The 121,896-nt window shown below is 53.5% G+C and overlaps 5 protein-coding genes across 10 annotated transcripts in view; 1 reads left to right on the top strand and 4 right to left on the bottom strand.

Moving 5' to 3' along the window:
* Positions 1–811: 811 nt before the first annotated feature.
* IL21R (interleukin 21 receptor) lies at positions 812–25,560 on the bottom strand. 2 transcript variants are annotated; one of them, XM_059716299.1, is made up of 9 exons: positions 25,467–25,558; positions 15,928–15,999; positions 11,362–11,476; positions 10,353–10,537; positions 8,276–8,427; positions 7,720–7,900; positions 6,487–6,610; positions 5,577–5,661; positions 812–2,775 (listed from the first exon to the last, which is right to left on the bottom strand). In XM_059716299.1, exons 2-9 carry the CDS (start codon positions 15,977–15,979, stop codon positions 1,909–1,911), a joined length of 1,761 nt encoding a protein of 586 aa, XP_059572282.1. In that variant the 5' UTR covers positions 15,980–15,999; positions 25,467–25,558; the 3' UTR covers positions 812–1,908. The 2 variants fall into 2 exon arrangements, with proteins under 2 accessions (XP_059572282.1, XP_059572283.1); XM_059716300.1 differs by lacking the exons at positions 10,353–10,537; positions 15,928–15,999 and having other exon boundaries at positions 25,467–25,560.
* Positions 25,561–33,400: 7,840 nt separating this feature from the next.
* Positions 33,401–55,377, bottom strand: IL4R (interleukin 4 receptor). Of its 3 annotated transcripts, XM_014597374.3 has the most exons (11): positions 55,190–55,377; positions 54,977–55,102; positions 48,926–49,035; positions 44,619–44,760; positions 43,723–43,892; positions 42,047–42,201; positions 39,555–39,711; positions 39,038–39,137; positions 37,801–37,879; positions 37,599–37,672; positions 33,401–37,504 (listed from the first exon to the last, which is right to left on the bottom strand). In XM_014597374.3, exons 3-11 carry the CDS (start codon positions 48,987–48,989, stop codon positions 34,666–34,668), a joined length of 3,780 nt encoding a protein of 1,259 aa, XP_014452860.2. In that variant the 5' UTR covers positions 48,990–49,035; positions 54,977–55,102; positions 55,190–55,377; the 3' UTR covers positions 33,401–34,665. The 3 variants fall into 3 exon arrangements, with proteins under 3 accessions (XP_014452860.2, XP_019350901.2, XP_014452861.2); XM_019495356.2 differs by having other exon boundaries at positions 54,977–55,377; XM_014597375.3 differs by lacking the exon at positions 54,977–55,102.
* A 7,249-nt stretch (positions 55,378–62,626) lies between these two features.
* NSMCE1 (NSE1 homolog, SMC5-SMC6 complex component) lies at positions 62,627–81,547 on the top strand. The gene is made up of 7 exons (XM_006268456.4): positions 62,627–62,929; positions 74,977–75,098; positions 76,517–76,594; positions 78,019–78,165; positions 79,258–79,374; positions 80,232–80,352; positions 80,799–81,547. Exons 1-7 carry the CDS (start codon positions 62,812–62,814, stop codon positions 80,882–80,884), a joined length of 789 nt encoding a protein of 262 aa, XP_006268518.2. The 5' UTR covers positions 62,627–62,811; the 3' UTR covers positions 80,885–81,547.
* Positions 81,548–82,942: 1,395 nt separating this feature from the next.
* KDM8 (lysine demethylase 8) lies at positions 82,943–92,257 on the bottom strand. Of its 3 annotated transcripts, XM_059716584.1 has the most exons (8): positions 91,745–92,257; positions 91,441–91,607; positions 90,217–90,349; positions 88,868–88,909; positions 87,002–87,151; positions 84,122–84,214; positions 83,821–84,027; positions 82,943–83,722 (listed from the first exon to the last, which is right to left on the bottom strand). In XM_059716584.1, exons 1-7 carry the CDS (start codon positions 92,231–92,233, stop codon positions 83,863–83,865), a joined length of 1,239 nt encoding a protein of 412 aa, XP_059572567.1. In that variant the 5' UTR covers positions 92,234–92,257; the 3' UTR covers positions 82,943–83,722; positions 83,821–83,862. The 3 variants fall into 3 exon arrangements, with proteins under 3 accessions (XP_059572567.1, XP_006268485.2, XP_059572568.1); XM_006268423.4 differs by having other exon boundaries at positions 82,943–84,027; XM_059716585.1 differs by lacking the exon at positions 88,868–88,909 and having other exon boundaries at positions 82,943–84,027.
* A 28,402-nt stretch (positions 92,258–120,659) lies between these two features.
* LOC109285078 (serine/arginine repetitive matrix protein 3-like) overlaps positions 120,660–121,896 on the bottom strand; it is a 1,660-nt gene continuing 423 nt past the window's right edge. The window contains exon 2 of the mRNA XM_019495355.2: positions 120,660–121,686. Coding sequence (XP_019350900.2) covers positions 120,846–121,686 — 841 coding nt within the window. The 3' untranslated portion in view covers positions 120,660–120,845. The remainder of the gene's footprint in view (positions 121,687–121,896) is intronic.

Below are 121,896 nucleotides of genomic sequence, written 5' to 3'. Positions count from 1 at the left end.
GTCCCGGTCTCACCCCGTCGGATGCTGGTGGATGCTGGATCCAGGCAGCCGTGCCAGGGAGGGGCAGGGAAGGGGGCATGTCAAGTCTACAGCCCTGGGGCTAACGGTGATGCCCAGCACATACGGGCACCGCTCAGCTCTGCAGCATGGGCGTCCAGGGCGGGCACGGCCGGCAGGTCCCTGGCACGGGCTGCACCGTATTGCAGCGCAGCACAGCGCAGGGCCTTGCAGGGGTGCGGACTCCCGGCCTGCCCCTGGCTCCGACAAGGGGATGGAGCCATGTGCCTGTGCCTCTGCTGCCTCCCCGAGGGCATACGAGACACCACAGCCCGCGGCATGGCTCCGCGTGGCAGCCTGCCCAGGCAATGCCCTCCTGGCTCGGCTTCCCGCGGGCAGAGGAGAGGAGGAGGGGGATCCAGAAAGGCTGCAGCTGGGCAGCCATGAGCTGCGCCCAGGAAGACGTGAGGACCAGGGGCTGCCGACGTGGCCAGCACTAAGCTGCCACGGTCTGGTCGCTGCAGCGGTCGGCAAGACCCTGCGCCGGGGCCGAGGGCAGCGTGGCGGGCTGCGGGAAGGCCCCTTTCCACTCAGGCATGAGGGACTCGTCTGATGCCAGGCGCTGACGAGCTCAGGCCAGGCAGCTGCCCCTGGCGGGCAGGCCCGCCCTCAGCCAAGGCATCCCTGGGGGCTCGGGTGGGCTCAGGCCTGGGGCCCTGCTCCCCCATCACCGCGGTCACCCCATGCGCAGTGGCTGGCACAGACCCGTGCACCGTGCCCTGGGGCCGGGACGTTGCAGGAGACCAACACGGGAGAGAGAGGAAGGAGTTTATTTGCACCCAGCGAAGAGGGGACCCTGCCTCGCTCGGGAAGTGCGCTCAGCACACAACAAGCATCCTCCAGCGATCGGGGCTGTTCCTGCGGCTCCTGCCAGTCCAAATGCCACTGGTGCCCAGCAGGCACTGCAGGAGCGGGCCCTCACGCTTGTCAGCACCGTCATGTTAGCGGTGAGCACCGGTGCCCCAAGCAAACACCAGCAGCTGCACGGCACCAGGGCACGCGCGGCGGCTGCAAGGAGAGGTCCATCCTGTGCCGCGGGCAGGGGCATCCCGTGCAGTTACGTTCGAGCAGTGCCCACAGGCCCCGCCAAGCCCAGGTGCACAAGCTGCGTGAGCACAGCCCCACAGAGCGACCGGCCTACAAAGGCTTGTATGAATCCAAAGGCCACGGCCACGTGACACTGAGCAGGACGTATCAAAGGTGTTTGGGAGGTGGTGGGAACGCGTCTGGAAGCAGGAGAGGGCCCAGAGCAGCAGCTGCCAAGCCCTAGAGAGACCCAGGCTGTGTTCAGCCCCGGCATACTACAGCTCGGGTGAAGGCCATGCGGGGTGACTGCTGCCTCGCTGACAAAGGGACACGATTCGGGGCCTCTACAGCTAAAAGCATGAGCTGCTACTGAGGGAGCTAAGGGCCAAGGGTGGGAGCTATCACAGGAGCCGCATGCCAAGGGGGACTTGCACGAGGGAGCGGCAGCCGCCTCACCGTCATTCGTGGGGAACAGCGGGGAATGGTCAGTTTAAAGTCCCATAGTCTCTACAAGCCAGGCTCAAAACGTCCTGTGCATTTGCTTTGGTGAAAGGCAGGTCCCGAAATATGTCTGCTTTTCCTGGACTGGGTCCACAGCTCCACGGGCAGGAGCTGGACCCGGGAAGCTGCCAGACCCCTGAGTGAGTTTAAGCTGATGTGACACAAGCCCAGGAAAAGGCTGATCTCTGTGGGTCTGCCAGCTCACATCAACCTTCGCACCAAACGCACTTTGTTCTGCTCTGATGGTGTTGCTGAGCCCTGGTCAGTCCTTGCATGGGAGCTGGGCGAGGAGCAGCACCGCAGCCCGGAGCACGTGCCCGGCACTCAGCTTGGCGGCGTCCCGGCGACCGGGGTGGCAGGGCGGCAGGAGACCCACTGTTTGACGTAGCTCCGTGGGAAGTCCGAGACTTCCTTGTCCAGCGTGACGGACCCCGGGTCGGTCTGACTGCTCCTCTCAAACTCGCAGTCCACAGGGCTGCCACAGTCGGAGTCCACAAAGCCACTGTCAATAGTGTCCAGGTCCAGGCAGACGGTTGGGTACCCGTCGCTGGTCCTCGCACTGCGCGGGAAGCCGTAGCCCTCCATGTCGGACGTGCTGTCGCCCCCAGGGGAAGGCAGACAAGTGGGGCTGCCCAAGTCCCAGTCGTTGGGATGCAGACAAAGGGCTCCCAAGATGCCGCCCACCCCTTCCCCCTGCAAGCACTCCATGGAGACGGAGCCCAAGGCAATGACCTTGTCCTGGGTGCTCAGGTCAGCTGCCACCATTGCGCTGGAGCTGTCTCTGCCGTCACCATCGAGGTCCAGCTTGGGGTAGCCATCCTCTCCGTTGCCAGCACCTTCGTCACCCAATGGCTCGTGACCCCGGGAAGCACTGTGACAGCGGCACTGGGAAGAACATGGCATGAACTCATCGGCCACAGTGACGGTGTCGATGGAGAGGTGGCCGTAGGACCGGTCTGGGGTCCCGCGGCTGCTGTTCAGACTGGACAGCAGGGACAGGCTGTCCGGGCCACACACTGCCAGGCCGGACCCGCAGGACTTGCCAGGGGGGTCCTTCCTGAGCAATCTCTTCTCCTCCTTGGGGACATCGCTGGACAGGTGCTTGCTGTAGACTTCCAGCGCTTCGGGGAGAACAACGCCCCAGTCAAATAAATCCAGGGTCACCTTGGTGCAGGACACGCCGACCCATTTCTGCACAAAAACACATGCACACACACAGGTTACTACCGCTGCCCTTGGCCGAGCGGGAGCTGGCAGCCCGCTGTGCTGGGCAGGGGCCGCAGGGCTGAGCAAGGGCCCTGTACACGAGTGCCCGAAGTCCCGGGGATCCAGGGCCGCGAGACCGCACCACAGCCCTGGTGGCACTCGCGTTGCGTGCGTGAACAGAGCTCAGTAAAGCTCTCGGCTCCCCAGTTTTGCACTCTCCCCTCTGCCCTTTGGGCTCGGGGCAGCCAATGCCCCTGGCTTCTTCCAGTCAAGCACTTGGCTTTTCCAGCCAGCGCTGGCCCTGGCTCTGCTTGGCCTCGGGCAGACTGAGCCTTCTCCGGGGCTGCTCCCCGTGGCAGTGCCCAGCCCCAGCCTCTGCTCTGCTCGGTCCCTGTGGGTTGTGTCACACGTAAGGCCTTGCGTGTGAGCCCCACAGGACCAGACGCACACCTCTGGTCTGGGAGGTGCCTTCTTGCTCCTGACACCAAACCAAAAATACTCTTTCAACCCCAGCAGACCTTGGGCATTGCTCCCGCAAGCCTATGACAATCCATGCTCTTAGTCTGAAGGCAGGGAGATGCAGTATGGCCCTGCCCGGCTTGCTTCCACTGTACTACGGAGCCAGCAGAGCCGGGAGCCGCACACAGGGCTGGGACGGAGGACAGCTGGGTTCTGTCCTCACCTCGGCCGCTGTCCTGCCGGGCAACTGGAGACAAAGGTTTTCTGTCTCTGTGCATCAGCCGGTGGGGCAAGGACACTACCCTCCGCAGTCAAGGGCTTTGATACCTGCTGCTACGAAGAGCTGTGGCAGGGCCAGTGTTACTACCCTACCAGCCGCACTGTGCTGGGTGTCCGGCTGGCGTCTGGGGCGTGCTGGGCCCAACTGCTTCCAGCTGCATGGGGAGCGAGGCACCTGGGGCAGTGCTGGGAGACAGACTGCTGTGTTTCTAGCCATGGGGAAAGTCTCCCTTGCAGAGGAAAGTGCCTGGTTTGTTTTAACCTGTTCATAAGTGGGTGCAAGGAGCTCAGGACACAGACCATCCCCACCTCTCCCTGACACCAATCTCTGCCTGTCCCCCCAGGGCCAGCACCGCGGCGCGCAGAGAGCAGGCGGCGCTGCTCCACTTCCACTTCTCTGTCACTGCAACTAGGTCAGCGCCGGGTGACGGGAGTCTCGTGTTCGCTACCCGCCAAGTCCCAGGCCCTGTCGCTGCCTTTCCCCCTGCACATCCAGGAGACGCTTCCTACCGCACCTGCAGGAGTGCTTTGGCGACCTGCGCGTGCTACAGCCTGGCTGGACAAGCCCTAAAGCAGGCGCATTTTGCCCGCTGGTAAAGTTCCTGCTCAGGTGCTAGCAAGGTCACCACATCCTCTCCGAAGCCTGTGCCTGTGCAGCCAGAGCTGTGCTGCGTGGGCGACTTTGCCTTTACTCTGCACATACGTTAACTTCCCAGAAGCACCTCAGCTTCAGCCAGGGTGGGACTGAGAACGGAGCTGGCTCCCCGCCTCCCGCAGCAGGAGCGGCCCGAGCAGGGGCACAAGGGCTGCAACGCTCCCCCCGGGCTGTGGCTACGGGAGGACCAGAGCTCGTGGCAGCAGGAGGATTTGTCTCCACCGTAACAGCTTGCTCATGGCTCCTTCAGCTCCTCGGGGTCCCCGGGCAGGGGCCCAAGCAGCGCAGCGTCCAGCGCTGAGTGCTCAGCACCAGCTGTTTGCAGGAGAGGCTGGACCCTCCTTGCCCTTCCTTCACAGGTGGTGCCTCTTCTCGCCTAGCTTAGCCAGATCAGGAGAGGAGGAAAGGCCCATCAGGGGGTGCTGAGCTTGCTCGACAGAGGCAGCCTCTGAATCAGGACTTCCTGAGCCTTGGGGTGAGTGCTGGGACCTGCACGGCGGGGCGGGGGGGCCGGGGGTATAGATCTGGACATGCCCTGTGCACCCACCCCTCAGCACCCAATCCCTGCCTCCGTGGCAGACAGGACGCTGGGCCGCATGGACCCGTGGCCTGAGCAGAGCACGGCACTTTTGTGTCCTTACGTGGCATACACTGTCTGTGCACGTCCTGAACGTCTGCCCCTCGCTTCTGCGAGAGGGAAGGGGGTGCGCGGGGCCCCTCTCTGCGGGGCTCTAGGACACCCGCCCAGTCCCAGTAGCAAGTATGTCCTAGAGCCGTCCCGGCACTGCCCCTGGCCTGACCCGCCTCCCAGCGAGGCATGGAGGTGCAGGCAGCCGTTTCGGGTTATCAGCAGTAAAGGAGGCGAGAGGAGAGCAAAAGGCCTGATATACAGAGCTGGGGGCACCCGCAAGAGAGCCGAAACCCGGCTGCGAGCAGGCTGCACAAGCCCAGAGCGTGGGATGTGAAACGTTACCCCAACCGTCTCCTTGGGGTGGGCTAAAGCCTCTACGCTCAGGACAAGGAAACACGAGCCCTGCCGGGGGAGCAGGTGTTTCTCCAAAAGGAGCAGCAAAGCAGTAGAAACGAGAGATGCGTGAAGTGTCCCTGATAAGAGCTGCTGTAACAACAGGAAACTGCGCAGGAAAGAGATAGCAAGGCATCTGCATTCAGATGCCGGCGCGGCTCCCGTTCGCCCATGGCTCTGCAGGGCTCGCTCTGGCCTTGGCACTAAACACCGCGCTTGAGCTTCCCCTGCCCGGGGGACGTGACAAGGCCCCTTGCAAGGACCAGTCCTCACCCACGCACCGCTTGACATTCTGCCCACCCACCGCTTTCCTCTGGAAACCCCCGGCTCTCGAGTGGTGACATGCCCACCAGCTCATGCATGGCATACCTTGAAATCGCCATTGTGCACCATGTAAAGCGGCTTGAAGAAGGGAGCCGGGTTCGGGATGAAAATCTTCATCTTCTCCTGCAGGCTGGAGCAGCAGAGAGCACAAGTTCAGTTTTGAGCAGGCGTCACACAGCGCCCCACACCGCAGGGTCTGGCTGCTGGCATCAGTGGGCCGGGCGTGCCGGCCTCGCTGCGGGAGCCCTGGGGCAGACACCTTGGAAGGGGCCAGCCTCGTGGAGACCCCGGCTTGCTCCACGGGGCAGAAAGGGTGACCTCAGCCGTCCCTCGCTGTGCGCTCGGGCTGGCCCCGTGCTCCTGGCACTCAGGCCCCGGCCCCTTGGGAACACACATCTTTCTGCCCCGAGCTGATGGGACCCATCCCCAGAAGTCGCAGTTACTGCCCCCCGAGGAAACGTGGTCTCCCCAACTCCACTGCTGGACGCGGTGCCAGGACCTGCCACAGTTTCCCAGAGCCCGGGCGCCCGAGGCCCTCGCGCCGGCCAGGCCTGGTGCAGGTTGCAGAGCCCCAGGCAGGTGCTGGGCCTGCTCCAGGCAGCGGTGCCCACCTCACCCCGGCTGTGCTCGGCAGCCCAGCAGTGTCGGGCGCCCGGGAGCAGCATCCAGCAGGGGGCAGAGCGTGCCCGAGAACCAGAGCCCGGCTCCGGCAAAGCCCCAGCTCACAGGGCAGGCGCAGGCGCTGCCATGGCTCAGGCCCCAGCTTTGCAGAGGAAATCAGGCTGCCTGCAAAGGAGCCTAGCCTCCCCACCCTGGGCTCCTGCGTGGGGAGGGCTGCAGCCCATGCTCAGCCTTGCCCCTGCCTGTGCCTTGGACATCCCGGGTTCATTGGCATCCCGAGACCCACAGAATCGGGGGCGGCCCGCGGGCAGGACCCCCAGCCCCGCGCTCTCACCTGCGGTGCTTGGTCAGCAGCAGCGCGATGGAGACAGCAGCCACCAGGACGATGCCCAGCAGCAGCAGCCACCCCGATCCTGATCCCGATCCTGGTCCCGGTCCTGGTCCCTTTGTCTGAGCAACTGAGGGAAGAACAGGCAGGGTCAGGAACGAGCAGGAAAGGACGGGCTGGAGAAGCCCAGGGTTTCTCCCAGGAGGGGCCGGCTCTCTGGAGACAGGGGCCCGCCTGGAGCAGGGCCTCAGGCAGCGCCAAGTCTGGGCTGCCTGCTCCGCTCCGGCAGACCCACATGCCCGGCCATGTCCTGGGGATGCCATGCTGCATCCAGCGGAAAGCCTCGTGCCCCAGCTGCCCTGGACCCTTCTCCTTCCCAGCTGCCCAGGCTGCCAGGGAACGGGGAACGGGCTGAGAGATGGGAGCAGCCTGGGAGACGCTGGAGGGATACAGAGGTGTCCCATGGACTGGGCTGATGTCCCAGCTCTGTAACACCATGGGAAGCACCCCGGGGCACCAGGCTGCCAGGGGCCGGGTGGGTCACGGCGCCCAGCCCCTGCTCAGGCACCGGACCGCAGAGTCCTGCACAAAGGCTCCTCCAACGGCTCTGAGCTCTGGCAACAACTCTGGGTGTGAGCCAGCGCCGCGTGCTGGGTGCTAACTCTGGGTGAGCCAGCGCCGCGTGCTGGGCGCTGGGCTGCCAGCTCGATGAACCGGACAGCCAGGGAAGAACCGGGAGCTCGAGCTGCGAGCAGACCCGTCTCCACCCAGCAGCAGGGATCCTGACGCTGTCCTCGAGCATCCCAGTGGCAGGCAGTGGGACCAAGAAGATCTGGCAGTAACCAGCTCTGCTCCCCTTGCCGTGCACCCTTTACGTATCAGCAACCCCGTGCAAAGCACCCAGGCAGCAGCAGCACCTCGTAATCCAGACCCACTGCGCCCCCAGCCCTCCTGGTTGCCCCCATACAGCAGGGGTTTCTGCATGCCCCGCAGCTGCCCCCGTGGCTCCCTGTCCCTGCACGAGCGCTGAGGGGCCCTGGCCTGAGGTCCGTGCGGGGACGTGCCCCACGTGACCCTGGCCTGCGTGGGTTCAGCTGTCTTTCCTGTCAGTGACACCCAACGGTTTTGCTAACCTACCACTTTTCTCAAGTGGTTTTACTGTATTTCTGAAAGTACTTGCTAGCATCAGACACCTGCGGGGACGAGCAGAAAAGCAGCCCGGGCAGGGGGTGTATTTACCCTGGGGGGTGGCTGTCAGCGTCAGCGCGGGGCTCCACTCGCTCCACACGCCATGGTACAAGTCCCTGCTGGCCTGGGGCCGGGCGCGCACCTGCAGCTCGTACTCGGTGCCCCCCTCGAACTCCAGGGGCAGGAGCACCAGGCTCCGCTTGTCCTCGGGTATCGTCTTCGTCCTCTGGTTCTGCGCAAGGGAAGTGCCAAAGCATCAGGGCTGGCGCGGGGCATGGCCACCACCCGTGCCAGCCCCAACGCTGGGGGCAGGTGTCACGGGCAGCCGGAGGGAAGGGAGACACTGCTTCTCTCGGCCTTTGCTGGATCACTTCGGTGAGGGCTGTGGTGGGCCACAGCGCTAGCTGGGGGAGCATCCGTCCGGGGACAGCCAGGCCAGAGCCTGAGCCAGGAGCCTTCTCCCAGCCCAGCTCCTTTCCAACACAGGACCTGCGAGGACTGGGACAAGGGGTCCCTGCCCCGTCCAGGACGTGCACCCTCCTCCCTGCCCTCGGGGCTGCTGGAGCTGGCCCGGGCTGTGTCGTGGGTATCCTCACCCCCCTCCTACCTCCCAGGGGTCGCTCCTCTTCTTGTACCGCAGCTCGTACTCCAGCTCGTCGCCCAGGAGGAAATAGTCCGGGTGCTGGTAGATGGTTTCCCAAGAGATATTGTATCCGTCAGAGAACGTGGCCGTCAGGTTGAAGGGTGGGGAGGGTTTAACTGTGGAGGGAGCAGGGCAAGGCTGCGGTGACCCCGAGACACAGCAAATGCCAGAGGTGCCCCCTCCCCTGGAGTGCCCCCCCGCAGCACGGTGGCAAGGGTCCCGCCGACCCCCGGCCCCGGCGTGCGAGAGGAGCAGGGACACGGCGGCTGGGCCTCCCTGTGAGCAGTGGAGAGTGTGGCAGAAATGCCACCGTGGGTGCCCCTCTCCAGAGACCTGTCTCTGCCAGCCCGAGAGGCTGGTGTTGAATCCCTCAGGGTGGGATCTCCCACCTTGTCTGCATGACAAAAGCCTGGCGCCTGGGAGGCTGGTGTTTCATTCCTCAGGGCGGGGATCTCCCACCTGGTCTACATGACAAAAGCCTGGCGCCTGGGAGGCGATGCTCTGGTCACCTGGGCAGGGGGGAAAGACCCGGCCCTGCGCGGGCCCAGGTAGCCAGGGATGCGGGGGAGATTGGTCGGCTTGTGGCCAGTATTGGCAGCTTCGATTGGACCGGGCTGCGGAGGTCAGAGAGGTTATTTAAGGGCTCGGTCCAAGAAGAAGGGGGTCAGCCATTAGCCATGCGGTCATCCAGGTGAATCTGAGCCTGGCTCTCTCCTCATCACCGCATGCTCCAAGAGTGCCCTGCCTCCAGAGGAAACAACAACCACCTCTGGACGATGCGAGTGAGTAAGCTACTAGTGATCCGATTAGATATTTAGCTTCAGTAACTCAGATGCGTTTAAACGGCTACCTCAGCCACCCTGGTTTGCTCTGTGGGATTCCTTTGATATTCCTGTAAGATTTCTATGACACTGCTCTACCTTTTACCCTGTTTCCGCCCTACCCCGTCATCAATAAAGTTCTCCTTGTGACCGGTGTGGGAGACTTATTGAGGGGTGGGTCTAAATTATGCCAAGGAGGCCCCTTAGGTCTGTGGACTAAGGGAGGCTTTCCTAATCAGCCCCTGACTTGGGGAAGTGCCCCAAGTGCTGGTATTGGGTCTAGGACCCATTGGACGATCAGGCCTGCGTTCTCCAAGGCGCGCAGAGCCAGAAGTGAGTCCAGAGCCTTGGATGGTGGCAGCGGGACCCCAGGCTAGCGGGGGTGCTCCAGGGAAGGGGTCGGCCGGACGGGAGGCACCCCAGGGAGGCACTCGGAGCCTGGACGGTGGTCGGGCGCAGGGAGGTGGGCGGCTCAACGCAGGAGCGCCCCCGACTGGCCCGCCACAGAGAGGGTGAGCCTGGCACGTCACCCAGTGCAATGGCCCTCAAGGCAGGGCTCCCAGGTCAGCTCCAGGCAACGTGCAACGTGTGCCTGATGTACCGGAGTGGCCTGGCTCTGGGCACCCGCCGGCCTGGCAGCCGAGCTGCCTCCGAGGTGAACTGGCGATGCAGCCCGGCCTCCCTCTCCTCCTTGGCACGCGGACGAGCAGCCCCAGCAAGAGCCGCTCAAGCAGGGGAGAGGGTCTGCCTGCCCGTGCGTCTGCAGTGCCCGTCTGTGGCAACAGCGTCACGTTCCTCTTTGCTGCCCCACCGGAAAGGCTGCTGAGGGTTGCGGGGGGAAGTCCGTGGCACGCTCAGTGTACGTGACATCCCTCTGTCACTCCTGGTCCTGGCTAAAAAGCCCGCTCTGGCTTTGCTCAGATACGGAGCAGACCCGGGTGAGAACGGTCCCCTGCTACCGCACGAAGAAGAGACAGCGAGCGACTGTGACAGCGAGGACACGGGGCTTGCTGGTCTCTTGCTCGCTCCACCGTGTGCCATGACACCCCCGCCGGCCTGCGTCAGGTCCGAGCCAGAACCTGTCAGGACCAGCCTGGGGTAGCCAGGAGGACGTGCACCCCTCGGATGCTGCCATGCACGCAGCAGAGGCTTGCGGCTTCACACACATAGGCACACGGATGCAGCCCCCAAACACCAGACCCATCCATCCTTGGACTCACTGTTATCAGCCAGGACAAAGCTCCTGCAGCTGTTGGAAGCTGCATGCTGCCCCTCGGCCGGCTTGGCCACGCACACCGTGAACGTGGCATCAATGAAGAAATGCGTCTGGTCCTCGTAGCACACGTATTGCACGTGGGTGGTGTTTCTGGAGAGCTCTGCCAGGCTCCAGATGTTGTCATTGTCCCTTCAGAAACCAAGTGCACAAACACGTTGTGTCGCAGTGGGACCAGTCCCTGGCTTGCTCTGTGCAGTGAAAGAACAAGGCAGCAGAGGTGCTCGGGGGAAGCGAGAGGGGCAAAGACATGTCCACAGGGAAATTCACTTCTGAACTCAAATAAATAGCTGCAGAAAAACCTGCAGGCTCCATTTACTGCACCCTGAGCAGGGCTGGGAGAAGGACCCTGTCGCTGAAACAAGCAGGAGGCCAGCGCAGAGGTGCTGGCACATGCAGGGAGGTGGCGGAGAGGGGAACCCGGGATAACGTGCAGCCTGGCAGGGGCTGGGTGGCCACTTTCCCCCTGGGAAGTCCCTGTAAGCGAGACCTCGCCTGGTGAGAAGGCAGAGGAGGGCCGGGTGCTGCAGGGTCGCAGGGCTGGCCAGAGGCAAACCCAGGTGCTGGTGAGGGGAAGGGGCAGCCAGCATCCTACGAGCATGGATCTACCCCCTGTTCCCAATGAAGCCAATCACCAGCCACCAGCAGACCCTGCCTCGACCCTGAGGGCACAGCTGAGCTTTGTGGGGAGAAGAGCAACGGCTCCAGGGAGGCGGGAGCCGTGGCAGGCTGCAGCTGCAGACGGCCTGTGACGGGAGGAAGGAAGCAGGGGCTGTGCGCTCCCTGCGAGCCGGGTGGTCCAGTGGCAACAGGAACCAGAGTGCAAGCAACAGCGACCCTGGCCAAGAGCGTGAGAGCGGTGTCCTTAAAGAGGAGCGGCACGCTCCTCCCCTCGTGCAAGCCCCAGAGCCCACCAGTGAGCCGTGGCCGGCTCTGCCTCCTCTGCACACACGTACCATGTTGCTGTGAGGTCATATGAGGTCCCGCCGGTGGTGCTGAGGTCGGTTTTCAGGAAGCAGGAGAGCGTCTCTGCGTAGTCCACAAAACAAGAAAGGTCGGTGCAACTGGCACCTGTAAGGGCAAAACGAGAAACTAATGCAGCAGCTGCAAGGCTGCAGGGAACAGCCCTGGCCAGCACCATGCGGCAGCGGGCCCCAGGCTCTCCATGCCAGCTCCCAGCGTGCTTTCCCTGCCCCGGGCTTCCCCTGCCCTGGGCTTCCCGCTTGAACCCAGAAGGTTCTCTCACAGCTGTCTAGCACAGCTGGCCAAGGCTGCACGTAGGCTCTGAAATGTGAGGAAAGCCCAGCGGCGGCTGAATGTGCAGCTTTAAGTCTGCCCTCTTCCATGTAGGCTGCGTGACACGGCTGCATGCTGCTGCTTCTGCAAGGGCTTTGTTTGAGCCAGGGCAGAGCTGGAAACATCTGCACACTGAGCTGCCTCAGCTCAGCGTTTCCTAACACCGAGTGCTGGGGTTTGCAACTGAAACGTTCTTGCATGCGTCTCCTGCGGCATTTCCAAGACTTATTTTTTTAGCAAAGGGGTGGTTTAGTCACTCCTTTGCACCCTCCATCAATGACATTCACATCTTGGTGACTCCCTCCCTGCCCCCCCAGCTCCAGGGCTCTCCAACAAGCTGTTCTGCAATCCTGGCACAAGCTCTTTCCTTGTTACAACCAGTGCGAGGTGTCCAGAAGTGGACGGGATCGGCACAGCCTACAAGCCTGAGAACAACAGGAATGAGTTTGTGAGCAGGCGCTCAGGGAAGGTCACAGCAGTTACTGGCTCAGGTTTGTTACAGCAATTACTTGTAGCTGAAAACTGCCATCAAACCACCCTGGATGCCTCTTCCTCTGGCTCTGCTGACTGCTCTGTTCACACGCCAGCACTGGTCTGTGCAGGCGAGGGCAGCGGCAGCGGGCACGGCAGTGCTGTGCTGTGCTCAGCAGCGGGTAGCCCCGGCTGGGCTACAGGAAGAAAGGAAGCTCCATGTCTGTGCTGAGGGAGCGGTACCCGCGATGGGCCCGCAGGGCTCTGAGCTCCTCTGGGCAGGGCTGCCTCCTCCTCTGCCTGCGTGCAGCCCCAGTCTAAGGGGGTCCCCATCTGTCTGGGCCTCCAGGCAGGTCATAAAATAGGTATAAACAACAGAGGAAACATGACGCTCGATGGGCATGTGCAACTGCAGCTGCTGCAGGAGCCTCATGCCTTGCCAGTGGCCCTGAGCGTGGGCTGCTTCACCATCTCCTTCACAGAGGAGCCAGGAAGGCTCCTCGTTTCAGCCCGGGCAATCCCAACACCGCGGAAAGCATGGACAGGCATTTCCCCTCAGGCAGGAGCGGGCTCCCTGCCTCCTCTCACCTTGCCCGTGGCAGGGCGGGTGGTGCAGGTGTGAGGTGATCACAAGGCAACCACAGGATTGGTGTCATTGAGGGTTACGGGTGTGAACGACATGACAGCTGCTCCCCAGGCCAGTCAGTGGGGAGAGTGGCCTGTGCTACTTGTGTGTGTCTCATTTGTGCTGTGTGTGCCACAGCAGCCAGGAGCCCTCCAGGGTGGCACAATGCCTCCAGGAGCAGCTCGAGGCTTAGGGCAACAGAGCCTGGGCTGGGCTGGGCTGGGCTGCCGCGGCTGGCGGGGGCTGGAGCTTCTGATGGAGAAGAAAAAGCTCACACGACAACGGAGCCCAAGGTTTCCCCACAGACTTTGCTCCGCTGATTTCTTTCTTCAGTCTGTTTTCTCCTACCAGCTTATAGCCAGGGAGACCCTAAATAGCCATTAGTGTTGGCAGGAGAAGAGTGGCTGGGGCACTCAGAGCAGCCTCCAGTGAAGACACAACCATCCATAAGCCATCACGCACCCCCAGCTCTGGGCCCAGCACCTAGAGGGGAGGCACCAAGGGACAGACCGCAACCTCACAGCTTGAGCCCAGGACTGGGAGCCAGCCTCAAGTCGGCTGGGCCCTTTCCGATGGGCCGGAGAGCACCAGTTCTTCATATGTCAGTACATTTGTGAAACTGGGACGGCGCTGGCGAGACCATAGCCTGGGCATGTTTGGAGCGATGTGGATGAGCTGCTGCATGTCTGACTTCACTGCAACTTGAGTGTTTCGTTCTGACTTCAGCATCTCACTCCAGGTTTCTTGTTCATGTCATTTTTGTTGCTTTCAGCCCTGGGCTTTCAGTCTGAGTTTCCCCTCTGGTTTCAGTGTCAGCGTCCTGCGCCTGCTCTCCCATCTGGTTTCATTTTGGAGCTGGGACGTTTGCTCCCATCCAGACCGCCCCATGTAACCCTGCACCAGCTGAGGCCATGCTGTGTCGGTGGGTCTGGAGCAGCCACTTGCAGTCCACGTCCGTTGGCCTCTCCCGGTGCTGAAGGATTCATCTGATGCCATCACAGCAGCGTGGCCATGCCTTGGGGAAGCAGCAAGGGCAGAGGCGGGTTTCAGGCCAGACGCTGCAGGGACCGCAGCAGACGAGGGAGTACGAAGTCATTGTCACAGTCCCGCAGAGCAGCACTGCTGTTCCCAGTGATGCCGGCCCTTCCCAGAGCCATCACCACCGGTGTGTGAGCAGGTCCTGGGAAAGCCCCGGGACAACCACGGTCTCCAGAGGGGGGCAGCGCGTGGACTTGGTCCGTGCTGGAAAGGAGGATCTTGACAGGTTCGAGCCATGGGTGGCCATGATGCCCCTGGTAGCTGTGTGGCTCCTGCCTGGCTCGATCTCTAATATGCCTCCCCTGACTGCTCTCCTGCCGTGCCTTCTTGTTATTGAAGGGAGGCTGCCCGTGGGCCTGAGAAAGCCCGAGTCCTATCAACTGATCAGTGGGTCCCTCCTGGACCCTGCTAGTCTCAAGCAGCCGTCATGCTAAACAGGCTCTCGGCCGGGCAGTGGCCCTGCAGCCTGAAGGGCAGACGGTGTGCTCTGCTCCTTCCCTGCTCCGCAACCCATGCCTCGCAGCCATTACCACTTCAGCCAGTTGCTTGCCTCAGCCTCTCTTGGGACTTTCAGACCCTCTGGGTCCCTCCGCCCTCTGTCTCTGGGTCCTCAGTCCCCTAGCCCCTCATGCAGCTCGCTCTGGGCTGGGGAAGCCTTTGTGCCCCGCTCCGCCCCTCTCTGGGCTGGTGGGCTCAGCTCCCCTATGCCAGCCCTCCTCTGGGCTGGGGACCCCTCTCCCCGCTCTGGGCTGGCAGGCTCTACGCCTTGCTTTCTGTCCTTGCTCAGCTTCTCCCCCTCGAGTGGCAGGTGCAGCACGCTGCCCCGCTACAAGGCGTCTCTGTCAAAGCTCCCGGCTGAGGGAATGCCACTGTCTCCTCGTGGCCGGACACAGGCCTCCTCGGCGGGGGACAAGGGAGCCATCGTCACAAAGGCACGGGCACGGGGCTTCCAGCACCTGGTCTGGACCTGGTGGGTACTGCATTCAGAGCTCAGGCAGGAATTCGCTCCGGGCCTGCGTCCTTGTGCTCTCCCCACATTTCATCCACTTGCTGCCTCTTGCTTTACACTTGGGCGGTAGGGGCCTGGAGCCCACCTCTGCTGCGCATGTACGCACGCACGCAGAGCCTCTCGTGGAGAGCAGGGCTCTGAGCCCTATGACGCCAGCACATCACTGACTATCGGCGCTGTTTGGCTCCTGCAAGTCCCCCAGCCCAGCCCAGCCCAGCCCAGCCCAACCTAGCCCAGCCCGGGGAGGCAGGGAGCAGCTGACCAGGGAACTGCGCGTTGCATGGCCCTGACTCCAGCTGCCCGCCTGCACAGCGGCTGGATGCTGCCATGGCGGGCGCTGGAGGACAGAGCTGAGCGGGGGGGGAGAGGCCACCGCCTACCAAAGGCAGACCCCCGGGGCGCTCTCTCCCGGGAAGATGCTCGTTAGGTGCGGGGAGCAGGACTCCGGCCAGGGGCTGGGGGCTGCCCCAGGCTGTAACTGGGCCCTGGAGCTGGCTGGGCAGGGACGGGCGGCTCGTAGACCCAAGGATGCTCTAGCTCAGGTGTGAAACAAGCCCAAGGCTGCAGCGAGAGGCGGGGGGGGGGCGGCACACTCACCACGCAGCTGTTTCCTGAAGAGGCCCCTCGTGCCGCACGCTGCTCTCCGAGCCGATCCCTCAGCGTGCCAGCCCTGGCCCAGCTGCCTGGACCTGTGACACGGGGCAGCGGGTGCCCAGGTGCACAGAACTGGGGCCAGGGCCGGGCACAGCCGAAGACCCTGGCAGGCCGCTCCAGAGGTGCGGCGCTGGCAGGTCCTGGCCATGGCCCTGCCCTGCCCTGCAGCCGGGATGCCAGCGGTGGTTTGAACTCGCTCCCGGGGGAAGAACCATTTCTGCTACAAGTCCCACAAGCCCCGCTGGGGCCCAGCCTACGCAGCGGGGCACGCGGGTGGGGACAGCGTAACGCCCAGCCCAAGCCTTCACCCAGCAAGCCCCAGCTCCGGCCCATTCGCTGCTTGGCACCAGGTGCACCAGCCTCGACACAACGCCTGGTCAGACGTGAGGGCTCCCGGGCGCGACAGCCGGGGGAGAACCAGGAACTTACTGTGCTGGAGGAAGAAGAAGGCAACAGCCTGGAGCCACAGCATGTTCCTCATAATGATCCCCGGTGGCTGCCCTGAAACAAGGAGACACAGCCTCAACCCCGCTGCCACACACTGCCAGTCCTATGTGGCAGCAGGGCTTGCGCTGACTTGCCCTGTGGCTCAGGGAGCGAGCAGATAGCCACGGTGCAGGACCCGCTCTCTGCTACACCCGGGGCCTTGCTGCTTGCTGAGTTCCTGTGGGTAGAAATGCCTTTGAAGAGAGAGCAACAACACTGCTGCACCCGATGCAGGTGCTTGCATGGGTACAGAGCCAGCTAGGCAGACAGCACAAACGTCCCGACGGGCGAGGAGCTGCAGAGAGCAGCTGAGTAATCTAGCCATCCGGCCACCGAGGTCTCTCCCTCTCGCTGTGCACTGAAACCCCTGGCAAGGGGCCCCGGGGACACACGCTGGACCTCCCCTCTGGAAAGGGGAGGGGAGCTGGCCAAGCTCCGCACCACAGAACGTGCGAGAGCAAAGCGAAGCGTGCGGACGGACAAACAGCTCTGCTGCCCTGAGACGAGGCTTTGTGCTCATGCGTGGGCATCAGCTCAGCTGCTGTGCGCATTGTGCGCGCCGCTCCCTTCTGCAGCAAGCGATGCTGTACTGTGCCCGCGTGTTACTCTGGGGTAAGCGACCTGTTCGGTTTCTACGTATCGTGGGATACAGCGGACAGACAAACCAGTTACAGTGCTTCAGCTCAAACACGCAAGCCCCTTCCCCATGCCATCTGCCCAGACCAAAAGGCTGTGTCTCCTGCATCGCAGGATGTGGGATAATCCCTGAAAGGCTCTTGTGATGGGTTTGGATGAGAGTCCACAGCGGTGGATTGCAAGGACCAAGAAGGCTGATTGGATCGTTTCTGAACATGTGTGACATGATGTGTCCCCGCACGGCACACACGTGCCTCTGCTTGCCCCCCAAACCAGCTACCTTAGTCATCCTTAGCCTGGACTTTCTGCATGTTTAACATTGCTCGTTATGCAAATGCAGACATTTACATGGAAAGCGTTCGTGCTCAAATCCCCGCAGGGCTGGGGCTGTTGCTACCCTGCCTGCCAAAGCCTGTGACATGCTGGCCCCTGCCCCGGCCCCTGGCACGGACCGCGGGGCACTGCGGCTGGGCACTGCAGGGAGCCAGAGCGCACGTGGCCTCGCCGGAGCGCTTGCCCAGCCCTCTTGCCCCGCGCTGCGCGGTGACATGTGTCGGGGAAGGCACTGCGAGGGGTCGATGCACTGCAAGGCCACACCATGCCAGGAAGCCCGTGGAGAGGCAGGAGCTGGTCCAGCTGGACCCGTGCTGTGAGCTTGCACTGCCGGGACCTCCACAGGAAGGGGTGGGCGTGGGACTGCCCACAGCATCCCGGGGGGCCAGGCCGGCGCCTGGGCTGGCCCCACCTCCCTGTCGGAGAGGGGCGAGCTTGGGCAGCCTGCAGCTCCGCACCTGGGTCCTGCGACCCCACGAGCTCAGCCCACAGGATGCAGCTGCTCCCGTCTCCCCCAGGGCCTCGGCAGAGGCGAGGCGAGGCGGCCAAGACCACCTGCCTCCCTCCGTGCTGCCCCGCCGCTCCCAGCCCCCACGACCTCTCAGCAGCGGCCTTTCACCAGGGGAATATTCGCGTGGTGTCAGAACTTCCCAGCTTACTCAACCCGTGAAAGCAAAATCATTTTAGCAGCTGCTGAAAAGCCCCTTGGGCGCCAAACTGGGCTGAGACTGTTGCTGAACCGTGGCACCCGGCCCCGCTCCCAGCGGTGCCCTGCCCCAGCCGGGCAAATCCCATCCCACCCGGGTGGTGCCCCCCGGGCTCCAGGAGCTGGCACCCCTCGGCCATGCCCTGCTCCTGGGACCGGCCCCTGCACTGTCAGGGCCGGGGCTGGCCCGATGCTCAGCGGAGGTTGCCTGAGCTCCCCAGGCCGCTCCCCTGTACCTGGCCCTTCACGCACCCTTGGCCCCCAGGAAAACACCCCTGGGTGCCGGTTCCTTCTCAGCTCCTCACCGAGCGGTCACTGCCGCAGGTGCTCTTTCTACTGGTACTTTCCCCAGTTCCCCAAACTTTGAGCGCACTCAGCCCTTCGCACCCCCTGCCCCGGCGTCCAGCTGGGTGTGCAGACACCTCCTCTGGGAGAGAAGCCCTTCTCTGCTGGCCACTGCAGGCTGCTTTTGCCCTCTCTTCCCTGGACATGGGAGGGAGCCGGCCCTGGCCCCCACTACTCTTCGGCTCCGGGCAGGCCTCTGGGTCCCTGCGGCTGTGGGTGCTACAGCCAGAGGCTGGACTGGACCGTGCCAGCACCGGGGCCCAGACCCTGTAATGCGGAGAAGTCACGGGAGCTGGGCACAACAAGCAGGCCCCTGCCTCCGAGGGCGCTCGCTCAGAGGCCCTGGGCCAGGGTCATGGCGTCTCCTCTCCTCCATGGCTTCCTTCTCCCTCTTGCAAGTCTCCCCTATGATGCCAGGGCCTGGTGCCTCCAGCTGCACGCAGGCCTCCGGCCGCTGACCCTGTGGCCGCACCAGTGCCTGGCCTGGCTCAGCCTCCTGCTGCCGCCTTATGGCCGCCCGCAGCAGCCCCCTCCTCAGATCTCCAGCTTGCCCGCCCCCATGCCCCGTAGACGCCGTGCCCAGGCAAACTCCTGCCCTGCCTTGGCCGCTCGCACCGCCCTGGCTGCCGTCCCTCGTCTTGGCTGGGGCAGCAGGCGCTGCCCACGGGCCGGCCAGTCCCAGCCTCCAGCGCACCGGGCTGTTCCTGCCCTCTCAGGTGTGCGGGGCAGGTGCGGCACGGGCACGTGCCTGGGTGCCCCTCCTCTGCTCGGCCAGCGCGAGGAGCTGCCCTCCCACCGCCCGTGCCAGATGCTGTCCTGCGCTGCAAGCCCATCCAGAGAGAAGCGTCATCAAGGCCACGGGGCTGCGGGGAGGAGTCAGCGCCCAACCCCTGGGCCAGCAGGGCACAGGCCGTGGGAACAGGGCAGGTGCTGCGCCGACGGCGCAAGGGCTCAGCGCTGAGGAAGGGGACTCAGGGGCCCCGCCTGGATGACAGTGATGGCACACGACTAAGAAAAGGAAATGTAGCCTGAATATCTGAAAAACGTCCTGGCATGGAGGGGAAGGGTCCTCGCCTGGGACAGCCTCGGGTCCCCAGAGCCTCTTGCACGGCACAGCTGGCGGCAGGGCTCGGTGCCCCCTGGAGCCAGGGCCACAGCCACGGTCCGTCTCCCCGGACTCCGCTCCAGGGGCAGAAGAGCCGAGGCGGGAGCAGCCCCGGTGTCCCTGCCGCGCTAGTGGCGGGACCAGCTCACGACTTCCACAGAAGCAGCTGCTGCCCTGAGCCCGCTTGCCCCCAGCACGCTGCGGCACTACACCCCAGGCAGGCCTCCGCCCGCTCTGCGGTGTTGCCTTTCCACCCGATTCCTAACCTCCTACGCAGCCTTGCCTTTCCCCACGCCCCTCCGCCTGCCGCCCACCTCTGTGCTGAGCTGGAGGGACGGCGTGGCATGGGTCAGCTGGTAAGGAGCCAGGGGCTTGCTTCCTCACTCTGCCACTGAGCTACCGCATGACCTTGGGCAAGTCACTTCCTCTCAACATTTCAGTTTCCCTGTCTGAGATGGGGAGTCAGACATGGATGGACCGCCCATGCCGGGAGCTGGGTGGGCTTCAGCCTGCACGAGTGGGGCACGGTCAGCGATACCTGGTGCTGAGCTGGGAGACATGGAGAAGCCACCTCCACCGGGCTTGAGTCTGCTGATGCTAATTCCGCATTTGGAAACGGCCATCTGCACTGTGTGGACATGTGTTTCTCTCTGCTCTCCAAAGAAACCTCACTAAAAATGTCAGTTATAGAAACTCAGAAGAAACGAGGAAGGGAATCTAAAATCCCCAGGCACAGAGAAAATAATTTCTGTTAGAGCCAAACCCAGGACGATGACCAGAGGCGGGGAGGAGAGGGCAGTGAAAAGTGACCCAGTGAAACACCGGGGCAAGGATTCGCCCCGAGCATTGAGCTTGGAGGCCAGCGTGTGCTACAACGATGCAGAGCCCCGGCCATACGGCGAAAGCAACAGGGAGGGCACCCGGGAGGCAGAATGACCCGTAGTCTGTCCAGCGCAGGCCAGCGTGCACGCAGGCAGGGCACGGGCACAGTGTCAGCAGCAAGAAGAGCCAAAGGGCAGCCAAGAGCCCAGGCACCGGCACGCTGCTCCCAGCTGGCAGCAAGCTCGGCAGGAACCGGCAGAAACATGACATTACCTTGCCTCATGCGCTCAGCTGTCCATGCAGCCTCCCAGAGAGTCCATCGGGCCCGGCTGGGGCTGGGGCCGGGGCCGGGGCCGCGGCAGCGACCGAGCGCACGGGAGCTGCAAAGCAGGTGGAGCTCATCGGCACTGACTGAGCGAAAACCAAAAAAAGCAGCGCGCGCCGTTCTGGAATCCACACGGCAACGGCGGCTGACGTCAGCCTCGTCTCAGTATTACTGTGCAGGGACGGGAGGATGTGGTGAGGGCATGAAAGGCAGTGAATGAGCTCTGACACCCACACTACTCCTCGCTCTGCTGTCTGCTTTTCTATGTGAGAAAAGGGTGGGAGAGCAAATAAAAACCCACCAGGCCAGGCCTTTGAAGGGTTATTGGAAGTGGGTATGTACTGTAATGCCACCGAGTTAACCAGCCAGAAGGTGCTGGGGCCGGGCTCCCTGCCAGGACACCACAGAACCGGTTATAATTAATGGTCCAAACGGGCACCATCCACCTGCCCGGCCATGGCCCGAGAGCTCCCGCTGCCCGGCCAGCTGGCCGGCACAACCGCGGGGAAGGATCGCTGGGAGGCGCGGACATGGGGAGCCAGAGACATCAGACCGCAGGGAGGGGTTTAGTGCAGGCAGAAGCGAGTGTGGTCTGGACCCTGTCCAGGCAGAGAAGAGCCAGCGCGGCAGCCTGACTCAGCCGAGCGGCCGCTGGCCGGGCGCATGCCACGGCCCGTGCGCGGCAGCTCAGAGCAGCGCGGACCCTGACTCCTCCTCGCCCGCCAGGCTGGGCTGGGCCCAGGAGAGCCCCGAGCCAGGGGGCGGATGGGGTCAGGATGGGGGTGGCGGAGGGAGCAGGTAAGTGGAGGCAGCAGGTGCTGCAAGGACTGTTGTGGGGGGAGCGGGGCAGAGCGGTGACCAAACAGGCTGCCTCTTCCGCCCCTGCCAGGGGAGCAGGCCTAGCACCACCCTGGGCACACGCGGGGCCCTGGGGCGTCCCGACGCACACCACGGGGCCGCGTGGGCTCTGGGCTAACGGCCACGCAGCCAGGAGATGAGCCTGGTGCAACACATGGCTTTGCTCAGCAAACTGATAAGGGAAGCTGAAGTCACCGGGAGAAGTCCCTGCCTGGCAGGGCTATGGGCAACAAGGAGATGTTCCCGGCACACCGGTAGCACAAGGGCACCCGTGGCCCTGGCACAGGCCCGTCACCGGAAGGACGTGGCACAGCTGCCCGGAGGGTTGTTGTCTGCAGTCAGGGCAATGCTCTCACACCACCTGGAGAGACACGGTTGTGTCCCAGCCCATGAATACCGAAGGAGGACGTGACATGACATCTACTAAGGACAGCACCTTTACATCACAGGCCTAGCCCACCTGCACCCAAGAGGCCCAAAGGGCCGTCTGAGACCGCTGGCCCGATGCTGTTCATTTGAAATGGATCCCGGCCCGCTGGAGGATGTCCGGGGGCTGCTCGAGGCGGGCAGCGTGCTGGTATGCAGAGAGGGCAAGCATGTGCAATGAAGAGGGTCGCTGCAGGCCGCCGGCCTGGCGTCATCCGCCTCTGGCCAAAACACCAGCACCGAGCCAGCAACCCCGGCACGGGGTGCCAGAGCAGGCTGAGTGACCGACGGGCGTCGTGGAGCAGCCGTCCGTGGGCACTGCCGGCAACCAGGGGAGCTGGCGGTGGGGTCCGTGGGGCACAGCCCTGTCTGCCCGTCGCCAGCAGTTCCAGGTCAACACGCAGCACTGCTGATGCAATGGGCCGCTGACAGAAATCAGCAGAGCCGTTAGGACGGACAAGCACGGGGCAGCCCTCCAGAGCAATCGGGGGTGCCTGGCCCCTGAGGCCCGAGCAGCCGAAGCGGGAAGAGACACGGCCAAATGCAAAAGTACGCATCTTAGAGAAGGATAAGAAATTCCTGCCCGGGGGAGAATCCCATGCATGACTCCTCTGTGAAATACTGAACACCGGAACCAGAAGGAAATAGGACTACATCCTGCTCACCTCCAAACAACTTGGAGGTAAAGACACTAGTCCAACTTTTCTCCAGAGCAAACCCGCACACAAAATGAACTTTTCCAAACAGGAGATTTTACTACCTTCAAATCTCCTATCAAATATGAACTTTCATTTCTGCCCAGGAGAACTTTTACAATCTTCCCCGATGCCTGATGAAGGGTGTCTGTGCCCGGACGCTTGGAATTAGAGAATTTTTTTTGCAAAAATCTAGCTGGGCTAATAAAAGATATCGCCTCTGCCACGAGTCCTGGATGCACCTTAGAGAAGGGAAACTCACTGGACAGGAGACTCCTGGGAAGAGCATGGCGAGATCACACTCAGGGGCAACCAGCATGGGTTCACCAAAGGCAGGTCCTGCCAGACCAACCCGATTGCCTTTTACGACCAAGTAACTAAATCCTTGGATGATGTTGTCGCCATGGACGTAGTCTTTCTAGACTTTAAGAAGGCCTTTGACACTGTCTCTCACCCCATCCTCATCAATAAATTAAGCGACTGTGGCACTGATGCCTGCACAGTTGGATGGGTAAAAAAAAACTGGCTGATGGGGCACACCCAGAGAGTAGTGGTGAATGGGCTGTACTCAACCTGGTGAGATGTGAGCAGTGCAGTCCCCCAGGGCTCGGGTCTTGGGCCTGCACTGTTCAACATCTTCATCAGTGACTTGGACGAGGGGGTGGAAAGCACGGTGTCCAAGTTTGCTGTTGACACGAAGGTATGGGGCGAGGTGGACACACTTGAAGGGAGAGAGAGGCTGCAACTAGATTTAGACAGACTACAACAGTGGGCAGACAAGAATAGGATGGGGTTCAACGCAGACAAGTGCAGGGTGCTGCACCTTGGGAGAAGGAATCCACAGCACACATACAGGCTGGGGAGTTCCCTTCTTGAAAGCACAGAGGCGGAAAGGGATCTCGGAGTCATTATTGACTCCAAGATGAACACGAGCCGCCAATGCCAGATCGCAGCCAGCAAGGCCAGCCACACCTTGTCATGCATCCAAAGGTGCATCTCAAGCCAGTCCAGAGCGGTGAACCTCCCCTGCTATGTGACACTGGTCAGGCCGCAGTTGGAGTACTGCGTCCAGTTCTGGGCACCACACTTCAAAAGGAATGTGGCCAGCATGGAGAGGGTCCAGAGGAGGGACACCCGCTTGGTGAGAGGGCAGCAGGACAGGCCCTACGAGGAGAGACTGAGGGACCTGAACCTGTTCAGCCTCAGCAAGAGGAGGCTGAGGGGGGACCTGGTGGCTGCCTACAAACTCATCAGGGGGGATCAACAGCAAACAGGCAGAGCTCTTTTCTCCCCAGCACCACCTGGGGTGACGAGGAACAGTGGGCATAAGCTGATGGAGAACAGGTTTAGGTTAGAGATCAGAAGGCAATATTTTACAGTTAGGGTGGCCAGAATCTGGAACCAGCTTCCCAGGGAAGTGGTCCTGGCCCCTACCTTGGGCAAATTGAAGAGGAGGTTGGACGATCACCTGTCTGGGGTCTTGTGAGCCCAGCATCCATTCCTGCCTGTGGCAGGGGTCAGGCGAGATGATCTGTTCAGGTCCCTCCTGACCGACCCTAGCTACTAGGAAACTATGAACCTATGAAAGCAGCCACCTGAGGCCACAGCGGCCAAGCAACTGACTGCAGCTCCAGGTGCGAGGCCACGGTGAAAAGGGCTAAGAGGGCACAGCCGGGACTGTTCAAGCAGCAGGGATGGGGGCACCTGGCACCGGTGAGACTGGTGCGGGAGTACGGCCTACGGCTCTGGTGCCTGCGTCCCGGGACAGAGAGGACGAGGGCCTGGGTCAACGGCTGGAGAAAATGTGTGCCAGCGAGAGCGAAGGAGCTCTTGCTGTTCAGACAGAGGTGGCTGGTGTGGGAGCAGAGGTGGCGCGAGTACTGCCGCAGGCAGAAAGCGCCAGGCAGGCACCGCAGGCCCTTCGATCTAGTGCAGAAAGACACGGTAAGAACCACTGGCTGGTTCATCGGTCGTGAGCTGAAGCCAGACAAATTCATCTGGAAATAAGCCACAAGGTGAGATACGAGCAAGCGGTGTGCTGGAACGGGTGACCGAGGGAAGGGGGCTCCTCGTCTTCTCGGCACAACTGGACGCCTCCCTGGAAAATACTTGACCAAACCCAAGTCCCCGGGCGTAACGAAGAGGCGTCGGAGGAACGGGAAGTGACGAGAGAAGGGGTCAGACCACGTGGCCCGACAGCCCCTTCTGGCCTCAGCCCTCTGGTTCCCGGCTGTGACGGGCGCCTCCCGGGGCCGAGCTCTGTGGCCCGCCCGCCTGTCACCGTGACAGCGGGCCTACTCAGGGCGGAGCTCTTCACGGCCCGCCCGCCTGTCACCGTGACAGCGGGCCTACTCAGGGCGGAGCTCTTCACGGCCCGCCCGCCTGTCTCTGGGCAACCGCCCGCTCATCTGGCCCGCCACGCCTTTGATGATAATTAGTTCCATTAAGATGATAATTAAGCGGGAGGCTGCCCATTGTAATGCCCCGATGCCCAGGGGCGCTCTGCGGCTCCGACCTCCCCTAATACCGCAGCCCAAGCCTCGCAGATGGCATCATGGTGTTCAACATCTCACCGGCCCCACACTGGGCCCCAGAATCTTCCATGCGACCCCACTATGGTCTTCCCTACTCAGGCGGCCGCTCCGCCGCCATCCGGGCTACCTCACCCCCCGAAGCCTTGCTCCCCTTGCGGGTGTGGCTCCCCGGGACCTTCGGCCTCTTGCCCTGGCCCACCTCCAGGCCAGTCGGGACCCCAGGCCCCCGGCTCTTGGGCGTCCCTCGCGGTGGGCCCCCGGCCCTTTTGACCCTCGCTGGTCCTGGCCCCGGCCCCAGCATGGGCCAGTCGAGGGGACTCTCCCCTTCGGGCTGGGTCTCTCTAGCCGCTCACTAACACTGGGCTTCACCGTGCCGCTACTCCCTTCCTCCTAGGAGCCACCGCGGCACCTCGCCCACATCACTGCCACTCTCGGGGTCCGCCCTCTCTAGGCCCCTCACAACACGGGCCCATCTGGGCCCCCCCCAACAAACTCAGGGGTCACCCCCCGGTGGTGGTGGGAGCTAGGGGTTAAGACGCCCCAACCCGCCTTTCACCGGGGTGATCACTGGCCTGGCATTTCCTGGGGGCTCCCGCGCCACAGAGCCCCCCCAGACCACCCACTCCCGGCAGGGTGCAGGGTCAGGCCATGCCCAGGACCAGGAGCCTCCTGCCATCCCCTTGCAGCTCCCCCTTACCTCCGGGCGCTCACAGCAGCCCTCCGGCCAGGCGATGTTGCTGCCTGCCTCCTGCAGCCCAACTGCCTGGTTTATGTAGGCCCCAAAATGGCTGCCTAATCAGGCACCTGCAGGCTGCCGGCTCCAGGCCCTTAAAGTGGCAGAGACACCCTGTGCTCCGCCACACTCCTCCCCTCCTTAAATCCTCACCGCCCCCTCGCTGGGGCCTCTCCTCACCGCCCCCTCACACTGGGGCTCCCCATATTCGAGCCTCCGGTCTTATAGGCCCCACGCACTACCGACCTCCCAACTGGGCTCACCGTCCTGCTCTCTCCCTTCCCGAAGCCATGTTCCCCTCTCGGGTGTGGTCCCCCCGGGACCTGTGGCCTCTTGCCCTGGCCCACCTCCAGGCCAGTCGGGACCCCAGGCCCCCGGCTCTTGGGCGTCCCTCGCGGTGGGCCCCTGGCCCTTTTGACCATCCTGGTCCTGGCCCCGGCCCCAGCATGGGCCAGTCGAGGGGACTCTCCCCTTCGGGCAGCTACCGCAGGACCCTGCCCCCTTGAGGCCTATCATTGTGCTGGCCTTACCGGGCTCGATGTAGCGCCCCTCTCGGGCTCCTCATCAGTGGCCCCCTTCCCACCGGGGCCTCTCACTACCGCCCCCTCGCACCGGGGCTACGCAACCCACTGGTTGCAAGTGGCAGGAGCACCCTGTGCTCCGCCACACCGGCCTTGCCCTCGGCTCCCGCGCAGCGGCACGTGTCTCCTCCTGGCCCGGGGCCGCCCCGCCGTCCTCGCAGTGAGCCCTGCAGCGGGGCCGACGTTGGGATCGGGAGGCAGAGCAGACGTTTCACGGGCTGGGGAGAGAGGCCAAATCCTGGGACTCTTCTACAAAACAAACTGTCCCAAGACACGCTGACCCGATGCTTCGGAAGCGCTGCGCTCGCCCTGCAATGCTGACCGTGTCACGCGGGGCCGTCCGCCCGGTGGGATGGGCGAGGCGAGGCCGGGACAGCCTGCCCTCCGGCAGGAAACCTGTCTGGCCCTCTGAAGAGGGGGTCAGGAGTTGGCTCGGCTGCGGGCTGCAAACGTTTCCTTTCTGGCAGTGGAAAGGTCTGTAATGCAGCAGGGGAGGTCCTGGCTGGAGCCTGGAGCCGAGCACACGCAGGGAGGAGCCTGGGAACGGCTCAGGCTGGGATGCATTGGGCTCTCCACCCTGGGAGCCTTTCGGCACGGCTGGAGGCGCTGGTCTCCCGGATCCGTCCAGTGCACCCAGGGACCTCCGTTCTGGGCATGGGCGCCCCTGCAAGAAGTGTCCTGGCCTGCGGCATGAGGGCTCAGCTCAGACGCCTACAAACTCCCGTCTGCCCTTCAAACCTAGGAGCAGCCTGTGCTGAGGGCCCTGCGCTGCCCTCCCCGTCCTTCCTGGGGGCAGGTGGAGGGACTGGGCTTGCTCCCCGGAGCCCCGTGGGGCGTCCTGTTGGCTTCAGACGCCCCGGCGACTCCGGCTGCCTGAGGCCTGAGGGTGCTGGGGCCGGCAGACGCCACTCCCTCCCTCCCCTCCTGCATCCGGCCTGCTTGGGCTCAGGAAGGTGCCGGGAGAGACCCGTCCACGGGAACCCGTTTTGTGGCAAAGACCGTATTTCCTGAGCTGCTGCTGCGAGGGGCAGGCGCGGTTTGGCGCACTGTGCAATGCCACTGCTAACCCCGTCCACGTGGTGCTCAAGAGCACGAGCAGGGCCTGTGCGTCCACACGCCCCAGGCTGCCGAGTGCAAGACTTCTGCCTGCCTTGGCTGCTTGTGGGTGGGTTTAGCGGCTGGGACACAATGCTCAAGCTGGTGGGAAGGGAGAGGGGGCAGAGATTGGGGCAGGGAAGGGAACAGTGCTGGCAGCGAGGGTAGCACCTGGGGCAGGGCTGGCGGGCGGCTGCTCCGGCATTTGCTTCCAGGCTCCGTGGTTTTGTCTGAAGCGCCCAGGGCTGGGCAGGCACTGTGTCGCAGAAGTGTCTGGGCTCGAGCAGATGTGGCTCCACGCACGTGTGTCCGTCTGCGTGGTGAGGACTCAGCCCTCCCTCCAGCCCCCGGGAGCAGAGCAGCTCTGACGCCCAGGCCCAGCCCTGCACGCGCCCTCTCCCAGCCCGGGCCAGGCAAGCGCCTGTCTGCGGCGCTGCCCCCGTCCCAGAGACGCCGCAACCACACGTGCTGTTCTGGCGCGAATCTCCACCTCGGGTGGGCCGCGCTGCCTCCTCCGTCCCGGTGACGTCAGACTTTCCAGTCGCAGTCACAGCCACTCTCCAAAGGGTGAGTGAGGGCGTCACGGTGCAAAACGCCAACTCCACAGGATGTGGCTTCCCGGCTATTGATTAGATTCGTGCTGGCGTGGGGCCAAGAGACGCAAGCATGCCAGCCCCGGCCCCAGCCCGCACGGCTCAAGATCTGTGCTGGGAAAAGCGCTGTTTGTGGAGTCACGGCCAAGGCCTCCTGCACAGGAAACCAGCAGCTGTTTCTGCACATCCCCGCTCCACAACACCAACCGCACAATCATGGGCTTGACAGCTTGCTGCTCTACAATGGTCTGCTAATTAGCAGTCATGATTATTAAGTTCATGATGTGGAAAAGCAATGCTGTCTCCATATTTACTGCATGAAACGATTTGCTCGCCAGCCATTGCGTTTCAACATGCTACATCCCAGGAGTCGGCCCACTTGTACTGGACCCGGATCTTTATCAGGGAAATAATCACATTTACCAAAAATAACAAGGCAAAATGACCACAGAGCAGCTGAGACTTGAGTAACATGCTGCCACCGGAAAGCAAAGCAAGAGAAGAAACCACTTCAAGGTCCAGGAAACTGGGTTAAATATGAATGAGCTTGGCAGAATGTGGAGGTGTTAGTCAGCAAACCCGAGCAGGGACCAAGCGGCGGGCGGGCGGGCGGGCGGGCGGTGCCAGGGCTGCCAGGAGCGGGAAGGAGGGGGGCAGCGACTGGGCCCAGAGCAAAGGGCTCCCGGGGGGTTTCTGGTTCGCGGGGAACTCGGCAGCCAAGCGCGGTGGAGCAGGGTCCAGCAAGGGAGGAAGCATTGGAGCCAAGCCTCTGGCTGCGACCACGGGGGAGCACAGATGCCTGGGGTGGCTCGGCAGCTTCCTGGCCACGGAGCCACAGTGATGGAGGCGCCCGAGCAGTGGCAGGGCAGGGTTGTCCCTGCAGCCTGCCCACCCCGTGCCTCACACCTACCTTTCTGCTGCCAACGCCTTGGGGAGCTTGGCGCGGGGCACGGCTGCCCCTGCCCTGCCCTGCCCTGCCCTGCCCTGCCCGCACGCGGCACGGCGAGGCCTGGGTGCACTCCCCTGGGCAGAGCGGGCTCCCAGCGGGTGCAGGCTGGCAGGAGACGGGCTTACCTTGCTCTCCGTGGAGCAGCACTGCTCTCCCTGCCATCCTCCTCGGGCAGTGCCGTTGGGGATCTGGCTCAAGGGTTTTGCTTTCTCTCAGGAAAGCACCAGCCACAGGGCAGCAAACAGAAACAGGAATGACTGAGCTGCCAAAGCCACTGGTGCTGAAACAGAAACCCCCGCTCAGCTCGTGGCCCTGTGCCCATGCACCAGCCACTGCTCCAGGGCCTGCAGGAAGCCAGCCCGGGCCAGGGCCACGCGCCCTGCTTGCCACCGGCAGGGTCTCCTCCTACCTGGCCACCACCGCTGTGGCTGCGGGGCAGGGCCTCTGCATCCAACCTGCCTGGACCAAGGCCTCATTTGGGCTTGGGGTGTATGCGTGTGCATGTGCACGCGCATGCACGTGTGTGTAAGTGCATGTGCACATGTGCACGTGGGTGTGTGCACATGCATGTTTGCATGAGCGTGTGTGCACACCTGTGTTCCGGCCCCAAAGTCGAGGCAGCTCTGCTGTGCAGTGAGGCGGAGGGGGAGGCAGAGGGAGGTGCAGGACCCGTGTCCCGGCAAGGGCCAGTATTCGTCCTGTGCCAGGAGCAGGGCTGAGGGTTGGGCAGGTAAGTAGAGGGCCCCTCGGATGGCAAACCAGACAAGCCCCCGCTAGCTGGCAGAGCAAAACCTGAAGGTGCACTCGGGGCGCTCAGCTCCCAGCCCACAGTCCTGGCTCTGTCCGCATCTGCTCCAACGTGCTGGCTGCCACATGCCTCGCAGAGGTCTCCAGTACCAAAGCCCCGACGGCTCGGTGCTTTCAGGGCCTGCACTCTCCCGTGGGGAGCGGTTGTCCGCTAGCCTCCTCGGGGGAGCCTGAGAGCAGAGAGGCCAGCTGATGCTCCGGGGCCAGTCCTGTTGTACAGCCGCACCCCGAACTTAGCAGACCAGCTTGGGTACAGGGGACAGCGAGGATGGGGCGGTCTGGCATCCGCTGGAACCTCCTGGGCGATGATCAAAACTGGAATGGGCCTGGCAAGGAAAAGGAAGGAAAGGCTACCCTGCTCGCAGCAGAACGGCTGTGCACAGCGAGCGCTGGGACTATTTGTGGACAGGGAAACTCCTGGGTGCGACATTCACACTCCAGCACAATTTTAGCACCGCAGACATTTGTGGAGGACTTCTCCTGGGCTTGCCGCCTTAGCAGGCAGTGAAGCGCCAGCTGACAGGCGGCAGCAGTAGGGCCTGGGGATGCCCGAACATGACCGTGCCAGGCAGAAGGAGTCCATCGGGACACCCCACGGGGCTCTCGAGCAGGTGCAGGCCAGCTGGCGCCTTGCCCTGTGCTGTCCTGTCCAGGCAGCCCGTCTCTGCCGCGCTAGGAGCGATGCTGCAGTCTCAGCAGAATAGGCTGTCACGAGTGATGAAAAAACCGAGGCTGGCACGGCTATGGCACGGCTGGGGCAGGTGCGACCTATGGCTTTGGCCTGCATTTCTGCAGCTCCTTTTGGGGTTTTTTGTAGTCGGTTTCTAGAATGAATGACTTCTTTCCTAGGAAAAGACTACGAGCTGCGACCTGTGAGGCTGCTGCAGGTGTTCAACATGGGCGTGCACGGGCAGGTCGCCTGTGCCCCTCCCGAGCAGCGTCCTCACACAGAAGCAAGGGGCCCAGGACTGCCTGTGCAACGGCGAGGCGGAGCGCTAGAGCCAGCCGCTCCCTGAGACGCCCACCCCACCACGGGGGCGCGGGGCACCGCGCTGGTGGGCATGGGACCAAGCCACACCTCAGGACGCCCCACCCAGCGCTGCGCCAGCACCTCTGGGAGCTCCTCCAGCTGGCTCATTCGGGTGGGGGGGAGAGGCAGGCATGGACACGGCTGAGGGGAGGGACTGGAGCAAACCAGCCCTCAGCGCAGGCAGAGGCAGCGCAGCCAGCGCGGGGGCAGATGGTCAGACTGGCGGAGGCCCTGGCCACGGCGTGTCCCGTCTGGCTCCTAGCTGCAGGTCCTGCCCCGGGCAATGGGGCAGAGGAGGGCAGGAGGAGCGGCAGCACCTGGCTCCTCACCGCCACGGTTTGCCTTGCCGCTCTGGCACTGCCAGGCCGTGTGCGGACAGACACGTTTGGGGGCTGCTCTTGCTCATGTCTGCAGGGCGCGGCTGTGAGCCTGAGCCTGGAAGACTGAGTCACTTCCCGAAAGCCGACCCCAGAGGGGGCGTGGGGCGAGTTCGCTCTTCCCACGCCTAGTTCCCCTATTTCAGAGAACCGTTGTGTGGTGCCTCTGCCGGCCTCTCCTGCTGCTCCTGGCCTGGCCTGGCCTCCGGAGCTGCACCTCCTTTCCTAGACCAGTGTTAAGCCCGTGTGAGCCCTTTGCGTGGATGCGCTTTAAACGGCTGGAGTCCCCCGACAAGCACAGCACATTCAGTAAGAAACCGAATGAAGAGGAACCGTCACCTGTCTTCTTGTATGGCTTTAAGAGTAATCGCTGCGTGGGATTTGCATGTGGAGGCAGCGCCTGATGGAGTGAGTGGGTGCGTCTGGCTGACGTGGCTTTTCCAGAGTCAGGTGCAGGAGGTCGTCTCGAGCACGTGGCCGGCACAGAACGACAGAGAAGCAGGTGGACTCCTCCAGCCCAGCCCTGCTCAGGGCAGGATCATCACGGTCTGCCCCGTTCCAGCCAAGGGGCTGTCTGAACTGCTTGTACAAACCTCCACGTCAGAGATTCAGCACCTCTCCAGGTCACTTGTGCCAGTGCTGAACCCGAACCCCCTCGTAGGACGCTCCGACCAAACCTCCCCGGCAGCAGCCTGAGCCCATTACTTCTCCTGTCCTCTGTGGACACGCAGAGAAGTTGGTGGCCATTCTCTTTATAACAATTCTTGTATTGGAAGACTTCTCAAATTGCCTCTCAGGCTTTTCTCTAGACTAAATAACCCCCATTTCTTCCAGCCTCTGACAGTTTTAGTTGCTGTCCTCTGGGCCACTCCGATCTGAGGAGAAAGCCTCTGGCTGGGGGATATTTCTACTGCCACTCAGCCATTGAGGGCTGCTGCTTGCACTTGGCGAGACGCCGGACCTGGTAACAGGATTAAAGACAGCGCTGCTGGAGCGGTGCTTGTAGTCGCTTGATTCAAACACACCCGTGCTGGTATCACCAGCGCTGGGAATGCAGTAACTATGCCCCCCGATTCCTTGGACTGTTGTACTGGGGACACTGGCACCAGTACAGCTCCAATCACAGTGCAACTAGCCCACTGAATACCAGTGAAAGTCATTGCAAAATAGTGCAAAGGAGGAAGTCATAGCTCTGTGCCAGTCAGTCCCAGACAGAAACTGAGCAGCGTCTGCCACGCAGCAGCAGCAAAGCTTGCTCGGAGCCCTTTTTCAGTGCCCCAGCCAAGCTGCATGCCCGCTCTCCACCCTGCCCACAGGCAGCAGTTGAGGCTGCGTGCAACAACAAGTTGGTGTGTTGGATGCAGAAGTTGAGCACAGCTGCCAGCACAGCCTATGTGACAGTCTTGCTTTCTCTGGCACGGAAGGGCAGGAGGACTCTGCCTCAGGGTGGAGTTTGGAGCCATTCTGTCCCCTGCCTGTGACTGGGCAAAGTGCAGCAAGCAGAAAAGTCCACCCCACAGGCAGGACAGGACCTCCAACTGCAGCAGCTAGAAAACCCCAGGACCTCCTGTGGGGTCACAGAAACTGAGAATGATTTGGCCCCTGTGCACAGGTCCACAGGACTCTTGTACTTGTGCTGTGGCCCAAACGGCAGCTGCTCCAAGGTCTTTGTCCCCCCCGTCCTGCCCCGTGGCCTTGACACCAAGCCCAAAAGTCGTGCAGAGCTCTGGAAGTGTCACTGCAGTGCTGGGCACACGAACTACCTGGAGACACTAACAGCTAATGGGGAAAAACATGCTTCACGTGACAGTTATTTGTACTGTATGTGCAAATAAAACCATGTGTGAGTGCAGTCTCCCAGTGGCAGGAAACCTCAGTTCAGCCACAAAGCTGCTGTACCATCTCCTGCAGGTCATTTCCTCCCCCAGTCTCCCTTTCTGTGAGATGGGGATAATGGCATTTCATGACCCCATGGGAGAAGGTCCAGTAGTGCTGGACCAGTTCTGAGTGCTGCCATCCAAAGAGATGTATTGATTTAGAGCAGCAAAAACACACAAATCAACCAAAAAAGACGTGCATTTACAATTTTCACATGCTGGGAAGTCCTAATTCACTCGCTAGAACACAGCCTGAAAACCACTCTCTTCCTTGCTTTATGTTCAGCATGTGAAACCAACCCAGCCCAGGATACAAAACCACTTTCATTTTTTTCTGCAGGGGCAGAACTCGTTGCCAGCTCCAAACCCGCTGCTCAGGGAAGGCTGAGGGAGACAGGGCACTTCCTCCCACCCCCAAGGCTTTCTGGCAACAGCCTGACAGATCTCTGAAGCACAGAAATGAGCTGAAATGCTTGTTGGTATCATGTCCTATGGCAGCACACAGGCTGTACTCACCCCGTGGTGGATGTACAGAATACTTCACACATAATTAAAGCTATCGAGTGAAAGGACAGCGTCTACCTGGGAATTCTGGTCAAGACCTTTAATGTGCCCCTCACCATGTTAACAACGAGCAGTGACATTCATTCCCTTCCAGGCGGCTGGCTGAGTAGCGATGCCTGCACAAATGTAGACATCTGAGTACGTGCACCTCACTGGGAAGTGCCCTCCTGAGTCTGTGCCCCCCCTTACCATCACAGCAGAGATGTAGCTGGGGCACTGGCAACCTTGCCTGAGGTTTGTTGAGGATACCAAAGGACGAGGTTCTCCCAGAGAAGAGTTAAACAGTGACAGCAAGCATGTTCTTTGAGCTGGCTTGCCCTTTCTGTTTACAGAGGGAGTAGGAACAGGATTTCTGAGCAATGTGAGCTGGCTCGAGATAACAAATACAAAGAGTTTGCTGCAGCTCATGAACTATTTTGTATCACTGTCCCCATGGTAAAGTCCTTCCCGTGGAATGTACAGTGCAATTTACAGTGATACCATGGCACTGACGGAGGTCACAGTTCAAGCTGAAGCTCTGGGAATCATTATGTAGCAGGGGGCATATGCCATCTCAGTTACAAGTGTCATTTCCAGGGTACGCAAAGCTGGTGGAACACATGGAGCTGAGGAAGCTTGGACCCCACTCTGGGCCAGCTTCCTGCACATGTGTCCTTTAAAGATGTTTGGTTAAAGAAGTAACTCCACGGCCTTCAGCAGAGTGACTGTGGAGTGACCCCACCACCTCCATGATCAGAACCCGGCTCACTGCTATCATTGCTTGAGGATAGAGAGCACCAGCCACTGCGTCAGAGCATGAGAGGATACTTCTATGGGCTTCTTTCCCATGCTGGGTCAGCCACAATCCCCCTGCGTCCACTGAAAATCAGCTAATCAGAGGGCATTTGGATATATCAGTGAAAGGTAGCCACCTCCTACTTTAACTGCATATTCTTGTAGCTCTTTTGCACATGAAACCACTTTCCAGCCACCTCTGAATCTGGGCTGCAGTGTCCATGGTTCCCATGCAAACATACAGGGCCAGAATAGTCTTGCAGTAGCTAGACTGAACAGGAGCTTGTAGCCCATGCAGCTGCTACTTGTAGGGTCAGGATCAGGCCTGGCAGACTCTTGCTCAGTCTCTGTTGTGTTGCCATTATTCCCTGGGAGGGTTATGAACTAACTGCCTCCAAGAGCCCAAGTCAGCAGGTCACCAGCTTTTGAGCAGATGTGGACATGGCAGCCCACAAAAGCATTTGCCCCACAGTTTATTCCCAAGGGCAAACTTGGCTGTTACCTTGCTATGCTTGTCTAGACTACCTTCATATAGCAATTGCCTTCCTGGGCAAGGGCTTGGGCAAGTTTCACCATTTTCTGGTCCATGCTGCTGCTCTTGCTCAGGAGCTCCATTTGAGCTCTTTTAACCAGAGGTGCCATTGTGGACGGCTCCAGGTGAAGGCAGCCAAAATCTGGACAGAAGCCATCCACAAAAAGGCCACCTAGTGTGAACTCTCCTGAGCTCTGGAGTTCCAGGGGCTCTGCAGTTTGATTTCTTTCTAAGGGTGACGTAGGTACATTTCTGTTGTTCAGTGATTCTTCTTCTGTGTTAACTGCACAGCTGCAGCTCACGCTCACAGCGCTCTGGAACGTCTCTCTACTTTCTCCTGCATTTCCTCGCTTCCTTAAATGGCCGTGTTTGAGGCACCTAGGAGCGGGACACGTGTTATTGCTGCTTTCTGGCACCTCTTCACCCGTAGAGTCAGCAGGACCACTTTCTGTCTCCTCTGTGCTTGTCCCTGTGCTTTTGCAGCCATGGCAGCTGGAATCCAAAGAATGTAAGAACGTTTTTTCTTCCACGCTGTCTTCATGTTCGCCGTGTGGAGAAGATTCACTGGAACTGATCATCCAAGGGCTGCTCCTGCTGTCTTGTACAAGATCCTCTCTGGAATTCAGACCAGCGGCAAAGCTCACAGTAACATCTGAGTCAATACTGTGTGAGGTATGATGTGTGCCCTCCTCTCTCCCCAGGTCAGAGTCACAAACCATGATTCCTGGAAGTGTTTCTTTGAGGTTGCTGTGCAAAAGGCTAGTAAAGGGTTTATAAGGTGGTTCAAACATTGCCTTGCTGTCATTGTCACAGCTGGCATTACTATGCTTGGCAGTGATGTCAGAAAGCTGGTAACTAGAGGGATTAGATCTAGGGGAGGAGGAAATCACATCTGTTTTGCTTGGAACATTTTGGCTTGTGAATTGTTTGTACTTTTCTGTTGCTGGCAGGAAAGGCAAAGGCCTGTCTTCTGTGTGAGCCTGAGGACATGGGAAGTCCATGTTTTCTGAACAGGTGTTGTCAAAATTAGGCTTGTGGCTGGTGTCACATCTTTGGTCACCAAGGATGTGATGATGGGCTGCCTCTTCCATGAACAATGATGAGTTCCTGGCTTCCACCCTTGGAACCAGGTGATCACTGGCCAGGGAGTGGGCCAGGAAGCTGTCGAAGCTCTTGTACGCTGGGTTATACAGCTCTGTGTGCTGGGCCAGGAGGCTGCTGAAGCTCTTGTAGGCTGGGTTATATGGCTCTGTGTCTGGAGCTAGGAGGCTGCTGAAGCTCTTGTAGGCTGGGTTACATGGCTCCGTGCCCAAGGCCAGGAGGCTGCTGAAGCTCTTGTAGGCTGGGTTATATGGCTCTGTGTCTGGAGCCAGGAGGCTGCTGAAGCTCTTGTAGGCTGGGTCACATGGCTCTGTGCCTGGGGCCAGGAGGCTGCTGAAGCTCTTGTAGGCTGAGTCACATGGCTCTGTGCCTGGGGCCAGGAGGCTGCTGAAGCTCTTGTAGGCTGGGTCACATGGCTCTGTGCCCGGGGCCAGGAGGCTGCTGAAGCTCTTGTAGGCTGGGTCACACGGCTCCATGCCCGGGGCCAGGAGGCTGCTGAAGCTCTTGTAGGCTGAGTCACACGGCTCCGTGCCCGGGGCCAGGAGGCTGCTGAAGCTCTTGTAGGCTGGGTCACACGGCTCTGTGCCAGGGGCCAGGAGGCTGCTGAAGCTCTTGTAGGCTGGGTCACACGGCTCCGTGCCCGGGGCCAGGAGGCTGCTGAAGCTCTTGTAGGCTGGCTCCATGGTTGTGGCCAAGAGGCTGCCAAAGCTCTTGTAGGCTGGATTACACTGCTCCGTGTCTGCAGCCAGAAGGCTGCCAAAGCTCTTGTAGGCTGGATTACACTGCTCCGTGTCTGCAGACAGAAGGCTGCTAAAGCTCTTGTAGGCTGTGTCACATGGTTCTGTGGCTGTGGCCAGGAGGCTGCTGAAACTCTTGTAGGCTGGGCTACATGGCTCCACGGTTGTTGCCAAGAGGCTGCCAAAGCTCTTGTAGCCCATGGTACATGGCTCTGTGGTCGTGGCCAGGAGGCTGCTGAAGCTCTTGTAGGCTGGGCCTTGTGTGTTCTCAGGGACAGGGACAGTTGGCAATGTTTGATTTGAGACCAACAAGTGGTGCCAGGGGTCAGAACTGCCAGGACTGTGGCTTTGATGCAGCCCGTCAGGAGGACTCTTTGCCCGGGGAGAAGCCGTGTCTGTGCTAGAGCTCTGATAACCAGATTCACAGGAGTCTTCTGACCGCATGGACATGTGGCTCACTGCACTGCCATTGTACTCGTCCTGTGGGATTGCAGTGGAAGAGGAGAAACCACAGAAAGGGTCACAGGACAGCTGGTCACCGACCTCACTATTGTCTGTAGTTTGTTGTGATGAATTATCTAATTTGCTATTCTCAAAGGTTGGAAGCTCCACTATGCTAAAGTCTGGGACTTGGGTATCATGCATATTGGTCCCGCAAACGTCAATAAACATATTTTCCAACATACTGTCATGTACAATGTGCCCTGTGAAACTGTTGGCACTGCCTTCCCATGACTGGGATATCAGTTTCTGATCTTCATCTTCCTCTGGGATCTCTGTCTTGGTGCCTGTTGAGCACTCAGAGATTTCAAGAGACTCTTCAACCACAGTGGTCTCAGGAGTTAAAACAGCATTGTTTCCTTTTGGGAACCATTCTTCAGGCTTCGTTAGACAGATGCAGGATTTCTCAGTATTCCTGATATTGTCTGTTCCCTTCAAGCTTTGTTGTGAAGGACCTCGAGTCAGACACTTCTTACAACTTGTGCTTTGGGTGAAGAAAAGGAAAATGCAATTACTATTTATGTAACAGTAGAACATGTTATGTTGTGAGGCAGAGACAATTTCTTGATCGTACTTACAAGTGACTCTGTTTCATGTCAGGGAAAGGTGCCTTAATTTCATCAATGCTGCGCACTGTCTTCAAGACTGAAAACTAATACAGACACAACAGACTTAGTCTCCATACTCCTCTGCACCACAGTCAATATCAGACTGTGCTACATCTTCTGTTCTTTAAACAAACAGGAAACAGTGTTTCTGTAACACACTTTGATCTCATACCTGAGCCCCCTTGACTTTCTTTACGACCAAATGGCTCTTGGCCGGATTCGGGATTTGATCCCACCATTCCTTCTTAATTCTGCAAAGCAAGAACCAGAGTTTGCTCTTAGTTGCCTTCACCTTTGGTCCCACCCACGCACACCACAGAAATCCTGCCTGACTTGCTCTTTCCCCAAGCTGTTTGCGTGTTCCAGCAGCAGGAAATACTTGTTCTACGTAATCCAGGAGTGACTGTTTGCCAGCAAACCAGTGTAAACATGTTGGCTTGTTTCAATGTTTAACTGGTCCCTGCAACCACAGTTGCACATTATTTGCTATGGCGAGAAAACAGGTAAATCCATATTCTTCATAAATAAAGTGTAATTAATGCTACAGATGAATAGAGATTAACGCTATTGATAAACTAATAAAGCTGGTGCCCCCAGACAAAAAATAGTCTTCTGACATGGAGAATACTTTCAAAGATAAGAAGATTCTCTCTGATAATGCCTTGACTTTATATTGCCTGCCTTTGCTGTTTTTAGTGTCTACAGACCAAATCTTGAGGGTTTTGCAGAGGATTTATCCTGGGCATGGACAAGGAAGCCTGAGAGTGCAGATATTGCCCTTTAAAATCACATAAAATCAGGTTCTGATGAAGCAGGCTGTAGCCCACAAAAGCTCATGCCTCTCTGAACAGGGTAGTCTATAGGGTGCCTCTTTGCCCTGCTTTCTGCCTCACTTCAGACTACTGTGGTGAATGGCCTCTCTCACAGTCATGTCAGCCTTTCATGCAGGATTTCAGGTTGTTTTGAATACTCTTATAAGCTTCAAAAGGTCCCCATGAAGCTCAGCTCACCACACAACAGCAGAGGTAGGTGAGTGTAGAGGGGCCATGTAAAGTGATTACAGGAGTGCAGAGCTCCTATCCCAGGCTCTGTCCGGCTCCTTTTGACCTCTCAGTATTCCAGTTTTCCCTTCTGTAAAAGGAGGTAATATTCTTACCAGAATATAGCTTTTTACTGAGACCACACTCATGTACCCTGTTCAAATCAGACCAACAGTACATATTCATTACTAGTTCTGAAAGGTCACATTAAGTTTACTTCATGTTTGTGAAAAGCTTCCTTGTCGATCCTCAGGTAGCAGGTGCTTCTTTATTATAAAGTGTTGGGGTACTATGCTACTGTGCATGCCATTTTTCTGCATATCTGTGCAAGCTGTGGTTCTGCAAACCTGCGTGCAGAATGATACATACTTGGAGAAACAGAAGTAGCACATTAAAATCAGAGCCATGATCAGTGAGCAGGATATGGGAACAACTAGCTGCAGATAGTCTTCTAAAGTTATCCCATTATCTGTAAAATAAACACATTTACACACACATTACATATATGAAAATATATAAGCACAGCTGATAAGAATCAAGGACAGTATTCTTTTATACACCCTAACATAATGCCATCTTGAAACAAAGCCCACATGCAGGCATTGAATGCATGAGGATTTATGGCCATGGCACTCAGGGTTTTCTTGAAGGCAATGAGTCAATGTGAGCTAGGTCATCTTTCTTCTCAGTCTGTGCCACTTTTGGTCTACATCCATAATGCTGGACCATAAACACTGACAGTGATCTTTGCGTTAGCAGCCCCCGGGGCTTACTGGTTATGTTGTGCTGAGTTACGCAGAAGGATTGAATGCAGTGGGATGCATACCATGCAGTTTGTAACTCCTGCGGTACCTTTCTGCTGGGTTCTGCTGTCACTACTACTCACCACTCTGAAATTCAGCAGTGTTGCTCCATTCACTCCAAGTTTCTGTGTAGTCTGGATATTTACATCGTATGCTTACAACATAGTTGAACCCTCGCTTTAGCCGGGTTGCCAAGATTTCAAAACTTGTCGTTTGGTAGGTAATACTGTCTACAGTTGCCTGGAAAACAGCAAGGAAACACACTTTGCTGGAGAACGTGGAATAATATGTGTTTAGTTTCCAACAGTGCCAAGCAGGATATCAAGTTTTGTGAGTGTAGAACATTGATTTTACTGCTGTAACCGTCTTACTACTATGTGCTGGTGAACCAGAGACTGAGATACACTTGAAGAGAAATACAATTACTTGCTTTACAATTTCAAGTGAGTTAAAGCTATTGACACACACACACACACATTTTATTTGAATGATTTAAACAAAGCAAACTGAATCTGATTCATTCTGAAACCTAAGCCAATTACTGTTGAACTTCAGTACTCTAGGCATGTCATTAAAACCCTGAATTTAGTGAAACATCAATTCAGGGGTATTCAGGTCTTGCACTGGGCCAGTCTGCAATGCTACAGTGTCTTGGCACCTCTCTGAAGTCACCACTCTGGGCTACATCTTAACTTTCATTTTAAACAAATAGGAGCTCTGGCTGTTCTGCTTTGTGGGGAAAATGCCAAAAGCAAAACTCAAATGCAACTCTGCAACATCTTCCTGAGGCTGCAGAGAGCCTGGGAAGGAGCTGGGAGGGGCAGAACTGACCTATGCACCTTTGAGAGTGGTGCCTGATGGTGCTTATTTAAACAGCACTATTATTAACTATTCCAGTACTGACATGGGGAAGGGCCGGGGCGCACAGATCTGTGCAGTTGTGACGGAGGCAAACTCCCAGGCCCGGTCACAGTGCCAGCCTGACCACCTGTCTTTGGGCAAGCTGCCCACCTTACTCGCCTGCCATGCCTTTTTGCTAAATAATTGGGATGTTAATTAGGCGGGTGGCTGCCCTTCGAGCACCCTGATGTCAAAGAGTGGCACACACACAACTCCAACCTTCCCTTATCGTGTCCCATGCCTCGCAGAAGACATCTGTGAGTTATGTTATGTGCTGGCTTGAGGCTGGGCCCAACTCAGCACATTGTTAGGCCCCCTCATGCTGCCCTGTTTGGGGCCTCACACATACCACCCCACTCTCACTGGGGCCTCTACCACTCCACCCACTCTTACCAGGTCTCTTGCATTCATGCCCTTTACCGGGCCACATTCTCCCTGCCCTGCTCCATTGAGTGACCATGTAGGCCATCAGGCTTGTCTCTGAACTCCTTGGCCAGCCCTGGCGCAGCCTTTTGGGCTTCTCCCACAACCCTCATCTACGTGGTGGCCGGGCAATTTACCAAACACTGGACTAACTCCACCCCTGGCCCCTCTGGGTAACATGCTCCACTAGTCTCCAGAGTCTTCCACCCTTTCAGGCTCAGGTGCCTCCTGATAGGCGCACCTGGCCCCACTACCCACTCTGGGCTCAGGTGTCCCTCCCTGGGCATGCCTGGCTCTACTCCCCTCCAGTGTTCATAACCCATTGGGTGGTGGGGCTGCAGTCTTAAGGTGCTCCTACTTACCTTGCACCAGGGAGGTAACTGGCTCCACATTTCTGGGGGACTGTCCTTCCACGGCCAGTCCCACCAGGCCTCCCTTCCCTGGCAGGGTGCAGTTTTCAGTCATGCCCAGGACTAGGAGCCTCCTGCCATCCTCCTAGCTCCTGCCCTTACCTCCAAGATGTTCCATGAGCAGCAGCTCAGACGGGTGTTGTTGCTCCATTGGCTGCTGGGAGCAAACTGCTGCCACCGCCCTGACAGCCAGGACTGTAAAATGGCCACCAGGTCAGGGCTGGTCTGCACCTGGTGGATGCCTGCTCTCCTCATTAAAGTGGCATACACCAAAAGTGCTCTGTCACCCACCTTCCCCCTTAAAATGGTTCCTAGGGGAGGCTTTCCCTGCTGCTCACAAAGCAGGCTCCCTCACTGCCTGCAACAGTCCTCAAGTGGCGAGCACCTTGCTGGTGCTCCGCCACAGCAATCTTTCTCTGTGAGGCTGCCTTTTGGTGCCACCAGGAGCTACTGCTCAGGAGATGCCAATATTATTACTTGTCCCTAGCCCAGGAGCCACTGGCTACACGTCTGAGCCCCACCGAAGACACAGAGCCCAGGGCAGAGTCAAGCCTCATCATGCCCACACAGCCAGAGCAAGCCTATGACGACCTTCACTCCCATCTGCTCTGAGTGGCTTCTTGCTTTGACAGTTTGCACAGACATGGCTTATCCTCCATGCAGTGCTCAGATGAGAGCCACCCCGTTTAGTCCCCCATTTGAGCTCCCACTGATATCACCGAGGCAAGGGTTACCATTGTATATTACTGCCCTTCTGAGGGAAAATGATGGGACAGCACTCACCCATCCCCTGCTGGATTCAAGCACAAGAGACAGAAAGCAAAGAAACAGGAAGCTCCTACCTCTTCTGGATGTTGTTTTATCCAAAATTTAACTTCGTAAGACACCGATGCTCCATAGATCATGTCTTCTTTACTATAGCTGCTCTCCCAACTCAGGTTGAAGTTATTGTTCTTGCACTGCTGTACCTCAAGCAGTTTTGGGGCTCTTGGTTTAACTGCATTGTTAAAGAAAAAAGTTGGGGAGAGCACTGTAAAGTGGGAACCTTGACTCAGGAGAGTGGGCAGAAGAAGGGGTATTCTTCACAGACCACCCTGTACACATGACCTGGGCCATGCATTCACACACTTAGCACAGGGCTTAAATGCTGATGAGATGCGCAGGGGCCACAAATCCTGGGCAGGGTCCTCTGTGTTCCTCTCAGAAATGTGAAGTAGGATATTCCACTTCACCCCAAAATGTCATGTCCATGTAACAGCTAAATTATACGTACACTTCTCTGAGAGGATGAAAAGATGCTGAATGGGTAATGCAGTATTTCCACTTTTGTAGCTTTATTTTTACAGCTGGGGGGTGGGAGGGTGGGAGAGGGCTTGTAGACAAACTCTGTAGCCCTACAGAATTTCTATAAATTTTCCTATTGGACCTCTTTCTTTTCAAAATGTTATGGATGTTAATTAATTTAGTTGTTTACTCACATACAGATTGTAAAATGAACTGTTTTATTTAGGGATTCTTCAAATATCAGGTTGTTTAGGGATTTTGATGTGTTCAGTCGACGACATTTTGTTTGTAGTGGACTGAATTTTGCTAACATGATGAGCATTAGCTGTTTAAATATGAGATACTTTATTTTACTTTGTATTCCAGAGAAGATGATATTTGTTCTGGTCAGTGTGATTCATGAAGACCCAGAAGATTTTTTTTAGTTTCTGTCAAAGACTGCTAATAAGAATTTGAAAGATATTTTTCTAGAGTTTTCTTGTCACAGAAATGAAGACAAATATAGATATCTGGCAACAGCAGGGACACAAGTCAGTTGAGTGGAAACACTGGAGAAATGTTGGTGAGGTGGCTGGTTGGGGAATGTGAAGTATGGAAGGGCAACCAAAATAGTCAGGAGCACTGAGCAATTGCCATACCAGGAAAGACTAAAAAGGCTGGGACTCTTCACTTGGAAAAAGAGGAGGCTGAGCAGGGTATGATAGAAGTCTATGAAATCATGAAGGCAATGGACCAAATGAACAGGGAACTGCTGTTCTCTGAGTCCCAGATTCCTGGAACTAGGGGACACCTGCTGAAATTAGTAGGTGACACATTTAAAACTAACAAGAGAGAATACTTTATTTTTTACACAGTGCATAGTTCACGTGTGGAATTTATTGCCAGAGGAGGTGGTGGAGAGAGCGAGCAGAACCAGGCTCAGAAAGGGACTGGGCAAATTCGTGGATGACAGACGTAGTAATGGCTCCTGGACAGAACGGTTGGAGATGTTTCCTCTGGCACCTCTAACCCAATAAATGTTTGATGCCAGGGAGGGTACTGAATAGGGACTAGCTCACTCTACAGATCCCTGGTTTGATGCTCTCCCTGTATAGCGTCCAATATTGTCACAGATGGAGAGAGGAGGCTGGTCTTAGAGGTACCATTGGTCTAACGCAGGATGGCACTTCTAATGTTCTTACATTCTTATGAATGGAATATACCCATGATAAACTTAAAAAAAGCAGTGTCTCACCAACTAATGCAGGCTGAATAGTGTCGTTCCACACCAGCATCTTGTTAAACTCCAGTTCTAAATTGTATCTTGAGCCGTATACAAAATACTCAGGCAGAATTGTACAAGTGCAATTGGAGGTGGAGCTCCTGCTGCCATCTTCTTCATTCTTAGGGAAACACTCCTGTTTTCTGAAAAATGGGCAGGAAATGATAAAATCTTTATATCGCATTCAGCACTGCAAACATGCAAGCCATGTTCAGTATCATTGGCTAAGGCTCCCTGGGTGAAGGAACCTGAAAGATAAGGAAGCTGAATGCTTTTCAGAACACACTGAGTGAGAAACACTCAGCTCCCTGCCCCTCCCAGCAAAATCCAAATGCAGAAATGTACAGACTGGTCATTAGGGGAAGGATGAGCACAGGAAGTGCATTTCCCTCGCTCTTCTGTGTCGGGGACAGCATGCATGTGGTGACAGGCTTTTAGGTAGGTCACTCAACCTGCTTGAAGCAAGGTCACTTGGGTGCCTCCAGGGAGAAATTGGATGGTGAGGAACAGCCTGGAAATGGTGCTTTACTTGGGGAAGTGGCACTCTGTACAAGAGGACCAGGGATGCTGCATGTGTAGGAGCAAGGATTGGGTCCTGGGAACACTGGCTGTATGCACTGGAGAGCCAATGGGATCCAGGGTTGGGGTAGGGGACAATCTACTCCCCCAGGGCTGCAGCCTGGCATCTTAGTCCAGTCATTTGCAGGTGTGTGTGCGTCAGGTGGAGGTTGGGGAATGTCCAACACAGGCAGGTTGATTCTGCGGTGTCCCCAGTGCCTTGTGCCCATGGAGAACAGGGCAGAGTGGCTCCTGGTGACAGCACATGTAATGTTTCAGCAACAGTCACAGATCAGTCCATCAATACTCACAGAGATGTAGAATCTTGATTCTGGTAGTAAAGGAGAAATACCTCGGAGCAGTCCACTCGGGCGTGCACCCCCCACTGACAAACCAGCTCTTTGGCATAGTCGGTGAAGCACTTGAATCCCTCTATGACTCCTGTTGCTGTAACTAGGAAAACAACAAAACACCGAGTAGTGGGAGCACTCAGGGAATAAATGAACATTAACAAAGTCTGGTACCCAGTAATATAAAATCCTTCTTTGTAAAAAGAATAATTTGAAGGGCATGAAAGTGGCTCTCCTTTTTTCTGGTTAAATGGAAAGAGATTCCACAAAGCTTAGACCTCTTGAATCTCTAGATCCCCTGAGACCCAAAGAAAAGGCAGTGCAACAGAAATATTTGTCAGAGGCTTCCAAATGACTCACAGCTCACTTAATTTCAGGCCCTTAAACTTTGCCACTGGGAAGTTTGTTACAAGATTAGCCTAATGTTATCAAAGGTTGATCATAGTATAACAAACTCATAAACATTAGCAATGGACAAGATCGATCAGGTCAGAATGCAGATAATTTCCTGTGAGTCAAAACAAAGTTACTGCCTACAGGAAGCCTTCTAGTATTTTGTGCAGTCTTTTAAACATCCCAACCACAGGGTCTTTCGTTGCTCCCTCTGACTTTGAACCCGCAGGCAGTGGGGGAGTCCCTGTTCCCCCGAGCACTACCAGGAGTGACTAGAAATAACAGTCACAAGCTGGCAGAGGGGAGATTCAGACTAGACATCAGGAGGCGCTACTTCATGGTCAGGGCGGCTACGATCTGGAACCAACTTCCAAGAGAAGTGGTGCTGGCTCCGACCCTGGGGGTCTTTAAAAGGAGGCTGGATGAACACCTCGCCAGGGTCGTTTGACCCAGTACTCTTTCCTGCCATGGCAGGGGGTCAGACTTGATGATCTGCTCAGGACACTTCCGACCCGACCAACTATGAAACTTCCCTAGCAAGAAGTTTCCCTGGACAATATTTTTCTTAATTTAATTCCATTTTCCTTAGTTATGCCCCTTATAAGTACTGATTATTTTATTGTGCTAGTGCTCAAAGCTCTTGACTGGACCCGTGCTGTTAGGTGTTGAAAACACATAGCAGGACATGGTTCTTGCTCCAAAGAGATTAACAGTCTACCGTGAACCGAGATGCCTTATGTGAATGGAACACAGAAAACATGGAGGTGTTGGGAGGACAAGCGTGTCAATGAGATTGTGTAACCCTGAAGACTAACAGGATGTATGACCTGAAGTTTGAAAATGTGACAAACAAGTCAGTAAATGCCACCCCCTTGTATTTCCTCAGGTAACTCATCACTCTCCTTGGTGCTTGGCCTTTTTGATATTTCTAGGCACTTCCTGCATCCTTCCAGTCATCTTTTATGTGCGCTATATCAATATAACTTCCCGGGCTTGCTCTGAGTACCTGTCCCTTCCAGACCCCTGATGGCTGTTACTGATGCTCTCTAAACTTTGCCCACTTTTCAGAAGTGTTTCTGGTAATGAGGCTCCTAGGACAGTGCCTGCTGGAACTATTCCAGCTGTATTCTCACAAGGGTTTGAGAGAGAGGCGATTTCTCCTGCAAGCAGGACATGATGCATTTGCAGCCCAAAACTTTACTGACCCTTTTCTTGCTGCTACATCACATCGCAAAATGAGGATGAATCTGTCACCCTCTCTCACCTTTTAGGGCTCTTTCAGCCACCCCTCCCTTGCACTGGGTTCTGGATTGTGTCTCAGAGATTAGTTTCAATCTTCCAAGATGAATTTAATTTCTTGATGACCTTCCCATGCTTCTAATCTCTCTAGGCCCCTCTGTATTATTTTGCTGCCATAACTAGTAATCCCATTTCTTCCTTATTTAGTATAATCTGCAGATTTCATGAACATGCTTGTCATTTGTAACAAAGATGCTAAAGCCTCTAACCCTGAACTCTGTAGTACTTCACTGGAAACATGACCCAGCTAGGTGCTCTGTTGTTTCTTACTATTGGTGGTGTATGTTCTTAAATATTCATTAAAATCCGCATATCTGTCATTTTCACTTCCTCTCCTAAAAGTGCAGTCCTTCAAGTGTTAATTATTAATGCAGTCTTTAATCACTTGAGTAATTCTACTTAGTTTAGTAGGAATCACTCGTTTGAACAGAACTACTCAAATGAGTGAGGATTACAATATCCAGAACCGCTTTTTAAATTCAGTACAGATAGTAACTTAATTAGTAATCTAACTTGTCTGGCAAAGTTAATTCTCTATAAACCCCAGAACTGCTTGCTGTCCATGGCCCCGTTCTCTAAGTGCCTAATGAATGTTTTGTTTCATTGCACTGGGGTGGAAGTTGTCTTATGATAAATGATCGCTAGACTCTTTCTCCTCCTTTTCTGAACATCGGTGTCACACTCATGTCCCTGTTGTCTTCAGTTATTTCTGCACTGTCGATGATTCTCCACAAACAACTATATTAGAAATATAGAAATGTCCTTCCTGTCCCTAAAGTGGTATTATTCATTTGTATAGGTTTAGATTTTAAAAATACTCTTTAACTACTCCTTACCCTCTTGATAATTTACAGGCTCTTCTTTCATTTTTATTATCTAAATTGTTTTGTTTATCCTCTAAAAGGAAGTGAATCCTTCTTTTAAAATTCTATCTCAACTGTATTTTTATTCTCATGTTTTACCCTCATTAACTTAATTCTCCACTTATGTTAAATGGGCTTATTTCCACTATTGAGCTGTAAAAAGGCTTTCCTATTCTCTTAAAATGCTTTGCCTAACAGCATTAATTAATTCATTTGGTCTTTTGCCATACCTGCTGTTTCCCTATAACTCGTAACATACTGTCCATATTCTTTTCTTGTTACCTTCCCCCTTTTCCATCTTTTGTTCATTTTTTTTAAAACCTCAGATCTTTTAAAATTTCCTTTTGAAACCACATACAGTACAAAGTTTACTTTCAGTTCATATAATTGAAAAAGGGAACTGAGATACTGAACTTCTTTTTTCATCCTCAACTAGAAAAAATATAATGAAGAAGCTTGAAACGTGAAGGTAATTCTAAAGAAAAAATCTGTAAAAACTAAACATTGAAGAAGGGCGGGAAAACCAAGATACAAAAAAAAGAAAAAAAAAAGAAAAATCTCAGATTATTCTAGTTACATGGCACAGAGAATATGCACTTCTGGGGTTTGATCATGCTTTTCAGTTCAATGGCAAAACCCCCACTGATATCTTTGGCAGGTGGTCTGGCCCCATGGATATCACAGAAATTAGCTAATGACATTTTTGTACCACAGAAAGGTATTTTTAAATCATGGATTTTTGGAGCTACCAAAAAACTGTACTGAAAGCAAAACCTGGCACCGACTTTAAAGAGAATAAAGGTGTGCTCCTGACAACGATCTGCTCTTCAGTCCAACTCCAATCCCCAGTGAAATAACAGAACAGATATCTAGAAGAAGAACACTTGCACCGCTAGGGCCAATTCACCTCCTCTTAGGTCAGCTGGACCTTTGTGGAAGCAGACAGGATCTTAGGTGGGTAATCACCAAGCAGGGAGCAGCGCTAAGGGTTTAGGACACGTCTTGTACTTGGGGTTAGGTTATCCTTCCTCAAGCAACGCCAGCTGGGCTGGGCAGCACCGAAAACATGTTCCAAGAGATATTTCCCCCAAACAGAAGCTGTGAGAAAGATCACAACCGCCCAGTTTGGAGCCTCAGACATAATCTGAAGCCGTTGTGCTGGGCAGGGGCTGTTGGCTCCCTCTCCTCCTGGTCAGTACATCTGCCTCTAAACTTGTGCTGCCGATGGCAGGCTGCATTGTCACACGCTGAGCCATCCTTGTCTGGAGAGAACTCTCTGGGAGTTTAATGCCATCTCTCTCCGGAGCAGATCTCCTCGGGCTAGCAGGGGACAATGTTGGGGAGACTCAGACTACAGCAATGCGAGCACCATACATAACACACGCGACGGATGAGATCAGAAAGCCAGTTGCAATAACAGGGGAACTAAAACAGTGGCCACTCAAACCTCTATTTCTGCCCTAAGTTCCTGAGTTTGTTCTTTGCATACTGAAAATTTTAGAAGAAAAATACACAAGACCTGGGAATCTATTCTAACATATAAATGTTCCTAATATGTGCAATCAGGCATTTTATTAAGACTTTGATTTTTTAATTATTATGCCACTGATCTGTGGTGATAATACGCTTGCTAATTCTTTGTACTCACTTTTAAATACCATTGATAGATAAATTACTTTAAAATGCATTAAGTGACAATACTGGCAAACATACCATTATATGCTGCACATGACAAGAAAAGGGTCCAAACTGCAGTATTCAAGTTTTTAGTCATCATTACCACTGGTCAGATCCTGTTCTGAAGGAGGATCAGCTCTGGGACCCTGCCAAAAGAAAACAATAAAAGTTAGTTAAGTTTAAAAACTGGTCAAAGGGAACTATTCTTTCTACCTTTACCCTGGTGTTAGCTTTTAGCACGCCCAGAGTGTTCCTTGTCTTCTGCCGTTTTGTATGAAAGGCAGCAAAATAGGATGACAAACATAATGCTCAAGAGTTTTGTTTTGTTTTTTTCTGCAAAAGTTTTTGCCACAGAGTTGTAGGAGAGATTTCTACAGAGGGCTGGCTCTTTTCAGGTACTAAAAATGAGGCAGTGTTTGAAACCAAGGTGTCAAAAGAGAGTGTTCTGAAATAAGCCAGTGCACTGAGGATGAACAAGTCTCCAGGGCCACATGGTTCAAGCCAGAGTCCTGAAAGGATTTAAGACTATAAATGGCAGATCTACTTACAAAAACATGCAAATCCACTACTAACTCAGAGACCTGCAAGCAAGCAATCATCACACTAGTCTATAAAAAAGGGTCAGGACTGATCCCAGGAATTATAGCCCACTGAGCCTGGCTTCAGTATCAGGCAATTGATTGAAACAACGATTAAGTATAGCATTATTAAACACCTAATCGTGATTTGACAGGTACAAAACAGCCCCATTTCTGAAAAGGAAAACATGCCTTCTTAATATGTTATAATTCTACAGGGTTATAAATTAAATAGTAGGTGACACCATTTATTGGGACTTTCAAAAAGCCTTTTACAAATCCTTCAAGACGTTGCTCAGGATTTAAGTCTGTGGAGTGGAAGGTCTTGTTCTGGATTAGAAATGGTGAGGGCTTGTTTTCATCTGAGTATGAGCACAGTCATGAGGAATCATGTTAACTAACACAGTGTTGACCATGACTTTGCAGTTGGTAGACAGAGGGACAAGTCGTGTTCAACATCATGTTAGTTGCTTGAGACTAAATCCTTGTCCTTTCGATCAGATGCATTTGGCACAGACAGGATACTGAACTTGAAGGCTGATTGAATATTGTGCTTTTTATGTTCTTATATTTTCTATTTGTGCGCTGCAGCTGCCCTGCTGACAACTGCGAAAGCCATAGTTGTCAGGTTATTTCTGTTCCCAGTCTCCTGCTTTCTTTTGCATGACATGTTTGCGGGAAGAGAATTTCTTTGAATAAATCATTTGGTGGGGGAGGTTTACTTTGCAAGGGTTCTTTGAGTTAGAAGTCAGGAAGACAAGGGAATCATTTTTGCCGCTGATAGTTCAGTATCCTCTCTTGTTCACGTCACTGCCAAAGTAGAATAAACTGGGGTTGAGTTTCATCAACAACACAAGACAAGAGCAAGCTGGCTGAGAGAGCCACAATTCTGCTTTAGCAGAAACTCATTAAATGATTGCCATAGTTAAGAAATAATTTTCCTGTATATTTTAGAAGTGTGCCAGTATGCGTGTGTGTACATGTGTATCTAGCTTCAAAGGTGAGGCTGGCTGCAGCCAGCATCTGCCAAGCACTGGCTTTATCAAGTGCTGGGAAGGTTTGCAAATGCAATTAGTGCTTTGTTTGCTGTCAGTTTCAGGGAGTTCAGCACGTGGGACATTCTGGATCCTTTGCAGGTAAGTAAGGTCCCTAGTCCCACAGAAGGAAAAAACAGTCTCTTTCTCCCTGTAAAGAAAACCACAGCTTTGGCACTCATTACATCTAGACTCGTTACAATAAGGACTGTTACTTATTTTGGCATAAAGTTGCACCCCACTATAAGATAGGTTGCACTGTGCTCCTCTTCTCCTTCGCCATGTTGTTCAGCTGTTCAAAAATCACAATTTTTTATAATACTTTTTCCACTTGTTTCATAAGCAATAAAAAAGTAAAGGTCTTTGCTCAGACTTTAAACAAGATTATCTTTCTTCAGAATAAACATGGGAAATTTTAATGTTAAAGGTTAAAGTTTCAGAGAGTATGAGTGACTGAAAAATAGGCTAGAATGGAAACTGTTATATGGTCCTAACTATAGCAGCTATTGTCTATCTGACTACAAAGGGCATGCATTTCTATCTATATGACATGGGAACTGTAAGTCTGGAATAGAATGATCAACGTGTGGGAAGAAGCAAAACATGAGTGAATGCAGAGTAACAGAAAATGACAAAAGGACACATGTGCCTTTGGATTTGAATGGAATTTTCTGTAGCTGAAAAGTAAGACAAACTGTTCCAAGATATGAATTCCTCTTTCTCTCCTCCTTTTACCGGCATTCTCAAGACAGGAAATGGCTGATTTCCAGTTCACTGCTGAGTAATAGTGTCTCATGATCAGTGTTCCAAGAAACTCTAAACAGATTTGGCAAAGAATCTTGTATTGCAAACATATGTATGAGTTGGCAGGCCCCAAAGCAAAAATATCTCCCTCACAAGAAAGAGGTCTATGCTTTGATGAAAAGGGTTGCAGTCTGCTACTCGAATAAAACGGCAATATATTTTCTCCCTTTAACTTTTAATAGAAGCAGTAGGTTATGACATTAAGCTCATGGGTTAAGAAAAGTTTATCTAAATCTCAAAACTGTCCCACATCCTCTGACATTTTTTTCACAGAGCCAGCTTATAAGAAGATAACTATACAAATTGTATTTTTAAAATGCTTTACAAACACTAACCCTCTCCCCCCACAGAGTGAACACAAATATTTTGGTTTATATGTAGTAGAAATAAAGCACAAAGGCTGAGTGACTTTCCCAAGACAGTGGAGGAAAGCCAGGGCTGGGAGTAGCAGTCAGAGATTCTTGGGTCTAGGTTTAGTGCTTAGACCACTGAAAAAGTGGTGATGTGATGGCAGACATTTTTCTTAATATTAAGTGAATCAAATTAGAATCCTGGCATGTAAGTGAATTAGGTGAACAAATTTATATCCAACGTACATGCGCTGCTACACATAACAACTAACTGCAAATGCAAATGATTAATAATGGTTATTTTCACACAAAAGTGCCCAATTTTCATTTGCCATGTAATGTAATGCATGTAAACGGCACCTAACTTGTTTAAAAACTGAGCCTTACAATTTTAAAGAACAACTTGTCTCATCCTTTAGCCTGTTGTAACTTAAAGCCTAAAATCAAATGACAGTACAGAAAAACAATTATAGTAGAGCCAAACCTCGCTTATCATCCATTGAGCAGTTGAATAAAATCCTCGTAGCCAATTCATTTGATATACAAATATGAAAAACCCACAGGAAATAGATTTGGTGCACTGCTTTATTATTATTGTTATTTTTAAATGATTTTTCTGCTAAATGCCTGTACAAAGAGGGGACCCAGAGAAGATCTGTAACTCACAGGGAGATTCTGGTGTTCGTGTCTGGATGGGAAGGGTGTTACATGGCAAACGATTGCACAATACAGACATAAGTCAGTGGGTGCAGGCCTCTTGGAAGAAGTGAGTTTTTGGAGGAATTTGCGTTACGTGACGGAGGGAGTTTTGTGCATTGGGATGAGAAGTGGAAAGTAGAGGAAGATGTATCTTTAGGACTGGGAACCAGTGGAACTGATCACACCAGCCAAGTGAAGGGTGGGATGTAACGAGTGAGTGTGTGCGTGAGAACAAAGGGGAGACCGCCATTCCCTCTCATTTACTATCTCTACGAAACATGAAATGATAACGCAGACTCTCAACCCCCCACCTCCCACCTTGTGGCATCCAAAACCAAGCACATCTGTATCCCTTAAGCTCTTTTCTCCTCTCCCCTTGTTTTGTCACCTGATTAATTCCCCCCTCGCACTGTCTCTGTTTGCTGTGACTGCCAGGAGGCTGCACCGCTGCACTTAGGTGCAGGATCAGGGCCTCGATTGTAGGCTGCCCAGGGCAGAGGGGTGTCTTTTCTCATTCTGTAAAGGGCAATCCACATCGGTGGTACACTGCAAATAACAATAGTTCCCTCCTCCTCATGTTAAGCCTGATATTGAGAGGAAGGAAGAAGACATTTTACTTCAGACTGGCTGATCACATGCTCTTTGCAAGTGAATCATTCCTGTCTGCTCCTGCAATGCCACCTCTGTATGGATTCCTTTGAATTGCACGGCCCATTCACGCAACGCAACGCAACGCAACACAACACAACACAACACAACACTTTACACCCTGATTGTTAAGTATCCTTCAGCAAGACTGCAAAAAAAAAAGAAAAAAAAGACGTGTATGTCTCAGACACAGGAAAATACCCACATGGATATATAGATGTATATTTAATAAATTGGGCACAGATGCTTCCTATCAAAAGTGGTTCAGAAAAATACAAACAAGTTGTTTTATTGTTGTTGACTGAATTAAGATGGCAAATAGGATCGGGTCTGTGCACTCCAGGATGAACCTTTGCAAACAAGAAGAAAAGCCCCAGGTGCGATGACACAGCCATGTAAGTGAGGGAGGCAATGGGGACAGCAGCCCCTGCCTCTTGCGGGGTTGGGGAGCGCAAAAACAGCTGCTGCTACAGCTGACGTTGCCATTGCCATCAGCAGCACAGCACCCGCTGCTGCCCCATTTTGCCTCTGCTACAATGCGTCATTTATGCCTAACGTACATACAGAACCAACGGGTATAAACTATCCGGCTTCCTTTGTCTGCCAGCAATAAGGGATTTTCTTGCATAACCTAGTCTGGAAGAACCTGCAGGTGCTTATCTTTGCTTTTTATCTGTACTTTACTCAATTGAGAAATGACTTCAGGGGCATAGGTAAGAGTTACAGGGATTTAGGATACCAGAGCCTATTGTAACACGTAGCACAGCAGGACCATATTATGCCACAGAATTTATGAGCGCTTTCTGTAATGTTACCATGTTTCCATGAATTATCCTTTATTTCCATCCCTCCTATACTCCTACATGTGCGTGCTCCTGGTTCTGATTCAGTCTCCAGCAAAAATGCTGAATTTAGTTTTGTGGTATCTTGGTAAAACAGTATATACCACTTGTACACAATCCCAAGTCTTCCAAGGTCCCAGGCCAAAATGACCAGAACAGCATTGTCCTCTTGCTGCTACTGGCTCGGGTTTTTTGTGGACTCAGAACAGGCATTGGTTTACTTTTTAAGTTTTCTTCCAAATCATAAACACTAAGATATAATTCTGTTTTAAGAGTAAAATCCTGAGGCTGTGGAGATCGGTTCTGCATGCTGGAGCGAATTCAGTGCCAAATGGCATGATTGTGGAATATACTGTGAACTGGCTAACCCGGCCTCAGACATGAGTACAAACAGGGGGACTAACAGCTTGTGCATGCATTGCGGGGGAGTTCCTGTGGTGGTAGGTTTTTTTCTGTGAATTTTATGACAAATCATGGAACAGAAATATTTCAACAGGCTTCCCTGAATTAAATAGTCCTAGGGAAAAAATGGATTTCTGCCAATGGCAAATGTTGGTCTGACATATGAAATCTAGCCTCTCAACTTTCTTCCTAAATAGCTTAATTCCAGTAGGAGTTGGAGTTAAAGCTGAACTGCTCTAACATGAGAGAGGTTTTCAGCAGTAACTCTGCAAGTACCTTCCCCAGCAGTCATCTACAACTACTCAACCACATTTACACCCTTCACATTCCAATGGATCTCCGGTTCTCAGATGTGACAAGGACTATTAAAACTTTCCAGGAAAGACAAGGGAAAGTTCAGTAAGAATAACTGGAATTTCACTTGTGCCTTCCTGGGCTATTTCTATCCAGTAACAAGTGAGCGTAACGCCGAACAGTTCCAGCTACGGCAAAACAAAATATTCTTTCCTCCAACTAACATTACGAAGCCAGACATTCAGTAAAAATATGTTCAGTAAAGATGAGTGCATATATATATGTCAACCTTGTAGAAGATGCGGTTCACAAAAAACTCTCCCTAGTAAGTAGTGAGACAAGCATAAAACATCCTTCAGCTAAATTTAAGATACAAGAGACAGACAGCCACAGATAGAAATTGTGGGGGGGATGGTACCCCTCTGGTATAACTTGCCTGATCCAAATCGCATTTTCAGAGCTGGAGGATGAATCTCATCATCAGGTAACTTTGTCCCAACCAGAGAGTGGGAAGATCTGTTCTGTTCTTCACTTTCACAGCAGGCATTGTAAGAACTCCTTTCTTTCAATGGGTAAACATTAGTGCATATTTCCTTATCACATGCATTCATTAACAGAGTAAATTTGCATGCTCAGCCCACTCATTTACCTTCGGCAAACAAACACCTTCTTCTACATTGTACAGTCCTGCCTGACAGGGTTCCCAGAAGCGACACTACTAAGTGAGCAGAAGGAAATAATTTGTGACTAAATGGAAACACCCACAGAGCATGCAACTTCCTTCTCTTCATTCTCCTCCCCACACTGGGCTTAGCTATTGCCAGTGCAAGCACTGTTTCCTATCTTTCCCTTCATGAACACAGCAGCACACAAACTGGGTGTGGCGGGCCAGTCGGGGGCGCTCCTGCGTTGAGCCGCCCACCTCCCCGCGCCCGACCCCCTCCCAGGCTCCGAGTGCCTCCCTGGGGTGCCTCCCGTCCGGCCGACCCCTTCCCTGGAGCACACCCGCTAGCCTGGGGGTCCCGCTGCCACCATCCAAGGCTCTGGACTCACTTCTGGCTCTGCGCACCTTGGAGAACACAGGCCTGATCATCCAATGGGTGCTAGACCCAATACCAGCACTTGGGGCACTTCCCCAAGTCAGGGGCTGATTAGGAAAGTCTCCCTTAGTCCACAGACCTAAGGGGCCTCCTCAGCATAATTTAGACCCACCCCTCAATAAGTCTCCCACACCCGTCACAAGGAGAACTTTATCGATGACAGGGGTAGGGCGGAAACAGGGTAAAAGGTAGAGCAGTATCAGAGGAATCCCATAGAGCAAACCAGGGTGGCTGAGGTAGCTGTTTAAACGCATCTGAGTTACTGTAAGCTAAATATCTAATTGGATCTCGAGTAGCTTACTCACTCTCATCGTTCAGAGGTGGTTGTTGTATCCTCTGGAGGCAGGGCACTCTTGGAGCATGCGGTGATGAGGAGAGAGCCAGGCTCAGATTCACCTGGATGACCGCATGGCTAATGGCTGCCTTCTTCCTGGCCCGGGCCCTTAAATAACCTCTCTGACCCCAGCAGCCTGGTCCAATCGAAGCTGCCAATACTGGCCACAAGCCGACCCATCTCCCCCGCATCCCTGGCTACCTGGGCCCGCGCAGGGCCGGGCCTTTCCCCCCTGCCCAGGTGACCAGAGCATTCAGGCGCCAGGCTTTTGTCATGCAGACAGGGAGGGAGATCCCCCCCCTGAGGAATGAAACACCAGCCTCCCAGGCTGGCTGAGACAGGTCTCTGGAGAGGGGCACCCACGGTGGCATTTCTGCCACACTTCCCCCACTCCTTTATAAGCTCGGACACGGGGCCTCTCAGGGCCGTGGGTCCGGGCATGTCAGGTCCGGGAGGTCCCGTGGGATGCCAGAAGAAGAGGAAAAAAAAAAAGAAAACCTGAAACACGAAACGAGTTATAACAATAACACACAGAAACCATAAAGCCCGATGGGCAGTCTCACACTAGTGATCTCTTCACTAGTTATAGCACCCCCTCTTTTCCCAATTGGGTGGTTTTCCCGAATCAGGGGCCGCCTGGCGCTCTGCAGGAGTTGGCCCTCTTTCCCATTTTTGACCTGGGCCTCCCTTCCCCGCTCTTTGGGACCCTTTTTGCTCCTTCCCAGAGTAGGGAGGCTTCTCACGGTTTAGCAACAGTCAGTCTGCAATTTCAGCTGCCTCAGAAGCATCTTTGGGGTCCCTGTCCCTGACCAGGGTCTTAACCTCTCTCGGACACCAAAAATAGAATTGTTCCAGCACCAGGAGATGGCTTGCCTTTTCTACAGTGTCAACCTTGGCTTCGGTTAACCATTTAATGTATGTGTCATCCAACAGGGCCACATAATCAGTCAATGACTTCCTGGGTTGTGGGCGCGTATTCCGGAATTTCTTCCGAAAATAGTCCGGTCCTAACTTGAACCTTTTAGACACTGCAGCTTTAAAGGCATTATAGTCATCAGCTGCGTCTGAGGGCAGGCTGTTCAGGACCACCGCCATGTCACCCTCTACCAGAGCCAACAAGTACATCATGAGCTTTTCCTCTGGCACCTTACACCGCTGGGCTTGTCTTTCGAAGTTGCTTAGGAACACCGCAGGATCGTCTCCCTCTTGGTAGTGAGCGAAGGCTGAGACGTCCAGTTTGGGGTGTTCCCCGGACGCTTGCAGTGTGCTCGCGTTTCCCCCGTTGCTCTGCAGACGGAGCTGAGCCTCCAGCTTTTTCTCCTCCAGCTCCAGCCTTTTTGCCTCCAGCTCCATCTCCATCCTTTTCACCTCTAGCTGTTGTTGTTCCCTCTCGCGCTGGACCTCCAACTCCAGCTTTTTTGCCTCCAGCTCCAGCCTTTTTAACTCCATCCTCTTCAGCTCCAGCTCATGGAGTCTCTGCCGCTCCCCCTCAGAGGGTGATCTCTTGGCGGCCTCCGGACTTGATGAGCGGGAGTGTGTTTCTGGGTCGGACTCAGTTGTCGAGCGTGAAGTTGACGCTTGTCCTGACTCGCTGGTGCACAAGGGTTTAACCAGCTCGTCCTTCTTTAGCCCTTTCTTCACGTGAAGGCCTCTCTCTTTTGCCAGTTCTTTCAGTTCAGGCACAGTCAACCGGACATACTCGTCCGCCATCCTATCTACACTATCCAGTTGACCTGATGCCAAAGTAGAAATTGTTTGCTCAAGGGATTTCAGTGACTCTATTCCTTTTCCCAAATTATGCCTCAAATACAGCAGGGTATTCGGATCCCACCACTGCCACCACGTGTGGGTCGGGCACAGAGCCTTGGATGGTGGCAGCGGGAACCCCAGGCTAGCAGGTGTGCTCCAGGGAAGGGGTCGGCTGGACGGGAGGCACCCAAGGGAGGCACTCAGAGCCTGGAAGGTGGTCGCGCGCAGGGAGGTGGGCGGCTCAATGCAGGAGCGCCCCCTACTGGCCCGCCACACTGGGCACCTTTTGTCATTTTAAACTGATGGCCACAGGCCCATGACATCTGAGTTTTATTTACAATTAGAGCTCTGGAAATTAACCTCAGAAAGGCGAGTGGAATTGTGTGGCCCCAGTGAGGCTTGGTGGATGTTAAGCAACTTCAGATTTTTTGAGACATCATTTGGATAAGTGACCACATTTAGCACTCATCACATCAGGCTTTGCAATTTCCATTCCAGCTGGAATTAACTTATTCTTTTATTAAATCAGCGACAGAACCTTCCATTCCAATCCTCTCTCTTCTTTGGTCTGTAACTGCCATTTTGTGTTGAACTCTTTCATGCATGTTCTCAGCCCCAAGATTTTTATTAGAAAGTTTCACAAAAATCTGGTTCTCCATGGACAGCTGCAGCATGACACTAGCTGTACAGGATTCACTACCGGCCTTTCCGAAATGCCCTGTGTGCTGAGAAAGAACAGACTAAATTTCCCACAGTTACCTAGAAAGACTCGAGTGCAACTTAGCTCAATGCAGTACTAAGTAGTGAATTCCCCTTAAGTCTGAGTGCCACATATGAATGAGTTGTGTGTGGAAACAGCAATTCAAGTGTTACTTTGCAGACTATTACAGTGAGAGCAGTAAGTTATGTGCAGATATCTGAAATTAGCTTTGCAGTGAGGACATGTTCAGTATTGTCTAAAATCTGAACTGGAGGGGTGTGTGGGAGGTCAGTTCCTGTGGTTCACACTGGCCTTGACTCTTCTGCTAATACCCTAAGCCATGGACCAGCTGTGATGTCTGATTTTATTACATGGACGCCTGTCATCTTTTAATCATGTTGTTTACTTGAATTAGTACCTATAGTGTACTGGTCATTTTCCAAACACCTAGAAGTCCAGCAACAGAGAAGTCAGCAAACAAGGAGCAGGTAAACTTGGAGTTTGGGGGATTTTTGTCCTTTGTTTTTTTAAGGTATGATAGTTCCTAGAAAGAAAAGATGATAATAGCAACTGAGGCAGCACTACAAGTGACCCAAAGAGTAGGGGCAGGGAGAGAGAGATTGAAGGTAACTGGATTCAGAAACTGCAGGAAATACGTACTCCTTGCATGTGCATGTGGGAGAAGCTGTTGTTGTATGAAATGTCACTTGTGTAACTCATGTAAGAGAACAGCTAAGGCCTAGAGCTACAGCCAGAGTTGATGGTGAAGATGAAAAGAGGATTCCAAATATGATGGAGGCTACAGAGACAATTTAGGATTTACAGACATCTGACAAACAAGAGACCCTGGAAGGAAAGCCTGGTTGACGAGAAGAGCGACTCATGGGAGATGATGACTGCAAGGAAAAGGCAGGGAAAGGGCATGTAAAATGGAAGTGAATTAGTTCAGAGGAACAGGTTTGCTGCACTGAAGGATGTGAAAGAGAAGCAGAAAATGGGCTGTTAAGAAAGAAGAGGAAAGCAGCTGGTCCCCCATGAGAGGAAGAGATGATGGATGTTGCAAGGAACCAGAACTGCTGGGAGAATGAGAATGACAGAGACAGAGAGAGAGAGAACAGAATGAGCCGTAGACAGGAGGATGAACAGAGGACAGAGTATATAAGAATCACTTCAGCACTACAAAGAGATAGGTCCACATGACTGGGAGACCTCCTTATTAAGTGTAACTGAAGGCTTCTCACAAGAACAGAGCCGGAGACAGAAGGCTAGGCTATCTGCCAGGAGCAAAGATACTGGATGTGACCTCAGACTGAAAAGGATCCTGATGGGTGCAGGGAAAAATCCACTGATTGTTGTTCATGTCGGGACAAGTGATGCTGTCGCATTCCCACTGGAACGGACCATGGATAACTATGCAGCCTAGGGATGATGTTAAAAGAAATGGAGGCTTAAGTGATCAATGGAAACCTTCTGGTCCATGGAGAAGGAGGGTGAAGGCATGGCAAAACGAAGAAGATTGACAGATGGCTCAAAGACCAGTGCTATGGGAAAGGTTTGGGACTTCTTGACCACTGGAAGCACTCACAGAAAGGAGGTTCTTCTTGAAAGATAGACTTGGTCTAATATATTAAATCTTATAATTACAAACACCATCTTCCAGCTTTCACCTAGCAAACCAATCTATCTGGATACACTGCCATTCCAGACGCTGGCATGCAGCTGATTCCAGCCTCATCACACAAAAAGATATCAATGGTGTTGGGATCACCAATTCCATGAAAAGGGCTGTTTGCTGAACAGACCTTCATCTTGTCTTAACAAAGTTCAACACCCATGTCTAGCCACCTACCAGACTTAAGACAAAAGAGCTTCTGAAGAAGTGAAATCTCAACAGCTTGAAGGATGGTACTGTTTAAGAAGAGCTATGCAAAGCACTGGAAAGCCAGCTGAATAGTGCTGAAAGACCCTCTGATGACAGTGAAATTGAGAGGAAGTACTGTAAGGAAACTGTCTACACAGGCCCCAATAGCTGGAAAACTTAAGATTGGCTTGATGAGAATGCGGAATATGTAAAGAGATTGCTTAACGAGAAACATCCCATACAGCGTGGATGACACCAGCATCCCATGACAACCATGTTTTATAATGGGCAATACTTCAATCTAAATGGAGAACTGTGCATATCTGGTGGTGGTGGAGCAAGAAAGCAAATGAGTTACAGCAACGCTGATGGAAATGGCATGGAGAAGTTTCGCAACGCTCTTGAAACAGGGCATAAGGGTCACCCCAGTGGCTCCACCACTTGCTATAAATCCAGATACAAACACCCTTGGCTTCTCTTCATCTTGTATAAATCTTTGACTGAAAAGAACTCAATTCTAAAAGGCTGCTAGGCTTACTGCTTTAAAAAGCTGCTTAACGTGGCATCCAGCATCACCAAGGTCAAATGGTCACAAACTACTACAAGACCGTTTCAGGCTGGACATAAGGAAGAATTTCTTTCCTGTCCGAGCCCCCAAGGTCTGGAACAGCCTGCCGCCGGAGGTGGTTCAAGCGCCTTCATTGAACACCTTCAAGATGAAACTGGATGCTTATCTTGCTGGGATCCTATGGCCCCAGCTGACGTCCTGCCCTTTGGGCGGGGGGCTGGACTCGATGATCTTCTGAGGTCCCTTCCAGCCCGAATGTCTATGAAATCTATGAAACCAAAGAGGCTATTGATCAGCTCCCTTTCTCTGCCACCAGTGAAATTCTTGCTACTAAATTTACTATCTCAGGGAATGAAAATGTGACAGCACGGCTCTCAAACAGCGATCAATGTGGCTCTAATACCGTTGTGGCTGGGATCTAAGTGGGGCAGGCACTTGATCCAATACTGCTCCGTAATCTTTTAGTTATGCGGTATAATGGACAGAGATGCTTAAAGCATTCACCTTATATATATATATAGAGAGAGAGAGATCTATATCTGTCTATAGATAGATATCTTTATATCTATAGATATCTACAGAGGCAATTGAAGCATCTTATGCGTGTGTGCATATAGATGTGTGTGTATATTTTATGTCCACATATACATATATATCTATAGATAGAGATAGGTATAGATGGTTAATGGCTCTATTTGTTGTCATCAAGGACTCTCCCTGGCAGTGGCTGCTGCCATGGCTCTTGCAAGAATTACGCTTGTCTACTTCGCTCGCCGGCGTGGTTTGTGAGAAGCCAGGGGCGCCACGACCTCTCTGCGTTGTAGAGAAATTACCAGAGAAACGCAGCGAGCAGAGCACTGTCTTTGGCTGATCGTGACATTTGATACTGTCTGCAGAGAAGATTGTAGAAGCTCTGCCCTAAAACCCATTGTCCTCACAAAGCAACTTTGATAATTAGAGGATTTAATGACGGGTGGATGAGAAGCATGATGGCAGGTGGGAAACATTTCCAATCCGGTCCTGGTAATTAGCACCACAGGTGCCTTCACGCACTCGAGACCTGGCCCCTTGCACACCTGCGCACGAGCGTGGCCCGCTCCGGCACGCCGCAACCCCGGCACCGCGGGCCAGACTCAGCTAATCTCGGTGATAATTTCCCAATTCATCGAGTCCGCTAGAAGGCGGCAAGTACGGCGCTGCAAACGGGGTAGTCGGCCCGGCCCGGCCGGCGCGGAGAGGCCGTGGCTGCAGTGTGGCCCGCCGGCGGCCTGCTGCTACTACCCGCCCAGCTGCGCCGGGGCTTTGGCTCCCCCGCCAGCGCGGCCCGGATTGGGGAGGGGGCGCAGGCTGCCTTGCCCCCCGCCCGGGGGTCTCTGCCCCGGCGGCCTGCGCGGCAGAGCTGGCTTTGCCGGTGCTGCTGAGGGCACGTTCGCTTGCTTTACGGGCGGCCGCGTCACGGCAAGCTTTCGGGCGCGTCGGAGCGCGCGTGCACACGTGCCCGGCCCGGCCCGGCCCGGCCCGGCCGCGCCTCGCCTCGCCTCTCCTCTCCTCTCCTCTCCCGCGCGCGCTGAGGAGCAGGCGCGGGGAGCGCCGAGCGTATCGATGGGCGGGGCGGGGCGGGTGGGCGAGCGCCGAATCCTCGATTCCCGCCGGGCTGCGCGCGCGGAGGGAGGAGTGGGGCGGGGCCCTGCCCGGCCGCCGTAGCGGTTGCAGGAGACACGCCCCTCTCGGTAACGGCCCCCTCCCCGTGTCCGGGCGGGGCAGGGCACGCGAAGCGCCGGCCGTGTGCACGTGTAGGCCCGCCCCGCCCCGTTAGGCCTCTTGGCGCGTTTGGGCCTCGCTGCCCGCCCGTCCGCCGGCCGAGCGGAGCGGAGCGGTCCCCTCAGGCGTGTGGCGGGTTCGGGAGCAGCGCGGGGCGGCCCGGGGCCGGGGCCGAGCCCGCGCCGTGTCCGCAGCGCCATGGCCTCGGCGATGGGCGACGGGCATCGCCGCTTCCTGCAGGCGCTGATGTCGCACGGCATCGTGGAGGGCTCGGAGGCGAGGCGGCTGCACAGGCTCTGCTGCGAGGTGCACAAAGGTCAGTCCCGTCCCCCCCCCCCCCCGGTCACTGGGGCTGGGTCGCTGCGGGAGTGGGGGGCTCCAGGTCACCTCGCCTGGCCGCCCCAGCCCCCCCCCCCCCGGGCGCACAGGAGGCCGGGGCCAGATAAGATGCCCAAGCGACCTGACTGTAAACGCACACACGGCAAACACCCCTGGGCACACTCCGTGCGTGGCGTGGCGGGACATGGAGCCGGTAGCGCGGGCGGGCAGTCGTGGGCGGCCTCGTAGGAGGGTGAATGAGAAGCCAGCCAGCCGCGCAGGCGACGCCCGCCGCCGCTGGAAGGCCGGCTGGCCGGCCGGAGTGCGTTCGGACCCCCGGACCGGTTGTGTCGGGGACTTCTAGCACAAGCGCGATCTTTAGAGTGGCGTATTTCAAGGTCGATTTACTCTTGTAATGAACAGCTTTTGTATTAAAGTAAAGATTAAAGTAAATTTATCTTTTCTTGCTAAGTTTCTTTTATAGGGAAGTTGCACGAAGTGTTTGCTGGAACAAAAAACATCCTTCCAGGTTAAATCCTCACCAGATGGTTTGCATTGAGGTTGCTCCATTTGCATAAATACACTGTGTTTTACAGAGCGCTGAGCAGGAACTTTGGCTCTGTGCTCTTTTTTTTTTTTTTATTAATTTGAAGCTCATTTTCAAGGGTAAATGGTACAGACACGTGTAATCAATTCAGTTATGATGTTTTCGCAAGAACAGTTTGTTATCTGTATGACATTCACTAATTTTGAAAATGTGGTGGGAACAAAGTTCACTAAAGATGAAATGAGCAACTTTTTAGTGCTCATTAGTAATTTTTAGTTCTCAATGGTAACTGATATAACCTGATAAAATACAAAACGGAAACTCGGTTGCTGCTTGTAAAACAACCTCTGAAAACATCAGAGCTTCAGATATTTTCATCTTGTACATATTTGTGCACAAAACTGAAATTGGCAAGGACTTGGTTTGGAAATATCTGTGGGCTCAGCCCTGCCAACACTTGTGTGTGTGAATAACTGTATGACATGTAAGTAAAGTATTTGTAAGATTGGACCCAAAGGCAACTTGTGACTTATCTTGAAAATATTTTACCTTTAGTTGGAAAAACTATATATTAAAAGTGACTTTTGTGTTATGACGAAAATCTTCAAATACGGATGCAACAAATACTGTTAATAAATTAAAGTTGAAAGGCAAGTTGCTCAAAATATTGAGTGACCTAATTCCTAGCTCACATTGACTTGCTACGTGGTGCTATAACTTACCAGTGCGTCCCTTAAGGTATCCTTTTGTTTCCCAGTATCTCACCTTTTACTTAAAAAGACCTCTTTAGCTGATAATGACTGCAAAGAAAGCCTCAAGCTGGTGAACTGAGTATAACCAATGCAGAAATGTGTACACAAGTCTGCAGAGAGCCTGGAAAGGTCACTGCTAGCTGGGTAACCCATCCTGTTCAGAGCACCGTGCCCAACAAAAAGAATTCAGGTGTCGCCATCGACAAACATTGTATTTCTCACATGAGCCAGGACAGGGAGGGTTCACAGATCTGCATAGTCTACTACGTCTCTTTGTTGTTACAGACAGGGTACCGTTTAGGAACTAATCAGAATGAGCCTGAGAGTCCATGGGCATAACGACACCCCTCTGATTGGGAGCTGGGACAAAGGAGCCTAGTTGAACATCTGTGCATGCTTCCATTTTGGTTTCTCAGTGGTTTATGACTGGAAGAGAGTTAAAGTTTTTTACAGTGCAGACACCTAAGCAAGTCATTGTGCCATGTTTGGTAAAGGATCATACAGTAAAGAGTACAGCTGGCCAAAGCGGGGGCCTGGATCAAGTAACTTTGAATATTATGGGAGCTTGGGCCAGTGAGCTACATGGTGGTAAGGGCTAATCAAACACCTATCAGAAGGGATCATCTAACAGGAAGATTTCCTGAAAACAGTGTGGCGGCCATGAAACTCCCCTCTTCAAAGTACTCTGTGTTCACTCTACTTCTATAGAGTGTGCTAGTATGGCACGAACAAGTTTGTGAAAACTCTCAGTGTGAGAGTTTAAATGTTATAACCATATTAAAACCTCTGCCTTAAAGGCCATGTGTCAAGTCAGGAGATTTTGAGGAGAAAAGGACCTTGAACTTCACTCATAGACTAGAACACACTTATTTTCTTTGTAGTCATGTGAACAAATGGAGTAATGATGTCAGAGCTGCGCTGCTGATGGCAAAGAAGTGCTGACGCTCTTTCCTACTGCGATATTGCTAGGTAGTCTTCTATGAAGAAACCCGGTCCATATGTGTCTATTATTGGAGTGCTGCTGCTGAAGCCTCAGCTGTGCAGTGTCTCAGTTCTACGTTCTCTGTGTTCCTGGATACAGCCTTTACTGAGGCCAGATGCACCTAAGCCAGTGCATCAGAATAATTAGCTCTGATGAAATTACAAGGATATGTGCTAAAGAATTAGCTTAACTGAATGAATTAATACCCGACTACCCCTCTTGTATCTATATGTCAGAGCACAGTATTCTGAGGGCTGTGACATCATAGCTACAAAAATGGTGTGATTAATTACAAGAGAACAAAAACACTTTTTCAGATAACTTGGAACTAAGATTTGGAATAATTAATTTGTGTAGCTTCTGGGCTAAATTATGAGACCATGGTTCTTCCTAATGGTCGTCATATTTGCTTGTTCTAAGCATTTCAAATTTGTAAGCCTTTTGGGTCAGTGACCATCTTCCTGTGTTGTGCAGTGTACCTGTCAGAAGGGGTTCTGATCCTGAATAGGTTTTCAGCATTGATATGAATATAAATGCATAATGCCCCTATATGTTCATCCATAAAACTGTGCGGTAAAGTAGTCTATATGCTTATACTGATGTACCTCTGAAGGCAACACTCCTAGGAACTATGTTTTGCTGAGAACTATTTGAAAACGAACACTTCAGTTATAACTCAAATATGCAGGATAGTTCAAGATGTTGTGGTTTTGCGTTGTATTTTGTTAAAGCCATAACTAGTGGTATGACCCTTCCAGTGCATAAAGCATATCGCTGAAAACTAGAGCAAGACTAGACACCCACAGCACTCTGCCTTCCTCTTGTTGTCCAGCATCCTCAGCACCTTCCTGGGGGAGCCTTTACTAGGGATGGTGACCTCGGTTGTACCAACCAGTATATCTACATATATTACCGTGCTGCTAGCATGTGTGTGGGATCAGCTGTGAACCTGTATCAAGGTGCTGACTTTGCCAGGAGAATGGGTGGAACAGCTTCATTTTGTGACAAGAACTATGATCCTTCCAGCTGCCCCAAATCAGAAAACGGAGCAAGGATAATATAATTGTTTACCCTGTCCTTTTTTCTTGCCTTCTCACACTTCCTGCACTTCCTTAACAGCTGGGAGATGCAGATACCACAGTGGTTTTAATCTTCTCCAATTTTAGCTGGAAAGACCCTAAATCTTCCAGCCCCCTGGAAAAGACAGCTTTCTCTATAAGAGTACTTGCTTTCTCCTGCCTAGATTCATGGCCCATGAAACCTGCATTTTCTGTGCTTTAATATATTTGAATTTGATGTGTACTCAAAATAAATGTGGGTGCATTATACTGACTCCTTCCTTATCTTCTAAAGACTTGTGCAGTCATGAATATTTCTTCTGTTAAACCCTTTTAAATTGAGTGACTAACTGCAGGGACAGAAGAGTTTTCAGCTTCCCCTTTTTCCATTTTACTTCTGACAAATCTACAAGTAAACTTTCAACGACAAGTGCTAATAAACAGCCGCCCTGTGCAGTGTTTCAGAATGCATTATAGAAAATAAGTAACTATATACTGACTTACCCTTATGTTTGATATAAAAAGGCTTTGATAAATGCCTGTGAAGGACCCTTGATAATAGACAAAAGAGCAGGTTATAGAAAATTGCTTTTTTCTGCTTGATGCTCAAAAGGAAGTATCTTGGCTTAAAGAAAGACTCATGTTGATTATACTAAAATTGTTTTGTTCAACTAGACTTGGTGACTGGGGCTCAAAAGAAGCAACCATAATAGCAAGTGTTGTTGTTTAGCTCTTTGTTTCTTGGGCACAAGAAATTTGGTGCTAGATTTGCAGAGAGACTTCTTGTGCTGGAAAGAAATTATATAAAAGGGTGGATTCAAACCTTCCATTTCTGAAGCATTTTTGCTTTACTGCCCCTTGTGCTATTTTAAATGTGGTGTTCTAGGAAAAAGCCCCTGCATCTGTTTCTGCATGTGACATATTGTGCTAATTGTGTTAATATCTTGCCTGCAAAGTTTAGCTAGAGTTATGGGGAATTTTTTTGAAATCTGTGGTGGAATTTAAATAGCCATCTGTTTGAAGTCTAAGTTTTATATTCTCGGAGTTGTACCTGTGTAGAAGATAAAATACCCAGTCCATTGTGTTATTATGGTGTATCACTTTACAGTACCCAAAATCATGGTAGATGCCTTACAAACATATATTGTCCCAGCCACAAAGAACTAGCTGTTTTTAGATACGGCAGAATGAAGTGTCATGAAGTGCTAGGGAGAGGCTAGAGAAAAAAGTACTTTCAGCAAGCAGTTCTTCAGTAGTGGCTGGTGTGCAGCACTGGTTTCCAAACATTTGGGGGTTTTTTAAGTTACAAATAATATAAATGATTGTGAGTCATTTCTTAGTGGTATTGTAGGGAAAGGGGGTCTCAAAGAAGGATCTGATTAAAGGGATGGGGGGGCATAGTGACTAGTGAACCACTGCTTTTCTCCACCTTATCTGAGTCATGCTGTGGCCCGTGACTAAATGTTTTAGCATGGTACTCATGGATCACTGGCATGCGACTATCTAGAGACCATCTTATTTTCAAGGCAGACTTTATCTACAGGTTCACAGAGTTTAAGGATGATAGAAAAAATCTCTGTGACAATCCTATTTGGTAGTTGTGCATATCAGGGGCCATAGATTCCACCCAGTGGTTCCTGCTTTGAGTCGGATGATTTGTGGTTGAACTAGAACGTATCTTGCAGAGACAGCCATCCAGTCTTGCTTTAAAGGTTCTAAGTGATAGAAAACTTACTCTATCACTTGAGAAGCTATTCCGGTAGTAAACTAGCCCAATTGTTAAAATAATCTGTCTCATTTCCGCTTTTAATAGTGATTGAGTAGGTGTACATTCCCATATTGAGAATGAAAGAACAAGTGGAAGACAAAGCAAGAGATGTAAAAATTTGCTGACAGCTAAGACATGCATAGTTTCGGTGCAACCAAAGCACTGCATGGACCAAGCACATGAAGCACAGTCCCTTTGAGGCCAAAAGATAGAAGAACACTCTTTCAAGACAACTGCACCATCAATGTGGGGTGGAAGGAGCTCTTTCAAGAGCTCTTGTTGAGATTCTAATGTTGAAGACCATACCATCAGAGCCATCTTACAACACCCCATTAAGGACTGCCTTGCAGATCCACCAGCTTCTCAAGACGCCTTGGAAACCATTAAGCAAATGAAGAACAACAAAGCATATGGCCCTGATGGAATACCAGCTGACACTTAAAACAAGGTGGAAAAGAGCTCTCTCGCCAACTACACATAGTTATTCTGGAAACATGAACATTCCCAGTGACTGGATACCAGAATTATTACCATAATCAAGAAAGGAGATGGATCAGATTGCAGCAATTACCATGGTATTGCACTCCTGAGTAGACTCACTCTCCTTGCCAAGGAGACTCTACCCAAGTCCCTGTGTGGTTTCAGACCACTCAGAGGTACAATAGATATGACCTTTGTTGCTAAACAGCTTCACGAGAAGTATTGCAAGCAACACCAAGCTTTTACATGGCCTTCATTGACCCAACTGAGGCCTTTGATTCAATCAACAAAGAAGCTCTATGGAAAATCCTGATGAGACTGGATGCCTGCCAAAATTTGTTTCCATTATCAGACTTCTTCACAACAAAATGACAGCAACTGTCCTAAGCAATGGCATTGAAATGGACCCCTTTCTCATTAGAACTGGTCAAGCAGGGATGCATGATTTTACCAACACTTTTCCATCTCTATTGCAGCTATTTTGTAATGATCACGAGAAATGGGATCTTTTACCAACCAGGTGCTCCTCCACATATTACAATTAGAGGGCAGGCTTTGAAAAATATTGAGCATTGGAAAAGGTAGCCATCTTTCCAAAAAGTAAATGTAGACAGTGATATTGAACACCAGGTAAAATCTTCCAGGGCTGCCTTTGAAATCATGACACCAGTACCCAAACCAAACTCCTCCTCTACCAGGCTGTTGTCCTCTCTACCCAGTTGTACGAGCGTAAAATTTGGACAACTTATTGGAAACACCTGAAAGCTTTGGAAAGTTACCTTGAGTGATATCTTTGGAAAATCCTCAATATCAAGTGGCAGCACAAAACGAATGCCAGCATTCCGGCTCAAGCAAACACCACCAGCATCAAAGCCATGTTTATGTGGCACCAACTCAGTTGGATAGGATATCTCATAAGGATGCCTGTCAACCAAGCTCTCAAAACAGGTCCTCCTCTCTCAACTCACTGATGGTTGCTGCTCTGGAACGGCCCAAGAAGAGATTTAAAGGGGGAGACTTGTGCACTGAACTGTCACCAATCGTGCTGTGATGTGCGACAAAGCAATTATCATTTTGAGCAAGCTTTCCTCACTATGGAGATGGGTAGATGAGAGAGACAAAGGGAAAGAGCCATCACCAGGATTTATTTCTTCCTCCTAGAACTATTGGCCATGTCTGCAGTTGAAATGCAGATCTTGGATCAGTCTCTTCAGTCATCTCTGGAGTCACCGATGACTTCTTCCCTATTTACTGGATGACTCATCCTCATATTGAGGGACTGTTTATAGATTCATAGATGTTAGGGTCGGAAGGGACCTCAATAGATCATCGAGTCCAACCCCCTGCATAGGCAGGAAAGAGTGCTGAGTCTAGATGACCCCAGCCAGATGCCTATCTAACCTCCTCTTGAAGACCCCCAGGGTAGGGGAGAGCACCACCTCCCTTGGGAGCCCGTTCCAGACCTTGGCCACTCGAACTGTGAAGAAGTTCTTCCTAATGTCCAGTCTAAATCTGCTCTCTGCTAGCTTGTGGCCATTATTTCTTCTGACCCTCAGGGGCGCCTTGGTGAGTAGAGCCTCACCAATTCCCTTCTGCGCCCCCATGATGAATTTATAGGCAGCCACAAGGTCGCCTCGCAACCTTCTCTTGCGGAGGCTGAAAAGGTCGTTTTTCTAGTCTCTCCTCATAGGGCTTGGCCTGCAAGCCCTTAACCATACGAGTGGCCCTTCTCTGGACCCTCTCCAGGTTATCCACATCCCTCTTGACGTGCGGCGCCCAAAACTGGATGCAGTATTTCAACTGCGGTCTGACCAGCGCCCGATAGAGGGGAAGTATCACCTTCTTGGATCTGTTCGTCATGCATCTGCTGATGCACGATAAAGTGCCATTAGCTTTTCTGATGGCTTCGTCACACTGCCGGCTCATGTTCATCTTGGAGTCCACTAGGTCTCCGAGATCCCTTTCTGCTTCCGTGCTGCCAAGCAGGTCATTTCCTAGGCAGTAGGTATGCTGGACATTTTTCCTCCCTAGGTGCAGCACTTTGCATTTCTCCTTGTTGAACTGCATCCTGTTGTTTTCTGCCCACTTGTCCAACCTGTCCAGGTCTGCTTGCAGCTGTTCCCTGCCCTCCGGCATGTCCACTTCTCCCCACAGTTTTGTGTCATCCACAAACTTGGACAGAGTACACTTCACTCCCTCGTCCAAGTCACTGATGAAGACATTAAAGAGTATCGGTCCAAGGACCGAACCCTGCGGGACCCCACTGCCCACACCCTTCCAGGTCGATACCGACCCATCCACCACGACTCTCTGGGTGTGACCCTCTAGCTGATTTGCCACAAACCGGACTGTGTAATCATCCAAGTCACAGCCTCTTAACTTGTTCACCAGTATGGGGTGGGATACCGTATCGAAGGCCTTCCTGAAGTCTAAGTATACGACATCCACCCCTCCTCCTGCGTCCAGGTGTTTCGTAACCTGGTCATAAAAAGAGACTAGATTGGTCAGGCACGATCTGCGTGCCACGAACCCGTGCTGGTTTCCCCTCAACATAATTTTTCCTGCTGGGCTGTCACATATATGAGCCTTAATAATCTTTTCAAACACTTTGCCAAGGATGGAGGTGAGACTGACTGGCCTATAGTTGCCTGGATCCTCCTTCCTCCCCTTCTTGAAAATAGGGACGACATTGGCCCTTTTCCAGTCCTCCGGGACCTGGCCCGTGCGCCACGAGCATTCGAATATTCCCGCCAGTGGCTCTGCAATGACGTCGGCCAGTGCCTTCAGCACCCTCGGATGGAGCTCATCCGGGCCTGCCGACTTAAATGCATCCAGTTCTTCCAAGTGACTGCAACATCTCAGGGTCAACGCTTGGTAGTCGGGCGCCCTGCTGTTGTCTGTCTACAATCCCATTGTGAGACTTGTCTTGTCCCTTGTTTAGGAGCACTGAGGCTAAGAACTCATTGAGTTCAGCCTTGTCCCCCCTGTCCGTCACCAATTGCTTTTGCCCATTCAGTAGCGGTCCTATTCCACCCTAGGCCTTTCTTTTACTTCCTATACATCTGAAAAACAATTTTTTGTTATCCTTGACTTGGGATGCCATCCTTAGCTCCGTGGTAGCTTTGGCCCATCTAACTGCCTCCCTACAACTGCGAGCTGAGGAGGTATACTCCTCTTTAGTAATCCCTCCCTGTGTCCACTGCTTATATGCCCCCCTTTTTGCCCTTAGGCTGCTTTGGATTTCTCTGGTCAGCCAGGGAAGCCTCTTGGCCCCTTTCCCCGCTTTCCTGCGCATTGGGATCACCTCCCCCTGTGCCCGAAGGATAATTTCCTTAAGGCACAGCCACCCTTCCTGGGCTCCCATCTTGCCAAATCTCTTACTCTGCAGTGCGTCCTTGACTTAAACGCCTGAGTTTGCTGAAGTCAGCCTTCCTAAAGTCCAGCACTTCCATCCTACTAGTTACCTTACCCACTCTACGCCTTATGACTAATTCTTTTATTTGGTGGTCACTGTCCCCCAGGTGACCGCTGATCTGTAGGTCCCCTACCATGTCATCCCCTGTTGCCAATACCAGGTCTAGTAAGGCATTCCCCCCGGTGGGACCCTGTACCTCCTGCGTCAGGTGGAGGTCCTGTACACAAGATAGGCACCTGTTGTTTCTCTCTTGGTCGCAACTGGCTCAGCAATGTAGCTAGGGTGTGATGGGTACTGCCTTTGATTACAAAGCAAAACCAAAGTCCTGGCAGCTGGTTCTTGTTACAGATGTGAAGGCACTTTTGTAAGCAGGTTAACCCTGGGTTTCTGGCCAGATTCAAAACTGAGCGGTTATGTTCTGCCTCCCTTGCTTCCTCCTGTTCTTATTCCAGACTGCTGTGGTGTTGTGCACTATCCAACACAGCACCCTGGTCTGTCTCCCCGTGGCGCTCTTTTAGTCTGCAGGATGAAGCTAGTACTACACAGCTATGTGGTGAAGAGCTAAATTCACAATATTAGTTATTAATAATAAAAGATAGGATTCTCATTCAAAGCAATCCATGGTGAAGTTGAGTTGGACTGAAGCAGAAGTTAACTCTTTGTCTTTTGTTCTATGTACTCTTAGCACAGTGAGAGGGCTTTTTGGTTGGTTCCTAGTCACTGCTGTAATAAAAATGATAACTTAAAAATCAGATGAAAATGATAAATACCCACTGACATAGTTTGATCTTTGCATGTGTGAAGGCCAAACCTGGAGAATGCAAGGAAGTTACTGAAACGTGTTCTTAGGGACGGCCTTGTGAATAAGCTAGTATCAGAAATGCAGTTGTTACCTGTGAAATTTGAAGTTTCATTCTTTTCTACATTTAAAAATGGATTAAATTATTTGGCAAGATTTTTAAGTCTCAATAGGGAGCTTTTCATAGAAAAACTTTTTCAGTTTGTATTAGGGAAATGAGGAAGTGGAAAAAAGTTAGACTTTTCTTACTGAAGCTTATCTTCCTTTTGGCCAGTCTGTGGTGAGATCTAAACTTGAATACCACTGCTTTTAAACCCAAAGTCATATCATACCTCATTCTGCACAGTGAATTCTGATTTTTATGTTGTTTAGTGCTAACCCTTGAAAGCTGATGAACTACATGTTGAAGATTATTGTACACGTGTCATTTTCCTTAATGCAGTTGTGTTCTGAAAGCAGACTGTAAATACTACATCACTGCTGTTTCACTGTGAGGTTGACATTACATCTGTCTGGTGTTGAAGTGGGAAGAGGTTAGAATAAGAGAATGCTAGTCGAAGAGTGAGGGTTTCAGAGTAGAACTGCGTTTCGTCTTGCCCATGCAAAACCAACATCCACATAGTGAATAAGTGCAGAATAAGTTCACACACTTTTCTGACTATGCCACATGCCTAGATTTTAAGTGAGACATGTAAATACAGAGATTGGCTTGTTTTTTGAAGCCCTTACTAACACTTTTTTCCCCCCTTTTTTGCCCTAACTGCAGGTTAGGGATAACGATCCCTGGGTCTTTGTCCCTGCTATATTTTTGCTATTACTTTCTTTGACTGAAATGGTATATACGTTAAAGTGGCCATTAATCAAAAGGCAAAGCAGCAGTTTGCTTGCTCTGTTGCTCACAATCTATGTGGGCAGAGGGACTTCAGTACAGACGTGGTTCTTGGCTCCCGAGGGAATCTCTGGTTTGTCATGGCCAGTGGTCTAATTCACTTACATACCAAATGGTTTAGTGTTAAAAACTTATCTCAGGCTTAAAATGAGATTTGGAGAACATGACAGTATTCAATTTATTTACTGTGCTGGTCTGTCAACTATCCTTGAGCTAACAATTTCTACTAAAGAAATTCTCTACTGCACTGACTTCAGCCTGTGCATAATGAGCTCTGCTTCTCATGCTGCCACCCATTCTTGTCTGCATACGCACTGGTGGCATGTTCAGGGCTGGGGATCATTTGCTTACAGAAGAGAGAAAAAATTCTAGTTGATTCCCACATATGTACTTTTGAGACATTTTGCAAAAAGAATATTGGAAGCTATTACTTAATGTTGCTTCTGAACACTTAGGGTGAAATGCTGACTCTGAAGAAGTAAATAGGAGTTTTGTTGAATTTGGTGCAGCGAGCTGTGATTTCAGTGTGGACAGAGTCCTTTGCTGACAGCTTGTGCAAGTTCTGTCTTGGCACCAGGAATGCTTGCAATGCTTTCTTCTGTGGTGTGGTAGTGTGGAGGGAGGTAGCTGTGATGGTCCAGGAATTATGCGAGAGGCAAGGATTTTTTTAGGGTGATGTCTTTTGTTGGGTAGGATAAAATTAATCAAGTTCTGAATGCAAAGCATCATTCATCGGGTCTGAGTCCTAACCATGCATTTGGTCCAATAAAAGATATCACCCCTGGAAAATCCTTGCCTCTTACAGACTGCTACGGTATCATCTGAAAGCCCATTTCACTGATGTAACTCCTGTAACCAAGTTCCTTACACACAGGATGTGGCTCAAAATGCAACCTGACAGCTATGTGAAGCCAGAATTTAATACCAGGAAAGCTGACATTAGAAACTCCATGGGAAATGGAGAGCGTGGAAAAGGGAAGAGAGCAAAGTTACTATTGCATTTAACACAAGAATTAAGCTTACATGGTAACTTTTCATTCCATTCAATTTACCATGTTCAAACCAGCCACTTGGAATGGACTAATGTTGTTGGACCCCTGAAGAGCCAAGCAACAGCCACGGGGTCCCTGAATATAGCTACTGATGTCCAAAGAGCTGGATTCTCCTGCTAGCTGGTGTGGCTTTGCAGGCAGCCATGATATAAGAGGAGCACAGGAAAAATGTGTGCCAGGTACACATAATGCACGTTACAAACTGTCTTTGACAAAAGTCGTTTTGCCCAAGGCTGGTTTTTCCGTGCGCGAAGTATAAGATTGCCTGTCTCATTAGATAACCAGATTTTTTTTAATTTCCAGTCTACTATGCTCATGATAAATTGGATGACTTCATCAACGTTATAAACACCCATCTGCAGCCTCTGTTTATGCAGATCCGGAAAGGAATATCTGAAGAGGACGGGAGAGCCCATTACGCGCTGGTGAGTACGTGACGTGCTGCCATCTTGTGGACTTTGCATCTAACCAGAAGTTCCTGCTCACAACACGCCGCACTTCAAAGGTGCACCAGGGAGGGGGGGAGTTACCTGATTATTGGACATAAAATTAATTTTTGTGGGGAACAGGCTAGTGAAAAATGCACATTCATCCTTCCATTTTACATTAGTAGCTCCTGTGGGCAGGGTCCACAATCTTGCCAGCTTGGAACAAATATAACTTATAATTTCTCTCCAGGCTCCAGATGCCATCTTTGGCTGCCATGCAGTTGGAGTTATCTATAGAACTGCTGTAACAAAAGATTATAATAGGAATACTATTTAGAGCAAACATACAGACTCTTACAAATAAGGGATGTATCTGCCAGCAGGTTTCTCACACTTAGCACTGTCTTGTTTTCTTTTTGCTGGGCTCCTCCAATCTGATGCTGACAGCTGCTATAGGATCTACATGTAGAACAGGGAAGTGGGAGGATAAACTGTCAACACGATAGGTGCGTGGGAATGGAACATGGCAGCAAGGACTGTATTAGTGTCTGATGTATTTTGCATAAATATTGTTTAAGATCTGGTGCTGAAAGACAATTTTTAAAGGAACCTTTCATTTTCAAGAGAGCTTCCAGTTGGAAAGCTCCCAGAGTTCTCCAGCATGGGTGGTTTGCTTCTGCTAATCAAAAATCCTTCCCGTGGAAAAGATCAGATAAGAAATAATTTACAAATAATGGCCCTGCAGGTTCTGGATTGTAAGCAGCAGGTGAAAAGCACTGCTTGGTGATTTCATGGGGTGGGGAATCCCTGTGATCTTTGTCAATGTCTGTACCTTTCTCTGCTTCCTTTCCAATCTGTAAAATGGAGCTAATGATGCATAATGGTGGAAGGTACAAAAGGACTATAAATGATTAGTTGTGGTTTGCCATACTGCAGTAAGGCTGTCTGCTGGGCATAAAAAATCATTATTAATCATTTATCATTACAGTCCAGTACAGCGCATTTGGAGTGCTGCTGTATTGTATCTCACAGCCTCTCACCTCCCTGCAGAAGCTAACCCGTCACCTCAAACACTGGCTCAGCGTGCAGGACAAGTTCACTTCAGTTCGCACACGTACATCCGAGCCAGCACACGGAGAGGCCTGTGGCCGGAATGCAGAGAACAGTTCAGGCCAGGACTGAGGTGCACTGGCAGGGCAGGGGCGGGCACCGCAGGCTAGAGCAGGACAGGTGATCCAAGGGCAGCACAGAGAGGGGCCTTTACAACAAAAAGTCTTGCCATCTTGAAGGAACAGCCTTCTCCACATGGCTGTAGCAAGTGACTGTGTGAGACAGCATTTTGAACCAGGAACATGTTGCTTTGTTCCGATGTAAATTCAAAGGCAGCTTTACTTTATTGTAACTTTTTTTAATAGGTTAATCTGGCAGAAACTGAAATAACTAAAATGGCATCTGACTATGCAGAAAATGAGTTGGAATTGTTCAGAAAAACTGTAAGTATGTCATCTCATTAGCAAATCAGACTATTGGGGAAAAGGTGTCCTCTTTAAAATAAAAAGAATTGTCCCTGACATCCTGAAGAATCAGCTGCCATTTTGTCTTAGTTTAAAATGGTTAATTGCACCATAAATCAAGTGGAAAAACAGTGTGGGATAAACCCATACCCTGTTGGGCATAAGTTACTGTTAAATCAAAATCACCTGTGAAGGAGCGCTTCTTAGGGCTAGAAAATCGGCAGACTTGCTTTAGTTTAATAATTGTCTTTGTTCAGCAGCTCTTTCTCCCAGCATTCCCAGCAATGACTGCTGAGTCCTGTCTGGGGAGAGAAGCACCCTCATCGTAATTGGTTTCAGGACCCCCTTAACCTACATTAGATTTTGACATGAAGAACCTAGTGCTTAGATTTGAAGCTTTCTGTGAAGTGGATATTATATTTTTGCTGGTTTAGCCAATGAATTCTTTGCAGTAATAGGCAGCATTGCGAATTGCTATCTAAAAATAATGGCTTACAGCCCGAGCACTTCCCAGAGCTCCAGATCCATTCTCTGGACTCAGGATGTGCAGTGTCCAGCATCGCCTGGATTGTCTTTACCACAAGCTGTAATGAGAGTTCAGCATCTTGTGCTTTTGGCTGGCTTCTTGCTGTAATGTTTTGATCTGTTCATAGAGAGTTTGGTGTGGTGTCCGTGCCCAACTGGGGATTGTTTATCTTTTTGGAGGTTTGACATTAAAATGATAGGTGTTTGTTATAGCCAGCTGAGGGCTGGCATGTTGCTTGCCTTCAAGAAGATCCTCACTTGTATAATCGTGACATTTGTTCAAGCCCTGTCGGCGCCCCACGTCCTGTCCACACTGACAGCTTCCCGAATTGTTCCATGGCAGGTCTAGGACTTGTGCCACTTCCCTGTTGTGGCAGCAGGGCACAGGCTGCTGCCATTGTCGTCTAGAGCTGTGCAAAGCGCAGTGGTCACAAATGCCCACACCCTTCCTACACTAGTGCTCCTGGTGTTGCTGCCGGCAGGATCCACACTGCTCTCCTCCCGCCTGGCTAATTCCAAACACTGACACTATTCACAGAGGTGAAGAAAGTCGATTACATTCAGCTGTACTGCAGAGGCCAGCGGGACTGGTGACCTTCCAGTGCAGATTCTTCTCTGATGTGGAAGGTGCACGACAGATTCATCTCCACTACAGTATGTTTAGGGGGTCTTTGAATGCTGCTTCCTAAAGGCTTATTTCACGGAGTCCTGTTTGTGGAACTGTCTTCCCAGACAAGTTAGTTTGTTTAGTTTCCTGATTTGAGTTTTGACACTTGTGACTTTTATGTGCACTAACAGGATGTTGCATTTTTTTTTTTTACATATTTAAGTTATGTGCTGATATTTTTCCCCATATCAATACATTTTTATTTCTGTAGATGGATCTGATTATCTGCTCAGAAAATGGCTTTGCATCTTCCACAAACATTCTGAACCTTGTTGACCAACTTAAAACAAAGAAAATGAAGAAAAAGGAAGCAGAGCAAGTGCTGAAAAACTTGGTGCAGGATAAGTGGCTTTCTGAGGTAACTGTTTGATTGCATAGAGGATGCATTTCAATGGTTTTGACTGTTCTTTTCTTATGAGTTCAACAGCTGAAAGTGGATCTCTGCTCTAAAGAACGACTGACATGGTATTGTGTGGGTCTGCATTCGTCTCTGTACAAGCCAAGACTGTTCTTTGTGACTGGCAGCACCGCAGGCTGTCTAAGAGTTGAGATCCAGGCAGAGCTCTTTTCCAGTATGTTCACCCAGTAGAAGACATTGCAAGCCAGTACTCCCAGTTACCCGTATGTTGCAATTTGCAGTGTATAACCGAGTAAAACTGGGAAATATGCTGAACCACGTCCACAGTCCCTGTGCACGGGGTACTGCACGTATGTTGCTCTTGACTGCGGGACTGAAAGACTGAGTTCCAGCTTGTCACTAGCCCCAGCTGAGAGCGGACAGAGCAGTGATTCCGCCCTCATGCTGGTCTGCAGAGCTGAACTGTACACGGATGTTGTGCCCCTCTTGCTTCTGGAGCCACTGCACCTTCAATTTCTCGACTGTCCTCAACCCCAGGCTTCGTTGTGCTGGGACAGTCGGAGAGGTTCCCAAAGACAAAAAAAAAGGATGATCATGTGCCTGACTTGTACGATCTCAGGGAGCCTTACTTATGCTTTTGAAAAATCTCTCCTCCTTTATCCCTTTGTGTTGGGAGGAAACCTGGCCTATAATGTATATTAAAAATTGTTGCCAGATTTCCTCCCATATTTCTTAGTATCTTAATGCTGTGGTAAAGGAAACCCCACTTGAAAAAGTACCTAGTACAGAGCCCTTCCTTAAGTTTAGAGTGGCCTAACACACAAGAGTGGGCCTCTTCTGGGGTCTTTGGATGAGCACGTATTCTGGGAACTCTTAAGCTCTGGGGGCCACGTATGTTAGAGATGATGCAGCTTTTTCCTGATGGTTTATGCATATTAGATGCTACCATTTGAGCAGACTTTGGGCAGTACCCAACTGGTCACTACAGATGCCTGGAAATAAGGGGATGCCAAAATTATGCTAGAAGGTGGAGTGAGTTCATGAAAAGGGAAAGTGAATTGTAAGTCTTGTGTGCTGTTGTTGTGTCCTTAGAGAGAAGGGGAGTACACTTTGCACACTCGCTGCATAATGGAGATGGAGCAATACATACTTAACAACTACCAAGACATGGCAAGAAAGTGCAACATCTGTCACAGCCTTGCCATTCAGGTAACAAATCTGACTGGGCTTCCTTGTTAGGCATCCTGCACATTCTTAGCTAAAGCATGTATTTTTCTTGCTGAGCATTTTTCCTGTTTAAGCTTCTAGAATTGCTGTTGCAACTTAGTGATAGAGTCCGCGGTCTATAAGTACCTATGCTGACACAGTGATATTTTTGTTGCTGTTTTCTATCATTGGCAAGACACTGTTTGAACTTGGTGAAAGTGAGCTTACCCAGCAAGACGCCTGCATCCACTACACTGATTTATTTCCCAAAGCTGGATGAGGCTGGAGTTAACCTTTCTTACCCTTAAATGGGCAAAAGTCGTCAGTTGTTCCCAGCCTCTGTAAATGGTAGTTCCCAGGCTGGTGCATGCAGCTGTCTTGCTTGTGGTGGAAATGCTGGAGTTGATTGTCCCAGGGCATAAGTACACTTGCTCCACAAACTGCTTGGAGATGGCGTGCAGTGGCACCCCACAAGCATGCAATCAAGCTTTCTTTGATAAGTGGCTGGGGCCCAGCTGCCTTTTTTTCACAGCTGCCAAGCCCCTGCTAGTCTGTGCCCACCTCCCGCAGCTACTGCTCGTCTCCCAGGCCAGTCTGTCCCAGGCACATGCCCCAACGCCCTGTGGCTCTCAAGTCCTTACATGATTCTTTCACCCCAAGAAATGTCCCTCTCTGAGCCTCCACGTGGCTTTTTCCCTGTTGTGCTTGCCAGCTCCTGCTTGCAGGTATTCTCCAGCTGGAAGCTAAGTAACATTGTTTGAGCTAAAGCTCTTCTGTTTTGGAGGAAAGACTGATCTTCAGCTCTTTCCAAAGACTGCTATGCAATACTGAGGGAGACTAAAAAAGATTTCTGATTTCAGAGTCAAGTGTGTGAAACCTGTGGCATTGGAATGCACTTACCTTGTGTTGGAAAATATTTCAAAACTCAGACCGAGCCACGCTGTCCCCAGTGCAATGATTTCTGGCCTCATGAAATTCCAGGTATCAAGCTACTCATTTGAAAATTTTGTACAATAACACTGGAGTGGACTGTGGTATTTGATAGCAGTATTAGGTGACAGTACTCATGATGAAGTGTCTGTGGTTGAAGGTTCGTACTGACTAGAAACTTTAAAAGCTTCAGCAAGTGGCTGTTCCTTAGGCAACTGTAAGGGTCAGGGCTGTGCCCTGTCCTCACTAATGGGCAGGGCCTCACATCCCCTGCTGCTGGCAGCATGTTACATGGAAAAGATCTTGAATGATGTAAAAAGAACTGGCAGGATCCCTCTGTTTAACCAATGAAATGGAACCATGAGCAGCTAAGCACCAGCATATTTCCAAGCATTTGAGAATTTGGAGGTCACACAAGGGCATTGTCAGGGAAACATTCAAGTCTACAACAATCTACCTTTTTGCTGACTAACTTTGCAGTTTATTTTTCTCAACAGAGATAAATAGGACAGATTCCCACCTGCCCTCCAGCTCCCCTGGGGAGAGAAGGACAGCCTCATCCTCAAGAACAAGGCGGCTTTAGAAAGAGCAGCTATTCAGTTTTAGCATGAAGACGTCATTCTGCAAGCGGGAATGCCTGTGGGACAAAAGCAGCTGCTGCTTTATAGATTTTATTCTGTAAAAAACCTTGCCAGTGTGAAAATAAAACTTCCACTTTGGCCTCCCTGCTTCACGGTCCAGCTTGGTGCCAGCACCACTGCAGTTAGTGCAGCTCTCTTGTTAAGCACCCGTAGCCACATGGCTGTTAGTGAGGGCCCTGTGTCTGGGGAAGAGCAGAAGACTGGACTGCTGGAGGCTGAGTTCTCTTAGCCTGAATGGAGCCGTGTCCAGCCAAGTGGCATGGACCTGCTGCACCATGTTCTGTGCAAATCCCCCAAGCTGGGCTCCACGCTTATGCTGCGCACACGCTGTAACTGTTTTGAAGTAGGTGAAGTCCATGCACTTTGTTGGTGAAATGCTGTCTATGCCCCTGACAGGACTAGTGCATCTTACTTGTGAATTCCAGCCCTTCACTCCCAGCCTCCCTATTTCCTGCACTCTTTAACTGCTACAAACCTGACAGGTGGCACCAGGTGCACAGCTTGAGGTTTCTCAAGGTTTAGGAACTTGTTTTAAGCCGCTTTTTCTTTTTTAAATCCCTCAGTGTCCTGATAGTTTCTGGTTATAATAAATTGCAAGGCATGCACTTTTGCTGTATCTTCTTTTCTTTGATCTTAACCTTCCTGCAGCCTTACAGCTTCTCGGGGAAGAGGCACATGCAGGTGGTCTTCTCATCTCAGTGTGCAGGGACTGGAAGTTGGTTACTGCTCCTTTTCTTACATTTTTTCACATAATACCCCAGAAACTGGTGCAGGGTAGAAGTAGGTGTGTAATGGGAAAACTCCAGAAGGAAGAACAACCCCAGGCTCCCTCTGATTCAGCATAGTTTCATAGTTGGTCGGGTCGGAAGGGACCTGAGATCATCTAGTCTGACCCCCTGCCATGGGCAGGAAGAGTACTGGGGTCAAGTGACCCTGGTTAGATGTTCATCAAGCCTCCTTTTAAAGACCCCCGGGGTAGGAGCCAGTACCGCTTCTTTTGGACGTTGGTACCAGGTCCTAGCCACTCTGACAGTGAAATAGTGCTGCCTAATGTCTAGCCTGAAACTACCCTCTGCCAGCTTGTGTCTGTTGTTTCTTGCAACTCCTGGGATTGTTCGGGGGAACAGGGACTCTCCCAATGCCTGCTGGTCCCCCGACTAGTTTGTAGACTGCCACCAGGTCCCCCCTCTGCCTTCTCTTGTGGAGGCTGCACAGGTTCAGGTCCCGTCGCCTCTCCTTGTAGGGCCTGCCCTGCTGCCCCTGGATCATGCGGGTGGCCTCCTCTGATCCCTCTCCATGCTGTCCACATCCCTCCTGAAGTGCGACGCCCAGAACTGGACACAGTACTCCAACTGTGACCTGACCAGTGTTGCGTAGAGGATCACCCCCTTGGGCCTGCTCGAGATGCATCTGTGGATGCACAAGGTGCAGTTGGCCTTCCTGACCGCGTCCCCACACTGTCCATGTTCATTGTGGCATCAATAACGACTCCAAGATCCTTTTCTGCCTCTGCACTGACGAGAAGGGAGTTCCCCAGCCTGTAGGTCTGCTGTTGGTTCTTCCTGCCCAGGTGCAGTATCCTGCACTTGTCAGTGTTGAACCCATCCTGTTCTCATCCGCCCACCCCTGTAACCTGTCTAGATCCGCTTGCAGCCTATTCCTTCCTACTAGCGTGCCCACTTCACCCTGCATCTTAGTGTCATCTGTGAACTTGAACAAGGTGCTTTTTACCCCCTCGCCCAAGTCACTGATGAAGATGTTGAACAGTGCAGGCCTGAGGACTGAGCCCTGGGGGACCCCACTGCCCACAGCCCTCCAGGTCGAATAAGATCTGTCCACCACCACTCTCTGGGTGCGGCCCTCCAGCCAGTTAGTGACCCATCTGACCGTGCAGGCATCAACACCACTGTCTCCTGGTTTCTTCCGAGTTCATGCTGAAACATCATTTTAAGCAAACATGCACTCCAGGTTTGTGTAACAGAGTAATAACCAGACATCTGTGATCGTTAGTAGTATCAGAGCTTTAATCAAGAAAATTATATCTTCAGTCCATAGTCCACCATCCACTCCTTGAGCGAACGGGATTTTTGTTATATCAGCAGAGGAGAGGTGACTGAAGTGCTCATATTTTAAATACGAATACTTTTTCTGTGGCTATATTTAAAAATCATATTAAAATTGTCTGTTTTCCTTGATACTGGTGCAGATGGGGACACGATCTTACAGGTCCCTTCCAGCCCTACTATTCTATGAACTGCAATAGAGACAGTGTTCACTAGGAAACCATCCATTACCATGTGAGGAATATAATCCATTTTTCATAGATAAGAAAAGCATTAGCGGGGCAGCTGAGCTGTAACTGAATTGTAGTCAACAATGGACTGTACTTCCAGCCTTCCTAGAAGTAGTTTTTACGGCACGGAGAAATGTCACCTTGTTTTAGGTTGGCAACTCTCTTATTTACTGAGGTTTTGTAGAAATGTGTTGTCCATCATAGTCAAAGCCAGGGCTATTCTTAAATCCGCACACGGGGGTAAACAACTTAGTCACATGCTCCTTTCTTTCCACTCTGGGAAATGCCTGTTTGATGCCCGTATATAGTCTTGTTTTCACTGTATATACATAGGAGGGGATGATCCGACGCATGCTCTTTATTAGGAATCCGTACTAGGAACATCCACAAAACAAACAGGCGGTTGTAGCTGCTGCTTTCGTTTTTTTAGTCTAGATGTCTCACCGAGCCTGAAGCAAGAAGTGTGGGTTTCTACTTCAGCTCTATGCTGTGGGCAGAAAACAAGCACAATTTCTTCCAAAAGCCCTCTTTTGAAAGAGAATGGTCTTCCTAAGTAAGCACGCAGCAGGCTGTACTCTTCCTTACCTTACTTTCGAGAGTCTATGCCCCCCCCCCCCCCCGTCACAGTTACGACCACCAGAAGCTGACAGAGAAGCTGATATCGAGGGATCGTACGTAATGCCAATATTTAACTGGAATAAACAGAATCTGTCCCGGTGTCAGAATACAAGACTGAAAGGCAGCCTTTTCAAACCTGGGGAACTTAACTAGATCGGGATCTTCCACATCCACCTACAAAAACAAATACAATGTGTTTTAATCTCCAAAGATAGCCTGGGGATTTAAGTAGGAAGAATCAGGCTTTAGATTTCAGATAGCTATTTACCTGGCTGGTGTTGTGAAGCATTTGGCTTTCATGTGGATACAGGTTTTCCGATTCTTGTGGAGAATACAGACGGATATATTTTCTTCCAATTACCTACAGGTGTTAGGATATAAATGTTCCATCTGTCATTAGTTTGTATGTTACCTGCTGAAATAAGGCCTAACTTCAGTTAATTAGTACTCAAACTAACAGACTTCCCCTCAGGGCCATGACAAGCAGTTAACGGTAAAATACAGCTGCACAACGGGTCAAGATTTTGGTACCGAGGAACAAGTACTCCCCATAACGAACTAAAAGAGATCAAACAAAGCAGATGCTAAACAGGTAAAAGTCCAAACTGGCAGGGAAATGCTTTTAGGGGCGGGGAGAGAGAGAAGCTCTTCCTCTTTGAATTCAGTGTTGTGACACCCCGTCTCTAGTGCTGTTGAACCAGGCAGTCACGTCAGCAAGAGAGTGAATTAAAGCATCAAGTCTAGCACTGCTCCAGTCCCCAGGCAGGACATTCAAGACACCAGCCAGGGGACTTCAATGCATCAACAAGCTTGCTGGTACTCCATAAAGTCTCTGCTTTCCATCACCATCACATTTGTTCTCTCTGTTGTAATCTTCAGCTGGGAGAGAAAAATTCAGGTGGCAGCTGGAATGACTGACCTGAACTTCTCGAAGTGGAAGCCAATTTAGGCAATACCATCACTTAGCCTACTGCTTAATTTAAGTTGCACTGATTCCCGAGCTCTCTGCTGGCAATAGAAATTCCCCGTGCTTATATGCGCAGGAGGAAGTGATCAGTCCTGTTGATGCCAGGATGCCCTAGACAGTCATGAGTAACGCTGAATTAGGATTGCACCCACCCCACCTGAATCTGCTGCGCTGATAAAAATAAGAGCAAGACTGCCATTCTGCCTGATGGACAGCTGACAACGCCCTAGACTGACACTGGGAACCACCCCAAAAAACTCCGTGTCCCCACGCTCTCTGCTCCGACTGCCCCGTTTCTGCTGCGCGCAGCTGCTTGGTGCCTCCATTTCCCCATGTGTCAGCAGGGGCAAGAGGACTTCTCCACCTCAGAGGGGTTATGGTGACCGCCACGCGGCTTGGCAAGTGATGTTCCCGTTTAGTCTAGCATGAAAGCAAACTACTGAGGCTGCTTAGTCACAGTACTACTGCTGGTTTCCTGGATTTTCCTTTTTCAGAACAAGCCTGAATCTATTTTTGCTATAGGGACTAATATTTCCCCTAGCAAATATTGGGGACACTGGGTTAACACTGGGGCGTTAACTCCCTTTGTTCACCTCCCTCAGCCTTTGCACCAGCAACTGAGGACTCTTCCTTTTTGGGGCAGAATCACAGAAAATCAGGTTTGGAAGGGACCTCAGGAGGTCACATTTAGTTCAAGCCCCTACTCAAAGCAGGACCAGCCCCAACTACAGTATCCCAGCCACAGCTATGTCAAGCTGGGTCTTAAAAACCCCCAAGGATGGAGACTTCCCCCACCGCTCTGGGGAGGAGCCTGTTCCAGTGTTTTATTACCCTCCTCGTGAGTTTTTCCTGATATCCAACCTCAACTTCCCTTGCTGCAGTGTGAGCCCGTTGCTCCTTGCTCTGTCATCTGCCCCACTGAGACCAGCACAGCTCCATCCTCTTTGCAACCCTCCTGCAGGGAGGTGAAGGCTGCTATTCAACCCACCTCGGTCTTCTCTTCTGCAGACTAAACAAGCCCAGATCCCTCAGCCTCTCCTCACCAGTCATATCCCCCAGTTCCCGAACCATTTTTGTTGCCCTCCGCTGGACTCTCCTATTTGTCCACATGCTTCCTGTAATGGGGGCCCAAAACAGGACATAGGACTCCAGATGTGGCCTCATGGGTAGAAGGGCACACAGCTGACAGGAGCAGGGACAGGCTTGTATCATCCCCTCAAAGACAGATAATAGCCTTTCATGCAGAAAAATAGCAAGAAACTGCTCACATTGGGGAACTCTTCCCACCTTAGGTAGGAGGCAGCAGCTGTTCACCTGCATGACAATTCAAGAGTCATTTGGGCAGGCTAAGTGGTAAAGGATGAGATCTCCAGCTGAAAGTGCAGGGTGCCAGGGGACCAGGACAACGGGGCTGACCCCCCATACAAACACACATGAACAGCTCAGGCTTCAGTTTAATGGCCCAGGTAGACACATGGGAGATTGCAATAGCTGCGTTTGACTTTGAATACAAACCTCAGTCAGTGCTCAGAGTCCAAAGGGAGCAATTTGGAGGTCTCCAGCCAATAAGGAACTCACTGCTGAACATTTCAGAGTGCGCACAGTTTGGCTGGGAGCGTTTCTGTACATTTGTGTAGTACCTAGAGATTGTAATCAGTCTTGTGACATAGTGTGCTGCGTCCTACTAACTTGGTCCTGGTGAGAATATGTAACGGAGATTAGAAGGTATGTGCAAAGGGCTAATTCATCAGATAATTAAGGACATGGTATGTGCTACTGGGCTATACACCTGCCCACGGTTTTGTCACACATTGGCTAGGGGCAAGGTTAATGCTGTAGGTAGAAATCTGAAAAGAATGGGCCCCTCCTGTCCTAGACTCCCTCTCTTCCCTTGCAAAAGTGACTTCTTTTCTGCATCTCAGTTCCTCACCTGTAACATGGGAATAATTGCTACTTCCCTACTTCACTGGGAGAAGGCCGAGAACATCAATGTATTACATGTCTGTCGTGGGCCCATGCAAAGACACAAGGGTGATGAACATAATGGAAAAACCACAAAATGTTTGCAAGAGCTCTTCTGACGTCTCAGTCAAGTCTGGGGCTGCCCTTGTATCCAGTAGTTATGAACAGTATTGTTAAAGTAACAGTGGGGTTAGACAGTCATGAAGGTGGAGTACAGACCTGGACTAAGAAATTTTGCTGTGGATCTTGATGAAGAGGCGAGATGGTTCCTTCTGGGCCAAACCAGGCATTAATGGTGATGTGGTCTTCTTCCCCTTCCCCCAGGCAGCAATAATCAGGGATGTTAATATCCTCCTTCAATTCTGGGATCTACTAGCAGTAATCAAAAACAGTACACGCACATTAAAGTACAGTACGCTATGTTAGCCCAGGCAGGACAATTCACAGGGTAGGACACACCCGGATGACATGTGCAGAGCAAGTGATCAGGACCTAGCCAAAGGAGCCTACCTGGCACTCAAACCAGTATAATATAGGCAGCAGATACAAGCTGGAGTAAAGTTATAAACCAGCTGGTGAATAAACCATAAAGGCTGCATTGTCCAAAAGGGCCAGGGAAGGCCACTGAGGAGCTGCAGGAAATGTCACCCCGCTGCTGAAATTTAAAGCCAGACATCTGTAGGGACTTTTTCTTTTTTTAGGTTCTGCAAGGAAATTTTTGCTTTCTGCACTCAAACTTAAAACCTAGCATCACATCCTCATGAAAGTTCAAGCAATTCACTAATAATGTATGATATTAGAATGCTGATCTAGTTCTTTAATACATTTTTTTGGATCTAAATAGATGTGATATAACAAAATAAAATTAATGCATTTAATCCACTCTTTCAAAAAAGAAATTGCCATTCTTTCTTGCTGTCTTCCAACCACAGTGGTGACTGGCTTGCTTGTTTTTCCTGCTGTGTCTAGGTTTGCATACCGTGCCCATCCTTGTAACAGCACTGGAATGTCTCCGAATCCTTAACCAAGGGAGGCCGATGGTTTACTTTTTCTCCCCAACCTTTCACAGGCAGTTAAATATTTCTGCTTCTATTGATTTCTCCTCCTTTTCCTGTTCCCTCAGCTGCCCTGCTGAATCAGTGCTAGATGCATTTCTGCTCAAAAGACTTGCTTGCTTATTATTTCTACCCACAGGCCCCAGGGAGGATCAAAGCCTGTGCTTCTGGGCACTGTACAGACGCACCAACCGCCCCTGCCAGAAGCGGTCTGTTGGCAGAGGCAGGACAAGGCGAGGGACAACAAAATGGGGGAGGCAGAGGAATTTCAAGACGAATCAGGCAGCCCTTGACCTTCCTTCTGATCCCTCATGTCGACCCAACCTACTTCCCCAGTGAACTGGTGTGAAAGCTCAGCGGTTACTACACACAGAGAGTGGAGACAGGCAGAGGGTGCAGTTGTCGCAGCTCCAGAAAGAGACTCACCTGTCTCGCTGCAGCGACAGCGCTCAGGGAGCTCTGATCAACAGCACAAAACAGACAATCCTTGGCTGCACGTCACAGGACAGTTTGTGACCATTCTGCTCTGCTGCCTTGCCTCTCTGAGAGCCACGAAAGATAGCTGTGCGCAGGATGGTCATGCCAATAGTGTCACTATGCAACACAACTGCACCACATTACCAGCTCCATTTATTTAAATACAAAGGAGGTAGCAGGTGAGAAAATGCCTGTTTGTCAGCTGTGGAGCAGCTGAGCTCATCTCCAAGGAAGACTGGTGTCTGTCCAAATCTCACTGACAGATTTATTTCCTAGGAGCGGTGCTGCTGTCCAGCTTGTGCAAGCAAGTGACATTACATGGTGCCAAAACACTGTAGGCCAAATCTCCCCACTGCCTAGGAGAAGCCACACACTAGCCAGAGCAGAATAAAAACAGCCAGAAGCCCCAAGTCACAGCACAGGGGACAAACACTGAAACACTGGACAACACGCAGTGAACAGAGTCCACATTGTGATCGAGACCCCAGGCAGTACCCACTGCTGCAGGGGAAAGAGCAACGGTGGCCAGTTGAATATCCATGCTTCGATTTACCTGATCAAACAGCTGGTGCTGGGCAAGGTAGCCAACGTTGTTCTGGAAAGGCGACGAGAGAGAACAGAAAGGAGTGAGTTCTGATTCAGAGCCCGGGCTCCCCGTCACTTCCACCTACGGTCAGTTTCTGACATCTGTTATTTCAAAACACGACTCAACCCGCTCCTCGCCTGCTTCGGCCGGAAGCAGGTCCCTTTCACTCGGGCATGGCAAGACTACGCTGCGCACGCACAGTTGTGCGGACAGACCTGAGCTGATCAGGGACTGCAGACAGAGGCAGGGGCCAATACACCATAAGCAGCAGCCGGGTAAGTTTGCCCACACACAACTTTCTGCTCCTGCAGCCAGGCAGCACCCTGCGCCCATGCCAGCAGGCTCGGGCGCCTCTACACCACTGTGCAGTCTGCAATGCAAATATACCTCAATAGGATCCTCCAACAAGAAGGCGAAGGAACCAGGAAGCGTCTCAGCTGACATCCACAGTACAGACTGCTGTCACCAGTCAGCTCTCGTTTCTTCACTGCCCATGACTGACATGCAGTAATATTGGAGCTTATAGTCTTAGAACTCATAAAGCCCCACACATCCACCGGAGGAATAATACTGCTGGCTATGGGGTTGGCCTGATGCTCCTGACCTGCAGAAGACCCTGCTGTTCCAGGGTCAGGCCACATAAAAACAGACGCTAGCTAGGGCAAAGAAAAATCCAAATGATCTTTCAATAGGAGAACATCCCCATTTTGCCTGCAACAGCACCAGAGCTACGCAGGAGAGCTGAGGTCTCTACAACTGCACGGCTATCTTTTTCATAACAACCCTAACAGTGGTGAGGAGAAGAGTTTGGTTTCTAGTCACACCAGCATCTCTGTTGCAGAGATGCAAATGCACGCACACACAGAAAGCAGGTCCACTGTAGAGACTGCAATGAATATTCATCGCATGAGCCTCCTGACCGACTCTGTGCAATGTTCAAAACCACCCGAGCTGTAAATCCCCCCGTGGGCAGCCCCACTCCACCCCTCATAGAGGCAGAGTAATGGGCATGTGTAGCACAGTACTCCCCAGCACGCGACTGGTGCTATGTCTGGCTCTTGGAAAATCTCCCCAACCTTCTGATGCTGCACGTTCAGGCCTGAACAAGGAGCAAGCAGTCACGGCTGCAACCAGCCTGAAAATGTGACTGGCACAGTAATCCATAGACCTGTTTATAAACCCGAAGCTCGCTCAAGACCCCCTACGAGCAGCTACCTGTTCTAATAAGCTCTGGCCAGACCACCAAGGGAGAAATCCTTCAGTCCATTAGGACACTGCCGCGTTTGTGGAGATAAAACCACGTGGAAACAACAGACCTTGTTCACAATATACTGACTGATGAAGTCATCCACAGTCATGAGTTCCTGAGACCATTCTTCATCTGTGTATCGCAAACCTAGCTCCACGGGGACTGTGCGCCACCCAGCAATTTCACGGAGGTAATCCACACTGGAACAAAGCAGGTTCATTACATTTAGATTTCATTTAACATCTTTGTTTTTATCGAGTTTAAATGTAGATAGGAAATCAGGTTTCTGAGGGGGGTTTATGCAGTGCTAGTGTTCAACGCACAAGGCAGCTACCTTGGATAGTTTAACCCTTAGGAGGAACACGGGAACATGCCGACTATTCCAGCAGCAGGCCACCGTGCCCCCAGCAAGGCTAAGGATGCAGACAGCAAGGGCCCACGCGGGCGCACGCACCTGCACCGAAATGCTACAAGCTGTATTCATTTTTGAAAAATGTGTTGCCAATTTAGAAGAGCTGGTCTGAACAACGAGCAGCCGTTTAGTCAATGGACCTGGCTTCTCCCTGTACTTATGAAACACCAGCAACCAGATGGTTTCCTCAAGTCCGAGGGGTTTTTGTTTTGCAAGTGTTACCCTGTGTATTCATCATGAACATTTCGCTACACGGATGCAACACTCAACATGTGAAAGTTTAGTTGTGAGTGGTCTGATGAGCTGCACGGTGTTACTTCTACCTTACAACTGGGAAAGTTTCACTGAATGTGGCTGCAACATTTGCATTTTTGAATGAAAAAAGTGGTTTCTAATATTACTTGTACATACAGCTTTGAAACTGAAATTCATGTCAAATATTAGTAAGTCATGTTCACAAGAATACCTAAATAAGTAACGGTCATGGATGTGGCTGAGAAAATTGAGCCATACGCCCACCGAGTCCCGGGCGCTATACACGCAGCTCCCGTTTACAATTAAACACTAAACCACTAACATTTGCACCAGGAAACTCCCTGCACCGGCTCCTGCAGGGATGGCCTGGATGCACAATGTGCTCCAACATCCGACTTCTACATCCTGCGATTAGCAACGCCTGAGCTATTAGGATGCGGTTTAGCAACTTGCATCTGTCACGCTGGAGTCCCGTTAGCAACGGGAAACCCAGCACGCGGCGTGGGAAGACGTTACTTCCCGCGCGTCACGGGAGTCAGTGCCGCACCTCGTTCCTCGGGGAGCCGGGCGAGCTGGGGCAGGGGCACGAAGCGCACCTACGGAGGACGAGCTCCACTTGCTCACCTCCACTTCCTCATACACGGCCAGTGGTCAACGACCCCCTCCAACACCACGGGCTTCTGCGGGATGAAATGGCTCTCCCTGAAACGCTCCAGAGACGGGCAGCGGAGCCGCGGGACGGCAGGCTCCGACGCCAGCTCCGGGGCCGCGCCGGCGTCGCTCCGCATCCTCTGCAACGAGACCCCGGGTCAGCACCCCCCGGCGCACCGACCAGGCACCGGCAAGCGCGGCCCGGGGGCCCCGTGCGGCCTGCCAGCAGCGCAGACATTTAACGTTTCTCTGCCCGGGCGGCCCGGCAGGCGGGTACCTTGGGGGGCGGCGGCGGCGGGGCGGGGGCGCGGGCGCGGGGCAGGCGGCGCTGCAGCAGGCGCGCGAGGCGGGCGAGGGCCCCGTCGAGGACGGCGGCGCCCAGCAGCAGGCCGCGGTCGCAGGCGCGCAGGGCGCGGGCGGGCTGGCCCAGCAGCGCGAGCGCGCGGAAGAGGCAGGCGAGGGCGAAGGCGCGGCGCCAGCCCGGCTCCACGTCCCGCCACGCGCGCGCCTGCAGCCGCTCCCACGCGTAGTCCGCCGCCGCCCCGGCCGCGCGCCCCAGCGCCTCCAGCTCCCGCGCGCGCGGCGGCCCGGCCCGCGGCGCCCCGCCCTCGTACACCAGCGCCCGCGCGCGCTGCAGCAGCGCCAGCACCGGGCCCGCCTCCGCCTCCAGCGCCCCCAGCGCCGCCGCCACGTCCGCCTCCGCCCCCGGCAGCACCGCCCGCGCCTCCCCCCACAGCGCCGCCGCCGCCGCCTCCGCGCCCGCCATCCCACGTGCGCCGGAACCCGGAAGCGCCAGACTCCCGCCCGCCACGCCCCTTCCGGAAGTACCGCGCCGCCGCGCCGCCACGCCCCCCGCGCCTGGCCACGCCCCTCCCGCCGCCCATTTAAGCCCGCCCTCTGCTGCGCGCGCGTCATTAGCGGGGCGGGAGCACGTCGGGGCGGGCGCGCCAGCGGCGTGAAGTGCACGTGCACGCACCGAGAGAGAGAAATAGAAATACATAAATAGCTAGACAGACAGACAGACAGACAGACAGAGGCAGGCATAGAGAGATACCGATATCGATCTAGCGCTACAGAAAGGGGCTGTGGCGGGAGCTTCTGTGCGCACACACACCACACCACACCGCGTGCCTCGCACCAGACCCTTCATGTGGGCCGCGGGCGGGAGCGGGGCTCAGCGCGCAGTGCTGCCTCCGCGGGAGCGGGGCTGTCCCTGGCGGTGCTCCGGCCCGGGCCGCGGGGCCCGACCTGCTCTTTGCCTCCTGCGCCCTTTGGCCTTTGCAAACACTTCCCTCCTTCAGTCTCTCTCTAAGCCGAAAACCCGGTGCCACGTGCGTCTCCTCAGGGAAGTTGCGCACTTGGTCCCACCAGGGTTTCCGACATCCCCGGGGTTGTCCCTTGCCCCTGATGCGGGACAGGCGGCCTGGACGGACGAGTGCGGGCACTGTTGCGACGCCTCATGTCCCGTTGCTCCCTGTATCTCTCCCTGGGCGAAGGCCGCGCCGCACGTTGCAGCTCCTGCCCGGTCGCTTCCCGTCGCCCGCGGGACGTTGCGGACGGGACCTGGCACGTCTAGAGATGCCCCAGAGCCGCCCCGACCGGCGTGGTTCCCAGTTTACTTCTCTGTTTATATTTCTTCTGTCAGTTTTGAGTCCTCACCTCTGCGCAATGTGCAAGCTGAGTCCAATTAGTTTTTCTATTAAGATTTTATGAGGCAGGTCTCGAATCCTTCGCTAACGTCCAAATATATTACATTTAACTGTGAGCCTTTCATCCATTAATTTTTGTAATACTACAAGGGGGGAAAAAGCAATCACGCTTGTCTGGCGAGATTTATATTTTATAACCTCCCAGCGTTGTTTATGCTTCATGGGTTTTTACCTTTCAGATATTTAGTGAGTTTTTAAAAATAATACATCTCCCGTTACTTTGCTAAAGCGGCGTTCGAGTTAACAAGGCAACGAGGGGGCGTTTGACAAGACGCTTCCTTCTCGCTTTGAACATGCTGCGTTTTCGTACTGCCGTTCGATGGCGCCTCCCCAGCTCGCGCCTTCTTAGAAACGACGGGCAAAACGAGCGAACATGCGAAGCGTGTCAGAAAACATGGTTTTCGTAGATTGATTGGTAGGCCGGGAGGGACCTGGGGAGGCGGTTGTGTCCAGGCCCCGGCACCAGGCAGGAAAGGCAGCTTGGCTGATGTAACCGCGTCGCGCTTCCGAGCCCCCCCGCGCACCCTGCGTCCATCCGTATTTTTGCTGGGATTGTGACTCTTCAAAGCTCCCTTTTCCCATTGAAGCATCCTGCGTTGTCACCTTCACCTGTGGGAATTTGTTTAAACCATTTTACCAAAGACGCCGTCTCCTTCTGTGGCTGCCCAAGTTTTTCTTCACATCTGTCCTGCCAGTATCTCTGCTTGGTTGCTTTGGGGTTTTTTCCGCGTGTAATCCACTCAGGCCTTATCTCATTTTACTCGGATTGACTGCTCGGGGTTCAGGGGCGTTAATGGCTGTGAGGCAGTCACCGTCATCGTGGAGGGGTTTTGAGAGAGCAATACGAAGTAGTGGGGTCAGGGCTAAGAAATGCCGGTCGAGCTGTTCCGGTTCTCGGGCGGGAAGAGACGGGTGCGATACAGGTCTGCCCTGATGGGCGTCTCGATGTTTAGGAGAAGCGTCTGGGTTTGGCCCTGATGCAAGCGAATCCTGGCCTCCCCTGACCCCGGGAGGAGCACGGTGTGTGCTAGGACTGAGGTCATTACGGGTTTGTCTTGCACCTGCCTGACAGTATTTCCTAATGAGAGGTGTAGCTCTATAACGTATTATCTTCAAACATCTATTTTATGGCCAACTGCAGCACAGGAGTGGAGAACTAAACCTGTTGTAGTCAGAACAATAAACATGTATTATTTATCCGTATGGATCTTGGATTCGCAGCTGCCAGCGTGCATTACGTGGTGGTGGGACGTCGGAGAGCCAGGGCTCTTAGCCAATTTGCGCCAGCCATGGAGAGGCTAATGGATTTTTTCTTTACAACTTTACAAAAAGCTAGGTGGAATTATTTAGGAGCATAATTTTTCCTGTGTCCATTAGGAATGTTACATAGCCATTTACAAATTACTTTTGAAAGCTTCAATTTTGTGTGAAAAACAACTTGTTCAGGTTGTTAACATTTAACATTCAAGTTAAAATGGCTTAAAATGCTAACTAAGGATTATTTTCATTTCCATGTTTTATTTTTAGGGAAAAAGATGAAGTTTTAATGATGGGTTTTGTCTAGAACCATTTGTTTTTAACCACATTACTGGTGTGAGCAACTTGTTTCTGAAAGCTGCAAAATTGGCCATTAGTCTGTGCAAACACAATATAAGGGGGTTTTAGGCTTTGCGAAAGGACATTGAACGTAAAACTATAATTTAGCAACAAAGGCCGTTTGCTGCTGTTGCAGGAAAGCTGAAGCTAAGCAATGTATATCGGATGTGGAAACCGTTAGGCCTTACGTACCAGTGGCTGCCTGCACCTCGCCCAGAAAGACTTAGAGATAGGCCAGGAAAGGAGAGAGAAGTGCGTCAGGTCCCTGACGAACTTTCCTCTTCTGTATCGCGTCAGAGCATCGGCACGGTCCGCTGGCCCCGGCTGTCCAATCGCTCTCGGTCCCAGGCCCTGCAGGCATCCTTGCTCCCTTGGACTCACCGTAACGTTCAGTTCAACACACGATGAGCTCTCTTTCTTTTCTCTCAGTATATATGAAACAGGTTAGAAAACACAGCAAACACCGCTCTTTTGCCATGGTCCCTGCGGGGTGCTCAGCACCCGCTGGACAGGCTGTACGCGGGGGCAGTCCCTGGGGGAGCTGGGTTACAACCACGCTGCAGCTGCACGCGTCTCCACCTCCCTCGCGCCACGGTACCTATTCTAGCATATAACACACCACCACTGGGAAAACCAAATATTTGCTAAGTGAACAAGGTATGTTTTCTGTTAAAAAAATAATATGTGGGGTAACAAGCCAGCACTTTGTACTGTAAATAATAGGAGAGCGGTTGCAGCAGAGATTGCGGGGTGGAACTGACAATTTCCCGCAATGTCATTAAACCCATCTGAGGGGAACGGTTTCTACGGTGGATTTGTTCTTGGAAGACAGCAGCCTGTCTTGTTGTTGGAGCAAAAGACGGGTGGACTCCATCCCTAGACCACCGCTGACCTCCATTTCAGCACGGAAACTGCTACAGCAACAACTGAAAGAAAATGCTTTGCAAATACGAGGTGTGTGCTGAGCTGGATTTAACCACAGAAAACCGATAGAAGTCTCATATCTGTCAGCTGACTGACCAGATTAACCCTCGTCCCTAGGAGTTTGCTTGCAAAACCATTGTCACACTCATGCAGGGCGTTAGCTGTATTCTCCCACCCGTAGCAAAGGCCCCAGCGCTGACCACAGTGTTGTACAGTGACAAACTCCTGCTCAGCTAAAGGGAAAGGGGGCTTGCATAGCAGCCGTGTGTAATGTGTGATGTTAAGCAAAGCACAGTCTGCAGTGGAGACAGCACTTTGTCTGCTGAAGGAATCGCACGTTCAAAACTGCATGCTTAGAGGCACAAGTATCAAGGCAGGGCTTGATATGGGGTATCTGCTCGTGTGTACTTTCTTTGAGACGTTTCCACCTAGTACCATTTTGTTCTGAGCCAAGCCTTTCCACTGATTTAATCTGACCCATAATCTGAAGGTGTTGAGAAAACTTTCTGCTAAAAATCATCACGCGATACGGCTTTTAGCAGATGAGAAGAGGGGCTGACGGGGTTTGAGACTAGCACGCTGGCACAGCTAGCACCCTTTATGTAAGGATACTCCTCGGGGGTGGCAGCATGGTGGGCGCTGCGGGATGACGGAGACGCCTCAGAGCATCTCAGAGATGGAGCTCTTGTTTGGGCTGTTCTTTTGTTTTTGGAGTTGTTTTCTTTGCTGCTTTTCTTCCTGTGGCCTCAGCAGCTACTAGGGAGATTACCATAATTTACTCAGACTGATTTTATATTTTTTCACTCCAGATTTTCATTAAGTCTTTGATCAGGGACTGAATAAGGAGAGACCTGTATTCTTTCAAAACACAGTGTAAATCAGGTGAAGTACAATAAGAACAAAGGCAAAGTGCTGTGCTTAGGACTGAACAATCAAATGCCCAGATATAAATTGGAGAACACTTAAGTTGCAGTGCTGCAGAAAAGGATCTGGGAGCTATCGTGTGAAGATGAGTCAACAGTGTGCCGTTGCTGTTGCTGCGGGTGCAAAAAGCCAATAGCATACTGGGATGTAATAACAGAAGCCTGGAAAAGAGAAGATTGAGAGGGGATTTGGTAAAAATCTTCAAATACAAAAAATAGTTATAAGGAGAAGGGTGATAGACTCTTGTGTGTGTCCGCAGGGGACAGGACAAGAAGTAAAGCTATTACATTGCAGCCAGGGAGATACCGGCTGGATAGCGGGAAGAACTGAGGGCCGTTGAGCGCTGGAGCGGATTAGTGAGCGAGGTTATGGAGTGAACCTCTGCACTGGATGTTTTTAAGCGCACGTTGCGTGAAGAATCGGTTAGGATCCTTTGGAGTCTGGACAGGAACGATCCTGCCTTGGGCGAGGGGCTGGGATAACTTCTCGTAGGCCTAACTTTCTTTGTGAAAACCAAATAGATTGCCATCATTACAATAAAAGGTTTTGCTTATACTAATTAGTCTGCAGTGCTGCGATGTCAGCAGTCTGAGGAGTGGTTGTTAATACCCGTGCGAAGCACGTTCTCCCGGATCGCTCTTGTATTGGATGGCGTGCATTCTGTGACTTGGCGTGCCCACGGTCTAATATAGGGTGTTTATCAAAAAAGAAATAAAAAAGGTATGGCCGGAGCCTCTAAACCTGAGTGTGGCAGAAATGCCACCGTGGGTGCCCCTCTCCAGAGACCTGTCCATGCCAGCCTGGGAGGCTGGTGTTTCATTCCTCAGGGTGGGGATCTCCCACCTGGTCTACATGACAAAATCCCTGACGCAGGGACCCGAGGCATGGCGCCAGGCCCAGGACAGCGTGGGCAATGCACGCAGGCCCAGAGCACCCGAGCTGGGAGATGTGGCTCAAGAAGCCTCACGAAGACGGCCACGAGGAAGAAACAATGGAAGTGAAAGGGGCCCTGGACGAGGCCCTGAGGCAGCCCAGGGCGGAAGTGGAAAGAGGGGCTGCTTTCCAGCTGCAGCCACGTGGGAGCACCATGTGGCAGAAATGCCACCGTGGGTGCCCCTCTGCAGAGACCTGTCCATGCCAGCCTGGGAGGCTGGTGTTTCATTCCTCAGGGTGGGGATCTCCCACCTGGTCTACATGACAAAAGCCTGGCGCCTGGGAGGCGATGCTCTGGTCACCAGGGCAGGGGGGAAAGACCCGGCCCTGCGCGGGCCCAGGTAGCCAGGGATGCTGGGGAGATGGGTCGGCTTGTGGCCAGTATTGGCAGCTTCGATTGGACCGGGCTGCTGAGGTCAGAGAGGTTATTTAAGGGCTCGGTCCAAGAAGAAGGGAGTCAGCCGTTAGCCATTAGCCATGCGGTCATCCAGGTGAATCTGAGCCTGGCTCTCTCCTCATCACCGCATGCTCCAAGAGTGCCCTGCCTCCAGAGGAAACTCCAACCACCTCTGGACGATGAGAGTGAGTAAGCTACTAAAGATCCGATTAGATATTTAGTTTCAGTAACTCAGATGCGTTTAAACGGCTACCTCAGCCACCCTGGTTTGCTCTATGGGATTCCTCTGATATTCCTGTAAGATTTCTATGATATTGCTCTACCTTTTACCCTGTTTCTGCCCTACCCCTGTAATCAATACAGTTCTCCTTGTGACCGGTGTGGGAGACTTATTGAGGGGTGGGACTAAATTATGCCGAGGAGGCCCCTTAGGTCTGTGGACTAAGGGAGACTTTCCTAATCAGCCCCTGACTTGGGGAAGTGCCCCAAGTGCTGGTATTGGGTCTAGCACCCATTGGACGATCAGGCCTGTGTTCTCCAAGGTGCACAGAGCCAGAAGTGAGTCCAGAGCCTTGGATGGTGGCAGCGGGACCCCAGGCTAGCGGGGGTGCTCCAGGGAAGGGGTCGGCCGGACGGGAGGCACCCTGAGGGAGGCACTCGGAGCCTGGAAGGTGGTCGGGCGCAGGGAGGTGGGCGGCTCAACGCAGGAGCGCCCCCTACTGGCCCGCCACACGTGGTGGCAGGAGTGGGATCCGAATACCCTGCTGTATTTGAGGCATAATTTGGGAAAGGAATAGAGTCACTGAAATCCCTTGAGCAAACAATTTCTAATTTGACATCGGGTCGACTGGATAGGGTAGAGTCAGGATGGAGGACGAGTATGTCCGGATGACTGTGCCCGAACTGAAGGAACTGGCAAAAGAGAGAGGCCTTCATGCAACAGGAAGGCTAAAGAAGTATGAGCTGGTTAAACTCTTGTGCACCAGCGAGTCAGAACCAGCGTCAGCTTCACGCTCGACAACTGAGTCCAACCCAGAAACACATGCCTGCTCGTCAAGCCCGGAGGCTGCTGAGAGATCACCCTCCGAGGGGGAGCGGCAGAGACTCCATGAGCTAGAGCTGAAAAGGATGGAGTTAAAAAGGCTGGAGCTGGAGGCCCAGCGTGAGAAGGATCAACAACAGCTGGAATTGAAAAGGATGGAGATGGAGCTGGAGGCAATAAAGCTGGAGCTGGAGGAGAAAAAGCTGGAGGCTCAGCTCCGTCTGCAGACCAACGGGGGAAATGCGAACCCTCCGCAAGCGTCCGGGGAACAGCTCAAACTGGACGTCTCCGCCTTCGCTCGCTACCGAGAGGGAGACGATCCTGCGGTGTTCCTAAGCAACTTCGAAAGACAAGCCCAGCGGTGTAAGGTGCCAGAGGAAAAGCTCATGATGTACCTGTCGGCTCTGGTGGAGGGCGACATGGCGGTGGTCCTGAGCAGCCTGCCCCCAGACGCAGCTGATGACTATAATGCCTTCAAAGCTGCAGTGTCTAAAAGGTTCAAGTTAGGACCAGAGTATTTTCGGAAGAAATTCCGGAATACGCGCCCACAACCCGGACAGTCATTGACTGATTATGTGGCCCTGTTGGAGGACACATGCAGTAAATGGTTAACCGAAGCCAAGGTTGACACTGTAGAAAAGGCAAGCCATCTCCTGGTGCTGGAACAATTCTATTTTTGCTGTCCGAGAGAGGTTAAGACCCTGGTCAAGGACAGGGACCCCAAAGATGCTTTTGAGGCCGCTGAGATTGCAGACCGACTGTTGCTAAACTGTGAGAAGCCTCCCTACTTTGGGAAGGAGCAAAAAGGGTCCCAAAGAGCGGGGAAGGGAGGCCCAGGTCAAAAGGGGGAAAGAGGGCCAACTCCTGCAGAGCGCCAGGCGGCCCCTGATTCGTACAAACCACCCAATTGGGAAAAGAGGGGGTGCTATAACTAGTGAAGAGATCACTAGTGTAAGACTGCCATCAGGTTTTATGGTTTCAGTCTGTTATTGTCATAACTAGTTTCATGTTCCAGGTTTTTCCCTTTTTCTTCTTCTGGCATCCCGTGGGAACTCCCTGACCCGACACGCCTGGCCCCACGGCCCTGAGAGGCCCCGTGTCCGAGCTTGTAAAGGAGGGGGGGGAAGTGTGGCAGAAATGCCACCGTGGGTGCCCCTCTCCAGAGACCTGTCTCAGCCAGCCTGGGAGGCTGGTGTTTCATTCCTCAGGGCGGGGATCTCCCACCTGGTCTACATGACAAAAGCCTGGCGCCTGGGAGGCGATGCTCTAGTCACCTGGGCAGGGGGGGAAAGACCCGGCCCTGCGCGGGCCCAGGTAGCCAGGGATGCGGGGGAGATTGGTTGGCTTGTGGCCAGTATTGGCAGCTTCGATTGGACCGGGCTGCTGAGGTCAGAGAGGTTATTTAAAGGCTCGGTCCAAGAAGAAGGGCAGTCAGCCATTAGCCATGCGGTCATCCAGGTGAATCTGAACCTGGCTCTCTCCTCATCACCGCATGCTCCAAGAGTGCCCTGCCTCCAGAGGAAACAACAACCACCTCTGGACGATGCGAGTGAGTAAGCTGCTCGAGATCAGACTAGATATTTAGTTTCAGTAACTCAGATGCGTTTAAACGGCTACCTCAGCCACCCTGGTTTGCTCTATGGATTCCTTTGATATTCCTGTAAGATTTCTATGATAGTGCTCTACCTTTTACCCTGTTTCCGCCCTACCCCTGTAATCAATAAAGTTCTCCTTGTGACCGGTGTGGGAGACTTATTGAGGGGTGGGTCTAAATTATGCCAAGGAGGCCCCTTAGGTCTGTGGACTAAGGGAGACTTTCCTAATAAGCCCCTGACTTGGGGAAGTGCCCCAAGTGCTTGTATTGGGTCTAGCACCCATTGGACGATCAGGCCTGCGTTCTCCAAGGTGCGCAGAGCCAGAAGTGAGTCCAGAGCCTTGGATGGTGGCAGCAGGACCCCAGGCTAGCGGGGGTGCTCCAGGGAAGGGGTCGGCCGGACGGGAGGCACCCCAGGGAGGCACTCGGAGCCTGGACGGTGGTTGGGCGCGGGGAGGTGGGCGGCTCAACGCAGGAGTGCCCTCTACTGGCCCGCCACACTCCCGGATCGCTCTCGTATTGGATGGCGTGCATTCTGTGACTTGGCGTGCCCACGGTCTAATATAGGGTGTTTATCAAAAAAGAAATAAAAAAGGTATGGCCGGAGCCTCTAAACCTGAGAAAATAATTATTTTCCTTGTTGTCAACAAGCGCCTTCAGGCTCAAGTGTTTACACAGCACGGTTTTCTTGAAGCAGCTCGCGCGCGTATCTTTGCTAGCAGTGGGAGCGACTGCTCGTACGCAGTCACCGGCTGCACCTTCGTTCCTCAGCGCTGCCGCCCGCCTGCGCCCTGGCCGCTTACAAGATCCAACTCAAAACGCCCTCCTGGTTTTCACAATTCTGCTTTTTCCCCCTTTCTGACATTGCGTTGCTGGCCCTTTTTGTCCCCTCCTCGGAGTCTTCTCCGTTGTTTGGAGCTATCACTTTTCCTCTGTCCTGACCCATTTATCTAGAATTCATCCTTTCCTTCTCAGACCTGAATTGTTAATTTTGTGCTTCTGTATAAGAACGAATTGCTCTGGAAAAAGACCTTTCTTTTGTTAGATCGTATTTATCAATATTTAATATTTATGACTCAAACAAATGCTGCAAGTTTTGCTTTTATGGACTTTCAAATTGGTTTTGCCATCTGGATGAACTTTTACATCTCTTGAAGCTGACAGAATCTGATTCTCATTCAGCCATTATGTTTCCCAAAGCTTAAATATTATTCTCAGAAATCTCCTCACAAATCAAACGTTGCATTGAAAGATTTGGATTTCCTATTTTCCCTTGCCAAATAACACCATGTTCTGTGCATGCAGTCTCTAGAAGAATGTCAGGGTATTAAAACCTCGGAGAGCTTGTTAAATTGTTCTGTAAGTGAAGAGCTAGCGAGGCATAGACTTTACATGCTAATGAAAGTATTGATACAGAGGAGCTGCGAGAGGAGAAAGAGCACAGGTACTTAGTTTGCCTTACTGGGCATGCATTCGATGGACATTTATCGGCAAATCCTGAAATAGTCAAGTATTTGACTAGATCTCTAAGTTACAGACCATAAAACATATGGTTAAAAATCTGCTTTTCTTTTGCTGTGGTGCTTTTTGGCCTTTGATTTAGAAATAATAACTCTTAACAGCTTGTAGTGTTGTCCGATAGCTAACGATCTGGGTGAGAGCGATACTGGTGGAAACCAATGGACTTGCAAGGCTGCGTCATGAAGTCTTTCCATCTGATAGCAAACGCGAATGTTTGCTGTGCCGGCTATCTGATCCAGGAGGAGCACGCTTTCTCTCGCAAGCCAGCGACACAATTCCCACCCGGGTCGTCAGTCCACAAAGGCCGTCAGCACCGGCTGGCGGCGGTCGGGCAGCCTGGGGTAATGGGCTCTGCCCAGCGTCTTGTGGACTGGTGCCACCGTGACCAGGGCTGGGCTATATTCAGTGACGGAGCCAAGGTTTTAATGGTCACGGAGCCTGAACGGCCAAAGCTGCACAGAGAAGCAGTCTTTGTAAAACAGGGCTGATGCCCACAGGAGCGTCAGCGGCAGGAGCCTCTTGCTGCGTTGTCCGTGTTGCTCTTGTTCTGCCGGCAGGCCCGTTGGCCAGGGATTTCACCTTGCACCTGCAGTGAAATTCCTGAGGAAAGTATTTGTTAGAAAAAGAGGTAAGTGGTCGCAAAGGAACAAACTAAAAATCCAATAAGCCTCCTTTCTTTCTAGTTCCTCTTGTCAGCCGGGAATCCGGGGACCGCCGTTACTTGACATGGTTACTCGGGTGTGGAGAAAGTGGATGAGCTGGGCCAGACGTCGGCAGGGCGCGTGCTCTGTGCCGCAGCCCCCACTGGCTCCACGCAGGTTTCCAGCACTCTCAGGGTTTGCCTCCTCATTTGTAGTCATCTTTTCCTTTAAAAGAGTCTTTCCTCATTTACGGATCTGAATTAATCAACGAAGCTCTGCCATTGGGTTTGGGTTTTATTAAAATGACATCGAGACACATGCTCAGCAATTCACCACTTAAGTCCTAAGTGGGGCATTTTTACTAGATGGATCGATTTTTAAAATGACAGCATCTGTTTGCTTGTACACATTTATTTATAATTCTTCCCCAGGCGATTATAGCAGGAGCTTGGTGAGTAATAACCAGCTGTTTGAATTAGCGAGTGGGGGAAGCAGTTATTTGATCTGTGAAGGAGTATGGAAGCCAAGGCCAGAAGTAATAAAAACTAAACAGATGCCCCAAATATATAAACCCAAGAAGGGACTTGTAAATTACTTGAACTGTTGATTGGCAAAATGATATCAGATGGGTTGGAGATCTCTGGAATTCATATCCGAGAGGAGCGGGCTCCCCTCCTCTCCCTCCGAAGAGCGCCCCGAGTTCCCAACCAGCGCGCAGCGCCGAGTCCCGTATCGCCCGCAGCCGTTGGCCTGACCGCGCCGCTGCTTAACAGCATCCGAGGGGAGCCGCGCTCGCCGCGCCGGAGCGGTTTGCTGGAGCGCAGAACAGCGATCCTGCGGAGATATGCAGTGGGGCACATACTGCATATCATTTTGCACTGGAGACAACCCGACACGGGATGTTTGAATGATGAGAAGGCTAGGAAATGTGACTAATGAGGAAATACTGGAAGAAGAATAGGGTTTTGATACCGGCCTTCAGGTCGGTCGAAGGGGGCGGTTGTAGACGACTCCCTGGGGCTGCCGGGGACAGGACAAGGGGAAATGGTCTTGCTTGCAGCATAAGAAATGTAGGTTGGATATTGGGAGGAAGTTTCGCACTCTGAGGCCGGTTTGGCATTGGAGCGGGCTAACCGGGCAGGGCGAGGATTCATTTTCAAGAGCAGGTTAGACACTTGGCTGGGCTGGGTGCAGCCTCCCGGCCCCTCCGTCCGATGGCTCCATGATGTCCCGTAGTGGGGCGAATGGGTTCCCCTGAGCACTCGTCCCAGGTGTGATGTGCTCTGTACTCTGGATTTTCCACTGCTACTTTTCAGCTTTCTTACCAACACTGGAAGAGATCTAGATTGAAACTGGTTTTTTGAAGGTCATACTATTTCACTGAGTCATTTCTACCGTGACGCCCCCACCCTGCCACCTTCATGCCACAGCTCTGTGCCCTTCCCTGCCGCTTCTCAGGTTGCCACTCAGCTCCCGCGCCTGCTCCTTCCCTGCAGGACCTCCCGGCAAGGCAGGGTGGCTCGAGGGGCAGCGCTCAGGCAGGCTTCTTCCGCGCCTCCTGCAAGGGGCTGCCCGTAGCTGCTCCTCGGGTGCCAGCTCCGTCCGCCCTACCCCTGCTGCAAGCCCGGCACACGCAGCTTGGGATTTTTGTGCGTGCTGGGAGGGAAACCCCCTCCCTCGCTCTTCCACTCAGAGTTTCCACTGCTGCTTTCTAGGCAGCGGTGGCTTGTGATGACTCACTGCAAATACCCGCAAAGACGTCTTAGCTGGATGTCAGCGCTGTGGCAGTCTGCAGTGGAGAGTCACCGTCCTCGCAGCGACTCCCACAGATGGGCCAGCGAGTCCTGAGTGCCACGAGGGGTGGGATGCTCTTTCCTGCAGGCCGCTAGCTCCAGGGCAGGAGCGGGGGTCCCTCTTTCCTTCACCCTGCACGAAGGAAATGGGAGTCTGCAGGCGGCGGCTCCGGCTAGGCAGGAGGCCAGGTCAGGAAGCCCCTCGCTACTGGCCTGCTTGTCTGTGGTCCCCTCGCGCTCTGAGCATCAGCCCTGCCATGGCCGGGTCTGCGATCCCCTGGGGTTCGTGTGTGGGAGCCTGCCCGGCTGTCTGTGTTTCAGAGGCAATATAGGGTGTCTGTCCCCAAGGCTGCCAGCTGGTACCTTCCACCAGCACTAATTTCATTAAAAGACCAGGAAAGCTGAAAGCGCGAGCCCGGCAGGGGAAGGGGACTCGCGCACGTCTCGCAGTGCAGAAGCATGAAATGATCGTTGTTGCAGGTGCCTGGGTTTGCTACCGTCCCCGACCTTGGTTCTTCACTGCTGATGACAAATGATGGTCTCTTTCCCAGCGAAGGAGCAAGAGGACGAGGAGATAGCTCTGCTCACTTTGAAGATCCCATATGTCTTTGCCGGCTGCCTCGTCCCGCTCCCGTGGACAGGAGATGGATGATATTGATTAATAATATGTACGGAATTAATTGTCACACCAGAGTGATTTTCCACAGATAAGCAAGTTCCTCCTGCTTGAGAGTGACAGAGCCATGCATTTCAATTGTATCTCGCAGTCGAGTGTAATTGTAAAGTGAAAGTGTAATGACGGAGATGTCTTTATCAACCTGTTCCCTGCATTGTGTTTTTATCACTGCCATCTGCTCTGCTGAGAGTGGCAGCTGCCAGGTCTCACAAATAGCTCTGTCATGTACTTTCATGTAGAACAACATATTGTCATAATTTCTCTCATATTACTAGATGGAATAACTTTAACGGACGGAGATAAGGTGACATTAGCTTGGCGCTTGGCGTGCGTGTGGCTGCTGTGTGCGGAGGACACGGGACGCTCCCTCCCTGCAAACGGAGCCTCCTGTCCCCACCTCCCGCATCACGTGAAACCCCTTTTGCAAAACCCTTTCTCTAACATCAGTCAGGAGGCATCTTCCCCCTGCGCAGCCTTTTTGCTGCTGCTGTTTTACTGTGGTGTTTTTAGGCGACCAAGTCGTGTGGATTTCTGATGTTTGAATGTTGCTTGCATACGTGAGACCTCAAGTGCCTTTGTTGGGCGAGAAACCTAAACATTATTATTACCATTTAGCTGCCTAGCTGTCTCCTGCTTTGTTCATTTCAGTTCAAATTCGCCCGTGATTTCTTGGTATTTGGAAACACGTTGATGCAGCTTCTTCAAAAGAAGCAAGAAATCTTCGCAGCAGTATTTACTGCCTCTCAGTTTCCGGAGCCTGGCGGAGAATATCTGTCACTGAGCTGTTTACCAGACGGCAGATCGGGTGATTTATGACACTTTATTTATTGGATTTTGTGATCTGTAGGTGGCCAGGCAATAGGTGCTCTGTCAGTTAAACTACCACTGAAGACCTCTTTGCTGTGTTCAGAAATCACTGGGAGCCAAGGGGCCTGACAGGTCTGCTGTAGTGGGAGCCCGAGTCACGGGGGCCGAGACTGCTCGTGCAATGCTCTGCACATGCACCGACCGCCAGGGCCTCTTGAAGGCACGGTTCCCCACAGCTTTCGTTCCTGGTCGTGCACAGCGAGAGCCATCGTCGTACTACATCATCTCAAGTGCCTTGCTAGCGCCCAGCGTTCGCTCAGCTGCGGCGGTGCCCTGCGCTGTCACACGGACCCCTGGCTCTGCCCTGAGACAGCAGCATGGCGCAGGAAGCCTGCTGGGCTTGGCTGTGCCGGGGAGCTCATCTGTCGGACCCTGCTGTGTTGTTCCCTGGCGGAGGAGCGGGCGATCCTCCGAGAGGTCTTACCCTAAGTACCCGGCACAGCACTGGCAGAGCCCTTGCCCCCCTGCTTGTAGCTGGGTGCATCCCGGCTGTTGTGTGTGCATGAAGGGTCTCAATGGACGACCTTCTGGGTCCCTTGGACGAATGGGCCGCCGAGGCCAGGGCGGCTCTCCCCAGTGCTGTCCCCACGTTCCCTGCGGTCCCGACGCTGTCCGTGGAGCCCTGCAGCACCGGCGCCGTGCGTGGCAGCCCGGGGCGGTATTTACGTGGCGCTCCAGGAGGTGCCTGCCTCCCGATTCACAAGTGGATTTACATAATGTGCAGCTTTTGGGATAGTTTCAAATCTTTTTTTGCGAAATAGCATTAGCCTTAGAAAGAGGAAAGAACGGCAACGTCCAGAATTGCTCTAGATTGCCGAGTAATTGTTTATCACAAATAAGAGCTTCTGCACCTTTTATTTCAAATGGTTTTAGTGATTGAAAGGTTGGATGCATTCATTCATGTACTTCGGCGTGTCCTTTAAAAAAGTGTTTGACAAAATCAGAGGGTTACAGGCTAAAACCTGTTATTAGCATAAGTAAGCCTGAAAGAAAAGGGAGCTCGATGGTGTGGTTACAAAACCATTCCCAAGGAGGGAGGACGCACCGAAGCGAGGCACATTTTATCACGTAGAGTTGTCGTCTTTGCCTCTCCCGTGGAGAGGGCTTTGGTGGAGGGAGGGAGGGAGGGAGGAACCCCGAAAAGCGGCTAACCCTTCTGGCCGCCGCACGCAGGCAGCATCCGGGCCTCGGGGGCGTCAGGAGCCGCGCTGACTTGCACCCTCCTTCTGTGTTGGCAAAGCACCGGCAATCCAAGGTGCTTCCCGTCTGCGTCGGTGGCGACGCCGCAGAGCCAAGGAGCCTGCAGGCAGGACCCGATTCCTGCCTCGGTGCTGCCTGGCAGGGAGGAAACGGCCAGGAGCGCCGGTCTAACCCCAACTTCCCTGAACCACGGGCACTTCCGCCTTCCCGAGCGATCGCCGGGGAGCTGCAGCGATCTACAAGGATCAGGATCCACCGCCTGATACCCCTGAGGTCTGCTAGGCTCCGGGCGGCCTGCGTCCCTCCTTCCCTGCTGGCCCGTCCCTCTCCCCCTCGGGTGGCCGCGTGCCCTGCACTGGAAACCTTCTTCCGTGGGCTGCGCTGCGCTGGGCTGGCCAGCACGCGGGAGGGAGCGGGATCAGGATCGGAGTCCACGGGCCACACCTGCTGTGTGGTGGCGGCTCAGCGACGGCCCTTCGGACAGGCGTCCAGCACCTCCTCCGGGCAGTTGTAAAGCACCCATCCGGGGCGCAGCGTGAAATGGGGGTGCGACACAAAGCAGAGCCCCCTGTTTGGGACAGAGCTGGCCCGGTGCATCGCAGCAGCCACCCGGGATTGCGCAGAGAGGAGGAGGGCGTGCGAGGCGGGGAGATGAATGCGGCGGGGGTTCGGGGAACAGCAACAGTTCATCTCTGCGCAGAGCCCGTCTAGGCAGATGGAGAGGGATCACTTTGCCTCCTAGCGGGACACGGCTACCTCTGGGGTGGCTCGCAGCAGCTACTTCACAGAGCACAGCAGCGCCGCGCAGCAGTTCAAGGCGGGTAGTGACAAATAACCTCTCCCACAGAAACTGCAGGGAAAAGTTTTGTGTCCTAGAACTTAATTATCCAAGTTGCAGTTTAGATACTCAGCGAAGGGTCCTACTCTCGCAAGAAGCGCCAAGGGGTGTTAATATTGCTAATGCCATGTTGTAGGTGCTAACACCGTGACACCCTGTGTAAGCTCTTTCTAAGCTCTCCCCCCGGTGTGCAGCTGTGTCGGGGTGCGCTGCGGCGCACGAAGCACACGGCACCCGTGAGGGCATGTGCTGGGCAGCGTGTCACCTGGAGCGACCTGGGGATCACGTCACTGGAAAACGCTGGCGCGGAGGGAAGGTCAGGCCTGGGCTGAGTGTGGAAGTGCAACGTTCAGTGCCCTGGCCAGTCTCTCCCGGCTGCCCGGACCTGCCACGACCCTCGAGCAGGGTGTCTGCAGACCCGCGCTAGTGACTTGCGTATCTGCGTGGCATTCGCCTCTTGACACGTCCCATCAAGACGTCGTCGCTCTCGCATTAATGGATTGTATTGTAAAACTGCAGCACCAAGGGAGCCAGTCCATTAGATTGAGTCATGAAGAAAGCAGGTCTGGGGAATTCCTTTTAGCTGCCGGCACAGATGAGAAACACCACTGCTGGAGAGACGTGAAAAATAAAGGCATTCAAAAGGAGCCACGAGCCAGGGTGGAACGTGTGGCTCCGACTCTTGCGTCACTTCCTTCCAGAGCCCGGGGGGGTCGGGGGCGAGGAGCGCGCGTCAGCCCGCCGCCCAGGGAGATGTGGGACGCGCACAGCTTCGTTAACAGAAGAGCGCGAGCGGCCCAGCACGCAGCTCCTCGCCGCCCTCCGGCCCGGCGCGTCTCTGCTGCCAGGTCTCTCTTGCCAGCCGGGCAGGAGCCGCCTGCGGTGTCGGGGCAGACCGGACGGAGCAGAGAAAAGCCCTGCAAAGGTCCCTGGCATTTAAAGACGTGCATGCTCTTGACACGCGAGCCGGGGCTGCGAGCGTGGCGAGGCCGCTTCGAGGGCTCAGCAGGGATGCCGAGACCAGGCTGGGCGTGGGGATGTTTTCAGCTTCATGCTGAGCTGAGGGGCGCAAGCCCCATTTCCAGTAGCCGGGTCCCGGGGCCCTTCTCCTCCTGCCCAAAGCTCCTGCTCCGCTCGGGGTCGGACCCACACCGAGCGTCTTGGTTCTGTGCCCTGCCGCACGTCCGTGTAAAAGTATACACGGTTATTTGTGTCCGGACAGCGCAGCCATATTAATGAACACAATATAATCATTCGGTGTATTGACTTTTGATTCTCTGGCTGTATTTTAAAGATATTTTAAAGGCTTTGCTGGAGTTTGCATGAGCTTCGGAAATTAAATTTAGGCTGTGATTTTATTACCCTTTTTATTTAATTTATCTTAACTGTTGCTTTCAAGCTGTGAACCAGCTGTTGACTTTGAAAAAACATTGTTCAATTTGAAAGGAGCATTTTAAAGCTTAATGTAATGGCTGTAAGTAATCACTACAGCAATTATATTCTCTGGTGTTGTGCGTCACTATAATAATATTGGAGTTGAGAGAAAATGCAGAGCGTTCAGGGAAGAAATGCATAAAATCCAGACTCCGCACCCTCGCCGCAGGCCCAGCACGCCGCCCCGACCCTGCTTCCTCCCCGGGCCCTGGCAAAATGCCCTCTGCTCTCCCCCCAGGGCTGCTCCTAGCTGCCTCCCTGCTCCCAGAGCTTCGTGCCGCTCGGGCCCCTGCGGCGCCTGCCCGCGCTGCACCGCGTCGCGCCTTCCTCTGGTGCTGCCGGCTGCTGGAGCCGGCCGCTCGGCAGATGCTCGGAGCGGGACCCAGCGCCACCCCCTCCTTCCTGGGGTCCCGGGGAGAGCACGGTCCTGAGCCCAGCCGGCGCTCTCCCGCCCTGGCAGCCGGCTCGAGCCGTATATTGTGCTAGTTCATCGGTTCCACTAATGGCTCCTGGGCGGATGGCAGAGACCCCTCATGCTCGGGGGATGCTCGCTGGCCCTTCGCCCTCCCCGTGAGGTCCCACGTCCTTCAGACCTGACTGGGGACGTGGCGGTTCTTGTCTCCATCTGGGCAACTGCAGCACCAGAGCCACGGGCCTGGGCGAGATGCGAAGCTCGCTGCGTTGGGCTTGCAGAGTCAGGACAGAGCTGAGCACCCGCAGCCCGGCGCCCAGCACCGCTGAGCTCTAGACCTGAGCCACCGGCTGCAGACGGCTACGGAAATGGCTCGGGGCTCGAGAGCCTCCTCTGCTTCAAGAAGGAACCTGCTCCATGGCTCATGAGCTGTAGCCTGGGCCGCCTGTGCAGCCGCCCGGGGGAAAAGCCGTCCTCGTTACAGCGGCCGAGGAACGAGGCGCAGCCCGGGCTCACGATCTGCAGATAACGTGGAGGCGCCACGCAGCTCTCCTCTGTCCGGGAATCTCTCTCTCTAACGGTTTAAACCGAGGCCCCGGGTTAATGTTCGCCTTGCGCTGGGAACGGGCTGCATTTCACAGTGAGTAATCTGGGGCGTGCTTTAGACTCCGCTTGTGTTTTGAAACCACACTGCGCTCTATGAAGACAGCCTGACAAATTGCACAGCCGTGCGCTGCTGGCCCCCTGCCCTCCTTCCCCAGGGCGCGCTGGGCAGCCGGCTCGAGCCGTATATCGCGCTAGTTCATCGGTTCCACTAACGGCTGCTGGAAGTAATAAGGCAGCCGGGGGAGCGCGTGCAAGCGCGGATGCAGCAGTGCTCTCACCCTTCCCCTGAAATTGCTTTGTGGCAAGGTATCGCGCTTTGGATGCCGCTGGCTGGGTCTGAGCCTTGTGGGCAGAAAGATCGGGCTGCAGGATTTCTGCCTGGCAGGATGTCGGCTCCTGACAGGGAGGAAAGGGACCAGCACGGGGCTTGGGAGAGGGGCAGGAGGCCGCGGGCACTCCCAGCAGTGACGGTGCACTTGCTTGGGGAGGGAAGGAAGACGTGTGCGTTGGCAGCGGTGCTGGTACTGGCGCTCGTGGACAGGAGTCATGGGCATGGGATTTGGAAGACCCTTCGGCTACTTATTGCCCCATCCCAACACGCACAGCCGTGTGCGCTCAGTGAGGAGAGCTAATGAGCTGCAGGTAGACCGGCAGGAGAGGCAGCGAACAAAAGTGAGCGAGCGGACACAAAGCAGTTCGTCTCTTGGCACAGAGCAGTCCCAAGAGGCTTCGAGGTGCAGCGGGAAAGCACATGCCACAGCCGAGCTCGCTCCAGATCTGAGCACGCCACGAACCTGCGAGTGACAGCGGGGTGGCGCGCAGGGACCCAGGCAGGCTCCGCATCGCTGTGGCAAAGGCAACGTGACTGGTGCATTACATGTATCTGAAAAACAAAGAAGCAGGAAGAAAGGCAATGCGGGGACGGAGAGGGAAAGGGAACAGCGTGTTCTGCAAAGTTAAAAGCTCAGCCTGCGTCCCAGGGTATTTTTAATGTAGCAGAGTGCAATTCCTCTGGGTGTAGCAAATGAGACGCATAAAACGTAATGCCCTATGAAATCACAAAAAAGGCGTTTTCAACAGACGGAAAAAACAACTTCAATACAAAAATAAAAATCGATAGACTATGCCTTTGGTAATCCGCACGCCGGTAGCACTTCAACAGTATCCATTACTGTCGGGAAAGTATATTTCAGTTGTTAAATGCTCTGGCTGATCTGTCATCATCTGGAATTTAAAACGATGCGTCCTACACTCTTCCAGCTTCTTCTCTATCAGGAATTAAGCAACATGTATGACAAATGGCTCTTGATCGACCTGGAGGCTCCTAATCCCTGCTGCTCCCGGCCCGGGGACGTGCAGAAAGAAGGGCCATTAGCATTCAGCGGTGCCGGGCTTGGATCTCTTCCCAGCCCTCCAGCCGCTGACCGGGGACGCAAGCAGCCCGTCGGACACGTTCTGTTCAGTGGCGAGCGGAGAGGCTCATTTGTGCGGCTTGGAGCAGGCTGCGGCGCCTCATCACGCAGGAGGTTGTCCTTCCCTGCTGGCAGCGCTAGCGTTCGGGGAGAGATTTTCCGTGTTGCACAGTCCTCGGTGCCGTTCAGCTGGGAAACCGTGGTGGGTGCGAGCAAAGCGTGGAGAGCCCTGGCTCTTTGCAAAGGGGACACGTTCCAGCGTGGTCGCAGCTGTGCCTGTAGGCTCCTGCAGACCCGGCTAGCTCAGGGGCTCCCACGAGAGCCGCTCCAGCAGCGTGAGCTCCGTGCAGGCTGCAAAGCCCACGTGAGACGCTGGGTCAGTCCGTGGGCAGGAGCCCGTGTGGTGTGTGGCGGGCCAGTCGGGGGCGCTCCTGCGTTGAGCCGCCCACCTCCCCGCGCCCGACCCCCTTCCAGGCTCCGAGTGCCTCCCTGGGGTGCCTCCCGTCCGGCCGACCCCTTCCCTGGAGCACACCCGCTAGCCTGGGGTCCCGCTGCCACCATCCAAGGCTCTGGACTCACTTCTGGCTCTGCGCTCCTTGGAAAACACAGGCCTGATCATCCAATGGGTCCTAGACCCAATACAAGCACTCGGGGCACTTCCCCAAGTCAGGGGCTTATTAGGAAAGTCTCCCTTAGTCCGCAGACCTAAGGGGCCTCCTTGGCATAATTTAGACCCACCCCTCAATAAGTCTCCCACACCCGTCACAAGGAGAACTTTATTGATGACAGGGGTAGGGCGGAAACAGGGTAAAAGGTAGAGCAGTGTCATAGAAATCTTACAGGAATATCAAAGGAATCCCACAGAGCAAACCAGGGTGGCTGAGGTAGCCGTTTAAACGCATCTGAGTTACTGAAACTAAATATCTAATCGGATGTTTAGTAGCTTACTCACTCTCATCGTCCAGAGGTGGTTGGAGTTTCCTCTGGAGGCAGGGCACTCTTGGAGCATGCGGTGATGAGGAGAGAGCCAGGCTCAGATTCACCTGGATGACCGCATGGCTAATGGCTAATGGCTGACTGCCCTTCTTCTTGGCCTGAGCCCTTAAATAACCTCTCTGACCTCAGCAGCCCGGTCCAGTCGAAGCTGCCAATACTGGCCACAAGCCGACCCATCTCCCCAGCATCCCTGGCTACCTGGGCCCGCGCAGGGCCGGGTCTTTCCCCCCTGCCCAGGTGACCAGAGCATCGCCTCCCAGGCGCCAGGCTTTTGTCATGCAGACCAGGTGGGAGATCCCCGCCCTGAGGAATGAAACACCCGCCTCCCAGGCTGGCTGAGACAGATCTCTGCAGAGGGGCACCCACGGTGGCATTTCTGCCACATGGTGCTCCCACGTGGCTGCAGCTAGAAAGCAGCCCCTCTTTCCACTTCCGCCCTGGACTGCCTCGGGGCCTCATCCAGGGCCCCTTTCACTTCCATTGTTTCTTCCTCGTGGCCGTCTTCGTGAGGCTTCTTGAGCCACATCTCCCAGCTCGGGTGCTCTGGGCCTGCGTGCATTGCCCACGCTGTCCTGGGCCTGGCGCCATGCCTCGGGTCCCTGCGTGCGTGACGCGTGGCATCGCCTGCAGCGCCCGGCTACCTGACACTCTCCTGTCGCAAGCCGGGCTTCTGTCGCGTGTCCGTTTTCTTGGTCGCATCCATCCCTGCCCCTTCGCACGTGCCTGAAACTGCTGCTCTCTGCTCTTGTTAGTGTCTAGGCACTCCTGCGTGCCACGCCGTGCCCGCCCCTCGCCAGCCGTGGCCACACAGCAAAGTAGCGCGTTGCCGGGGACCCGGCACCCCTGCAAGGAGTGGGGCCGTCCCCAGGCCGAGGAGCGTGTGCATCCCCCGTGGAGTCCGGCTGCCGAGCGGTCTCCCCGGGGCGGCCTCGCGCGCTGCCCGTCCTGCTTCCTCGCGTGCGGCGGGGCAGGCGGTGCTGGGAAATGCGAAGGGGATGGGAGTTGGGTGGTTCCCCTCCCTCCCCCTGTGCCGTGCTGCTGACGGGGAAGGAGCTGGATCCTGGCTCGCTCCACGGGAGCCTCCTCATTTACATGCATCAGAAACAATTTATCTGAATTTAATTAATCACAGTTTACATGCTAATAACCCTTGAAATATTTTTATGGGTAAATAATGGATATTCCCTGCTGTGGGGGGATTTGCGGGTTCCAGCGTTCAGGCACTTTGCCGTCTCCTTTCCATTAAAGGAGCCGGGAGGGAGACCCAGTGCCACTCGCGGGAGAGCGGTTGGCAGCTGCTGTGGCCTGGGCTGGGCCTGGGCTCACGCCACACGGCAAGTGGCCACGGGCCGAAGGGGGCCTGGCTCTCAGTGCCTCGGTGAGCGGGTATCGCAGAGCCCATGCTTTGGAAAGGCCCCACGCGTGCTCCGAGGGGAGTCCCGGTCTGCGTGACCCCGGGAGCCTGGCGGCACTCGTGCACAGCGGGGCCACAAGCGCGTGCCACAGAGGCAGGTTGGTGCTGGCTCGGCACAGGGTCAGCGCACTGGCCATGGACGGAGCCCTCTGCGCCCGCCACGGGAGGCTGCTCGGACGGACCGAGATGCAGGCGCGGGTCCGTATCTGCTGGCAACCGGAGCCCCGGACTAATCAGCCTCTGGTCCCGGCCCTGCCGAGCCTCCTGGTGCCCGTTGCCCGAGCTCTGCCGGAGCCAGTGGGACCACGGCACACGGCATTGGCTCAGCACGGGGCCCTCCGCCCTGCCCAGCAGCCACCAGCTCTGCTGCCGGAGCTGTTGCCCAGCCGTGTCCCAGCCGTGGTGAACGCACCCTTGCCGTGGAGCCCGCGGAGCGTGCACAGCCCTGCCGGTGCTTGGGCACCCGCCTGCCGGGCACACGCGGAGCGCCGTGGCCGGCGCCTGGGGGGGAAGCACTTGCTAATGAGGACACTGCAGTCACTCAGCTGTGATTATCGCAAGTGCCGGTAGATAATTGTATTGTTCCTAATTTATGTTTCCTTTTCCTCCCCTGTCTTTGGTGTTTTCTCTTTTATTTAATGCTGTATTCTCTGTTGTAATTACTTCTTTAATCTGCGACGTCGCTGTCTGCCTGGCTCCGAGCTGCCAGCCACCTCCAAGACCCGCACAGTAAACAAGTTGTGGTGTCTCAGCAGCAAGGTTCCTGCCGCAATAACTCCCTAAATAAATAAATGGAAAACAAGATATTGGAAAATAACTTTAAATAACATCTGAATTCCTGGGGAACTACATCTTACATCTATGTTAGGCACAAATGAGTTCAACGTGAATAATGCCGTTGGAACGAAAATCAAGGGAGTGCCAGTCACCGGGCTCTGTGGAGGGGAAGGAGAGAAGAGGCTGGGAGATAAATAAGGATAAAATGCAAGGTGCGCCCGGGGACCAGGGACTAGAAGGGATGAATATCATTGCTGCTCATCACGATGCACGGGCTCCGGGAGGCTCGGCAGGAGCCAGGGGCAGGCCGTCACCAAGTCGGACCCGCGCCCCAGGATCTCGGGGGCAGACCCGGGCTGGAGCAGGCCAGGGGCAAGCCACCAGCCCCGTGCTACGAGCTGGGGTGCTGCCTGGCGGGTGCTCTCCCTTCGCACGCAGCTCGGCCTCCCGCCCTGCCTGCTGCACGGGCTCCTTTCCCCACGCTCCAGGCTGTCGTTCGAAGCTGCTCAGTGCAGTCTGGTCAGTCACGAGCTTGCAGGGATCTTCTCCCTATTCCCCCTCCTGCCCCGCGGGAGGGCTCGTCCGCTGTGCCCAGCTCTGCTCTCCCGGGGCAGGGACACGGGCACGGGCACGGGCTGGCCCCTGGGATTCTCCTGCCATCCTGGGCCCGTGCACGCGAGTGCTCCTGCCACGGTGGGTGCCTGGCTCACCTCCCTCCCTCTGCGCTCTGGGGTCTGACTCCTCTGCTGCGGCTTCCGGGGAAGCGGTCCCTGCCGTGCGGACCCCAGCCCCCGGGGGCCGTGTCCCTCCGCTGAGCCAGCGGCTTCCACGTCGGCTGGACCCGCATTGCACCGTCGTCCCCCGCGATGCAGGGAGCAGAGCACGCGGTCCTGGCTGGTCTCTAGCTGTGGGAGTCTGTAGCGGGGGCTGCCTCCTTCCGCCCCGGGGCCTCCTCCGCACCCTTCCCACACTTGGTCAGAGGGTGCTCCAGGGGCAGATGCCCGCCTGGGCGCTGCCTTTTGCACCCTCCGGTCCCCCAGGCACGTGGATACGGGGCTGCAGCTCTTCTGTGCTCTGGCGTGACGCGCTTCGAGAAGCTCGGCCTTCCTCGCGGGCACTAGAGCACCTGGGCACAACCTCTCTGCTACAGCTTTGCCTGGCACCAGGCTCCAGCCGTCCCCACGTGAGATCCTGCTTGAGCCGCTCGACTTCGGGCACCGCAGCGGTGCCAGCGATGTGGCTTCAGGGGTGCTTGTGGCTAAGGAGCGTGTCGGGGCCGGCTCACGTCTTCGCCAAGGGAAAGGTGGTTTTTCCTCCTTGCCGGAGCTCAGCCTCGGATGCTGCAGGCTCCGGCATCCACCTGTGGGTATCCCAAAGCCGGCTGGATGGGCTCCGGCTCCTGAAGAGGGCAGTGTGGCTCAGCTGATGCTGCCTCGCATGGCAGGGTACTTTATATTCCGGCCATGTCCGAGGCAGAGCTAGTGAAATGTAAAAGAGCATTGAAGGAATCGGTAGTAAAACTCTTGGCTCTGTGATAAGACGCCTGGGTTGGGCAAACAGAGTTATCCACCATTTCTCCAACGACAGGGAAATATCCCTTTCACCAGCAGTTTCCTGCCTCGCCACGAGCTGCCTCTGACATGAAAATGATTGCAGCTGCCACAGCCCAGCCTGCGCCGCCTGCCCAGCAAACAGGCCGAGCAGAGGGGACCGGAAGGAGCCCACAGCTGAGCTGCCCCTCATGCATTTTCCTCCCCGTTTTATGGTCTTCCATGTTTGCCCTTTATTGGTGCCAGGCTTAGCTGCAGCTCACCCCAGGTCACTCCACAAAGAGCCGTTCTGCAGGACAGGAGCGGCCGGCTCTCGCGTTACGGGTTCCCACGAAGCAGAAACCCAGCGCGGCAGCTCGGGTGAACTGACCCACTCGTCGCAGCTCCGTCTGTGCCTTCTCCCGAAGCCGTCGGCTCCCGTTTCCGCCACGCGCAGACGCTGCATCGCGGAGCCCGCTGGCTGCCAGTTCAAACGCAGGCTCCAGCAGCAGCATTAACCCGTTCTGCCTCTGCTTGCCACGCGGCACGCGGGCTGCGCCAGAGCAGAAAGCGCTGGCTGCGTTGGAGCAGCTGGGCGGGGTGGCCCTGCTGCGGGGCAGGCGCTCGAGCACGGCCCTCGCACTAATGCTTGTATTACTTGAGAAGAGTTTGTTCAGATTCTTCCCAAAAAAGACCAGGGAGAAGAAGCGCCTCTTCCGGGGGTGTCTGGGTCCCCGAGGTGCCGGCGCAGGGGAGGCGCGCTGGTGCCCGCATTGCTGCGCCCTGTGCCGGGGGCAGAGGTGCTGGGTGCCGGAGCCACGGGGCACTGGAGAATCCCGGAGGCCTTTCTTGCCTGCCCCCAGCAGCAGGGCCAGGCACTTCTTTTCGTTTCTGCCTCAGTCTTGAATGAATCGCAGAGCCCCAGGCCCCCGGCCTGCCCCTGAAGCTTTGACCTGGTTTTTAAGGGGGGAAGAATGTGCTGCGTGGGCTGCGACGAGGCCCCTCACCACCTGCGCCGGGCTGGGACTGGCTGGGGAAGGGGGAAGGTCCGACCCCACCGGGCTCGTTTCCCCCTCGCAGCTGCCGAGCTCCACGGGGCAAGATGGGGCTCGTGTCTGCGCGGCTGGGCCGACGGGCCCGGGCACAGCCCTGTTCTGCGGGACAGTGACTGCAGGGAAACGCGTGGGTTGCAGAGTCAGGAAACGTGGCTCTGGTTCTCCCCGTGCGGCTCGGGAAGCTGTGCCTTTGCTATGCGCTCGGTGCTTGCTCCCGTGCACGGTGCCCGTCGTTACCCGCCAGACCGCCCTGTCTGCAGTGAGGGCCCAAACCTGGGCACGGTCGGGCCAGCGGCCTGGGGTCCATTCTGCCAACGCTTGCATTGCCCAGAAGGAGCCCCGCGCTGGTTCTCCTCCTCACTGCCCTGGCGTGTGCAATGGGTACAGGAGCTCCTGCTCGTGCCGCCGTCGTCTTTGGAGCTGAGGCTGGAGCAGAGGGACGAGGCGCTCGGCACGGCGTCGACACCGCGGCAGCACGCAGCCCGAGTGCTGCCCGACGCCGTGCACCGCCGTGCCCGCCTGAGCCCGCCCTGCGTTTCTGCGGCGAGCTGCGAGCGGCGGCAGTCTTGTTAGCTGCAGGAGCAGCTCTCCACCGCTGCTTGCTGCCCACCTCGGGGAAGGTAGCATGGCACTGCCATTTTTCTCCGTTCTATAATCAATTTTTAAAATTAAATCAAATGGCTGGTAATAAAAATAATGATTCTTAGCGTAAGCAGGAAAAAAAGAAAACAATTTCAAGGCATTTTTTAAACATTGGATTTTCATTATAGGCGTATCGGCTGCTTTCCTCTCAGCCAGGATCGTTTGTTCCTGGCCTATGTGCTTTGCATGCTAAGGCCTGTGCAGCTAATAAGTGGGAGTCTCATAAAGATACCGAGCGAGCTCCACTCTCCCGGCTTCCTGCAGCAGGTCAGGCCTGAATAATGAGTTAAAAATCCAGGGCTGCTGCTCCTGCCTAAAGAAATAAAGTGTCCTGGGCTTTGCTTCTCGCGCTCCTGTTGGGGGAGAATCAGAACCGAAGCAGCTGCCTTCTCCGGGAGGAAATCCTGCACGGCCTGTGGTTTTATGCACTGGGAAACCAGTGTTTCTAGCTTAAAGCAGCCACACAAAACGGTATTGCTGCTGGTCCCCGGGACTCTCCGCAGCTCTTGGCTCTCTGGCGGGGGGCTTCCAGATGGCAGCGTGGGAAGTGCCGCGAGCCCAGGTGTGTCTTGCGGGCACGGCTCTTTGTGGGAATCCCTGGTTCCTGCTCCTGTCGCCGCCATGCCGCAGACGCCCGGTCCTCTCCAGCCCCTGCCCCACGGCCCCGCTCTATCTGTTCCCCGTGCCCAGGACGAATGCCGTTGGCCTTTTCAGGCCAGAAAGCTCGTGCCCCTGCCTTGCAGATGCAGAGGCGCTTTTATTAATGAGAAAACACCCACCCCGGTGTGCCTTTCTGCTTTATTTTAAATAACCTCCAAAGCATGAAGGGCGGCTGGTAATCGACATTCTGGCAAGGCTGCGCCGTGCCTCTTTGCCACCTGAATGCTTAAACGCTGCCTCCAGGGTCTGCAGACTCGTCCGGGCGCTCTCGTCTCGGAGACGGGAGCGGGGCCTCCCCTCCTCCCTCGGCCCGGGGCGCTAGGCTCGCACGCTAGGTTCAGAAGCGCGCGGCGCCGTGGGCCTGCGCTCTGCGTACCGGCGCTGTGGTTTGCCATAGTGCTTTGCTTTTTGGCGAGCCCCTCTCTCCTCTGGGCTTTCCCTCCCGGGACTTTGACCATTAAGTTTTGCAACTATTTGACCTAAGGGTCGCATCAAACCAGAGGTGACTTCACGTGCGAGGATGACCTCTGCCTCCAGCGCCATGGCCAGGGGAGCAGGGGTGTCTACGGGGCTGCAGAGCGGCTCTGGCGTTGTCTGGCTTCCCGCCCCATGTGCTCGGCCTCGCTCGCTCGACTGGAGAATGACGTGGCTGACGTGGTCCTCCGTGAACCCGGTCCCTTCTGAGCAGGGAGGATTCCTTCACAAAGCGACACAGATTAACGAGAGATCTCGGTTGGGGAAATCAAATGAAACGCCGTGACTGGTGATAAAGACATCTGGGAGCTCCCCGTGTCATCGTGCGGCAGCGTGTTCGGGCTGCTGTCACCCTCTCAAGATCAATATGCTGCTCCCAGCTCAGCTCTTCCGTTTTGGAAATCAAATGCGGACGCGCAGAGGCAGCCAGCTCCTTGCTCGTGGCTGCGGGGCGATGCGGACGCGCAGGGGTACGACTCCACTGGCGCTGGTTGGGATGATTTTCGTGCCCCCGCGCCCCGGCTCTTGGCGACAGCCCGCTTTGCTGCAGCCTTTCTGCCGGGGTGACGAGGTGGCAGGGATGAGGCGGCTAGCGGTGACGATCCCTGATTTGATTGCGAAAGCAGGCCTGGTGCACCGTGCTCCTCGTGGCACGGTGCCGTGGAAGATTGCTCCCGAACCGGCCTCCTCTGACATCCCGAGACTGCCCGCGCAGCAGCCGAGCAGGGAGGGGAAGGACACGGCCCGGGAGCTGGCAAGGCAGAGACGGGTGGCGCAGCGAGCGCCCGCCGGAGCTGGTCCGTCCCCGAGGGGCGATGCGGGGCGCTGGCAGCTGGGTCCGAGGTGCTCCCTCGCCTCTGCGTGAGGCTGGGGTAGCCGGCGCCTGCTCCCAGCCCCGGTCACCCCATCCCGCCCGGCCTGCCTCGCCGCTCAGCCTCGGCCGCTCCGAGCACGGGGCCTGCGGCGGTGCTAGCCGGCGCGGCTGCGAGGCAATGATATGGGTCTGGGTTTTAGTCTGTTGCTGATTTCTAACGAGGTTTCCTGTAGACACACTATTAAACTAACATAATTAAAGCAAATATTGTTTCTTGATATGAAAATGAGTTTTCACACACCCAAATTATTCCAATACATAAGCTCTGAAAATTTATTAACCATTAACATCGGTGTGCAATCAAACCTGAAATGCTACAATTTTTTCCCACCCGTTAGGTGTTCAGAGCTGTTATTAAATTTGACTTCTCAGAAATGGTTGCCAGTAGCCTAATTAAACAGGTAGCTAAATATATTAATGCAATTTGCTCCAATGTAATTAGAGACCTATAAAGTGCGTTTTGGGAGACGGGGCCACTAGCTGTGTCTGCGGCCCTGTCGCTTCCACCGGCCTCCGCAGAAGAGACCCGCGGATGCGTTTTCCAGCGAAGCAAAGCGCTCTGGGGTGCCGGACCCGACCCACCGGGGCACCTCCTTGTTTCCGTGACATGAGCGGTGACATTTGCCATCGCTTGGGAATCACGCAGGCTCTGCGTGCGCCCGGGTGTGCTGGAGATAAAGAAGGGCCGCTGGCAGGCCGAGGACCAGGACCAGGAGCCCCACGTGGACGGTCCCTGTCCCCGGGCAGGATCGGGGCTGTGGGGTGGCGCGGAGGTGACGACCGGTAGCTCCGTGCCCCGTGAGAGTCCCGGCGGTTTGAACCTTCGCCGATGGCAGGCGTGTTTTCAGCCGTGGCGGTAAGCGGGCACGCCGCGGTTGGGCCAGCTGTCGCAGCCCTGCTCCCTGCGCGCTGCGGGCGCTCGGGGAGGGCGTTTGCTCTGTGGTCGGGGCAGGCTGGGGGACACTTGCCTGGGGTCTCAGCCCAGGTTTGATGCAGCGACCTGGGACATCTCCTCTCCCCTCTTGGTGGCCCTCCCTCTCCATCTACGAGGTGGGGACAGGGAGCCTGTCTGCCCGTGGCTCCTTGCTGGCCCTTTGCTATGTCCTGGGTGTCCCCAGCGTGCGGTGCCTGCGCCGAGCCGGCGTCTCCGCTGTCGGAGGGAGGAGACGAGACGGTGCTGGAGGCTGCAGGGTTAAAGCAGACCGGATCCAGGCTTTTGCTGGAGGGGTCTCGGTGGCTTTGCTGTTCAGGCTCTCTTGGGTAAAATGATGGCCAGTTCCTAAAAGTGAAGAAATGGTGAAGTTTGGGGGAGGGTTAATTAATCTGTCAGAAATTAATTAAAACCATTGTCTCTGCTAATTTCCACGGTAACCTGACTTGATTTAAATCTAAGATGGAGGTGGCAAGGTACAAGTGAAGAGCTCAGAGAAGGAGAAAGCACGGGGCAGGACCTCCCAGCCACCCCGCAGCTCCGCGTGCCAATAGAGGC

Source organism: Alligator mississippiensis, chromosome 13, assembly GCF_030867095.1.
Source record: "Alligator mississippiensis isolate rAllMis1 chromosome 13, rAllMis1, whole genome shotgun sequence".
NCBI lineage: Eukaryota > Metazoa > Chordata > Crocodylia > Alligatoridae > Alligator > Alligator mississippiensis.
Note: the sequence above shows the minus strand (reverse complement) of the source record. Positions and strands in the feature narration are given on the sequence as shown.

What these genes read in the sequence shown, in the direction of transcription:
- IL21R (XM_059716299.1), bottom strand. Translation starts at nt 15,979, where the DNA reads ATGAGGAACATGCTGTGGCTCCAGGCTGTTGCCTTCTTCTTCCTCCAG. An exon ending in TATGACCTCACAGCAACATG is followed by an intron (nt 10,538 to 11,361) that starts GTACGTGTGTGC and finishes TGGTTTCTGAAG; the next exon opens with GGACAATGACAACATCTGGA. An exon ending in CTTTGTCCTGGCTGATAACA is followed by an intron (nt 8,428 to 10,352) that starts GTGAGTCCAAGG and finishes CTCCCTCCACAG; the next exon opens with TTAAACCCTCCCCACCCTTC.
- IL4R (XM_019495356.2), bottom strand. Translation starts at nt 48,989, where the DNA reads ATGATGACTAAAAACTTGAATACTGCAGTTTGGACCCTTTTCTTGTCA. An exon ending in AATCAAGATTCTACATCTCT is followed by an intron (nt 43,893 to 44,618) that starts GTGAGTATTGAT and finishes CCCATTTTTCAG; the next exon opens with AAAACAGGAGTGTTTCCCTA. An exon ending in TATTCAGCCTGCATTAGTTG is followed by an intron (nt 42,202 to 43,722) that starts GTGAGACACTGC and finishes TTAACAATGCAG; the next exon opens with TTAAACCAAGAGCCCCAAAA.
- NSMCE1 (XM_006268456.4), top strand. Translation starts at nt 62,812, where the DNA reads ATGGCCTCGGCGATGGGCGACGGGCATCGCCGCTTCCTGCAGGCGCTG. An exon ending in CTGCTGCGAGGTGCACAAAG is followed by an intron (nt 62,930 to 74,976) that starts GTCAGTCCCGTC and finishes TTTAATTTCCAG; the next exon opens with TCTACTATGCTCATGATAAA. An exon ending in TGGAATTGTTCAGAAAAACT is followed by an intron (nt 76,595 to 78,018) that starts GTAAGTATGTCA and finishes TTATTTCTGTAG; the next exon opens with ATGGATCTGATTATCTGCTC.
- KDM8 (XM_006268423.4), bottom strand. Translation starts at nt 92,233, where the DNA reads ATGGCGGGCGCGGAGGCGGCGGCGGCGGCGCTGTGGGGGGAGGCGCGG. An exon ending in AGCACCAGCTGTTTGATCAG is followed by an intron (nt 87,152 to 88,867) that starts GTAAATCGAAGC and finishes TACTGCTAGTAG; the next exon opens with ATCCCAGAATTGAAGGAGGA. An exon ending in AGCAAAATTTCTTAGTCCAG is followed by an intron (nt 84,215 to 87,001) that starts GTCTGTACTCCA and finishes TAACACCTGTAG; the next exon opens with GTAATTGGAAGAAAATATAT.